The sequence below is a fragment of the Malaclemys terrapin genome, chromosome 2 (assembly GCF_027887155.1).
Source record: "Malaclemys terrapin pileata isolate rMalTer1 chromosome 2, rMalTer1.hap1, whole genome shotgun sequence".
In the NCBI taxonomy this organism is placed as follows: Eukaryota; Metazoa; Chordata; order Testudines; family Emydidae; genus Malaclemys; species Malaclemys terrapin.
In genome coordinates this window covers 68,648,477-68,792,655 of record NC_071506.1, presented here as the reverse complement: position 1 = coordinate 68,792,655, position 144,179 = coordinate 68,648,477, and the positions used below count along the sequence as shown (strand labels likewise).

Genomic DNA, 144,179 nt, shown 5'->3' with positions numbered 1-144,179 from the left:
TTACTAATACTAATGGAGTTGGATTGCTTGCTTTATTGATCTGTCTCCGGCAAGCACACAGAACAGGCAGACAAAGCCTCCCCCCATCCCTCCCCCCCAGATTTGAAAGTATCTGTCCCCTTATTGGTCCTTTTGGTCAGGTGTCAGTTAGGTTACCTGAGCTTCTTAACCCTTTACAGGTAAAAGAGGAATTAACCCCTTACAGGGTAAAGAGGGACGTTATGCTACCCTTAGCTGTATGTTTATGACAGTCATCTGTAGTGCAAACCATTGCCACTATTGCAGAAAGGTGGAGGCTTTCTTCACGTGCTCAAGATAACTCTCTTGAAGTTTATTGTCCAAAGAATCTGTCCACTAGGCTAATAGTACTAGAATTATTCTTCCCTGCTTTGCTAGTACTGTACATTGCACAGTACTACCCAGGTCCTTGTGTACAGTGGGAACCATTTCAGCTGAAGTCTTTAGAGCTGTACACAAACCAGAATCTCCATCCTGTGGGGAAGTTCGCGTTGCCAACATTTTTCTTGTTCCCAATTGTAACGAAAAGTCCAAGATGCAATACTTCCTGAGGAATGGACAGTTTAAAAAAAATCACTTTTGGAAGAACCAAAATGGAATTTTTCAAACATTTTCAGCCCAGTTTCCTGGCCAAGCTGGGGAGCTGGGCAGGCTGCCTGCCTGGTTTTTTTCCCAATGCCATCAGATCATCATTTTCTGATGGAAACCTGTTCCACTGGAAAATTTTCAAACGGCTCTAATTGGAAGCTTCATAGAAAAATACTTAAGAAGCATCATATCTGTTTACAAAACAACATTAGGTGAGTGGTAAGAGAAAGCAGGCTTGGCTATAGGTTGCAGAGATTATTGGTCTGATTAACAAGAAAATGGGCATTATTATCCCTCAATATCTTGTTGATTGGATGTAAAAACCTCATCCAGTAGTTGGCCAGGATGATGTTTTACCTCGGTCTCTGAACTGAAGGGTCACAACAATCCGACCACTGCTCACCTGTCCAGCCATGGCAGGATTTAACTGGGTTCAGCTGAAATTAATTTAACTAGAGGAAGATCTTGGGAGTAACACCCTGGCTGCATTAGGACAAAGATTGAGACCTGACACACACTTGGACAAGGTGAAAGAGGGAGTTCTGTAAAATTCCTTCTTTTTTTTTTTTTTTTTTTTTTTTTTTTGAGTGAGAGAAAGAGAGAGAGACTTTAATATAGAAAACCTGCCTTCACAGTCTGGTAGCTCAGAGACACAACCAGGACTTTAACGTGAGCATTGTAAAGGTGTGCTGAAAGCTAAGAGACATTAAAAGAAACCATTTCCCTTTTTGTTCTGATTCATTATATTTTGTTTTTTGTCTGAGGATAAAAGGTCTCAAAGAGACACAAACTGGAACTTTACTGATTTCCTCATTGTCCAGATATAGGTCAGCCAATTTAAAAACAAAGTATAGCTGTTCACCTTCTACTTTTAGGTCCTTGTGGAACAAGATTGTGATTGTACATAGAGTAAAGCCGGCCTTAGTCTAATAAGACAATCATGATGCAATTCATGGAAGCTACATTTGCCATGAACTGGGGCTGACTCCTGCACTGCAGTTTAGATGACTGGGGTATGGACAGAGCATGCCCAGTCTTCTGAAGGATATGAGCCCAACCACCACCCATCCATGTCTGGAAGAGATATCAGTGATTACAAATAATAGGTGGGGTCCTCAGTTCTGTTGTATTTTAAAAGGTTTTTACATTCTTGTATCTTAAGAGCATGATCATCACTTTGCTGGGTAAGATGCAAAGGTCACAAGGTAAAGCAGAAGGAGGAGGAGACCGAGCCCATGTCTATACTACAAAGTTAAGTCAACTTCATGTAAGTTGACATCAAGGCTCCGATTTAAGCAAATCAATCTTGGATGTCCACACTATGCTCATTGTGTCGGCCGAATGCATCCTCACTAGCAGGGCTTGCATCGACGCATGGAGCACTGCACTGCGGGTAGCTATCCCATAGTGCACGTAGCAGAGTGGAAATTTGGATGGGTCTTGCAATGCATTATGGGATCAAAACACTAGCATTGGTAGTTATGGGAACATGGTGCTAGCCTCCCAAGATGCACTTACCTCCCTCCCTCCCTCCATGAAATCAACGGCAAAGAACCACGCCTTTTTCGCGCCTTTTTTCATAAGCTTGGGTTATCCACGCAGACACCACAGCACGATAAGCATGGACCCCGCTCAGCTGTACACTGTTGTTGTGAACATTACAAACAACTGGCTCCTCATCCTGTAGTATTTACACAGACGATACAGGAGCTGTCACACAGAACAATGTGATGCCACGCAAGCAGCCCTGATGTAAGACATTGAACGTAGCAATTTGCAGTTGCTTGTGACAGTCATGCATCACCTTGACACGGTTAAGCGCCATTTATGGGCCCGGGAAACAAGCACTGACTGGTGGGACTGCATTGTTATGCAGCCATAGGATGATGAGCTGTGGCTGCAGAACTTTTGAATGCATAAGCCCACTTTCCAGGAACTGTGTAAAGAGCTTTCCCCAGACCCTGAAGTGCAGCAATACTAAAATGAGAGCTGCTCTGACAGTGGAGAAACAAGAGGCAATAGCTCTGTGGAAGCTTGCAATGCCAGACTGCTACCGATCAGTGAGGAATCAATTTGGAGTGGATAAATTTACCATGGGATCTGTTGTGATCCAAGTTTACAGGGCCATCAACAGACTTCTGCTAAGAAGGGTAGTGACTCTGGGAAATGTGCAGGACATAGTGGATGGTTTTGCCACAATGGAGTTCCCTAACTGTCGTGGGGCGATAGACAGAACACATATCCCTATCTTGGCACCAGACCAACTTGCCAAAGAGTATATAAACTGAAAGAGGTCCTTCTTAATGGTGTTGCAAGTGCTGGTGGATCATGGGGGGCCATTTCACTGACATCAACATGGGATGGTCAGGAAAGGTGCATGATACGTGCATCTTTAGGAACTCTGGTCTGTTCAGAAAGCTGCAAACAGGGACTTTCTTTCCAGACTGCAAAATAACCATTGGTGATGTTGAAATGCCAATCGTGATCCTGGGAGATGCAGCCTACCCTTTGCTCCCATGGCTCATGAAGCCGTACACAGGCATCTGGAAAGCAGTAAGGACCAGTTCAACCATAGGCTAAGCAAGTGCAGAATGGCTGTGGAATGTGTCTTTGGACATTTAAGGATCACTGGCATTGTTTGCTTACTAGGTTAGGCCTCAGTGAAAACAATATCCCCATTGTTATTGCTGCCTGCTGTGTGCTCCATAATATCTGTGAAACAAAGGGAGAAAAGTTTCTGCCAGGGTGGGGGGTTGAAGCAGATCACGTGGCAACCAATTTTGAGCAGCCAGGCACCAGGACAATAAGAAGAGCACATCAAGCGGCTCTGCGTCTCCGTGTGGCTTTGAAAACCAGTTTCAGCAATGAGCCAGAGTAATGTGACACTTATCTGTGTTGTTCCTTACCAAACTGTCCCCTCCAGTGCTTTTTCTCCTGTAAACTACACCCCCACTAACCACAGTGTGCTGAATGAATAAAGAGCCTTTTCTCCTCAATCCATAAAGTTTTATTATGCACACAAACACAGAGAGACAGCAAAGAAAAGTAAGAAAACCTTGGGGGAGAGGGCTGATAACACTGGGTGGGGGAGGGGGGGAGACAAGGACAGCTTGTTTACAGCTGCACTGCAATAACAATCAAAGGTGTCAGAATGGGCGCCTTCTGGTCCTTGTACCCTCCCCTGGTATTGAGTGCAAGGGATACCAAACTCCCCCCCCCACCACCCCACCTCATAGGACGTTTGGGGGAGGAGGATGTAGAACTGGGCGATGATGACAGCAGGTTCAGCATAGGCTGCAGAGGGACTCTAGCATCCAACTGCCTTTCTTGAACCTCAACCAGATGCCTCGACATGTCTGATTGCTCCTTCATAACCCTCAGCATCTCTTCCTGCATGGCACGCTCTTGTTCCCTGCATGCTCTCCTGTTCTCCCTGTTCATGCAGGGCTGCCCAGAGGGGAGGGGCAAGTGGGGCAATTTGCCCCAGGCCCTGGGCCCCGCAGGGACCCCGCAAGTCCTGGCAGAGAATCCCTTCCCTGGCTAGAGGTACCTTTTTAATTTTTACTCACCCGGCAGCGGTCCAGGTCTTCGGCGGTATTTCGGCGGCGGGGTGCCCTTCAGTAGCTCCAGGTCTTCGGCGGCATTTCAGTGCTGCCGAAGACACGGAGCGAGTGAAGGACCCGCCGCCGCCGTTGCAGACTTGGAGCACCGCCCGGTGAGTACAAGTGCCCCCGCTTTACCCCAGGCCCCCTGAATCCTCTGGGCATCCCTGTGTTCATGTCCAGGTTGTTGGACAATGTAATCCTCCATGCGCTGAGCTCCATCTTGTCACTCTCGGAGGCACTCATTAACTCATTGAACATGTCCTCCCAAGTCTTCTTTTTCTGCCTTCTCATCTGGGAAAGTCTCTGTCCCGATATGGAGGAAGAACCGACGGACAAGGTTTCAGCTGCAAAGAATGCAAAGCACAAGAGTAGCATTGACAGTGCATACATTGTTTCTGGTGCAAGGTTAATATTTTTTTTATTAAAAAACACCCCTCAATGCACTTCACTGCAAATCATAATGTAATCACAACTGCTGGCTACTGCAAGAGTTGGTTTGCTGCTTCAGCCATGGTGAGTAAGGCCACAAGGCATGGGCGAGAGGTCTTGTGCTGATGCTTTTGTGAAGACATCCTTGGGATCACAGGTTGGAACTTGAGAATAGCCCCCTTTCCCCTAGCAACCTGGATGGTGCTTGAGGACAGGCACCAGTGTAAAGCCCCCCAAATAGTTTGTTTTTTACAAAAGCGGCACCAGGTTGGGGGGGGAGGAGGAGAAGGGAGAAAAACAGGAAGCCACCACCCCATCCCCCTTTTTTTCAGTGCTGATTGCAATACACGGTGATCCCTTCCAACCACAACCACAGCACGTTTGGGAAAGCATGGTTGTGTGACCCAGATTTCACCAAACGGGATGGATAACTTGTTGAATTGTTTGTGGTTTAAGGGCTAACATTCAAAACTTCCTTTGTTTCCCCTAGATGACTATATGCAATATCACTCTCCTGAGGGCAACAGAGGCGGCCAGGGAGCAGATGCTGCAAGCACCTGGGTACAGACCGGTCCTTATGCTGCAATGCTGTGTGCCGCAATGATGCCAGCAGAGTTAATACTGGAGTGGTGCAGGAAAGTGTCCTACCGTGGTGGACAAAGTAAGGCCGCCCTTCCCTGAACCCTTCTGCAAAGGATTGCAGCGTACCTCCCTGAAAGCTTCCTAAAGATCTCCATGGAGGATTCCCAGGCCATCCCCAGGCACAAAAAGAGTCTATTTCAGAGAGCACCCTCTGCATAGCTGGAGTGGCCACCGATACCCACTACGCCTACTTTTTTGTTCAGATTAAACACAAAAAATAATAGGATGTAAGCCCTACAGTTTGATTGGAAATGTGTACTCACCAGAGGTGCCTTCCCCGGCATCACGCTCGGTCATCAACTGGTCCTGTGAGGGGATGGGCTCCAGGGTCAAAAACAGTTCTTGGCTGTCGGGGAGAATGGATCCTCCGCTTGCCTGCCTCGCATTCTCCTCCGCCGCCTCTTCAACAATGTGCTCCTCATTGTTGCTCGAGGTCACCCAGGGCTCCTGGGAGGTATCCAAGGCATGTTTTGGGATAGTGATGGAGTCGCCGCTGAGAATCGCATGCAGCTCCTCATAAAAGTGACATGTCTGTGGGGCAGAACCAGAATGACAGTTCGCCTCCCTTGTCTTCTGGTACACTTGCCACAGCTCCTTTATTTTCACGTGGCACTGCTGCGTGTCGGGTATAGCCCTTCTCCCCCATGCCCCACGCAATCTTAGCCTGGATGTCAGCATTTCTTCTGCTGGATCGGAGCTCTGCCTGCACAGACTTTTCTCCCCACACAGCAATAAGATCCAGCACCTCCTGTGTACTCCATGCTGGAGCATGTTTGCAGCCTTGAGTCTCCATGATCAGCTGTGCTGGCGAGCTCTCTGTGCTGATCAAATAGGAAATGAAAATTCAGAAGTTCCCGGGGATTTAACAGGGGAGTGGCCGTTTCATGTGTACCTCGCTGACATGCAGTGGAGTTGAAAGTGCTCACCTGAGCGGTCACAGCAGAGCACTGTGGGACACCTCCTGGAGGCCAATTCATTTGAATTACATAACACAATATCTACACTATCCCCATGTCGACCCATGGATGTTGAATCAAGCACTACGGCTCTCACAGAGGTGGAGTACAGAAGTTAACTTTACAGGCCACTTAAGTCGGTGGAAGGGACTCGGTAGTGTAGACACATACATTATTAGATCAATTTAACACGGCTTATATTGACCTAAGTTTGTAGCATAGACCAGGCCAGACATACATGCTAGTGTTTTCACCCTTCTCCTGTGAGACTATTCCACAGCCTCACTGATCTCACTCTCCAGGAGTTTTCCAATGACCACAGTTCCTCAGGCAAGTTAGTTCCCCATTCTTACAATGAGGAGAGTACTGATCTACCTACAGTGAAGGACATCATAAGTCCTGGGTATTTCTTTTATTTTGGCTGTGATAAGTCATTGCCCCTATTTTACAGATGGGGAAATGGAACTTTTTTTTTTTTTTTTTTTTTGGATATTTTTCTACTCTGTGTCAGGAAGCTTCCAAGATACAGGATCAGAGACCTGAGTGCAGATCTGTGAATTTTCCAATAAAAATGTTCACTCTGGCAGTGAAAAGAGTGTGGTAGCTGATTTAAGCAGCCAGCTGAGGATTCTCTTACATAGGGGAAATCCCTGAGTGGCACAGAACCGGTGTATCTGGCTCCATCTCACCTCCTTCCAATCCTGCTGTAGAAGATGGGTGAGGGAGGCCTGGACAGAGTGCTTTAAGTTGTATTCTGAGTGGGGCGGTATCTCCTTCCTCTGAAGCATCAGGGATGGCCACAGCTGGGCATGGGACATTGGGTGGGATGAGCTGGTGCTCTGCACTGAGCACTCTCTCTCTCTCAGATGGTTGGATGGCTGGTTGTTGCTCCTGTGATCAGCATTTAACTGATTGCTATATGAGAGGTCAGGAACAGGGCTGGCGCTTCCACTAGGCGACCCTAGGCGGTCACCTACGGCGGTAGGATTTGGAGGGCGGTATTTTGCTGCCCTCGGCGGAAATTCGGCAGCAGGGAGTCCTTCCGCTCCAGGTCTTCAGCGGAAATTCAGCGGCGGGTTCTTCACTCGCTCCGGTACCCCCCACCGCTGACATGCCCCGTAGATGCGGAACGGAAGGACCCCCGCCACCGAATGCTCAGAGGAGGAGCACTGCCGCCTAGGGCGGCAAAAACCCTGGCACCGCTCCTGGTCAGGAAGGAATTTTCTTCCAGGCCAGCTTAACAGTGGCTTGCGGACAGAGGGGCTTGCCTTTCCCTGCAGTGTGTGGGTGTGGGTCACTTGCCAGGATTAGATGAGTATATCTCAATTATTCATTTCCTGGCTATTGCAGGGGCCTCAGGCACTGGTGCACCTCGGTCGCTCCTATTCTCTGTCTGTGGCACGTAATAGTCCAGTTTCCTGTGGACTATAATACTGTCTCATTTTGATTGTTGAATCAGTGTGTGAGTGGTATTCGTGACCTGTGATATATAGGAGGTCAGACTAGAGATGGGGTGGTCCCTTCTGGCCTTAAACTCTATGACTATGATTCTATGATTCTGAGGCTGAAGTAAACTTGGGCCTTCTCCCTGATTAGAGTTCTTGGGCCACTGAGGCCAGATACATTACAAACAGGAATAGCTTGCAAGCACCCCAGTACACAAATAGTCATTTATTCTAAACTCTATACAAAGCTGAGCACACAATAAACAATAATAGCTTGTTCACTGAGGGAAAGGGGTTATCAGCGTGCTTTCAGAGCCCCTTTACCAGTAGACGCATAGAGCAGTCAACTATTAAAGAGGGATCCCCTGTTGGAAGAAAGCTCTTAGCCCTTATGAGGCAACAATTGGATTAAAAATAGGACCATACAAAGAAAGGAGTTAGTCCTCATGTATACAGGTGCTGTGGCTTGCCATTGAAAAGGAGGAATCTAACTTTTTTGCTTCACAAGAAGTCCCTGCAATTTGTAAAGCTTTTGGGAAACTGCCACTCTAGCACTGTAGGGGATAATCTTGTTCCCTGCTCATTTTTCCTTTGCCTCACAATTAAGGGCAATTGAAATCTTTCCCCTCTGTATTGTATGCTTGTTTTAATTTTGTGGTTGCATGATAAAAAAAATACTTCTTCAAAACAAGGAAATAGAACAAACTATTCTTAGAATTACATGGTGCCGGGGATACATGCTGCTCAGAGAAAACATTTTTCTCATTTATATTAATGAAAAATAAAAGGTTTAGTGCAACATAATTAACACACTTAAAACGGCAGCAAGATGATTTTGACAGCAGTGTAATACACTCATTTGTCACGCTTAAGAGAACCAAACACCAAACTAATTTTAAACATTGTACTCTCTGTTCTGAAGAGGGAATCTCAGAACACAAGGCTGTTCTTGGCTGCTGGCTTCTTCTACGTGCAGATGGCCTTCTCTCATGAACTGCGGCCGAGCTCCTGGCACACAGGTTTCTTCCGGGCTGGTGACCAATGGAACAAACACCTAATGTGCCAGTGTCCAATAATATCAGGGCTCTATATATCCATACACACTTTTTCCATGCCAGACACTTAAGCCCTGATCCCCCAATGAGTTTCATGTATGCAGATCATTGCACCTATCCAGAACACTGCTGACTTCAGTGGGGAACTCATTGTCAGACAAGTTTACCAGCACTAGCATGTGCGCTATTACTGTTATCACACTTTATTCTCCTCTGCTTTGTGACCTGTATAGTTATTTACACCTGTGCAAAGTGGGTGCATAATACTACAATTCCAATTTGACAGCTTTTTACACACACTTTACGCAGATGTAAGTTACCAAACAGGGTACAAGAATCAGCTCCAAAGAGTTACATGGTGACAATCTACAAGTGTGAAGGGTATGAGAAGAATAGTTTAGAATGGCACATAGAGACTATAATGGGATTAAGTGAATAAAGACAACATTTAGGCTATCAGAAAAGGATCTATTAGATTGTAGAACAGTCTCACAAAAGAAGCTGTGGCCTCCCCATCATTTGGGATATTTAGTACTGGACAAAACATTAGGAAATGTCCCAGTTCTGCCTTAGACCATCTGAGCTGGGTGGTCTAATTAGAAGAACCATTCATGTTTATGATTTTACTGCATTACCATGATTAGGGAATGCAGCATCTTTCTGGAAGATTTCTCTCAGGAGATGTGTGGGGGCAAGTGCACATACACTTGCCTATTTCCACAGCCAAGGGGTGCAGCTACATAACAATAGAATAGCATGAGCAACTTCCATTAGCAAATGGGGTAGATCAGCCTACTCTGTGTTCAACAACTACAAATATAGTATGCCTTGAATACAGTAAGTATGCTACTAGCGAAGCCACCATAGGCTATGTCTACACTACCGCAGGATCAACTCTGTGGTGACTGATGCACCAGGAATCGATTTAGCGGGTCTAGTGAAGACCCACTAAATCAATGGCAGAGCACTCTCTGGTAGTCCCTGGTACTCCACCGGGTACGAGAGGAGTAAGGTAAGTTGACAAGAGAGCATCTCCTGTTGATCCAGTGTGGTATAGACTCCACAGTAAGTCAGCCTAAGCTACATCAACTCCAGCTACATTATTCATGTAGCTCGAGTTGGGTAACTTACTTCGACTTACCAGGGTAGTGTAGATATAGCCATAGAAAACTACAGACCAGCTTTAGTATCCATGTTTACCTGAAATTTTTGTATCAAATAATGGAAGTTATTTTAGTAGCACGAAATTCCAAAGAGTTATGAAGCAAAACAGCATTCAACATGTTACATCGGCATCTTACCATCCATCATCAAACAGCCTAGCTGAATGGGCAATCCAGTCATTTAAAGAGGCTATTAAAAGAATATCTGGAGGTACTATAGATACAAAAGTGTCTCATTACCTGTTTAATTGTTAGATAACACTGCAGTCAACCACCGGCCAGTCCCCAGCAGAGATGTTAATGGGAAGGAAACTAAGGTCCAGGTTAGCTTTATGCATCCATACTTAATGGGAAATATACAGCAAAAACAACAGAAGCAAAAGCAGCCACATGACAAACACGCTAAAGAATATAGTTTTACTGTTGGAGATGCAGTCTATCCTAAAAACTTTGGTTCTGGTCCCAACTGGATGCCAGCTACCATTCAAGATATTACAGGATCAGTCTCTGGTAATTCTGGGATGTGGCAGGGTTATGCACAGATATATGGACCAGCTGAGAAAAAGGACTGTGGTTAACTTTAAAATTGTTAGTTCAGCAGCACTGGGATTGCCACTGGAGTGTGCCCTATTAGGTTCAGGACCCGTTTCTGAAAGTCTGGAGGGGCAGCCACCTGACATAAGATCAGACAGCTGTTGTGGTTAGAACTCATGGATATACTGCTTAAGTTGATATAGAACCCCATGACAGGTGAACAAAAGTTGTTCCTGTATATGCAATAATGATGGCAGAATTTACCTGTTGCAGGGGTGGAATTGAGGCATTCTGTATGAAAGGAACATCTACCTACATATTTGAAAGATTATACAGTGTAACAGGAATGGACTACCTATTTATTTCATTATTATTATTAACAATGTATTATTAACAATGTAAAATGCACTACTGATTATTATTGTTGGGCTTGTAAATTGTGTGGTAAATACTTAAGGGGGGGATTGTTATAATGTATATAATAAACCAGACATTAGGGGGAATGAGCAGATAGTTAAACAAGGATTAGTTAAATGTTGGCAACTGTAGGAAGTGGGGGGGCCTGTGGATCCATGGCAAAGTTATGTATGTATTGCCTGAATAAAGACTGATAATACCTAAAGAAGCTGAAGTATGTATGGCTTATGATCCAACTACCAGCCGGCATGTCTGATATATAGGCAATCACAGACCTTGTTAAGGCTGAAGGCCATGCTAGCCATCTTTCATTCAGGATAACTGTAAGATGCAAATAAGCTCTTTTATGGAGTAAAATAAATGAAACAATAGAAACCATCGCCTACGGTAGTAGGCCACATGCAAGGCTAATCAGAAGCTGGGTGTAGGGTTTCCCTTGGAATTTGTTTTGAATGTAGGGGCTGGGGTATTAATAGCATTGCAGCTGTGTGAACCTGTGTGTGTCAGAGCAGAAAGCAGCCAGGAAGACCAGGAGACAGTGGGAGAAGCATGGGTAGCATAGGCCTGGGAACAGTTGTGGCTGGAAAGAGGTTTTGAACTGTGACCAAGGAATCAGTCTCTTGTGTGTTCCAACTGTGTTCAGGGAAACAGGACTTTGTGTACATTCTTTGTAAATAAACAGGATTGCACGCAAGAAATATCTATCATCAATTTCTCCTTCTGATGGAAATAACCCACATGGCCCTGCATATTTTCTAATTGCTCAGACCAAAAGAGGCAACAATATCAAGTCGTAGTAGAACAGTTGGGAATTTCTCAACACATTTTTTTCCATTTGGAAAGGCCAATTCATTCAAAACAGAAACTTTTAGTGGAAATGTATCAGTTTGACAAAGTTTTCATTAGAAAGGTTTCTAAGGTTCAGGATGGAATTTCTACTTTAAACCAAAGACAGAGAGCGCCTCCTTCTCTGTCCACACTCCCACCCTCCACCCCCACCCCCACCCCCACCCCCCGCACACACACACACACACACACACACACACACACACAAACTCACAACAGCCAAAAGCCTAGCAGTTAAGACATTCTGAATCAGGAAGAGCAGCAGCTTGAATCTGGGTCTTCCATATCCCCAATGAGTGATCCTATCACTGGGCTATTTGCTATTCTGAGGTGAGTGCTCACTCACTCCAGAAAGTCTTAGTGCAGAATGACACCAAATACCAAAACCTTGAAAATTATCACAAAGTAGAATTCTTGTTTTCTGGCCAGCCGTGGTCCTGGGTTCAAGTTTAACCTTAGAAAGCCTTTTGGAAAGAAATTATTGCTCTATACATTACAAATAAGAAGAAAAGCAGTTTTAAAAGAACACGGCTACACTTATTAAGTTTCTGTGAGGGTTTTATTGGAGCTTTCTATGTTATCATGGCAGTAAGAATCTGAAACTTTACTTGGAAAATCCATATTTGAGACAGCTACTGAAAAAGAATCACTGACCAAAGAAAAGTACAACCAAGAGCAACATAAAATCTTTTTAAGTGAGACAGTGAATATTTAGATGAGTTAAATGTATCTATAAATATTTTAAATGAGTATTTAAAGAGCGATATAAATTGAGTGTCCAAAGGAGAACTTTAATACAACTACTTTTGTGTTAGATTTAATCATTTTAAAAATATTCCAAAATATAGAAAAAAGTGTATTATAAAGGGATATTTTTCAGTCCATGGCTTTCATAAAAGTTATGTGAACCTATAAAATGCCCAGGAATTCAGAAGTGTATTCCCTGACTAGCATTGCTTCACTTTAAGGGTCAGCTATCATACAAAGAGCCACTTCTCATAGATAAATTGATATTGAGTTGGAAAAAGCTTAAGTTTTGCTATAATTGAAATAGTCTTCCCTTTACTCTGTTGTCAGCATCTGCATAACCCAAGAACTTGTCACAAATGCCCAATTGTTCCCTTCTTTGGAAAACCCTTAGGAAGTGTGGGTAATGAGAGAGGGAGAGAAAGCTAGGAAGAAAGCTATTCTGGAAGAATCCAGTTACTGTCTTCTCACTTAACTTGGGATGGCTGTCTTACAGCATTTAATTTTTTTTTTTAATATGGAAATATACCTATCTCATAGAACTAGAAGGGACCTTGAAAGGTCATTGAATCCAGTCCCCTGCCTTCACTAGCAGGACCAAATTTTTGCCCCAGATCCCTAAATGGTCCCTTCAAGGATTGAACTCACAATTCTGGGTCTAGCAGACCAATGCTCAAACCACTGAGCTATCCCTCCCCCCTAGTGATGAGCATTGTGAAGGAGTCCATCAGTTGAGCAAGAGCTTCATAAGAAACAGACTTAAACCTTGCAGATCAGTGTCAGATCTTTGCAGCAGTTGTCCCTGAAAGAATATCTTCTAACAGCGTGGCTGCTAAGGAACTGTATAGGCATTGGCATCCCTACCGGAGCTACCCGTTGCAACCCCTTCCACGGGAAAGTTAATGCTGCTCCCATGCACCTTAACCTCTGGTTACTTTGCCATATTGTTTTGCTTCTAGTCACCTGGCCTGTCCAAACATGCCTCCTCTGCAGAGCGCCAATGCCACAGTAATCCTCTGCAGAGAACACCGTGGGTGGGTACAATGCCTAGTGTGGTCTGAAAAAAGTGTGGGGATCTATCTGCTCAACACACTGCCCCCAACCCCCAGATCAATCCTGTACCTCCCTGAGTCATCACATCAATTCTGCTCCCCGACACACAATGAATTCGGTGTCCCCTTCAGCCTCACCTCTGCTCCTCCTTGGGTTCTTTTTTCAAGTGATCTGCACCTGGAAGACATTTTTTCCAGTTTCCGGATACTCCGGAGCTGTTTCAATGGAGCAAACTGAGCTCTTCCTTTGCCTAACTGAATGCCTTCCTAGCCAAATACAGTGTGGGACTCGTACACCAAGTTATGCCTTTCCTTTCCATCAAACTAACTTAAAAATGAGCTGACCCCACACACGTTGGGAGGTATTTTTAATAATTTTAAAATGATTTTTAAATCATTTTAAATTAGCTCTTTGGACAGTTGAAACTGAAATCTTATTTTCTAATAAAACTAAAAGTGTGTGTGTGTGTGTGTGTGTGTGTGTGTGTGTGTGTGTGTGTGTGTGTGTGTGTTGGTTAGTTGTGGTAGAGATGCTCATGCATAGTAGGCTTCTTTCATGGATGTTACTTTTGAAAGCTCATGGTCCCCCAGGTATGAACCAATTAGCAGTTCACTCTTAAATAGACAGACTCTCAAATGTAGTGCAGGGTCTGAAAGGCATAAATGTCAGATGTGTCCCCTCACTCTGCTGTGTTGGCAACCCAGACTTAGGGGTATGGGCTTCAAACTTTGGGCAGAATGACAACTGTTATTCATTATTCAATGCTTCAAAGATTTTGATGAGCTCTGAGCAACATGTGACCCTGGCATGAAATCTAGTTACCCACATATTCAAGTTAAAAGTTTAGTTTTTAAGGATAACCCTCTCCAAATCATTCCCAAGACACCAATATATTTTGTAAAAACCCCTCTTATAGAAAAGATAAGTTTATAATAAGCTAGGGTGCAATTATGTAACCTTTACTTAGCCAGGTGGTCCATTGATACCAATGAGGTTATGTGCATGAATAAGAACCAGATACATGAATAAATTTTGCAGAATTGGGTCCTTGATTTCCAAATTACACTAGGATCTGGTCACAGACAAAGGCTCAGATCCTCAAAAAGTATTTAGGTGCCTAATTCCCAACAGTTAGGTGCCTAAATCACCTTTGAGGAGTTGAGAACCTCTCAAGTGTCAGCTGAGAAATGACATAGGATTTATTCTCAGCCATTAGGTGCAAAAACGGTTATGTTGTTTGGTTGGCACACAGAAGACCATTTCTTCAAACACAATGGAAGCTTATTTGCATCCAGTTCATTCACATTGCCAAATATAAGCTTACCTTGTTCTGGAAAATAATGGTAGGAACTGGCCAGTAATTTCCTATCTGACAGCCCCTGTTGTTGGAAAAATAGAAAAAAAACCCACAATCACTTATGGCCATTATTCTGGAACTCCAGCAGCTCCCAGGAAGGAAAGTCTTCACTGTGAGCCTTGCTGGAAAGGAACAGACATGATGCAGAGTTCTCTAGGGCCAATTTTTTCACTTCTTAGTTACTGATGGGATATTAGGTAACCATCTTCTATTTGCTGGTTCTGCGTGTGTGAAGTCTTGCACCTACTGAAGTCAATAGCAGTTTTGTCATATACTTCACAGGGGCCAGAATTTCACCCTAGGTTTCCAGTCTTGATTTCAACAGTCTTTGTTTTTAAAAAAGGTGATTGAAGAATTTGTTTTAGGAAAAAAACATCCATTAGTAATTCCATGGACTTTGTGAACAAATATAACCCATCCTCCAAAATGTAACGGAACCATGAAGATGTGCCCACACCTTAAACTTAGTAATAAGGGGCTGAATGCTCAAAAGGAGTTAGGTGCTGAAATCCCTATTTTAGGTGCCTAAATCCCAGTTTTGGTGTCACTGCAATGCACAACACTCCTGCCTAACCCCTGTAGGCCCTGTAAACTCACTAAGCACCTAAGTATTCAGCGTAAAAATTCCCTCAGTACTTATGGTTCTGCCTCTGGGCATGCACATTGCTGCTCCCTCTAGGTGTCCGGATGCCTAAGTCCCAGAACAATTCACAAAGCACAGGAATATAGGCACTAGGACACCTAGGTCACATGCAGGACCCAATCCAGTAGCTTCTTGCCTTCCCGCTCCCAGCCGGGAGTGGAGGGGAAGCTGCCTGGGGCTTCTTGCCTTCCCAGTGCCTGCCAGTGAGCAGAGCGCCGGGACTCCGGGGGTCAGCAGAGCTCCCCGTGGAGAGTGGAGGAGTCCTGGTGGCAGCCTGGCTTCAAGCGGAGACCCAGTAGCAGCCCGGCTCAGGAGCCGGCTTTCTTGTCAATTTCAGTGAGTAGCTGGGTCACCCCTGCCCTGTAAGTGCAACCTGGAGTGCCCTTTAAAATGCCTTGCTGCTGTAGCCTCCAGCCTGGACTGCTCACAAACAGCCACCCGCACGTAAGTTACTCCCAGCTACGTCGGTGTGTATATTGCAGCCAGCCAACCACACTTCGACTCTTACCAGCTTTCAAGGTTACCACGTGATGGCCCCAAAACACTCCCAGTCCCAGATTTTCCTCCAAAAATGTATGTCCTGCACTGCCCAGCCCTCTCCTGGACAGTACAAAAATATTAAGTCCATTATTTCTTTAAGGGAATAATATGAACACAACTTGTTACCCCAAATGGAGTCACCCAGACACTTCAATCTGAACACACTGGATTAGGTAAAACAATAAAACAAGTTTATTAACTACAAAGAGAGAGATTTTAAGTGAGTACAGGTACAGTAACCCCTCACTTAATGTTGTAGTTATGTTCCTGAAAATGCGACTTTAAGTGAAACGATGTTAAGCGAATCCAATTTCCCCATAAGAATTAATGTAAATGGGGAGGTTAGGTTCCAGGGAAATGTTTTTTGCCATACAGTACAGTACTTAGTTGGGGGGTGCCCCTACCTTACCCCACACAGGCACAGCCCACTGGCACAGGAGACAATGAGGCAGGCCAGGGGGCTGAAGGTGCTGTAGGCTAGGAGAAGCATGTTGTGCAGCAGCAGCAGCGGCAGCTTCACCTACTCTGCAAGCACCAGGGGCGGGTAAAACCCTCGGCCCGCCCACGCCACTCCTTCCCCCAAGCCCCACCCTTAACCCGCCTCTTCTTCCTCCCACCACTTCCCCCTCTACTCCGCACACCGCGTCCTCGCTCCTCCCCCCTCGCTCCCCTGCCTCCTACTCGTGGCAATCAGGTGGCTTGCAGCGTTCAGGAGGCAGGAAGGAGGGGAATGGAGCAAGGACACAGCGTGCAGGCTCCCCCTCCCTCCCCTGCCCCCTGAACACACAAGCCAGCTGATTGCCGCGAGCAGGAGGCAGGGGAGAGGGGGGCGGTGCTCCGTGTCCTCACTCCTGCCCCCGCCTCCTGCCCATGGCAATCAGCTGGCTTGTGGTGTTCAGGGGGCAGGAGGGAGAGGGGGAGGAGCAAGGACTCGGTGCACAGACTTCCCCCTCCCTCCCCTGCCTCCTGCCCGTGGCAATCAGCTGGCTTGCGGCATTCGGGAGGCAGGGGCGGGAGGGGGAGCCTGTGTGCTGTGTCCTCGCTCCTCCCCCCTCCCTCCTGAACACCAAAAGCCAGCTGATTGCCGCTGGCAGGAGGCAGGGGAAGAGGGGGAAGGCGCTGATCTGCGGGGTCTGCCAGCAGGCGGGAGGTACTGGGGCGGGCGTAGGGGAAGCATTTCCAGCTGGGAGCAAGGCAATAGTCTGTGTGGAAAGAAACTTCACGCTGTTCCTTTGCTCACATGTAGTTTTTTGTCCCTGCTCCCTTTAACACCAAAGAATGGCCATTTAGCAGGTAATGGTCCATCAGCCTTCTTTAAACCTGATTGAGGCATCAGCTTACCCTTTGTCGCTGAGGAACTGGTTTGAGCACTTCCCAGACTTATCTAGGAACATACTTTTAGTCATGATTTCAATTTATGGGTTTATTCCTTCACATATAACCCTGCTAAATGCATTTTACCAGAATATTATTGGTCAGCAAATTATGAGATTTTTAAACGATACCTCTCAAGGCAGACCTCGTATAAACATTATTACAACAGAATGTAGAGTGTGAACATAGATACGTAAGTGCTTTACTGAAGAGGGGCCAAAGAGGGACTTAAATTGGTGCATATATTTTGTGCCCGCCTCCTCTAAAAGGGAGAATTTCACCTATCTGAATTTCAAGCTGTATTGGTTATTCTGAAGTCAATGGGACTACTCATTAATTATGGTGCTACTCACATTGAGTAAGAATATCCAAATCTGGCCCTGAGCAGTCCTGTAGAAATGTTCTTTTACAAATGACCAGATTTGGGGGTTTTTTGGTTGGGGTTTTTTTGTGTTTATTTGTTTTGGATAAGCAATATTTTATTGTCTGCACAAAAGAACTTTCTTTGATTAATAAATATACTGATAGGAAATTCCTCTTTTTAATGGTGCAGCAGAGAGTTACAAGTGGCCTTAAAACACAAAATGAACATATCTGCTAGGTCCATAATCTGCCTGTGAATTTCACTAAGAAAACACCCAAAATGCTAAATGGTCCTGATGTTTTACATAAACTGGGTGGTGTATGAAAAATAAATGGACTGGTTGGCAGAAGCTCATTACTGCTAGCTGGAACTATAATTCAAAACATGAGAGAGAAATGCTAGGGAAATAGAACCCTCAAGAGATATTTAATCCAGCAAATTTATCAATTCGGCATTTCAATAGATTTTAATTATTCAAACATGGGCTTTGTGTTCCAAGGCTGAACAACTTCCTCTAGAAAAGCATAATTTAAAAAAATGCTTTGAAGGGCCAGTATTTGAAATATCTCTTCAGAAAGGGGTATGCAATTACTGCCACTGAGGTTACAATTGGTAATGAAAATATTAAATACATAAGATTATTTAAAAGGAGCATGTTTAAAAGCGTGGAAAAGAGATCATCATAGAGATAAAGAGGGAAAGGAATGTATTTTGTTCCCATCCACCAGCTGATAGGCATCATTATAATTAATTATTATTACATTGCTATTTAATAAAGTATACTATCACCCATTCGATGCTGCAATCATCCTCGAGTTGCAAATTTCCCACCACAAAATTTATTTGACTACAGAAACTGAAAGATGCAATGGGACCCATTTGATTTTATGCCAAAAAATTCATTAGTATTTTCAGAAACTGCATTTGTTATTTTACCTCCGAATAAATAGTGCTACAACTAAAACAGCCAGCAGCCACCGCTCTCCAGCTCTGAAGGCAGCACCGCCACCAGCAGCAGCGCAGAAGTAAGGGTAGCAGTACGCAACCCCCCCCACACACACAATAAACTTGTGACTCCCCCACAACTCCTTTTTGGGTCAGGATCCCTACAACAGTCCATGCCAGGGATTTTTCAAGGGACAAAAATAGAAAAATCAATTTATTTCAATGTATTTAGTGTAAACGGAACTTCACCCTATAGAACACACCCCATTCCAGAGCTCTGGGAGCCCTCGACATACATTTTAAGATACAAAAACACAGCAGTTACAAAACCTATGTCACCCAAACAGCAGCTCTTCTCCTTCCTCCCAGACATCATTCATTCGTCAGTCATGTGACCGATTCAGCTTTTAACATCCCACCACCACTCTTCTATCAGACAAAAATCCCATCCTCAACTGCCTCAGCCAAAGCCCAGTCACACAGATGCCCTTTGGAGTATGATTGGAAGGTCATCATATTTGGGCTATTTTAGCCCTTGGGAGTGGGGAGGCCTTCTAAAGGAACAAGGCCTTTCTTGAGAATGTTCTGCCTCAAACCCAGGGGCGGCTATAGCTTTTTTGCCGCCCCAAGCACAGCAGGCAGGCTGCCTTTGGCGGCATGCCTGCAGGAGGTCCATGTCCCGCAGATTCGGCGGCATGCCTGCAGGAGGTCCGCTGGTCCTGCGGCTTCGGTGTACCCGCCGCCGAATTGCTGCCAAATCCGCGGGAGCGGCAGACCTCCCACAGTCATGCCGCTGAAGGCTGCCTGACTGCTGCCCTCACAGGACTGGCAGGCTGCCCCCCACGGCTTGCTGCCCCAGGCACGCGCTTGGAGCGCTGGTGCCTGGAGCCGCCACTGCTCAAACCCCTCCCTTTTTTAAAGAAGATTTTATATTATGCAGAGACTTTATATATTGGGGGACTGATCTTGTTAAATCATTTCAATGTCTGATATTTCCTGCCTGTACTGGAAGGAAACATTCTAGTGTGTGTATGTTTTTGCCAAACTTGTGCTACAACAAAATAAGCAGATCTTTTGGATACTGATGAGCTATCTTTGATTGAGAATCATTCAACGTTATGAAATCTCACTTTTTGCCAACGCTCTGAAGACCTAGCCTCATTAAAAGTAGAGGCAGACATACTAAGCTTCTGTAATTGGGGTAATAATGAAGAAAAATATTATCAATATTATCACTGATTAGTTCTGTGAAAGAGATTTGTTCTATGTTGCCTTGATTTGACACAAACATGTTGTGGTGGAAAGTCTGCTAGATCACAAGCCTACAAATTGTTTCCCTCTCACATGAAACAGACACGAGCTGTTTAGTCAGAAACTCTTGTTAATTTTTAGTTCTTCTGAGCTATAATGTTTAACTCTTGTAAATATGCCAGAAAGTAGCTGCTGCCTACAAACTGAGGCAAACTGCTAGATCGGTTTCAGGATGGATATCTGTATTTTTGTGGGAGTGGAACAGTGAGAGCAGCCCTGGAGAATGTTTTTTTCCTTTGAAGGATTATTCAGATCAGTTAATCTGGAAAATCTCCTATTTCATACTATTGAGTTTGTGTCAGCCAACTGACAGAAGTTCAATAGTACATAAGTCTTAAAAGTTACAGTAAAAATTGCTTGAAAGGTGTGATATAGAAAATGAATGTTTTGTTGTGAACTGCTGAAAAATAAAAGGGAAACGCTTTTCCCAGCATGCTACAGATTAGCTGACTCATATCCCCAAGCTCTTTCCCCTTCAAACTTGAGACCTAATCAACTCCACTCCCTAATAGGCTCTCTTCACCTCAGTCCCAGGGTATGTCTACACTACGAAATTAGGTCGAATTTATAGAAGCTGGTTTTATAGATATCGGTTTTATACAGTCGATTGTGTGTGTCCCCACATAAAATGCTCTAAGTGCATGAAGCCGGAAGACTGCGTCCACAGTACCGAGGCTAGCATCGACTTCCGGAGCGTTGCACTGTGGGTAGCTATCCCACAGTTCCCGCAGTCTCCGCCGCCCATTGGAATTCTGGGTTGAGATCCCAATGCCTGATGATGCAAAACAGTGTCGTGGGGGGTTCTGGGTACATGCTGTCAGGCCCCTCCCCCTCTGTCAGAGCAATGGCAGACAATCGATTCGCGCCTTTTTACCTGGGTTACCTGTGCAGACAACATACCACGCCAAGCATGGAGCTCGCTCAGCTCAGCTCACCATATGTCATCTGGGTGCCGGCAGACGTGGTACTGCATTGCTACACAGCAGCAACTAATTGCCTTTTGGCAGTAGACGGCGCAGTATGACTGGTAGCCATCATCGGCTATCTGGGTGTTGGCAGACGTGGGGCTGCATTGCTACACAACAGCAGCCCCTTGCCTTTTGGCAGTAGATGGTGTATTACAACTGGTATCCGTCGTCGTTGTACTCCAGTTCAATCATAGGCACCTGGGCAGACATGCTTTGTCTCCTGGAGACTCAGTACTGCCGGCAGTCCTATTGAACCATCTTGACGATGATGGCTAGCAGTCGTAGTACAGGATCTTCTGCCAAGCACCCAGAAGATGCCGAGGGCTATCAGTCATGCTGCACCGTCTGCTGCCAGCTTAAGATGTAAAAAATAGATGGACCAGATTTGTTCTGTATTCATTTGATTCCCCCTCCCTCCATGATCACCTGTGCTCTCCACGCTGGGCAAACAGGAAATGAAATTCAAAAGTTCGCGGGGCTTTTCCTGTCTACCTGGTCAGTGCATCTGAGTTGAGAGTGCTTTCCAGAGCGGGCACAATGAAGCACTGTGGGATAGCTCCCGGAGGCCAATAACGTCGAATTCTGTCCACACTACCCCAAATCCGACCCGCAAAGGCCGATTTTAGCGCTAATCCCCTCGTCGGAGGTGGAGTAAAGAAACCGGTTTAAAGGGCCCTTTAAGTCGAAAGAAAGGGCTTCGTCATGTGGACGTGTCCAGGCTTAATTCGATTTAACCCTGCTAAAGTTGACCTAAACTCGTAGTGTAGACCAGGACTCAGACAGTATCTCACCTATATTGAAGAGCAGGCCTGAAGTAGGTATCTGCCGTCCATCCTCTTTGGTAAAGACTGGTGCAGAGAAATCATATGGCTTTTCTGCAATCTGCTTATAATTCTCACTCCCTCATGGTCCCTATTCTCCAACAGATTTATATTGCGTGTGATTCACTTAGAGAATGTCTGGTTATGTGAGTCTGTCTTTGCTACTTGCTCTTCAGAGTCCCTCTTTGCCCTCCGACTTTCCATCTTGCATTTCTAACTACTATTGTTCACATTCCTTTCGATTGGTTTCAGTAGGTCTGGCTTTCCATTTTCAGGAGGGTACTGTTGGACTCAACCTCTTGATCTTTGTCATTTGACCATGATGAATTTTTTTCTTCCCTGCTGGTCTGGGGTGTGTGTGCTTTCTGGGACTCTTTTATGATGTGTGTTTATCTATCCTACATGCTGACTCTAAGCATTTTGTATATCCTCAATTTTACTTTTAGGGTTTAGGGAGCTTGGCCTAGGTTTCTCTTTTGTAAAAAAAAAAAAAAAAAATCCCCTTTCTGAAATTTAGAGCTACAGTGCTAATTTTTGGTAGCTCCCTCCCCTGAGGATACCGAACATAATTGCATTGTGGTCACTACCATTTAGTGGCTCTACCATAGTTAATTTTTGAATATACTCCTGTATGTTGCACAGGACTTAACTGACTCCCTGCAGCATCTTGGCAATCAAAGGCCAAAAGCATTCAACTATCAAAATGACAATGATGAGTATGGATACAAGTATTCAGGGATGCAGGAACAATTTGTATAGTGGGGGTGCTGAGAGCCATTGAACCAAACTGCAAGCCCTGCATATGATGGAAACCACATCAAGCTAGCGAGTGCAGCAGCACCCCTAGTTCCAGCACCTATGCAAGTATTTGAAATGTCACAGAACATCTTGCAAAAAATTCCAGCACCGTTTTGATTCTATTAAGTCTGTAACATCAAAAGTAAATTCTTCAGAAGTCATTGCAACTGTAACTAGTGCAGTTTGTTATTGACTTAAAATGCATATGTGCAATTTATGAAGAGACCCTTTCTCTTACAATTCCCCAACTATATATCATCTATAAACACAACAATCACTCAAAAATGCATGACAATGCGCTAAGCTGTCATGTGGTAAACCAGGAGCTGACCTTCCTGTCCAGGTGTTCCAATCGTATTTCAGTTATAAAGTTACCTCCTGACCCCTCTCACAAGTTAAAACAATTCTGAGTCTTGCTCAGCAATTCTGTTAAGTGTTCTCACAAGATTAGTCAACACTGAAATGAAAAAAGTCAGCAAGTGAGCATTCTAGAAAAGCAGCCAGATATTACAACCAACATCAAACAAAGCAGAACTGCCTGTTAAGAAGGGGGAAATGTTACATGCAAGCACTTCCTGGAGTCCACGTGAACTCATACAGCCCCTCTGATGATTAGACAGACGGCTAAGTGGTTTCAGAACATTCAGACAAGATGTATCTTGTAGTTTGGGAGCATCTCAGAATGCTGATTAAGGCCAACAACAAAGCCTATCTGTAACAAGCTGCAGTGACAAAATTCCTCCCACGCAGAGACCGCTCTATATGTAAACAAGAGCTAAACTACTCACAGATGGGAAAGTTACTTACCTTATAGTAACTGGTAGTTCTTCCAGGTGTGTGGTCCCAATGTGTATTCCACTGTGGGTACGCATGTGCTCCATGCTCCTGGAGCAGAGATTTTTGAAAGCAATGTCCGTTGGGCTGCACATGCACCCTTGCTCACCTGGTGCCTCCAACCAAGGAGATCAAAAGCCTTTGCTGTTCCTTCCCTACTATGAACCAAAAGATGATCTGAAGCAGAAGGGAAGGAGGGCCAGTAGTGGAATAGAAACTGGGACCACACATCTCGAAAAACCTTCAGTTACTGTAAGGTAAGTAACTTTCTCTTCTTCAAGTGTTGGTCCCTATGTGTACGCCACTGTGGGTGATTGACAAGCAATATTTAAAAAGGAGGAGGGTGCGAAGATGCAGATGGCAGAGCCGAACAAAGGTCTGACATTTCAAAAGATGCATCAGCCAAAGAGTCCTGTACCAAAGCCTAATGTCTCACAAATGTGTGGCTAGAACTCCACATAGCTGCTTTGCAGATATCAAATAGAGGCACTTCTTGAAGCGATGCCTTAGACATCGCTTGCACTCTTCTGAAATGAGCCCTTACCCCCAAAGAAGGGGGGAAATTAGACAGCTGATAGAAAAGCAAAATACAGCCAGAGATCTATTTTGAGAGTCATTGAGAGTTTATAGCCTGACCCGTGACCCTTTCTGCTATGGAGACAAAAAGTCTGGGATACTTCCTGGTTGGCTTTGTTCTCTGCAGGTAAAAGGCTAAAGCTCACTGAACATCCAGGGAATGGAGCCTCCTTTCTTCTGAGGATGCAGGTGGTTTTGGGAAGAACACAGTTAACTCGGTAGACTGGTGCAGGAGAAAGTCTGAAAGAACTTTGGGGGTGAATTTAGGATGTAAATGTAATGAAACTTTGTCCTTATGAAATAAGGATTGGCCACTAATGCTCCAAGCTCACCAACACTCCTGGCTGAGGTGATGGCTACAAAGAATGCAACCTTCATGGATAGGAGAGACATGGAGCAAGAAGCTAGTGGTTTGAAGAGAGGCTTAGTGAGTATGGAGAGAACAAGGTTCAATTCCCATTGAGGAGTCAGCTTTTTTAGGTGGAAAGGTTCTGATTAGAACTTTCAAGAATTTGCTAATCAGCGGGTGTGCAAAGGTCAAATAGCCCTAAGAAGGTGGATAGCACGCATTGATTGCTGCCAGGTGAACCCGAAAGGAGCTGATGGACAAACTGTCATTATGGAAAGAATGTAACCCAGAATGAGAGGAATATTCACAAAATCTGGGGATATACATCTTTGAGTCACCCGGTTAGAAAAAAAAGTTTCCACTTGGCTAGAAAATATTTTCTATCGGAATCCTTCCTACTATTAGAAAGGATGATCTCTACAGCTTCAGAACCCGATTGTTCTAAGGAGATGCCCATGCAAAAACCAAGCCCTGTGATAAAGCGGACAGGGCATGGATACTTGATCTTGCCATTTCCTGGGGTCAGGAGATCAGAAAATGTTGGAATAATGGTGCCCAAGATGACATGCATAGGAGGCTCAGAAACTAAAACTCTCTGTGCCAGTTGGGGGAAATGCAGATGACTAGTGCCCTGTCCCACCAAATCTTTCATAAGACCCGAAGCAGTAGTGGTGGTGGAAAGAAGGCACAGTTCAGGTGGTCTGACAGTGGAAAAAGTAGACCATTGCCCTGCAAGTAGCAAAATAGTGCTCCTTTGAGCAGTATATGCCACACTTCCTGTTCATTTGGGAGGTGAACAGGTCTCTGGTGGGGGATCTGTCATACAGCAGAAATACTGTTCACCACAGAGTCGTGTAGCTCTCAGTCAGGGTTGACAGCAAAATGTCTGTTGGGAGTGTCCGCTAGCACATTCTGGTTCCATTGGCACTGGGTTTTGATTTGGCAGCAGGTAGGCAATACCTCCTAAACCCAAACCCTGGAATCTGCAAACACCGAAAGTCCAATCACCAAAAGCATGAGTTACCTGTGGTATGCATTGTGTCTTCCAGCGCTGGGGCATAGACTCTCTCTACTGCAGCTCTGGTGGAGGACATTTTCTGGTAGAAGACATCTTTGCTTTCCCAGATCAAGTGTCTCCTGTTCCATTGGGTCCCTTCCTCAAGAGAGGTCCTCACCAGGAGAGACGACTTTTGGAAGGACTCTGTTTCCTATTCCATCTTTGGGTTATGACTTCCCTCCAGCTGCACTGTCAGTACCACCGTTGGATCCGGAATTGACTCGCTCTTCCTTGGGAGATTCTGAGATACCCAAAGAACCATTATTTCCTCCTTTAAATATGTCTTCATGGACAGGAGGCCTGGACCAACCTCCATCTTGTCACTTGCTTCGGACCCACTGGTACCCCATGCTATAGGAACCTCAGCAAACCCCATTTGATCTATCCTATTGGCCATACTGGGGACCATGGGATCTGTATCTTCCCTCAGATCTAGTCCAGTCTGCTAGGGAGTCATCCCATCCCTCCTCTCCAAGAAGGCACCTGGAGCTGCCTTTTGATCCAGTTGAGGAGGAGGAGTATGAGTGGGATCTGGTGGTTCCTCTGGAACCACCGAGATTGCCTTCATCTCAGCTCAGGTGGTGGTGTCTCCAGTGTCTCCAACGACTTTGAATACAGGTCTTTCCTCTCCCACGTGAGAGCCCTAACCATCAGGCTACAGGTGAGGTTCTCTCAATCTCTCCTGTTGAAGCTGTTCCACTTTGTATAAAATACTTAAATAGTCATTGTGTTAGACAAAAAGCAAGACTGATGCTATGGCTCAATGGTTAGGCCGTTCCCTTTAGACAGAAGACAACCCTGGTTCCAGAACCCCTGCTCCAATATATATTTAAGTAGTTATGGAAAATGGAACAGCTTCAACAGGAGGGATTTAGAAAGACCCTATCAGGGCCGTCTCTAAATTTTTTGCCGCCCCAAGCAAAAAAAAAAAAAAAAATCACCGCCCCACCATAACACCCCCCCCCCCCCAGAGCACCGCGCCGCCGAAACCCCCACCCCCCCACGAGCACCAGGCCAGGCCGGGCCACGCCACCCAAATCCTCCCCCCCCCCCCCCGAGCGCCACGCCGCCCAAACCCCAAGCGCCACGCCAGGCCACCCAAACCCCCGCCTCCCCCAGCACTGGGCCAGGCCGGGCCACCCAAACCCCTGCCCCCCTGCCGAGCGCCACGCCACCCAAACCCCAAGTGCCGCGCCAACCCCTGCCCCCCCAGCACCACGCCACTGAAGCCCCCGCCCCTCCCAGTGCCGCGCCGCTGAAACAAAAACAAACAAAACCTCGATCGCCACCCCACCGAACCAAAAAAACAAAAAACCCTGAGCACCCCCCGCTACCCCAAGATTGGCCGCCCCTTCCAAGGTGCCGCCCCAAGCACATGCTTGGTCGGCTGGTGCCTGGAGCCGGCCCTGGACCCTATGCCAGAATGCTTATTGGTTGGTTGTTACCATCATCTTCTCTTCCTCTGGATATTTTGTGACTCTAGCCCTTTAAAACGCTTACAAACAAAATGTTTCACTTGACCCAAAACGGACTTTTTTAATTTTCCAAAACTTCCAGAAATGCCAGATTTGGTTTGCTCCAACAGAATTTTATTTTTCAGTGAACTGAAAATCAGTTGTTTCTCCAGCTCTAACTGGGAGTCATAAGTTCTGGGTTCCAGACCTGGCTTTGTCACTGACTTGATGTGTGATCCATGCCTCTGTTACCTGTTGTCTGTCTTGTCTACTTAGCTCTTTGACACAGGGGCTGTCTCTTTGATCTCAGTTGTGACCTTGAGGCACCACAAATGAAAGTCACACTATAAGAAGACAACAATAAATGTTTAGACCTCATAGAAGATTTTACATTTGTAAAGCCTTGTAAAATATGAATTAACCTAATTTTCAATTCAAAACGGTCAGAGTGTGCATACGCTTATGTGAATATCTGTAGATGATTAAGAATACTGTTTATAATCTCAGACTCCTGGCTCACTGCCCTTGGGTATATTATAAACTGATCCATCAGTCCTTATTTAGGCAAAACTCCCACTGACTTCAGAACTAAAGGATCAGGTCTTATAATGATAAACCATCCAGGACCTAAAGTCCCATTGACTTTCAAGGTGACTTGGGCTCCTACATTATTTTTTAAACTGGTATTTAGGATCCCAAATCACTTTGATGCTTTTGAAATGTTTACTTTTTATGTCTCTCATTGGATCTTGCATTATAAACTGAACTGTGCTCTACCCTTTGGTTGTCACGTAGTGGTTTTCAAGGTCACCACAAAGTGGAAAAAATTGAACAGCATGCAAGCATCATTGCTTTTTCAGTTAGCTCACAAAAAAGTATTTATTGTGACAGGAAATGCTCGGAATCTGGTGAATACCCCAATCTTTCTGCCTACTCATTTCTCCCTTTAAACTTCTGACAAAATAATCACACCTGAGTTTGATGAGATGATTTTAATGCTCAGCAAAATCCTTTCACTCTGTTTATCCTGTTATACATTTATTCATCAAATCATCAACTCTTCTCTATGGGGCTTGTAAAGCCACGAAACAATGCATACATCTGCTCAGATTCAGGTTTGTTTAAACAAGAGGAGGAGGTCAACTTTTAGGTCGGACTCCCATTTTAGATAACTCCGCATTTCTCTCTGCCAGTGCCATGGTATCTTTGGGAACGATGCTACAATGCAGCAAGCTGGTTACTCAGAATAGGGTTACAGTAGATTGGGGTAATGACAGCTAGCTGTGTGATGGCAATAAATAAGATAAGCAGCTACCTAAATGAAAATGGAGGTATGTAAAGAACAGAATAGAGACTGCCCATATCAACTGTTTGAAAGTAAAGGTAAGCCTCATCAAAGCCATGGAACAGGGAGCACTGGAAATTGAAGTCTTCGGTTTAATTACAGAACAGATGCAGTAGATGCTATAAGAGCATAAGCCTTCTCACTTGTCTTATTCCTAGGGCATGAGGGAGGCCCAAAAATTCTTTGGCCTCTCTGTTGAGACTGACAACAAAGCTGCAAAGTAATTTTCATTATGCTAGGTTGTGCAGTAGGGATATGTTTCTATTTGGAATTGAATCTAGACCATGAGCTTATCTCAGTGGCCTCCAAACAGCCATTCAACAGGAATATCTTCACATTAAAAGTACTTCCTACTCTCCTTTTTCTTTCATAAGCCAGTTAAATTACTAAATGAGACATTCTGGAAAGACCTAGAAGCCTTAGTTTTCTAAGGCTATGGCTACACTAGAGAGCTTACAGTGGCACAGCTGTACCGATGCAGCAGCATTGCTGTAAGATCTCTAGTATAACCGCTCTAAGCCAATGGGAGAGAGCTCTCCCTTCGACTTAATTAACCCACCTCAACGAGCGGTGGCAGCTATGTCTGTGGGAGAAGCTCTCTCCCTCTCTCCCGCTGACATAGCACTGTCTGCACTGGCACTTAGGTCGGTGTAACTTACGTCACTCGGGGGGGAGGGGGTGGCTTATTCACATCCTGAGTGACATATGTTGGTATAACTTAAGTGGTAGTGTAAACATAGCCTAAGATATTCTGTGGTTTCTGCTTCAGTCTAAGCCACTCAGCCTTCACAATATTCAACTTTTAAAGATGGCTCAGGTCAGCCAAAGCCACTCCGAAGAGAGAGATCCACCCTCATCACGTTCAGCTTTACATTAATGGTCCCATTAAACCTCAGTTGCATTACTGCTGTGTGAAAGACAAGTGGGTTTGCCCCGTGCCTTAAAGAAAAATGTTACAAGCTGATAATATCCAACACACAGCAAATATGAATTTTAAGTCAGCGCATCATTTGCTCCAAAGACGGGATAGTTCCTGCTGACATTTTATCTTCTACTTTTTTCCCCTTTTTCTTTTTTGTCCTTGTGCTTCATTGATTTAAAATCCTTGCTTGCTCTTCTGGGAGTGTGCCACACCCTTCCTGTTCCATTGCAGCAGAGGGTCTGCTGCCTAGCAGTGGTGTTTCCAGTCTTTTATGAACACCCAGGAGGAAGACTGGTTACCAAATGTCAAAACACCTGATTCGCTGTTGCCCTGTGCAGTGTATGTCATTTACACTAGTGCCAAACTGGTGTAAAATGCTCCCTATCTGATTGAGCAGCATTTTACATGTACTTTGCATGCTTATTGTTCTCTTATCAATCACTAGCCAAGGTGCAGGACAACAGAGAATCAGGCTTTTTGCATCTGTCCACCAAGGTTACTTTCTGAAGTGGATTGTTCAGAATACAAATGTTGACTCTATGAATCCAGTGCTGTCATAACCACACTCTGGCTTTGGTTTTTGTGATTTCATGGGAGCTGGAGTTCTAACCTTAGAGTAAAGCTGATCAAAAATGGGAATTAATTTCCACACCAAAAAAAACTCAAAATAATTTTTGTTTCCTTCTAAATATATTGTGGATTTTTCTGATGGTCAATTAAATGATTTGAAATGAAAAGAGTTTCAAATTATTTTACTGAAAAATAGATCAAAATTAAACATTTTTCATTTTAAAAGGATTTAATTAAAAATTTGTGACCAGCTCTACCTTTCAGCCTTCTATAACTTACTACATCCCGAAAACATGCACATCCCCTATTGTCTATTCCCTATCTAGCCTACTACCTATACAGCTACAAATCTTAGCTAGACATTATTTTAGGATTCAATGAGGCATTTGCATAAATTAACATATCATTTCACTATTTCCAGGTAATGTAAACATGTCAATAAATTAACTTCATAGCTGTAGAAACATTTTTTCCTCCAACACCTTCACGGTCCCCTGTTATCCTAGGGAAAACATAATTATCTTGTTCTTTGAATTATTGAAACATTCTGCATGTGCAAATGTATACATATTGATGTTCTGTTGTTAGTGGGTGCTTACGTCAAATAACTGCTCATTAAAATGTTGGACACTTCCCAGATGATGATAATCTGTCAAGTTCATGAGTTCTAACACAATTATTTCTGGTATACCACAAAGCCCAATTTGATTATTAATTTTTTATTATTATTATTATTATTATTGAATTTTGATTTAAAGCACAGGAAAGTTTATAACTTCCTGAAAGAAGCAATGTTAATATCACTCTGGAAGTGGACTTACCTGAATGTATATTTACAATACTCATCCAGGGACCAGTAAGAAAAGGATACCTCTTGTAATAGTAGTAGTTGAGTTTAAGTCCTAAAAGTTGCAGCCCATGTGCCACTAGTTTTCAGAAACTTGTTACATTGACACCCAATACATCCCCACTCACCTGGGAGAATTAACATCAAAATAGCATTCAACTCTGGTGGTGAACCTGCTAAATGCATGGGGAGGGATTCTCCCGCCACCAGTGGTCCCTATATGCTTCTTGAGTGGTGTAGAGAGACCATAGGATTCCCCTGGTGCAGGCACTGCTTAGAGTTGCTGCAGAAAGGCTTATATAGGCCCTCTTGCAAGCTTCAGTGTAGGGGCTGTGCTAGGAGTGGGGTTGGGCGTGGGAGGGGAGTCCCTGTAGTGCATAGTGCTGTGGGCATTTGGAGTATCTGTGGGTTGTGAGGCTGCATCTAGGCTGCCCGAGCTGGGCCATTAGAGTTCAGAGCAGCTGCTGGGGCTTCTCTCAATTACACTAGGAGTCATACCAGCCCCCAAACAGTTCAGAATCCAAAATCCTGAAGGTGCAAAGGTGGATTAAACCCCTCCACCTGGCCTGTCCCTGTGTGGGTTGTGCTTCCTGGAGGCATGGCATAGTCTCACCCATAGTTTTAGGACATTTCCTTTACCACTTTAGGTTCACCCTCCCTTCCATTTCCGCCTGACCCCCCCCCCCCCAGCTCTAACAACCAATACTGTTATATACTCAACAGCAAGTATCAACTCCTGAAAATGCACAGATGCTTAATATTAAGCCCATCTCATTGGAGGCAACTGGACTACTAATACGCTTAACATTAAGCACATGTGTTTGCAGGTTTGGAGCCACATGGCTGCACTAACTGTTTCAGCAGAGAATCCATAATAATTCAATCACGTAGCCAACAACTAACACCACCACTGGTATGTTAGCCCAATGTTCCCTACTAATTACGAAAGCCCTCAGCATTGAATGAAATCCCATTTTTAAACAAAAACTTGCACTTGTTGTCACTGTCTGGCAGGTGGAGTTTGTGAGGGTGACTGAATGGCTGACCACTAGCACTTGTTATGACGGGGAGAGCAAAGTGTTTCTCTGTATGCTGACAGCTGCCAAGCAGACACAAACCAAGGTACAAGGGGGTTCAAAGTCTGGTGAAGTACCTTGTCCCACACATTTTGGTGGCTTGTTCTCTCCCATGGCCTAATTACAACTGATTACTTTGAGCCAGAAACATATCTAGATATTCTGAGCAGTTCAGAGCTCAGAAAAGGAAGGACCTTGCAGGAGAACGAACAATGTGAAAGAAGTGATAGGGAGAAGGAAGTCCTCCTTTAGTTCTGAAGGCAGACAACATAAAATCCAGTGCAGTCAAAGACTGCAAGCCAACTCCTAGTGGGAGTTTGGCTAATGAATTCAATAGAGCATGGTATTTGCCCCATCTAGACCCACTTCCAAAAAAGGAGCAGATAATGAGTAGGAAGCAGATAATCCTTGCGGGGGCAAGGAAATACAAACAACAAAAGTCTCCAGTTCAGACCTGGAAAGGCTTCCATTTCCTGCACCTTACATGAGCAGTACATTTACTTTAAAACAGCTGGTTCTGTTACATATTCTGCTCATTGTACAGCCTTGTTGTGCAAGGTGCTATTGCCCTCAATCCCTGTTCATTTTAATAGGAATTAAGGGTGCTCCTCACCTTTCAATGACAGAGCCCCTGATGCTAAGATCCTTGATGCTGATGAGAGCAGCACACAGGAAGAATCGAAAATAGCGGCAAACTCAGGCAGGAATGAGTGGGTGGTGGGACAGTATCACAGAGACTCTGTTTTTTCTAGCCTCACTACCTCCATGCCCAGGATCAGTGGAAAAGGAAGCCACAGATCCAGCATTTACCCTTTCTGTGTCCCTTCTGCCAAATCTGAATTTCCTGCTCTCAAATTAAGAGAGGGAGACAGTCAGTCCCTAAACCTTCATCATTTTGATGATCCAATCCTGCAAGGCAGTGGGCACCACTTGCAGTGGGAGTGGAGGAGGAAACGGAACATGCTGGAGGAGATACTCAGCATTTTGCAGGATCAAACCTGACATACATTTTCCTTTAATCTAGGAGTAGCGATTGACGTAAACTTTGCTGAACATCAGCTGAGCATGTGTTACTGCATGTTGATTATTAGGGCCCTACCAAATTCATGGCCATGTAAAACACGTCACGGACCGTGAAATTTGGTCTTCCCCAATGAAATCTAGTCTTTTGTGTGCTTTTACCCAGTACTATTCAGATTTCATGGGGGACACCAGCATTTCTCAAATAGGAGATGCTGACCCAAAAGGGATTTGCATGGGGTTGCTAGGTTATTTTAAGCAGGGCCCTGGTATTGCCACCCTTACTTCTTTGCTGCCTTCAGAGGCATGTGACAGGAGAGTGGCAGCTGCTGACTTAGGGCCCAGCTCAGCAGGCATCAGTGCAGAAGTAAAACTGGCAATACCATACCATCCTTACTTCTGCACTGCTGCTGGTGGTGGCTCTGCCTTCAAAGCTGGGCTCCCAGCCAGCAGCCACCGCTCTCCAGCTGCCCAGCTCTGAAGGCAGCACCGTCGCCAACAGGGCCAGCTCTGGCTTTTTGGCCGCCCCAAGCAAAGAAAAAACCAAAAAACCTGCAGCGCGGCCAGAGTGCGGGTGTAGGGGGACCGGCTAGCGGGGCAGAGGGGGAGAGAGCGAGTGGGAGAGAGAGAGAAGGGGGGCGCTGCCATGTGGCCCCTCCCGTTGTGCTGCGCCACCTGCCGGGAGGGCTCTGCTCCGGTCGGCGGGGAGGGAAGGACGAGGAGTCCCCTGTTGGGCTTGCTGCAGGGCACTCGCGTCCTCCGCACCGCCGCCCCCTACAGGGCAGCCGGAGTGGGGAAAAAAAAGCGGCTGTGCCACCTTAGGATTGGGCGGAATGCCGCCTCATTCAATCTGCTGCCTCAAGCGCCAGCTTGTTCGGCTGGTGCCTGGAGCCGGCCCTGGTCGCCAACAGCAGCGCAGAAGTAAGGATAGCAGTACCGCAACCCCCCCCACGGTAACCTTGTGACTCCCCCACAACTCCTTTTTGGGTCAGGATCCCTACAATTACCACAACATGAAATTTCAGCTTTAAATAGCTGAAATCATGAAATATATGATTGTTAAAATCCTATGTTAAATTGACCAAAATGGACCGTGAATTTGGTAAACCCCTATTGATGATAATGTCTTTATGAACATAAAGAAAGTAGATGCTTTTCAGGTCCTCAGACTATCTGGGATTCTGCTATTTTTGCATTGTCACGTAGATCCATGTAAACAACCACACTCCTTTTTCTGAGTCTGTGTGTAGAAACTCTACCGGCTTTTAACTGTATTGAGAACAGGAAAAAATCTAATAAATTCCCTGTATTAAAATGCAAGCCTAAATCAATTACCATGAAGGAAACAATTTCAGCTTTCTCTTCGTCTGATTTATATTGGCAAATGGGAACGGAAGAGGAAAAAAGCAAAGCAATATAATGGACACAGGATGGATGGACTGGTTTTAAAATTAACGAGCTGAGAGCAAACAATCATTAGCTGTAACAACAAATAATCCTCCTCCACTTCTGCTATGGGACCTTGTGTATCAGTCAATCGAAACTTTAAGGACAATTGAATTTGTTATTGCAGACTGGCAATTTCAGAAGTGTATTCATGAGTTTTCACTTCTAGCAGGGCTAAAAGCCCCCGCGGTGCTCCTAAGTGAAAGTAACAGGTGACTTAAAATCTGTAATCCCTTTCTGGCTTTTGCATTTTACAGCTTGAGGTGACAATGTCAGGAAAAAATTACATTTTTATTTGACAAATTAATACTCGGTGAATTTTTGGTTTTGGAGTTTAATGGTTCATCCTGTATTTACAAGAGCATATTTCACAAGGAATGTGGACAAGATTCTACCCTCAGTTATATCTTTGGTAATCCACTGAGTAAATATTTTATAAATCTCTCTCTCTCCAGTTACTGTGACATTCTAGAAAACTATATTCAAAAGCTAGAAGTGGGGTCCAAATCTCAGACCTAGGGGAATATATTACAAAGATTTATATGTATGTATTAACTGCGGATGACATGACTATAATTGAAGGCAGAATTTGATCCACTATGTTTAATGCAGTACACATTGCATATTTCAAAAACCTACCTGCCTGCCTATCATTTTTATCTTGGTATGTCTGCCAGGCCTATTGCTGTAGTATCTGAAGCATTGTTTCAGGGCCCCCTGGACTCTTTGACTCCACAGTCACTGAATTTGCTGCCAAATTCGCTCCTTGCTACAAAACTGTGCTCTAATTAAAAGCTCTCTCTCTTTTAAATGCACATTTCTAGCTCTCAGAGTTGTGAAGAAATGTGGACCATTTCTGGCGCGTGCGCGTGTGAGAGAGAGAAAGAAATCAGGTTGATTTTTAAGGGTTTTTTAAATTTCAATTTGAGGTTTTTTTTCTAAGAAAAAAAAATTCCTCTACTAAAAATATAGATTTGTATTTTTAAAAATTTCAGCCACAGGATTGTTCGTGGATTCATGCTGAAGAACATCACAATGCCAAACACATGTGCTGTGTGTTTTACTTCAGTGACTATGACCTTTGAAAAAGACACAGGCTGGTTTTCAATTTAATAACATTTCAACAGCAAATATATTTTAATGCACAAAGGACCATTCTCAAAGTTCACAAAATTGTGTTTGGGTAGGTGGAGAAAGGGGCTAAAGGTTTATAAAAAAAAATAGTTGCATTTTCTTCTCAGAGGCTTCAAATCTTTACTTGGGCTCTCAAGTGTATTCAAAGGGCCGGACCCTGCAAAATGCTGAGCATCGTCTGATCCAGTTCGGAACCTCTTAACTACAGCTTGATCCACACCCGACTGAAGTCAATGGGACTCTCTTCGCTAAATTAAACAGGATTTGGATCAAAACCTTAATGTTCACATATTCAGATAGCTTCCTCTGATGGTGTAACTGATTTGAAGTACATCTTTAAAAAGTCATCTCTCCCAGAATTTTTAGTGTATAAACATATCACCTGTATTACCATGTTGGAATTCTGGGACTATTAATACATGCTAGATTACATCATCGCCAGACCACAGCAATTTCACTGATGCCGTACCATGCCGGAGTCAAGGGGTATGTTTCAAGTATCAGGGGGTAGCCGTGTTAGTCTGTTTCTACAAAAACAACAAGGAGTCTGGTGGCACCTAAGCTTTCGTGGGTAAAAACCTCACTTCTTCAGATGCATAGAGTGAAAGTTACAGATGCAGGCATTATATATTGACACATGGAGAGCAAGGAGTTACTTCGCAAGTGGAGAACCAGTGTTGACAGGGCCAATTCAATCAGGGTGGATGTAGTCCACTCCCAATAATAGATGAGGAGGTGTCAATTCCAGGAGAGGAAAAGCTGCTTCTGTAAATGAGCCAGCCACTCCCAGTCCCTATTCAAGCCCAGATTAATGGTGTTGAATTTGCAAATGAATTTTAGTTCTGCTGTTTCTCTTTGAAATCTGTTTCTGAAGTTTTTTTGTTCAATGATAGTGTCTTTTAAATCTGTAATAGAATGACCAGGGAGACTGAAGTGTTAACACACAAGAAATGCAAGTTGGACCTATCCCATCAATAGCATAGAAGAATATCAGCAGGGACTTGTAACTAAAGTTGATCAACACTTTTGGTGTAAATATTTTCTTGTGAACATAAGGAAATCTTTCACAAAACGATCCTGATTGCTGTGAATTTATTTGTTGTTCTAAACATTCGCTGAATAGTCTGAGTTCATTTTCTGTCTATGGGTTGTTCACAAACTACTTTGTTTATGACCTATTTGTGGTTTAGTCACTTATGTTGCATGGTATTATTGTTTCTGCCTGACTGGTAAGAAAACTTTGAAATAAAATAATGATCAATAAACACTGTAGAAGAGACAACGGACAACACACAACAGTGCACATTTTCAGACAAGCCTTTGGCATTTGTGAAGCTTTCCACTATCATCTGAAAATTATGTAAATATTCATGTATAACATGACCCCAATTAAACTTTCTGCTATTCTTTTCCTGTGTCAGTGATTTTCTGGTTTCCCTTAGCATCTGTATACAGGTTTAAAATTCATTATTCAATGAATCTAGTATTACAAAATCCAGACCTACCCTTTTAAACAGATCTGTGTGCATCTTTCCTTACTCCCACATGAGACTTCTTTGAAGGCAAAGCTCCCAATGGATGCCATTAGGGCTCAGCTTCAGAGTAAGGGTCCCTGCTTGCAGTTCTGTTGGTGGGTAGGACTCTTAGCCATGATTTCACTTTTCTGGATCCAGCTGCCAGTGAGAATACTCAAGGCCTGTTTTCAGCAATAAACACATCTCCCTGGCAACAAGCTAATGTTGAGTGCAGCAGCTACTTGCTAAGCATTGCATTGTGCAAGAGCACACAACACTGGTGCTTTGGATTCAGTGTTGACGGCTGATTAGTGTCCAGGTGATATTTCAGGTTATAATCTGTGAAAAACCTAAATATCTCAGGACCTTCCCACCCAAGGAACCACATCTCATCTGGCTGCAGTCAGTCTATGGAGGCACATGACCCTCCAAATAAGAGTGGGATCTGTTGGGAGGATAGTCTCTATTCCTCAGCTTTGGAATTCACACTTCCCACCGTCCCCATTGTCCGAAATGGGCCCAATATATTATTGAGTTCCCAGGTACATAAAAAGACCCATCTTTTTATTCAGCCTTTTAGGGAGGAAGAGCACACTGGGGGCTTATATTTACAGATCTGGTGAAGTAGTCTGGATTTGATCTCTCAGGCTGGGCAAGTGCGGTTTCTGTGGAAGTTAATCTTTTTCTGATGGCTTAGTATTTTGCATTATGTCAAAGGCACTCAGGACGGATACTTCTCTTTCTCTCATATATATAAGGAAAAACTTTCTAACTCTACAGGTAGTTAAGCATCACACCATCCTTACAAGGGAGGCTGTGGAATCCCTGTCATTGAAGACCCTCCCTCTCCACCAGGTCCTTGTGGAAAGCAACTGCAGGGAACACCCTGCTGGTACAAGTTCATTTCCCTGGGCTACTTATATATTATATATATTAAAAGAACAGTAACAAAAATTCTTTCAAATACCACTTGAAAAGAAAAAAGTTTTATTATGATTGCTCCCCATTCACTTTCTTATGAGTGGTTGGCCTTGTCGGTATTCCATACATACAGTCATTTGCGGTTCCTTCGTTAGTTCTTTTCCCTAAAATTCAGTTGCCAATGTTAGCTGAGATCTTTCCTCAAGTTAACCTCAGAGAACTTTAAAATGCACTACTCCCTTCCTTTTTAACTTCTCCAAAGCCTCAGCACCACAAAGCATTTTCCAAGTCACAATCCAACATGGTTGACAAAATGGACCTGATTCTAATTTATAATAAGACTCCTTTATTCTTTTCTGGCAGTGTAAAAGGGCCTTAAAGTGAATGTAAGTGTAATATAAGTCCCTTTTACACAGCCAGAGTGATGTAAAGGGCCTTAACGTAAATAAGAATCAGACCTAGAGTCTCCTTGTGAAACCCTGGCTCCATCAATCAGAGTTTTGCCATTGACTTCAATTGAGTCAAGATGTCACCTTCTTTCTCATCTATTTTGGCTCTCTCATGAGTTACAAGTCAAGGATTTGCTCTTCTATAATTTTCCAGGGCCCAGTACAAGCAGCTGATGTTCCTGCTTTGGGGAATGACATGTTCAAAGCTTTGCACAAGAGCTGTCTTTCAATTAGCAGCAAATACAGCTAGGGCTTTGGTTTATTCCTAGAATAAGTGTTTCTTGAATAGAAAAATGTATGCATCTTTGTATTCTCATGAATTAGGGTAGCAATAGCAAGTGCACAGATGCTTTCCAACCAGTAACATTGACAGATCAAAGGTAAAACAGAAAAGTCATGCATTTGAAAAGCTGGGTCGTAAGATCATTGCATGATGCAAAAGTGTGGAATGTAACGTTTTGTCTCCAGGTCATGTATTTATTTATATTGTGGATATTATCTGCAGGCAGCAGCTCTGCACCTAAAAAATACATCAATCCTACAGAGAGACTAAAGCAAACCAAACTTCACTGGCAAAATGCTATACTTCCTAGAAGAAAGGTATCGCAGCAAACAATAGGCATTTCACCAAGATCTAATACAGATACATTCAGATTAAAAGAACTAGCAAGACCATCTATACTAGCACCATCTACCTTTTGTCAGCTGCTTCTCCAGCCAATGGGAGCAGCCACATGCCTTTAGGGTCTTTACAACATATACTCTTTATAATAATGGATCCCTTTCCTCTGTCCACCAGACATGCACAGGCTGCCGCCTTCCACAATAGCATATATAGGACTAGTGCACAGGCACCCTCCTCAGTGCACAGGGTATGTGAGGAACATTTGCCCAAGGCTTTCCATCACTACCTCTTACCTCCATTCAGCCTCAACGTCAAAGGTGTAGAGACCCACACATTGGCACTCTGCACCAGGATCAGTTTCACCAAATGTTCTGTCACACACCAGCACATAATTTGTTCGACAGCCATCTTTCTGATGATGTCACTTCCCTACGGGTATGTTGGGAGCTGGGCAACCCTTCTCCTTTTCTTGCTCTGCTTCTAACTAAATACATACAACTTGAATATTCTTCCTGTGTATTAGACACTTTACATATTTGTATGAGAGAAACTGACAGCGATAATGACAAGTGCAACCTCTTGATGGCAGTCTGAGTGCTTCAAATAATTACTAGTTATAATTATTCATCTCATTAACCATTTAGCAGCAGAACTGCAGGCACTTGGGAGAGCATAAACAGAAATGAGCAAGGTCTCCAGTACAAGCCTCATAAACACTAAATTATTATCTATACATATAGGGAAAATTACCAGATTGATCCTTGTGGAAAAGATCTTGCCACCGACAATTTGGTGTCTGCTTAAACACACATGGCTGAAAATATGTTTTTACCCTGTTCAATAAGAAGTTTGTGTTTTCTCTTAAATGATTAAATAGCCACTTATTCTTGTTGTATGGAATGAAAACTAAGTCAAATGTGCATAAACATGCACGCTCTCTCTCTCTCTCTCTCACACACACACACACACACACACACACACACACACACACTCTCTCGCTTTCTCTCTTCATATAATAGATTTGGGGTAGCTCCCCAGCTGATTTAAAATGTCATCGCTCACTTGATGTCAATGAAGATATGACAGTTTACACCAGCTGAGGATCTGTCTCTAAATATTTGCGACACATAACTTTGTTACAGTTGCTCAAATACTTCAAATTCTGCTTTATATTTTAAATCATCCATAATAGTAGTTTATAGTACAAATGCTTCCATATCATGGATCCTTGGTGATTTGTGGTGGCCTGTAGCTGATCCCACTTAAATTTAGACATCATACTAATTTTGGATCACCACAATATTGGTTGTATAGAAAGAATTTTAAGGTAACTTCCTTACTTGTAAATATCTTATTATTTGTATTACCACTGTGCCTTGGAAGCCCAATCATGGACAAAGACTTCATTGTGCTAGGCACTATCTATTTTAACTAACAGATAACTAGCCCATTTGTTTAATCTGTGATAAAATGGGCTGGAAAAAAAAAACAACCATAACTATCTGTCCTACTAGTCTGTTATTGAACATAAATGAAGCTGAAATATCTTTCTTATCTTAATTTATCTATTGTTTTAATTCTTTTTATTTATATGCCTTCCTAAACAAATGACTATTCAATTCATGATCATACCTTTCCTAGGAAAATTAAAGTCTTGTTGCACTGAACTTCCCCTCTAACGTACTTGTGATAAACAGGCAGGGAGTTGCTCATAGAATATCCTTTTTGAAGTGTCATTGTTCTGAGGTGATAAATACATGTATTGAATTGACCTTGTTGAATAGATTTGAATTGCTGTAGTTTTCACTTAGTCTTCAATTTGCATTTAATTTAATGTCCATGAAAACAAGGAAACAGACACACAATCCTTCAGGCAGTTTTCAGTAGGGCAGACCAGAAAACGAGAATTCCATTTCACTAAAGTTTCAAAAAATTCGTGACCAGCTCTAGCTTTCAATCCATGGGATGGTATTCACATTCAGACCAATTTCAACTAATTTTGATATTAAGATCAAGAGTCACGGTTACAAAATTCTCTCCAAAATCCAAGTGCCATATTTACCACTTCAAATACTCATTTAATCTCTCTCTCTCTCTCAAAAAAAAAGGCACATCACACACAGAGCAGGCAAAATCTGTTCTTTAAAAACTCCACATTGCATATTCACCATGGTTCCTTTATCCTCCAGATCTCTCAGCATAATTTTCCTCTTAGCATTCTTCTACTACTTTACTCCACCACTTTAAGTCACAAAGCTGATTTTACAAGGAGGTAATTGCCAGCATCACTCTTCTTTCTTTTATTTAAAGATCAGTTCTACAATTAGTTTTCACCAAACTTCTGGTGCCTAGCCAGACTTTTCAAAGACAAATTATAGTGAAGTTTTTTAATTTCCTCAGTATCCTAAATGCACATAATCCAGACTAGGAGTACTTGTGGCACCTTAGAGACTAACACATTTATTAGAGCATAAGCTTTCGTGGACTACAGCCCACTTCTTCGGATGCATCTAATAAATGTGTTAGTCTCTAAGGTGCCACAAGTACTCCTGTTCTTTTTTGCGGATACAGACTAACATGGCTGCTACTCTGAAACCTGTCATAATCTAGACTGGCTCTATTCAAACTACTGTGCCTATTAGTTCTTACAAAGATTAAACCATGGGAAATCCAGATTGAGTCAAGAAATATACAAATTGAAGAGTCTATGTGAACCAGTTCTTACAGTAAAATTCATTAACCTTTTTGAATGCCAGTTGATAGGAATGACAGATCTCAGTTAAATGACTGATTCACTTTCTGCTCTTATTTCAACCGCTCTCCATAATCATACATGTATTTTAATCTACGTAGAATTCACTTTTCTTTTGACAAAGAATATAAGGAAAGCAGACTTGTTGTGGGTTTTGGGTTTTTTTTCCCAACACAGGCATTGCTGGAACAGTAGGAAGCTGCAGTGTAGAATCACCTCCAAACAAACAAAAGGCTGCGTGTTCTTAGACCTCTGATGATGCAGCCAGGTGGAAGGAGTATTGTTGGAAAGAGCATTTTTCCCTATTCACATGACAGAGTGTCATGAAATGCCATCTGCAAAGTTGGTATTAAAAATGCAATAGGTAGCAATGAAATATTAAGACAACATAGAAGGTTGAGCGGTGAGTTATTTTTTAATGGCTTAAACCGAGTTTCTATAAGACTCTGCACTGGCGGATTCTTTAAGGTGAAGAAGTGTTTAGTGATTGTGGTCTCAGTCCATCCTCCCTCAGTTTGCATTGCTTTGTCTTTTTCAAGATTCCCTGCAAAGTTACACAGTCTGGCAGGTCTCTTATTAGAATCTAAATAAAAATCATATTCAGAATAAGGCCATGATACAGGGATGTCATTTCCTATATTATTTTGTAGTTCAGCAGCTACAGACTCCTACATGCTGGAGAATTTGCATCTCCAGTCCTTTCACTGAAGTAATGTTTGAACTTCTTCTTCTTCATGAAATTACTGTCAGCATTTCACAAAGAAGAGGGTGAGCCTGCCAGGTGACTGGCAGAAAACTTTCAAACTTGCACTTGGTTGTTAGGCTATATACGTCTGATGAAGAGTTCAGTATGTTTATCAGTTTTGCTCTTCAAATCAGCCTCTATCTGGTTTTATTTTCAGTTCACACAGTGATTGCCTGCTCTTTTCAGTTTTATTGAGTGAATAACGTTTGTCCATCAGGATAAAGTCAATATACAGTTTGCCAGTCAGAATAAAATTAATTACATACTTGATTCCCCGGGGAAGCTTCTCCATGGTGATCTTTGTTCATTATTTTTTGTTGTGATCGCTATTTAAAGGGGGCCTGGCAACCATCTTTAAATATGGACACACAACGTGCTTGGCATTGTGCAAAACATATGCTCGAAAAAGGATGAATTCTATTATTGATTTGTATTACTGTAGTGTCTAGGAGCCCGTGTCATGGATCAGACCTTACAGAGCTAGGCGTTGCGCAAACAATATGATCTTTTAGTGTGATGAATTAAATCAAAGTAGTGTGTTTTTGTGGATAGGTGAATGGATTTGAATCTCATGCATTAGAAATTAAGGCTTTCATTCAACAAGGTACATAAGCACGTGCCTGAATTGGGGCCTAAGCACCGCTGATGAATTTTTCTGGACTGCCATTTCACTTTGCATTCTGCAGGGGCTCCTCAGACACCTCTACTGATTGCAACTGTAGTAGAATCACATAGAGACCACCTCTCTCCCTGATATAGGCAGTTCCCAAACCACAAAGCCTTAAGAGTCTTTTATGTTGGATAAGAACTTGGACTTTCTAGATGGCAATTGTCACTGAAAGATCAACCCATTTTCCAGTCCTGTGATTCATTCCCCATGAATCTTCAAAAATAATCAGTTCAGTGGATTATCGGACGAATAAGAAATATCTTACCCACTACCTGTGTTTACAGAGTACATAGATAGGGATTCTGAAATAACTTCCTTTCAATATCCATGGGTATGCATCATTAGGCCCTGATGACTTGTATACTGTATGTTGCCACAAATATTGTGTCAAGCACCAGAGAGTCCTGTGGCACTTTTAAGACTAACAGATGTATTGGAGCATAAGCTTTCGTGGGTGAATGCCCACTTCGTCGGATGCATGTACTGTGTTGTCACTGTTACCACTTACGTGGTTGACATGAGAGTTCTACAAACATCTCATGGTCTGAGTGTTTTATGGGACAGTTGTACATACTACCTAAGCAGACAGAAGTCATTTCACACTTTATTCACAGCCAGCTGTCCTAAACCTTAAAAATATTTAAAATCACAAAAAAAAACTCTTTGGCTGAAGACAGACCTTCAGTCTGGAGTTTACCAAATAGTTGTGTGAGCGCAAATCAAGTCTGCATTGCAGGACGTTATTTCAGAATCTGCATACTCTGCAAACACAGACAGCGGGTAAAATATTTCTTATTGGCTCAATAAACTACGGAATGTATAGAAGCTGGCAAAGCCCATCCTTTCTGCGGTGAAATTGGCAAAACAAACTATCAATCACTAGATCTAACCTTAAATTCAATATTCAGTAATTTTCCCAGAGGCCTTACGGCTTTTCCAGATGAACATTCCAGTCATCTTCATCAATAACACAGCTGGTGTTCACTTGCAGCAGTCTGAAATTAAATTAAGCTGGTTTGTGTTTGGATGTAATGGCCATTACAAATCAAATGCAGTTAGCACAAGGCACAGAATGGTCTGTTAACACTTGATCAATTGAAAACAGAGTATCTGGATCCCCAAAACTGTGGCTTGTAATGGAATTCATGGCTTTGATCCTTGAATCGACATTTCCATCCAAAATAAGAAAATGAAAGGAAAAATTAGACTGACTTCATGGACTGTATAATTAACCAAAAAATGTGGCATAGCAACGTCAAATTCTTTCTGAATCAAGGCCACTTTATTGCCACAGGGGAAGAATGAGACTTGTATCGACGCATGAATTCCAAGTATCCTCTAATATCCTTCTGTTGATACAAGTCAAAATAAATCACTATAGCACTGTAGGGGGATCGTTGGAACTCAGGGTATTGTGCACAATTTGATGTGGCAGGAAACCATAGCAGTTATCGTGACTCTGGGAAACCAAGTGACAGCTCTTGCCAAGGTTGCAGACATTCACTAAGAACTGACAAACTCAGAGCTGGAGACCAGACCAGTTCACTTATATGTTAGTGTTGCTCAAAATAGGTACTAGTCTTATAAAAAGGTATTTAGTGTTTAAACTCTACAGAATGTTTGTAAATTGCTGAATGTGTTAATCTTATTTGTTACATCTGCATTCCATGCTATAAAGGCAATATACAAGTTTTGCTTTATAACTTAAAAAAATGTTTGCTCTAAACTTGTGAACTCAGATGGGAAGAACTATCAAAGACAGATGAGCTATTAAGGAACATTGCAATACAAAGGATTGGTGAATAGTCCTATTGCATCTTGGAAATGCTACATGCAGGCAAGCTCATCTATGGACTTGGAGGCTGAATGAAAGAAATAAATCAGACAAGAAAATTTTCTGTCTCTTGGCTGTTTGAACTCTTGCAGGGCCAGAGTCACTAAACTTAAGCCAGAGATACCCCTGGGTCACCCTGAAAGACATTTTGATTGACAGAGCTCTACAACTGTCATTCGTAGGATTTAGATTGCACTGCATTTGTGTGTACATGTTGCTTGCTTTAACCTGTCAATAACTCATTTATTTTTTTTCCTGGTTAATAAACCTTTAGTTAGTTTATTACAGGATTGGCTACAAGCATTGTCTTTGGTGTAAGATCTAGGGTAACCATTGATCTGGGGTAAATGACTGGTCTCTTGGGACTGGAAGCAACTGGAATATGTTGTGATTCTTAGTGTAAGTGACCATTTATCACTAAGTCCACCTTGCCTGTGTGGCAAGATAAATGGGGACTGTCTGTGACGCCATGGTAAGACTGTTACAGTCAGGGGTGAAAGTAACTTAAAGGACTTACCAGTACTCTGGAGTCCTGAGCAGAGGAAGGGGCCTTGACCAGAAGGGGCGTGGCCCCAACCAGAAGAGGCGGGGCCTTTCGAGCCCTGGGCCCTTTAAATTGAGATGCGGTAGTGGCGGCCAGGAGCCCAGGGCCCTTTAAATCACTGCTGGAGCTACCAGCCGCAGAGGCAGCTTGGAGCCCCAGGGCTCAGGGGCCATTTAAAGGGCCCGGCGCTCCAGCCGCCACTACCACAGCAGAGCCCCGGGTCCTTTAAATTGCCGCCTGAGCCCTGCTGCTGGAGCCCCGGGGTAGCAGCGGCAGCCGGGGGCTCCGGAGGTGATTTAAAGGGCCAGGGGCTCCCAGCTACCGCTACCGCAGCGGAGCCCCGGGGGTTTCAGCTGTCGCTGCGGCCCCAGGGCTCTGGCCACCGGGCTTGGGTGGCAATTTAAAGGGCCCAGGGCTCCATTAGCGTTACTCTATTCCAAAACTTGGAAACATTCACAACCATCTCAGCTCCACTTTTCATTTATGCCCCTGCAACATCCTGAACATTTCTTCAAAGATCTAAGAGCTCTGGATTCCCAAAGAAGTCCACTGGAGTTCAATCTTTCCTTCACAGGAGCTACTCAAGACCCAAGAGGATCGGGCTCTAATTTCCTATTGTGTTTCTGCTTTAGACCCCTTCTTCAAGCATATCCCTACCTGTATGGAATTTTTCTCCATTAGCTGTAACAATTCCTAAGTAAGGCCCTGCACCAGCAATCTGATCGATGTGAGGGGTGAATGCTTCTGCCTACACAGAGCCCATTAAGTCAGTGGGCTCCACAAGAGCCTGCCTATGGAGGTCAGGTTGCTGGATCGTTGCTTAAGAGAGATGAACTGAAGAACTCATATGTAGTGGGTGTTCCGTATAGCCCATTAGTGCAGTGAATCTAAACTGTGGTTTCTCTCTGCAATCCGCTTACACTGACATAAGGATCTAGCAGATATGGCGTTACCAAGCAACCTGATGCACTACTCATTGACTCTGTTAGAAGACTGAACCCAACTCATGAAAAACCTTTTTATATAGTGAAAAGTATCATTTCTTCATCCTGCACCTCTGAAAAGGGGACAAAGTACTTCTGGAAGGCTCTATAGAACTTGCTCTTTTCTGGATGGAGTATTGCTGATTGTTCTTTAAAAAGGTGAAAATCTGTTTCCATGATGCAATGACTTGTAACGTAATAACAAGAATATAAGAATGGCCAAACTGGGTCAGACCAAAGATCCATCCAACCCAGTATCCTGCGTTCTGACAGAGGCCAATGCCATGTGCTCCACAGGGAATGAACAGAACAGGTAATCATCAAGTGATCCATCCCCTGTCGCCCATTCCCAGCTTCTGGCAAACAGAGGCCAGGGGCACCATCCCTGCCTATCCTGGCTAAGAGACATTGATGAACCTATCCTCCATTAATTTTTTTTTGAATTCTGTTATAGTCTTGGCCTTCACAACGTTATGTTTAGTCTTCTTCACTACTTATGCATTCTGTGCTGCAACAGTGATGATTATGAGTATTATTTTTCAGCCACTGATCTAGTTAAACACAGTGCCAGAGAGACAGTTATTACAGTTGGATAAGTATAGCAGTTCCGAGTAATGTTGCAGCCATTATTTTTTCCTCCTTTACTGCTAATGGTGTAGAAAAAATACTATCCATCTTCTGCTCTGCAAGGAAACTTTTTAAAGACACCATAATGGAAGCTCAACTTAAATGTATACCCCAAATTAAAAAACATAGTAAAAGAACCAAAAAAAATGGCACTGTGGCTAAACAACAAAGTAAAAGAGGAAGTGAGAGGCAAAAAGGCATCTTTTAAGGAGTGGAAGTTAAATCCTAGTGAAGAAAATAGAAAGGAGCATAAACTGAATGAAGTGTAAAAATATAATTAGGAAGGCCAAAAAAGAATTTGAAGAACAGCTATGCAAAGACTCAAAAAGTAATAGCAATTTTTTTTTTTTTTTTTAAGTACATCAGAAGCAGGAAGCCTGCTAAACCACCAGTGGGGCCACTGGACAATCAAGATGCTACAGGAGCACTCAAGGATGATAAGGCCATTGCGGAGAAACTAAATGAATTCTTTGCATCAGTCTTCATGGCTGAGGATGTGAGTGAGATTCCCAAACCTGAGCCATTCTTTTTAGGTGACAAATCTGAGCAACTGTCCCAGATTGAGGTGTCATTAGAGGAGGTTTTGGAACAAATTGATAAACTAAACAGTAATAAGTCACCAGACCAGATGGCATTCACCCAAGAGTTCTGAAGGAACTCAATTGTGAAATTAATAACTATAGTCTGTAACCTATCATTTAAATGAGCTTCTGTACCAAATGACTGGAGGATAGCTAATGGGACGCCAATTTTTAAAAAGGATTCCAGAGGTGATCCTGGCAATTACAGGCTGGTAAGCCTGACTTCAGTACCATGCAAACTGGTTGAAACTATAGTAAAAAACAAAATAGTTAGACACATAGATGAACATAATTTGTTGGGGAAGAGTCAACATGGGTTTTGTAAAGGGAAATCATGCCTCACCAATTTACTAGAATTCTTTGAGGGGGTCCACAAGCATGTGGACAAGGGGGATCCAGTAGATATAGTATACTTAGATACTCAAAAAGCCTTTGACAAGATCCCTCACAAAGGCTCTTAAGCAAAGTAATCTGTCATGGGATAAGAAGGAAGGTCCTCTCATCGATTGGTAACTGGTTAAAAGATAGGAAACAAAGGGTAGGAATAAATGGTTAGGTTTCAGAATGGAGAGGGGTAAATAGTAGTGTCCCCCAGTGGTCTGTACTGGGACCAGTCTTATTCAACATATTCATAAATGATCTGGAAAAAGGGGTGAACAGGGAAGTGACAAAATGTGCAGATAATACAAAACTCCTCAAGATAGTTAAGTTCCAGGCAGACTGCGAAGAGCTACAAAAGGATCAAACAAAACTGGGTGACTGGGCAACAAAATGGCAGGTGAAATTCAGTGTTGATAAATGCAAAGTAGCACACATTGGAAAACATAATCCCAACAATACATATAAAATGATTGGGTATAAATTAGCTGTTACCACTCAAGAAAGATCTTGGAGTCATTGTGAATAGTTCTCTGAAAACATCCACTCAATGTGCAGCGGCAGTCAAAAAAGCGAACAGAATGTTGGGAATCATTAAGAAAGGGATAGATAATAAGACAGAAAATATCATATTGCCTCTATATAGATCCATGGTACGCCCACATCTTGAATATTGCATGCAGATGTGGTCGCCCCATCTCAAAAGAGATATATTGGAATTGGAAAAGGTTCAGAAAAGGGCAACAAAAATTATTAGGGGTATGGAACAGCTGCCATATAAGGAGAGATTAATAAAACTGGGAATTTTCAGCTTAGAAAATAGACCACTAAAGGGGGATATGATTTAAGTCTATAAAATCCTGACTGGTGTGGAGAAAGAAAATAAGGAGTTGTTATTTACTCCTTCTCATAACACAAGAACTAGGGGTCACCAAATGAAATTAATAGGCAGCAGGTTTAAAACAAACAAAATGAAGTATTTCTTCACACAACGCCCAGTCAACCTGTGGAACTCTTTGCCAGAAGATGTTGTGAAGGCCAGGACTATAATAGGGTTCAAGAAAGAACTAGATAAATTCATGGAAGATAGGCCCATCAATGGACAGGAATGGTGTCTGTAGCCTCTGTTTGCCAGAAACTGGGAATGGGTGACAGGGATGGATCATTTGAGGATTAGCTGTTCTGTTCATTCTCTGTGGAGCACCTGGCATTGGCCTCTGTGAGAAGGCAGAATACTGGGCTAGATGGACTTTTGGTCTAACCCAGTACGGCTGTTCTTACGTGCTTGTGCTTTGGTCAGTAACAGAATCAGAGGTACTATTTTTCATGCTGCCACTTTGAAAAGCATTGGGGAAAAGGATGAATACTTGGTTTGGCTTAGATTTTTTTTTCAGAAATGTTTAGCCATTTAAGTTAATGTGCCATGTTAAACAAGTCTCTAACATTTATGTAGACATATTAAATGCGCACACACCTCCTCATGTCAACAGACAAAGGTAAAGCTTATAAAAGGACAAGAGCCTGTCTGTGTTCAGAATGCTATGGCCAAAACTGTGCAATAGAACAGATCTAGGGAATATTAACTGTGTGGATAAAAGATTTAGAATGGCATTTTCAAAAGCACTCAGCATTGGCTTAACTCTGCTATTACAAAGTGCACAGGGAGTCTTACCTTTGACTTTAAGCCATTAATGAGTGCTTTGAACACCTCCTCCTTCAGGAACGAAGCAGGTTATGAAGACAGGTCTATTGTGTAAGGCACACAAAATCAGGCGGCCAGTTTAATTAGGCTTGAACATGCTGCTATGATACCAGGACTCCATTTTGTACTACGTGTTACGTGAATTTTGTGCTTATGAAACGTGATGGACTGAGACCAGAAGACAGAAATCCAGGCAGAAAGCACAGGCAGCTGCAGTGGCTATATAAACTTCCCTGCCATGCCACTGAGACTCAACCCTGCTCACAGTGCACAAGCCCAGGAGCTGAGGAAGCAGTTTATGCCCCATTCCTATTCAGCCATGGACTTCTCTGCTGAGAATGCCAGCAAGGGTGTGTATTAGTTATGGGGACCTCTGTCCACTTTCAGACACAACTGACTCATTTCACAGGGTATGTCTACACTGCAATTAGACACCCATGGCTGGCCTATGCCAGCTGACTCAGGCTTGCGGGGCTCAGTCTGTTTAATTGCTTTGTAGACATTTGGGCCCTGGCTGCAATCTAGGGCCCTCCCACCTCTCAGGGCCCTAGAGCCCAGACTCCAGCCCCAGTCCAAACATCTACACCGCAATTAAACAGCCTTTTAGTCCAAGCCCCACAAGCCCGAGTCAGCTGGCACAGGCCAGCGGTGGGTTTTTAACTGCAGTGTAGACATACCCACAAAGGCTCGACTTGTGATAACGTCATAGTTTCCGTGCAGACCTAGCTTACCCTTGAGTTTAGAGACGGAAGGCCCAGAATCCATCACCAGCCCCCTGAGCCATCCAATCCTCACAAGCTGTTTTGTTTTGGGTCTGATTTTGTTTAATCCTCTCCCCAGGCCCTGGAGGATGAGGTATTGCCCATCTCTTGCTTTCTCTATTGTCCTTTGCAGACCTAGGAGGGAGATTTTACCTGCCATTTCTAGCCATTTGATGAAATATGAAGAAAAAAAATTGAGGTGAAGAAACAGGCTTAGGGAAAGAGAAATTCTTGTGTGGAGAATAAACGACTTCCAGCTCTGGGCGTAGGTGGGTGGAGAGGGGTTGTCCATCTCTTGGCAGCAGGATACAATATTACCTGTGCCGGGCCCTGCCCCGCAACTCCATTCAGACTCACCCACGCTCTCCGGGGCTTGGCTGCTATTTATGCCTCAGAACATTTTTTTTGCAACCACAACAATGGGAAAGGAGAAGTGAATGAAGTGGCAGTAACCACTCCAGCAGGAAACAAACTAGGAAAGTGGTGTTATTACAAAGTAGGGAAGCTGAGCCATCCAATTCCCCCACCCTCACCTAAAACCAAGGACTTGGCAGGACAAGGTGGAACAAGCTGTCATCCCTCCACCACCTCAAGCAACAGTATTTGTATTTAAAAAGCAGGGTGGTACCGTAGCATTCAGTAGAATAGCAAGGCAGCTGCCACAAAAACATTTCAGTAAAACTCCATTTAAATTAAGATCAACTAGGGCCCCTGAGGTTTTCAAAAAGGTAGCTGGAGAGGCTCTCTATCTTCTGTTTACATAGAGAACAGAAGCCACAGGGATGGTTTCTCTACAACATACACAAGGCCTCACTGACAGGTGACTATACAACTGAGGCATTCTTAATTCATCCTGCCTTTATTATATGCTTCTGGGGAATGATTCTAGAATCCACTTATTGGAAAAGTCACCCTAAGCAAGTTATGATTTGTAGCACCCAAATGCCCGATTCAGAATCAGGGCACTGTAATGACAGACACTTTAGACACAACATAAATTACAGTCCCTACCCCCAGGCTCTCTCAATCTATATATGGAGATGCAACAAGAAAGTGTAGAACTGGGAGAGGGTCAACAGCTGGATGCAACACAAGGCTGCATGTATTAGCTAAGTGTACAATTTGAAGGGTTTTTTTAATTAAGATAAACAAGCACAGATATTAATCAAATCAGAAACAGGGTACCTGCTTAGCCATTTCTTACCAAAAAAACCCTGGCTTTAACATTAATTTATGCAGCAGTTAACACTTAGCTATATTTGACTCAGTTGAATAAATGAGAACTGACTTGAACAAAATTACCTACATACAAGACATGTCTCCATTTGTAAATGGATTTTAATTTGAGATATTACTGCCTCAAGTCCCCTCAAAAAGAGAGAAATCCAAGTTAACTGATTACATTTCAGATATTACTCTGCTGATATTGCAGGAGCTAGAGTTTATGATGCATGGCTGTACTGAATAAAAGATATTTCTATTCCATATACACTACACAACACAGCAATAGATATGGCTTGAATTTTAAATGTTTTATTTACTGTGCCTTATGATTTAGGAATATCCTTACTATAGATTGTCCTATTTAGCTGATATCAAGTCATGATTTATCAAGTCTGCCTACAACGCTCAGTATTGCAAGTGCACTAAATCAATGCACTAACTTTAGGTTATAGTCTTGCTGCCATCATGAATAATGTTTACCCAACTCCTACTGCAGAAAGAACTGAATGAGGAAGTATTTTCCATCTGCTCAAAACACAATAGACAGAGCACTGTACTTCCAGTCACTTGTTCAGGTTTTGTATGTGTTTGTGTGTGTTTGTTTTTTAGGGCAGATATTTGAACTAGAGCTAAGTAAACTTAATATTTTGCCTACTTTCCTGTGCAAAAGTGAACATAATATTTTGCATTGCTATAATGGTTTTACTTCATTTATGAATATTGGCAATAACTTTGCACAAACAAGAATCCATTATTTCCAAGGTTGAACATATGACAGGGTGTCTACACTGCAATTAGATACCCTCAGCTGGTCCATGCCAGCTGACTCGTGCTCATGAGACTTGGGCTGCAGAGCTGTTTCACTGCAGTGCAGACTTCGGGGTTCAGGCTGCAGCCTGAGCTCTGGGACTCTCCCACCTCCAGCCCAAGCCCACGTCAGTTGGCACAGGCCAGCCACAGGTTTTTCATTTGAGTGTAGACGTACCCTAAAAGGTTTGAAATGCTAAAAGACGGTTACTCACCGTTGTAACTGTTGTTCTTCGAGATGTGTTGCTCATATCCATTCCATTAGGTGTGTGCGCGCCGCGTGCACGATCGTCGGAAGATTTTCTACCCTAGCAACACCGGCGGGTCGGCTGTGGAGCCCCCTAGAGTGGCGCCTTCATGGCGCTGAATATATACCCCAGCCGACCCGGCGCCCCCTCAGTTCCTTCTTGCCGGCTACTCCGACAGTGGGGACGGGGGGCGGGTTTGGAATGGATATGAGCAACACATCTCGAAGAACAACAGTTACAACGGTGAGTAACCGTCTTTTCTTCTTCGAGTGCTTGCTCATATCCATTCCATTAGGTGACTCCCAAGCCCAACTTAGGTGGTGGGGTCGGAGTGAGACATTGCTGTGTGCAAAACCGCTGATCCGAAAGCAGCATCGTCTCTGGACTGCTGCACTAGTGCATAGTGAGCTGTAAATGTGTGGACTGATGACCAAACCGCTGCTCTACAAATGTCCTGGATCGGAACTTGTGCCAGGAAAGCCGTCGAGGAAGCCTGGGCCCTCGTGGAGTGAGCGGTGAGGTGCGGTGCTGAGACACCTGCCAGGTCATAGCAAGTCCGGATGCAAGACGTAATCCAGGAGGATAGGCGTTGTGAGGAGACCGGTGAGCCTTTCATTCGGTCGGCCACTGCAACGAAGAGTTGCGTCGTCTTTCTAAAGTGCTTTGTGCGGTCAATATAGAAGGCCAGGGCCCTTCGTACGTCCAGGGAATGCAAACGTTGATCCTGGCGAGTGGCATGTGGTTTGGGATGAAAGACCGGGAGAAAGATGTCCTGGTTGATATGAAAAGGAGAAACCACCTTAGGGAGAAAGGCAGGATGTGGACGAAGCTGCACTTTATCCTTATGGAAAACTGTATAAGGGGGCTCGGATGTAAGCGCCCTGAGTTCAGAAACGCGCCTTGCTGAGGTGATGGCTACAAGGAAGGCTGTCTTCCAGGATAGGTACAAAAGTGAACAGGTGGCCAGTGGCTCGAATGGAGGACCTGTGAGCTTGGAGAGAACCAGGTTGAGGTCCCACGTCTGAACGGGCTGACGTTGTTGTGGGTACATCCGGTCTAAGCCCTTGAGGAATCTAACGACCATCGGGTTAGAGAATACCGAGGACGCGAGTTCCCCTGGGTGAAAGGCCGATATAGCGGCCAGGTGAACTCTAATTGAAGATATCGCCAACCCCTGCTGTTTTAGGGAGAGGAGATATTCCAAAATGAGAGGAATGGGTGCCTGCAACGGGGACATGGCTCGTTGTTCGCACCAACAGGAGAACCGCTTCCACTTGGCCAGGTACATGGTGCGTGTTGAGGGCTTCCTACTGCTCAGCAGAATCTGTTGGACAGAGTGCGAGCATTGCTGCTCTGCCTGGGTGAACCATGGAGCAGCCACGCCGTGAGGTGGAGTGATTGCAGGTCGGGGTGACGCAGCCGGCCGTGGTCCTGAGAGATGAGATCCGGACACAACGGAAGCGGGATCGGTGTCTGAACCGAGAGTTCCAACAGTGTGGTGTACCAATGTTGTCTCGGCCACGCTGGAGCGACCAGAATTACCTGTGCCTGGTCTCTGCGCAATTTGAGCAGTACCTTGTGGACCAGAGGAAACGGAGGGAAGGCATAAAACAGGTGGTCTTTCCAGGGAAGGAGAAACGCATCCGAGAGGGAGCCCGGAGCTCCACCTTGTAGGGAGCAGAACACGTGGCACTTCCTGTTGTCTCGAGATGCAAACAGGTCTATCTGGGGAAACCCCCACTTTTGGAAGATGGAATGTATGATGTCCGGACGGATAGACCACTCGTGCGTCTGGAAGGACCTGCTGAGTCGGTCCGCTAGAGTGTTCTGGACTCCAGGGAGGAACGATGCCGTGAGATGGATTGAGTGGGCAATGCAGAAGTCCCACAGGCGAATGGCCTCTTGGCATAGAATTGACGAACGTGCTCCTCCTTGCTTGTTGATGTAAAACATGGCCGTGGTGTTGTCGATGAGAACTAACACACATCGGCCACGTAGGAGGTTGAGAAATGCCTGGCACGCCAGGCGCACCGCCATCAGTTCCCGAACATTGATGTGCAGGGCTAGCTGGGGTGCAGTCCACAGGCCCTGGGTATGGTGTTCGTTGAGATGGGCGCCCCAACCCAGAGATGAAGCGTCTGTGACCAGGTGCAGAGAGGGTTGTGGGGCGTGAAATGGCATCCCCTCGCAGACCACATTGTGATCTAGCCACCAGGTGAGGGAGGTCAGGACCGAGATCGGGACCGTGACCACCATGTTCAGGCTGTCCCGATGTGGTCGATATATTGACGACACCCAGGTCTGGAGTGGGCGAAGCCGAAGTCTGGCATGCCTGGTTACGTACGTGCAGGAAGCCATGTGACCCAGCAGGGTAAGGCACGACCTCACCGTGGTAGTTGGGAACGCCTGGAGCCCTTGAATGAGGCTCATGATGGTGCCAAATCGGTTGTCTGGCAGGATGGCTTGTGCACGTCTGGAGTCTAGAACTGCGCCTATGAATTCTATTCTCTGGGTACGTTCTAGAGTGGATTTGTCCTTGTTGAGTAGGATGCCCAACTCATTGAATGTGTGCACTATTATGTGGACGTGAGCTTGAACTTGCTCCTTGGTGCGACCGCGTACCAGCCAGTCGTCTAGGTACGGGAACACCTGTATCCCTTGCCGACGAAGGTACGCTGCCACGACAGCCATACATTTCGTGAACACTCTTGGGGCCGAGGATAGGCCGAAGGGAAGGACTGCAAATTGGTAGTGCACCGCGTTTACCACGAATCGCAGGAAGCGTCTGTGAGGTGGGTAAATTGAGATGTGAAAGTATGCGTCTTTCATGTCGAGGGCGGCGAACCAGTCTCCAGGATCGAGGGAAGGGATAATGGCCCCCAAAGAGACCATGCGGAACTTCAACTTTACTACGAATTTGTTGAGTCCGCGCAAGTCCAAGATGGGCCGCAGACCTCCTTTGGACTTGGGGATCAGGAAGTAACGGGAATAAAATCCCCTGCCCCTTAACTCTATTGGAACCTCCTCTATGGCCCCCATGGCCAGGAGCGTAAAAACCTCCTGTATAAGAAGTTGCTCGTGAGAAGGGTCCCTGAAGAGGGACGGGGAAGGGGGGTGGGAGGGGGGGATAGAAGAAAACTGGATAGCGTATCCCCTCTCCACCGTGCGGAGGACCCAACAGTCCGAAGTTATAAGGGACCAAGCGCGGTGGAAGTGGGAGAGACGATCCTGAAAGGAGGGGGCTGGATCCTGGGGGATGACTGGGGCGCCGTCCTCGACCGCACCTTCAAAAGTTCTGTCTAGGACCTGAAGGTGGTCTTGGTGGCCCCTGGTTCTGACCGGGTTGAGGGCCAGCCCATCTTCTCCTACCACCTCGCCCTCGCCTCCGGGCCGAGTCTTGTCTCTGACGAGGCGGGGGGGGGGTAGAAGTGCTGAGGCTGCGGCCTAAATGGTCTGCGCTGAGGGCCCACAACATGCATCCCCAGGGAGCGCATGATTGTTCTCGAGTCCTTGAGGCTCTGCAGGCGAGAGTCCGTCTTGTCTGAGAACAATCCATGTCCCTCAAAGGGCAGATCCTGTAGGGTTTGCTGCAGCTCTGGAGGCAAACCCGAAACCTGAAGCCAGGAGATCCTGCGCATAGCGATACCCGAAGCCAGGGTCCTCGCAGCTGAGTCTGCTATGTCCAAGGAGGCTTGCAAGGAGGTCCGAGCCACCTTCTTGCCCTCCTCTACCATGGCTCCAAACTCTTCCCTGGACTCCTGGGGAATCAACTCCTTAAACTTCCCCATAGAGTTCCAGGAGTTAAAATTGTAGCGGCTCAGTAGCGCCTGTTGGTTCGCCGCTCTAAGTTGCAGCCCTCCGGCTGAGTAAACCTTACGGCCAAACAAATCGAGCCGCTTAGCCTCTTTTGATTTAGGTGCTGCAGCCTGCTGGCCGTGGCGCTCTCGTGCGTTCACTGATTCCACCACCAGTGAACACGGTTGGGGGTGGGTATACAAGTACCCGTAGTCCTTAGACGGGACAAAGTACTTCCTTTCCACCCCTGTCGCTGTGGGTGGGATAGAGGCAGGAGTTTGCCATATCGTATCCGCATTCGTTTGAATCGTGCGGATCAGGGGTAACGCCACCCTCGATGGGGCATCCGCTCCAAGGATATTCACGATCGGGTCGTGCACCTCCACTATCTCCTCCGCCTGCAGGTCCATGTTACGGGCCATCCTGCGCAGAAGATCCTGGTGAGCCCGAAGATCTATTGGAGGTGGGCCTGTGCACGATGTGCCCGCCACTGCCTCATCCGGAGAAGAAGAGGAAGATGCCTCCGCTGGAACAGGATCCAAGGGCTGGTCCTGGTCTCCCTGTTCCTGGGCTGGAGCATCACCTGTGCCTGGGTCCAGGGCGTCAGGTGGTGCGGACCCAGAAGCCTCCATGCCCCCTGGCGGAGGCCGAGAAATGGTGGACTCCGGGGCCCCTCTGATGGAGTGACCGGAGCGAGAGGTCGAAGCAATTGGAGCCCCTTGCGCCTGATGGTACGCCCACGGGGTCCAAAACGACCAGTGAGATGGGCCATGAGAATGGTCCCCTGTCGTGTCCTGCCAATGTCCCAAGTCCTGTTCCTCGGCTTGCCCCTGAGGGGGGTATGCCGATCTCGAGAGGTCCTCCGAGGAGTGGGACACCGATCTCGATGGCCACGGCGGTGCCGAGAGCGTCGAGACGATTCCCATTGGCTGCGGTGCCGCACGGTGCCGGTCCGGAGATGATCTATCTCTACGCGGTGCCGGCGATCGGTGCCGGGACCGCGACCGGTGCCGATGACCTCGTCGGTGCCGGGAGTCGGATCTGGACCTCGACGAGGACCTGGAGTATGCCCGGTGCCGGGAGCGGCCTCTCGACGTCGAGCGTCGACCGTAGCGGTGCCGAGAACTACGTCTCGACGTTGATCGGTGCCGACGATCATAGCGGTGCCGAGACGTAGAGCGGTGCCGCGAAGAAGATCTTGGCCGCGAGTACGACCGGTGCCGAGGCGATATTCGGTGCCGGGACTGCGAGCGGCGTGGGGACCTGCTTCGGGACCTGGATCGGTGCCGAGGTTCCAGCCCTTGCGATGGAGGGCGCATCAAGGCAGGTTTCCCCCTCGACTGGACCGGGCGAGTCAACGGTGCAGTCGGTGCCGGTGGTTGAGGCGGTGCCGGCTCCGTGAGAGCTATTAAGTCTCTCGCCGCCGCGAAGGTCTCTGGAGTCGACGGGAGGCACTGTATCACCGCCGGTCTCGGTGGAGACGCTATCTGCACCGGACTCAACGGCCTCGGCGCCGGAGTCGACGGTGCTGGAGGCACCTGTTTCCGGTGCTCCACCGGCGGACACGGCTCTACCCCCGGCACTGGGGGAGCCGGCGTCTTCGGCACGGATGTCCCCGTCTTATGGGCTTTTTTATGCCCCGGGGATAATGACCGGCGCCGAGGCACTGCTTGCGGTGCCGACGAGGTCCGGTGCCGGGGAGGCTTGTCTGACGCCACTTGCGTGGTCGTCATAGCCGGTGCCGCCGGGGCACTGCGCACCGAGGTGCTAGGTGCCGGGGCCTGACTTGTAGATGGAGCGTCCGGACTAAGTGCCGCCTCCATCAGGAGTTGCCGGAGCCGAAAGTCCCGCTCCTTCTTGGTCCTTGGTCTGAAGGCCTTACAGATCTTGCACTTGTCTGTTTGATGGGACTCTCCCAGGCACTTCAGACAGGAGTCGTGCGGGTCGCTCGTGGGCATAGGCTTAGCGCAGGAGGCGCACTGCTTGAAGCCGGGAGCGTTGGGCATGAGCCCGGCCCCGCGGCCGGGGGAGAAAGGGGGAGACGACCCCCTTAATCCCCTGAACTACTTAGAACAACTAGAACAACTTTTAAACTATTTAACTATTTAACTATAAACACTAGAACTATAACTATAACTATAACTGTGATACAACAAACTAAGCTAGGGAGAGTGGAGAACAGCTAAGCAGCGCTCCACAGTTCCAACGACCGTCAGGGGCGGTAAGAAGGAACTGAGGGGGCGCCGGGTCGGCTGGGGTATATATTCAGCGCCATGAAGGCGCCACTCTAGGGGGCTCCACAGCCGACCCACCGGTGTTGCTAGGGTAGAAAATCTTCCGACGATCGTGCACGCGGCGCGCACACACCTAATGGAATGGATATGAGCAAGCACTCGAAGAAGAACCTTAATTCCTATGTTTATGATGCTTGTTCTTCAGATAATTAGAAATAAAAACCATTAGCAGAATATTGAGCACTTCAGTTTTGCATAATTGTGTGCCTAGGAATATAAATACAGTATGTATACAGATTACTTCTTTACATACATATTTCTGTTCACTGAGAGATGACAGAAAAATTACTTCAAAGAAAAAGAAACAATCAACCTATGTCATTTAGTTTCAGATGGAATACATGTCAAACCTTATCAAAACCAAACTACTAAGAAAAAAATCTGGTTAAATGGATTCTGCAATCTCCTCTTCCTAGAAGCAGATTCTTGTCCAACTGTAGCATTTGTTGGAACCAATCTGGATTCTAAAATTATTTTTGCTTGATCGGTCACTAATATTTATGTTCTCCTAGGCTCTCAGAAATTTGACTGGACATAGTTATGCCGTTTTTGCCCTAATATGTATAAATAAAAATTTCAACATAATTTTTGCTGACTACTTTGTGTTTGCCAAGATGAGTCAAGGTGGGGGCAGGAGGGAAGTAAACCTTGTTTGTATGAAGCAATATTGTTCTCTATCATTTGCAATGAAATATTCAATAAGTCAAGTATGGAAAAATATGATATTTTGATGATTATCTCCGGAGGAAGCTAAAGCTTGATACACTGTATTAGTAATGGACGTATGATAAGGATTCCAATGAATTCCCCTTAGGATGTGAAGGTAAGGAACAACATCACTGAGAACCCCATGCATATTTTCAATGAAAGTTTTAAAAATGAAATTTAAGCATTTTCCAGAGTTGCAGGAATAGCAGCTTGAGTGGTATAGGACTAGTAAAGGAGAACCAGAATATGAAATTGAGCAGCTGAATAAAAAGTTAGAGCAAAACATCAACTGTGATCAATAAATTAATACAGGTTAATAAAAATGTCAAGCTATATTTGACGCCTTAAATGATAGGAGAATAACTGTTGTGCAAACTATTAATTTTCCTGCCAGTTAGTTGAAGGGCCATGAATTTGGCAAGAAAAAGGATCAGACACAATAGTGAATCTAGGATTTTGTATCGAGACAGGTTGTAAAACTTTTCCAAGCCCTGCAGCTACCATATTTCTTTTCCATTTATCAATTGCTAAGCTAGACAAGTATAATCAATCTAATATAGGTTAGGCTACCCCAAAAGTTACTTCAATATATGAAAAATCTAAACAGTTGCTCTGTGCACCATCCCTTGAGCCACATATTAATCTTTTCCTATCATTTAACATCTCTACCTGGAAGAGGAAACCATTCAAAAGATGCTACCCTAGATGTTCTTTCCATGGAATTATCCCAATATTCTCAAATATGCTTTTGAAAATCTCCATACTGCACTATCTTCCGATTGTCACTATTCTCAATAGGGACCACTGCAATTAGATCATCCCCTACTCCAGCCAGTAAACAGACTGCCACAAAACAAACAAAAACATAGCTGCTCTGCCAATACACTAAGTAAACAACCAGCCAGATGATTTCCCAGGTCTCGCTAGAACAAAGCTTTCCTTCTTTATCTCCGTTCAAAGAATCTCATCACCACCATCTGTTGGCTAAGCCATTTTTTTTCTTTCAGTTTCAAAAGGGTAGATTTTACCCGACTCCTTTCTGATCCAAACCGATAACACATTCTGTCTTTCATTCCTTTCCTCCATAGTCTGATCCAAAACCACATGCTGACTGGGTGGCTAATAGCTGTGCCAACCTCAGTCATCACAATTTTTGATTCACCAGAGCCCAGCTACCAGGGCTTGTTTTGTGGATAAATTTACCTAACACTTCCTGTGCTATTGCACCCACCATATCAATCTCTGTCATTAGCGCTGCAGTTTGTGCCAATGTAGGCAGCGAATAATATTACACTAAACAGACCAATTGTCAAAACTGCCCAAATAAATCCATGCAATAGTTGTATTGCATTATTCCCCCTCCGTGTTATAATTTAACTAATTCCCCCCTCCCCCCCGACCATCTCCCCTAAACTTGTAATCACTAATTCAAATACTCCTTTGGGCTTCTTCTGTAGAGTGATAAGGAAAATCTAGACTCCATGTGCTGGCTATGTTATTTATTGGATAGATGTAACTACACGTCAACAGGTGGACGTTTGCATGGGTCCCAATCCTCCCATTTAAGTCAACTGCAAGACTGTCATTAATTTCCATAAGCCATTTTACAGCCCTCAGTTTGCAACTACTTTAATTCTTGTCTAGCCCAGCTTTCAGCAGGCGGACAGAATGAATGTAGTGAATGAATATTTTCAGCGCAGTAATATCCATGGTTGTGGCTCTTTATATTAACGTCAGTTTAACGCTACCCCCAAATTTTCAACATGCCACACAGTTCTAAACAGACAACACATAACTGCTCTGTAGAAACTGCCAAGAGGCAAGCTAGAGGTTTTGCAAGCTGGGTGGAGGTCAGGTACGAGTGTCCCATCATGTAGTCTTTCTGATTCCCAACTGAACTGATGTACCATCACATTTCTCATAGAGAACGTTGGCCTATCAGTCCTGAACCGCAATAGGCCTGGTCCTTCCAAGACAGTGACAGTCACCATTTGTTCAGCCAGGCATGCAAATTACACTTTTGTAATTTTCATGAGCTGTTAAAGATCAACATTGCTAGACTCCAACATTGCTAAAATCTTGGCAGTAGTGACATTTCACACATTGTAAGAGGGACACATTCAAATTAAAAAAAGCTTTACTTCTCATTCCGCTAGATAAACCTCTTCCTTTTTTGAATTTGGAACTTAAACACTCAAATAAAAGAGCTCACTACCTACAAGTCAGCAAAGTATTTGATTCTGAGATTTACGTTGGTTGCGTTCATTCCATAATTAAAGGTAGATTTTTAAGGTGCACTGATCACTATGAAAAGCCACACAAAATACAAATGTTCAAAATAATATGGTTCAGCCTCACTTGAGCTAGTGCTTTTCTGGATTAGGTCCCAACTTAATTGTTTGAATTAAGGTAGCACTCTGAGTGTCCAGTCATGAATCAGGGACTCTTTGTGCTAGGCAGCAAACAAAGACATTCCTACCCCTGAAGATCTTATAATCCAAGTAGACTTCAATGAGCTAGATGGACCTTTGGTCTGACCCAGTATGGCCGTTCTTATGCACTTTGTTGGATCAGAGCTTCAGTTGCTAACATTGCACAGTTTTCTTCCAGGTTCAAATGTGTCTGTTTTCAGTGTCTTTACTTCCCTCTCTACTCACTTTAATTCTAGTTTAAACTCTCTTCACACATTCATTGTGAATTCAAAATCTGCTCAGAGGTGTTTCCATTTAATTTTCAGAGACTGGTTATTTAAGAAGTTGTATTATAAAAGCAGAAGTTATCCTCAAATGATGGAACTGTGCCGGGTGCTGATAAAGATTTTAAAAATTCATTATAGGGTAATTAAACCGCATTTATCTTGACACAAATTTAATGAAAAACAAAATTGTGTTAAACTACAAAATTTTGCCAACAGGAAATTTATGGTACTAATATGGATTGAGGCAATTATAATTCCTTCCATCAAACCATGTTTCAGAAGCCAGTTAGACTCCACCAATGTCAGTTTTCAGTAATCTTTAAACCCTTACTTATCAGTATGCAAGAAGGAAGCTGTTAGCATACGCTTTCACTCATAGAAATTTCAACTTTGCGCATATCCGTGTCACACTGTACTGAAGTGTTCAATCTGCTTGACATTTCATCTGTTTTCTATTTACTTGATGTAATGAGAATGCAATGCGACTACCTTAGATGAGCTTCAAATACAGCTGGGTATATACTTAAAAAGCAGTAACTCAGGATCATCGTATTCAAGACCTTTTATTCGTTACAGTAATCAGATAGTTGCTTGAGTTGTCTTGCCAACAAAAGCTATGTATTTGCAAGATTACTGGCACCAGAAGGTGCCAATTGATGCAGACATCTGAACGCCACCTGTGACATGAAGCTCTTCTCCGGTTTCTGAAAGTTCCACTCATCAAATGGGGGAAACAAAATCAATACCATGCAACTTCAGAGAACAGAGTTCTCTGAATTAAGAATAGCAGGTCCACAAGAAACAGAGGTTTGAGCACTTGAGACTAGAATTTATTGGCATAACACATTTGAACAAAACAAAACAAAAACGAGAACTCCTAAAAAGTGAAGACCGCTCCAAATGCAGAAGGGGGCTAAATTCAAACAAGCTCTGTGCTGCCAACAGTTTTGTCAGTTCTAGTTTAAAATAGACGGCAGTTGTTCCTGCTATAGACAGTCACTCCCTCCCTCACGCCTTGGCTTTCACAACTAAGTCCCAATTCTGCCTCATTCCTAACCCATCTCCAGTATATTCGTTAGACAGGGAAGTATGAGGAGTCAGTCACTAACCATCTGTTTATCCCCTCAAGGTTCCATCTACAGTTCCCTCCTCTTTGGAGTGAACCTGCCAAATAGTTTCTCCCCCTACTGTGCACAGCTGTGATCACAGGACCTACCTATAGATTTTGTGGTACGTTTTAGGAGGATTCTTGGCATCCCACCAGATCTTCAGACCAGCCTCCACTGCTTCAGGACAAGTACAGCCCACCATGAGTCCATCTGGCTGACTCCTGCGCCTGCACTAACTCTGCACAAGCCCAAGCATCTGCCCACGTGGAGCCCATTCATGTGTTGGGGCCTTAGTCTACATGCTAAGTGTAGCAATGCAAGATATTTACAGTGGACTCAAGTTTGGGATTAACATTTCAGACTTTTTAGAGGCTTTGAGAAAATTTACAATGATTTCATCTCTCCAAGAGGGAATTTTAGCACCAAATTAAAAGCCAGATTGAGGAGAGAAAGTTTCTCCATATCCATTTCCACTGATGGTAAATTATTCTGGGTTAGAATAGCATCTGCAGGATCTTTCAAAGTATGAGCTGATCATTGGCTGGGGCTAGGGATAATTCTACCACTATATCTCCCATGTTTTAGTATTACATGGTGGGGGGGGGGGGGGGGGGGGGGAGAGGGACGGCACAGCAGGGGAAGAAAACAAGTTGCACCTAGCTCATTAGCATATAATACTGGCAACTCTTAGGAATCTTGATTCCAAGCCCCTTGTGTAGGGACTATGAATATTATTGTGTGTCAATCTTGACATTCATTGCTATCCATATTGTGCTTAAATTTTGAGTACTACTAATATTTATTAACATTTTAAAATGGAAATAAGGTTTTTATAGCCAAGTAATTTAGTTAAATTTTGCAAGCCAAATGCAGTAGGTTATAGAATGGCATCAGAACTATTAGTGAGAGTCGACACTCATGACTGTAATACCAGAGATCAGATATTTTAGTTTTCAGTAACCAGGAAAAAAAAAAGACACTGCAATGAAATTCACTCCATGGCACTTATTGTACTTAGGTCAAAATTACTTGGATGCTTTAACACAAAGCCTACGATATGCTCTTAATGCCTGGTCCTCCTATAATCAGTTAACATTGTAGTGACAGGAGGCACTTAGTGCTTTATGTCTTGCCAGACCAGCCTCTTTTTTTTTTTTTTTTGAAGACTAGTTTCTGAAAGGAAAGCAAAGCCCTTTATTGAAAAAACAAAATCATGTTTACTTTTTATTTACAAACATGGTAATATTTTTTTAAATAAGACTTTATTGAAACTGATCAGCAATGTTTTCCAGATTACTGAATTTCATACAGAACAATGCCTTAGAAGACAATTTTATGAATTACTCTGTACATAGAAACAGTTATTCTTGTTTTCAGAAACGGACAATAACACTGAAAGAAAATATCAAGGGAGTCAAGATAGTGTCCTGGAATGAATATCCTTTAATAAGGTTCTTGTTATGAGACAACAATAAATACATAAAACAAAGGCAATATATATCAGCCATGTATCTTCAGATACGTTGGTAATATAGCAGAATGTCAACTGGGAGATTCATCAGAAGTAGTTGAACAAACACTAACTTTTACTAGGTGACAGCACCAGAGGAAAACAGGAAAGAAATTGACACATTAGCAGGAGGCAAATATTGCAACCAAGAATGTTTGCTTATTATCAGTTTAAGATATATATACTCCAGCTAGACCCAGGAAGGAAGAATTGCAACATACAGTTTGAAATGTTTAGCTTCGTGCCGTGACTGTTGGAGGCTGTTCCGACTGTAACTGCTTCCCAAGATATTCCCTGAAAGACACAAATTAAGAAAGGTTGTGAAAGATTCCCCTGCAGAATGTCACAAGCAGAGTAAAGAGGGAAACAATGCTCTTATATTTAACCTTTTCATAGAAGAACAGTGACTAGTGACGTTGGGTGCCCAACTTGAGATACCTTGAACGGCCAGAGCTTCATTTTCAGAGGGTGGTTGCTCAGCAATTCTTGAAGCTCAGGAGAGAGAGGTTTCAATTTGAGCATCTCCCCCCACCACACCTCAAAAATGTAATCCAAAGTCACTAGTCACTTTTGAAAATCTTGACCAGTGTTCTAGCTCATCCATAACTACTGTAACTTTGCTGACTGACGACAGTCACACATGCTGCTGGTAAAATATTTAAAGGATTATTCATCCTATAGTGTACATGTATAACTCCTGATAATGTTAGCAAGCATACAGACAGTACAGACTTCTCAGTTAGCAAAACCTCATACAAATTACAGGTGGAAAAGACCTATAAGATCCAATCAGGTTAATTCCCTCTCTCTTGTATTAAGAATGCTTTCTACGGCAAAGTACATTTATTTTAAAGACAAAAAAGCAGAGAGAAAACATATGAAAACCAATAAAAGTTCCTATAAGCATGCTAGAACCTTGCCAGAGGAGGTCACCTAGCAGTATTATGGGGCCCTAGTAAGCCAAAATCTTTCCAAGCCTTCCACAAGAGTTGGGACACCCTTTAGATGTTACTGATCATTTGCTGAATCAAAATGAAGGTGCTGTGTCAGTTCAAGTTCAGGTTCTTATACCAAAAGCCTCTTCTCTGTTGAGGTCTCTGGAAAACCCAGTCTGGGACCAGTATATACAAACATCCTAAAGGATAATGCATCTCTGGAGTTGTTTACAGTCCCCCAGGGTAATCACCCCCCACCCACCCTCACTCACACACTGTTTTTAGTTCCTGGAGGAGTTGTGGTAACCCTCCACCATGTAAAACACAATCATACATATACCATTCATAAATTTTAGACAATGATCTCCAAAGATACTGCATGGGATTACAATATCTGTCACACTATTTATGACCATATACAATAATACCAAGTAAATCATGTCAGAGGACTACAGTGATGGAAATATTTTCTCACACAGGAAAAATACAAATAGGTGGCAAGCCAAAGTGTTTAGTGATATCACCTTCAAAAAAGATCCTGCAATGTTTCCTTTCACTATTTAAAAGGGGGGTGGGGAGGAGGAATTTCTGCAAGCCAGCGCTCTGATATCATGGAATGCATCTGCATGAAGTGCTTCATTCAGTAACAGAAAATGTAAGGCAGTAAGTTGTGCTAGCAAGCACACATGGTAGACTGAACTCCTGAGAGGCCTATAACCTTCCAAATATCTGCTTTAACATAGTTTTCTTACAATGTTGCAATTTCAGTGCCTATCCCATATTGGACTTGTAAAGCTAAGCACTTTATATGGTTAGTAGTCTAACTAGCTCTATAACATCACTGGTGATAACCCTAGAAGTTGACATGAGATTTACAGTACAAAAGCCCAGCTAGGGTCAAAGTGTTACAATTTTAGTTCTTTTGAGATTGGGAGACTGATTTAACTGCAGCAAAATCCATCTACCTTTGAGCATAGTGTAACCACCAGTCCTCACATTAAATACTTTAACAGATGTGTTCGAGCAGACCTGAAGAACAGCTCTGTGTAAGCTCGACGCTTGTGTGCCTCCCCAACAGAAGTTGGTCCAATAAAAGATATTACTTTACCCCCTTGTCTGTCTCCTGATTTGAACATCTAATTTTCACATCTGATTTTAATTCAGCTACGAGTAATTAGTTAATTATGCACTAGCAATTTTTTTTTTCCTTTCAGGCTAAGTCTTCTTTCTAGAATTAAAATGTATAGGTTTCTGGGAGATATCCAAAAGCTGACACTTCCTCCAAGAAATTCAGAAAATTAAATATAGATTTCTAACTATCGCATCTTCTATATGTTCTAATATGTTCCTCCTTTCAGTATTGTCCTTTTCATTTAAAGTTTTCACTTGGAGGTGTGGAGGCGTCAAGCTGAATCCAGAGTTCAGGCAGATCCTTTGTTGTGGTAATGGCAGTAAATGTTTTATGACCATTTGCAGAAGAATTCATGGCCCTGATCCAATGCTCACTAATTCAATGGGAGTATTTCCACTGAATTCCTTGGGTGCTGTATCAGGAACTATTTACAAACTGCAACAGAGGGTTCTATGGCACCTTTGAGACTAACAGAAGTATTGGGAGCATAAGTTTTCGTGGGTAAGAACCTCACTTCTTCAGATGCAAGAAGTGAGGTTCTTACCCATGAAAGCTTATGCTCCCAATACTTCTGTTAGTCTCAAAGGTGCCACAGGACCCTCTGTTGCTTTTTACAGATTCAGACTAACACGGCTACCCCTCTGATACTATTTACAAACTGACAGTCTGAATTGAAAATTTGAACTACTGGCCTTTTGCTTGTGAAGTTGCATTGTGTCAGCAGCAAACAACCCAAGACAGACAACAGCCTGGTAACTTGAAAAACAAACAACTGAATCCCAACTTTATTGTGTTTAACTCTGAATTAGGAGTTGGATTCCAGAGGCTGAGGGGAAAAGATGATAGTGAGTTTAATAGGGTAGGCTTAGGTGTTTAACCCTAAAAATCCAAACCCTTATATTCTCATGCCCACTTCAGTCAGTTTTGACTCTCCATAAGGAATCAAAGATAATTTCAGTCCTGATGCTGTTTAAGCTTTTGATTGGTTGTGCTCCCCCCCGTCCCGTATATACTGTGTGTCTAAATGTCAATGTGTTGACTTTAAAGATCATCAGTGTAGAGCTTTTTCAAATAATATCCAAAAGACACTCAAGTATGAACATTTTTGACACAGACATAATGGGTAATTCATACCATTTTAGTAGACTGAGGTTTTGTTACAGTAAAAGGCAGAGCTGTTTCCTTTGACAGAGAGTACTATGAAATGAAGATATATTGATGTTTTTGTACTTGACTGTGTCTCTAATGAGTAAATCCAATCCAAAGTTTGATCTTGCTAGGAGAAGTAAGAGTATGAATTTGAAAAGTTGGTTCAAATGCAACTCTTCATGTTCTGAACAAATAAAGTCTGATCCCAGGAATACACAACACAACTAACTACAAAAGATAAGTAACCACTAGGCGACCTTTAAAAAGGTAAGAAATCAGAAAAGATTAACAGGAAGCACATTTTGAAAGTTATTACTGGATATACATCAGTTCGTTTGACTCATCCTACTAATCTAAAAACTTGTTGCTAGTTACAATGCAAAATTAATTTTATTAAATGTACTCAAAAATATAACATATATAGCTGTGGTTGTATCAGCAGTTCAACTACATCGAACGATCTCTAGACAGCCGATAAGGTCTGCGTTACCAAGAACAATTCTATGGCCGTAAATGAATCTCCAGAATGTTCTGAACAACAGTCATCAACTTCAGCAAAGTCAAGTTAGAAAAACAGTTCAGTAAAGTAGGAAAGAAAAAACAAGCTCAGATCAATTACAGCTACTCTAGATATCTCAGATGCTTTTCTTGGCCATGGGAACATAATGTTTATGCTAAAATATGTGCTTAGAAGCTATCCCATTGAATACACACCTTATTGCATACATTGTGATTTACAAAGTCAGGCAATATAACACCGCCGCTGTTAAATGGGGATAAACAGAAAAAGGAAGAGAGACATCTTTGCTTGAGCCCCAGACTGAAAGGAAGAACAGTCCAGCAGTTAGGACACAAGACTGCCAGGTTCCATTCCATGCTCTGCCACAGGCCTCCTGTATGACCCTGGGCAAGTCACTCAGCATACATCTACACTGAGTATATCCACACTGCAATCAGGAGGTGTGATTGCAGCATGAGTAGACATACTCAAGATAGCTTTGATCCAATAGCAATGAAGTTGCAGCAGCATAGGAGGCTGCATGGGCTAGTCCTGCCCACCCAAGACCCTGGGTACATACTCAAGTTACTGCCACCCATGCTGCCACAGCTTCACTGATATTGTTACTCAGGCTAGCATCTGCAATCACACCTCCTGACTGCAGTATAAACTTATCCTTATTAGTCTGTGCCTCAATTCCCCAGGTCACCTCAGTTATTTGCAAGGAAAAATAAACTGAGGCACTCATATTACAATGGGGGGGGGGGCATTTGAGTACCTAAGATAGATACGACTGACAGAAGTGGCAGTGAATCTTCGCAAGAGAAACAAAACTGGAATGCACTTACAAAGCTGCAGATGAGCCTGGACTGAGTTATAAAAAATAAACACCAAACAAGACTGAATTGTTAATCGTAACACTACTTATACCATTTTGCACCTTTGAAGTAAGTGACAATCAAGAAACAGGACATATCTCACCATATTTTATGTACATAAGAAGAAGTGGATGGCTGATTAAATGGGACGCATGCCAGAGCAAAAAGGACAAAACTAGGTCAAAAGTTACTTGTTCAAATGCACTGTAAGTATTAAATTAACATTTGTCTTTGGCTGCACCCAATATCATTAAGCAGGCAATCTACAGATTAATAGAATCAGAATATCAGGGTTGGAAGGGACCTCAGCAGGTCATGTAGTCCAACCCCCTGTACAAAGCAGGACCAATTCCCATACAGATTTTTGCCCCAAATCCCTAAAGGGCCCCCTCAAGGATTGAACTCACAACCCTGGGTTTAGCAGGCCAATGCTCAAACCACTGCTGAGTGATTTAAAAAAAAAAAAATAATTGGTGTTCTTTATCACTCTGTAACATACAAGCTGCATGCTGAACCCAATAATTTGCTTTTTATAACACTATAATACAAGCTATTAACTACATGGTGGGAAACCTCACTTTTCACTAATAATTTTCCATCAATGTCTAAGGTAGTCGTTTCTTCAACAGATACATTTTATGACACTTTTAAAATTAGATTTTCCACAAAAACCTCCACAAATTAGGTTTTGATCTAACCACATGCCTGTTTAGTAAGAACAGAGCAATATCAGCCCAAGTCATTTTTCACTTGTTTCTATAATGTATTGTGACTGCTGAAGTTTATAAATACATTAAGGATAAAGTCTCAGAGTTAGTATTCATCTAAACTGATTCATGTCTTCCCAGTAATTTAAAAATTCAAATTTAAACTTCATTAAAATCAGGCAACTTCGTTTACATTTGTGCTTTACAGATCAAGCAGCCTTTATTTATCATGCTGAATAGAACGGAAAATACTTTCAACATTTAAAAGCTTTATGTTTATAGAGATGGCAGAATAATTCAGGAAGGCTGAAATAAATTAGGTCTGACTGATGATTTTAATCAGACCTCTTAACATCAAGGAAAGCTTTAATTTAAAGTGTCACTTATCAGAAGTGAAATTTCATCAGAAAAACGCTACTTTGCTGTCAGCCAGCAAATGACTTTTTTCAATTACGGTGGAGCTTTAAAATGAGACATTAATTTGAAAAATAAAAAAGTAAAACTAAACATGATATGGAGAACACACTGCAAATGAGGAATGCAAACTAGACCGCCAGAAACATAAAAATGTGTTGTACAAGAGGTCTAGCTTTCAAGAAAGAAAATATGATCATGCACTGTGAAATCCTGGGGAACACATGCAGAATACAAATTCCAGTCAGCCAAATATACAGAATGCAGCCTTGTAAAATACACATTTATGTCCAAACAACAAAATGGAGACCTTAAGCATTAATTAGTGGGGAGCAAGTGTCCAGGTAATCAATTATTTATTTGCTTAATTTGTCACCTTCTATCTAGATGTATGCTCTTTAACAAATTTTATTAATTTTATCAAAGATAGCTATTGATCATCTTGAACTTTTCAATTAGAAAAACACTTAACTACACATTTTATGTTTTCTATTACTGAGAAATAGGACAGCATTCAAGATGAAAGTTGTGTGACGCTGGCTAAATTAATATAGTTAAATTTTTCCTAATATGTAAGGTTGCATTATTCACTGAAGCAGGATTTACTAGAATTAAGGCTATAGTTTCTGGCAGCTTTAAGTGATTAAACTGTTCACTATCACAAACAGATAGAAGCCAGCATAAGGGATAATTTCTAGATGGCTGGCTGAAACATAAGATCCTGTAGTTCATATTACAAAGAGCAAGCAAGATACAGAAATATCTTAGGTGGGTGAGACAAAATTCATAATGGGGGTCAGTAAGAGTAGTGACTAAAATACTGTATAATGTCATTAACTCTACAAAACAGCAGTTTATTATGTAGCATATTGCAAATTCTAGGAACAGAGTTTCAGGTCTATCAATATCTCTTTGAATAGTTAGATATTTTAAAAGGTGGTAGATAAGAAATTTTTATCTGAAGAAAATTAAGGGAGCCATTTCCACTTTCTATAGAGGTGAGGGGGATTTTCCACCCTCCACTTATATCTTTGGGGCATATGAAGAAAAAAAGCAAGCAGAGCCAGGAGGCTCACTGAGCTTGCATGATTCACCCACCCTCAGAACTACAGATGAATTTCCAGGAAAATTCTGAGTTAATGCTACATCAAGAAACACCAGGTGTTGTGTGCTCTGTGACTCCTTTCTTCAGAAGCAAAGACCACAGCTGGGAACACTGATGCTGGCTGCACAGATGGGAAGTGTTGGAAAGTTCCTTTACAGAACAACCTGACCTCTGTGGGATTGGATGCTGTGATTCCTGAGAATCCCTGGTCTCTGCTGCTTTTTTGAAGCTTAGGCCATCAGCACTCCTGCTGACTGTGAGTGATGGCAGAGAATGTGCCAACTCCACAGTGACAATGAAGTTTCTGATCTGGGTGTGAGTTTCATCCCTTCTGCACACTTGAGCAGAAGGCAAGCATTTGAGCTGTACTTTGGCTAAGACATTTTATTGTGGGTGACTGACGGGAATACGGAGCACGTATTCCAAGCATAACATTTAGAACAGAGTCTTCATTCCATTCAAGGAACAGGATGATGGTGATAGCTCAATAAGTTATTTGATGGGAAGCTACTTTCACAGATTCCAAGACCAGAAGGGACCAGGGTGACCGCCCACACAACATAGGCCCAAAATAATTCCTAGAGCACATTTTAGAAAAACTCCCAATCTTTATTTAAAAATTGCAAGTAATGGAGAATCCATCACGAACCTTGGTAATTTGTTCCAATTGTTAATTACCCTCTCAGTTAAAAATGTACACCTTATTTGCAGTCTGAATTTGTCTAGCTTCTACTTCCAGCCATTGGATCATATATCTTTCTCTGCTAGACTGAACAGCCCAAATCAAATATTTGTTCCCCATGTAGCTACTTATACACTAATCAAGTCATCCCTTAACCGTCTCTTTCTTAAGCTAAATAGATTGAGCTCCTTGAGTCTAACACTATAAGGCATGTTTCTAAAACTTTACTTATTCTTATGGCTCTTCTCTGAACTCTCCCTAATTTATCAACATCTTCCTTGAATTATGAACACCAGAACTGGACACAATATTCCAGCACATAGTGAGTGTTCTATTCCTACTCAAGAGATTCCCTTTTTATGCGTCCAAGAATTGCATTAGGCTTTTTAGCCACAGCATTGCACTAAGAGCTCATGTTCAGCTGATTATCCACCACAAGCCCCAATTCTTTTGCACTCATAGAGCTCCCATCCCTTAAGTATGTCTTAGATTCTTTGTTCCCAGATGTTCACATTTAGCCATATTAAAACACATTGTTGACTTGTGCTCAGTTTACCAAGCAATCTGGATCGCTCTGAGTCAATAGGGCCTGGTCCACACTATGAGTTTAATTCGAATTTAGCAGCGTTAAAATCGAATTAACCCTGCACCCATCCACACAAAGCCCTTTATTTGGATATAAAGAGCTCTTAATATCGATATCTGTACGCCTCTCCAAGGGGAGTAGGGCTGAAATTGGTATTGCCATTTCGAATTAGGGTTAGTGTGGCCACAATTCAAAGGTATTGGCCTCCGGGAGCTATCCCACAGTGCACCATTGTGACCTCTCCGGACAGCAATCTGAACTCGGATGCACTGGCCAGGTAGACAGGAAAAGCCCCGCGAACTTTTGAATTTCGTTTCCTGTTTGCCCAGCGTGGAGAGCACAGACGACCACGCAGAACTCATCAACACATGTAACGATACAGTCCGAGAATCGAAAAAGAGCACCAGCATGGACCGTACTGGATCGGATCGCTATATGGTGGGAGGATTCAGTGCTAGCAGAACTACGTTCCAAAAGATGAAATGCCAAAAAGTTTAGAAAAAATCTCCAAGGGCATGATGGAGAGAGGCCATAACAGGGACTCACATCAGTGCCGCGTGAAAGTTAAGGAACTCAGACAAGCCTATCAAAAAACCAAGGAGGCAAACAGTCGCTCCGGGTCAGAGCCGCAGACATGCCGCTTCTACACTGAGCTGCATGTAATTCTAGGGGGAGCCGCCCCCACTACCCCACCTCTGACCGTGGATTCCGAGGAGGGGGGTAATCTCAGCCACACCTGAGGATTCTGTGGATGGGGAAGAGGAGGAGGAGGACGACGAGCTTGCGGAGAGCACACAGCACTCCGCTCTCCCCAACAGCCAGGATCTTTTTCTGAGCCTGACTGAAGTACCCTCCCAAGGTAGTATCCAAGACCATGACCCCTTGGAAGGGACCTCAGGTGAGTTTACCTTTTAAAATATAAAACATGGTTTAAAAGCAAGCATTTTTTAATGATTAATTTGCCCTGAGGACTTGGGATGCATTCGTGGCCAGTACAGCTACTGGAAAAGTCTGTTAATGTCTCTGGGTCATGGAGCGGAAATCCTCCATGGCCATCTCCATGAAGCTCTCCTGGAGGTACTCCAAAAGCCTTTGGAGAAGATTTCTGGGCAGTGCAGCCTTATTCCGTCCACCATGGTAGGACACTTTACCACACCATGCTAGTAGCAAGTAATCTGGTATCATTGCATGACAAAGCCTGGCAGCATATGGTCCCGGTGTTTGCTGGCATTCAAGCAACATCCGTTCTTTATCTCGCTGTGTAATCCTCAGGAGAGTGATATCGCTCATGGTAACCTGATTGAAATACGGGAATTTAATTAAGGGGACAGAGGTGGCCATTCCTACTGGGCTGTTTGCCTGTGGCTGAAAAGAAATCCTTCCCTGTAGTTAGCCAAGCTTCAATTGGTGCTGAGGCTTTTCTTGTTTGGCTAGCAGGGATCTTCCCTGATACCAGCCACGCGGGGGGGGGGGGGGGGGGGGGGGAAGATGCGATCATCCCAGATAATTGATTGGGGGGGAGGTTTAGTTTGGTTTCTGCAGGGATCTTCCCTGATACCAGCCACGTGGTGGGGGGAGGGATAAAGCAATCATCCCAGAGAATTGTATGGGGGGTAGTTTGTTTTCTGCTGCTGCAGGTTAACAGGAAAACCGTAGCACTCAACGGGCTTTGCTTGGTATGTGGGAAAGGAGGGCACAGAAGCCAAAAGACAATGGCTTACTATGGCCGCCTGCAAGCCGAATGCCCGGACCTGCGTCTGTGATCTCTAAACACCAAAGCCACAGGCACTCAATATTAAGATGCAAAATGCGACCTTGCAATGAAATAACATGTGCTATGTAATGTGAATAGTGTTGTTCACTGTGAAAGAGTATAAGCATTGTTCTGTAAAATGTATCTTTTTAAATACTTCTCCCTTTTTTTCCCTCCCTGCAGCAGCTGCAAATTTTTCAAGCCTCCCTCCTCCATCCCAAAGGCTGTCTCAGATAAGGCAGAGAAAAAAAAAAAAAGGACGCGAGACAACATGGTCTCTGAAATCATGGAATCGACCCGCAATGAAAGAGCTCATCTGAATGAATGGAAGGACACGGTATCAAAGTACAGGAAAGATACCAGTGAACATGAGGACATGAGGGACGCTCGAGATGAGAGGTGGCGGCAGGAAGATCAGAGGAGGCAGGATACAATGCTGGGGCTGCTGCGTGAGCAAATAGACATGTTCTGGCGTCTGGTGGAGCTTCAGGAACGGCAGCAGGATCACAGAGTGCCACTACAGCCCCTGTATAACCACCCTCCCCCCTCACCATGTTCCATAGCCTCCTCACCCAGACGTGTAAGAACGTGGGGGGGGGGGAGGAGGCTCCGTGCACCCGCCCATTCCACCCCAGTGGACAGCCCAAGCAAAAGGCTGTCATCACTAACCTTTTTTTAAGTGGTCTTTTCCTTCCCTCCTATCCTCCTCCCAAACCCCACCCGGGCTACCTTGTCAGTTCTCTCCCTGTTTTTATAATCAATTAATAAAGAATAAATGATTTTTAAATGATAGTGACTTTATTTCCTTTGAAAGCAAGCTGTGATCAAAGGGGAAAGGTGGGTTGCTTACAGAGAATGAGTCAATAAAGGGGGGCAGGTTTTCATCAAGGAGAAAAACAGAAATTTCACACTGTAGCCTAGCCAGTCATGACATTGGTTTTCAAAGTTTCTCTGATGTGCAGCGCTTCTTGGTGTGCTCTTCTAATCGCCCTGGTGTCTGGCTGCGCGTAATCAGCAGCCAAGCAATTTGCCTCAGCCTCCCACCATGCCATGAAGGTCTCCCCCTTACTCTCACAGAGATTGTGGAGCACACAGCAAGCAGCAATAACAATGGGAATATTGGTTTGGCTGTGGTCTGAGCGAGTCAGTAACGTGCACCAGCGTCCCTTTAAACGTTCACATTCTACCACCATTCTGCACTTGCTCAGCCTGTAGTTGAACAGCTCCTGACTCCTGTCCAGGCTGCCTGTATATGGCTTCATGAGCCATGGCATTAAGGGGTAGGCTGGGTCCCCAAGGATCATTATAGGCATTTCAACATCCTCAACAGTTATTTTCTGGTCTGGGAAGTAAGTCCCTTGCTGCAGCCATTTAAACAGAGTAGTTTTCCTGAAGTGAGCGTAATGAACCCTTCCCGGCCAGCCCACGTTGATGTTGGTGAAACATCCCTTGTGATCCAACAGGGCTTGCAGCACCACTGAAAAGTACCCCTTGCTGTTTATGTACTGGGTACCCTGGTGCTCCGGTGCCAAGATAGGGATATGGGTTCCATCTATCGCCCCACCACAGTTAGGGAATCCCATTGCAGCAAAGCCATCCACTATGACCTGCACATTTCCCAGAGTCACTACCTTTGGTAGCAGCAGCTCAGTGATTGCTTTGGCTACTTGCATCACAGCAGCCCCCACAGTAGATTTGCCCACTCCAAATTGATTTCCGACTGACTGGTATCTGTCTGGCATTGCAAGCTTCCACAGGGCTATTGCCACTCACTTCTCAACTGTGAGGGCTGCTCTCATCTTGGTATTCTGGCGCGACAGGGCAGGGGAAAGCAAGTCACAAAGTTCCATGAAAGTGCTCTTACACATGCAAAAGTTTCGCAGTCACTGGGAATCGTCCCACACCTGCAACACTATGCGGTCCCACCAGTCTGTGATTGATTCCCAGGCCCAAAATCGGCATTCCACGGCTAGAACCTGCCCCATTAACAACATGATCTCCAAAGCGCCAGGGCCCGTGGTTTGAGAGAATTCTGTGCCCATGTCCATGTCCTCATCACTCTCGTTGCCGCGCTGCCGTCGCTGCCTCCTCCGTGCCTCCTTTTTCTGATCCTGGTTCAGCATATGCTGCAGGAGAATGCGTGAGGGGTTTACAATGTTCATGACTGCTGTCTTGAGCTGAGCGGGCTCCATGCTTGCCGTGGTATGGTGTCTGCAGTGTTCATCCAGGAAAAAGGAGGGAAACGGTTGTCTGCCATTGCTTTCATGGAGGGAGGGGTGAGGCTGTACCCAGAACCACCCGCAACAATGTTCAACCCCGCCCCCCTCCCATCAGGCACTAGGATCTCAACCCAGAATTCCAATGGGCGGGGGAGACTGCGGGAACTATGGGATAGCTAGCTACCCACAGTGCAACGCTCCGGAAATCGACGCTAGCCCTGGTACATGGATGCACACTGCCGAATTAATGTGCTTAGGGTGGCTGCATACATTCGACTTTATACAATCTGTTTCCAAAATTCGAATTCTGTAAATTCGGATTAATCCCGTAGTGTAGACATACCCAATGACTTGTATTCTTCACTATTTACCACTCCCCCAATTTTTGGGTCACCTGCAAAATTTAAACAGTGATGATTTTATGTTTTCTTTCAGGTCATTGATAAAAATGTTAAATAGCATAGGACGCCAAATAGATCCCTGGGGGACCCCACTACAAATGCTCAATGATGATTCCCCACTTACAATTACATTGAGACCTTTTAGTTAGCCAGGTTTTTAGTCCATTTAATGTGACGTTGATTTTATATCATTCTAGTTTTTTTAATCAAAATGTCATGGGGTACCAACTCAAATTGATAAAGGATAATAACTTTATAATACAGTAATTGATAATACCATTATCAAGGTTCTTTTTGTCCCTAATACATTTTTAGAAACTACTTATTGTCCTTAACTCTGATGGCCATAGTTCTCCTTGTGTCCCTTGCTTCCTTTATCAATTTTCTACATTTACTAGCTTCTGATTACTATCAACTTCCCTTTTCTTCCATTTGTTAGGACAAACAAGATAATTTTCTTCTGGGTATCATTACGCTTGAACAGGTAATGCCAGTGCCACTCCCAATCCCTTTTTGTCCACTCAATCCATCCTAAATAGGTTATAAGCAGTGATTTTAATATTCCAGTTATGCGAATCATGGTTTCAGTATACCAACTAGAGCTAAGTTTTGCTCACAAAATGAGCAATTTCAATTCCTCTTGTTTGTTACCCAGGCTCCTAGCACTGGTGTATGGGCAATTAAAGAATTTCTCCTCTTCATGTCCTTCAGATCCTCAATTTTGTTCTCAACATTTCAATTTTGTGCTAATGAGTGCTCTTATCTTCCCTCTTTTTACCCTTCCCTTTTTGTTATTAGTTTAATGCTTTCCTGACTACTGGAGCCAGCCTGTTCCCAAACACATTAGTTCCCCTTCTACTGAGGTGGAGACTATCCAAAACTCCCCTCTTCCCAGGGAAAGTGAACCAATGTTCCACAAAACCAAAACTCTGCACCCTAGTCAGCAGTACACTTCCATGAGTGAAAGAAGGCTCTCCAAGAAGATCCAGTGGACTTTCTTGTTCTTCAGCATGCTTCCGAGTTCCCTGAAGTCATCTATTTTCTGTGAGATATCCCATGATGCAGAGTCATTAAACCATCACCAATGGATCCTTGTCCATCAACTTCAGAGCAACTTCTTGTGTCATGGCTCCAGACAAACACCACACCATCCTGTCGTCCACCTCTCCCCTGCAGAATGTTTTCAACTCTTCTGAATATTGATTCCCTAATAAGGATCATCTGTCTTCCTTGGACAGTTGGAGAACGCTTTGTGGGCAAGCTTGATTTTCTTACATGTTGGATCAAGCTGCCATCCATAGGGCGTCCCATACATGTGTATTCCTTTGGATCTTGAGACATCTTCCACAGTTTCCACATCAAGTACCTGGTATCGATTGGAAACTTCTAGCAATTCTTCTTGATCCTCTTCTCTCTGGTGGCCACAGCCCACCTATCCTCATGTGTCTCCAGCCACGTAGAATGCAGCTGTAACCTCTTGCCTCTGACGGTTACAAACTACCGAGCCTCTTTTCTTACCTCCTCTCTCTCTCTCAAACTCCTTGGACCTGCTTGTCTGTAGTCTCCTTATAGTTCATAGATCTTAAAGTATGGTATTATGCCTTGAGGTACAGGAAAGGCATGCTGATGCATCAAGCAAACAAATGAACATGTTTACTGGTTCTTTTTGAGCTAGTATCTGAAAATTGCTGTAATTTAGGAAGTTAATACTCTGAATTTTTTTTAAAATACAAGTCTACATCATAAAAACATTGTTGCAATTGACAGATTCCTAGTGCTAGTCCTTGGCCTCAATAAATGGATGGAGTATCCTGCCAGAACACAGGCACAGAAATGGGCAAAGAGAGATGAGTCCCTCTCTAGAACATAGTTAAGGCACAGAGTGAAAGGGCAGTATGGAAAAATATGCACTGTCACTTCCCGTGCTACACTTTTTTCCCCCCTGAGGACAGCAGACTTCCATCTCCAACACTGTGAGCCTGGCACCTTTCACGAACACTAATTCACTTTCAAAAAAAAAAAAAAAGTCAGCTCATCCTTGCTTTCATCTGTCATTTTACACACATTAAATGATGCTAAGATTAGAATTCTAAAGAAATAAGTTGCCTATCTGCTACATCACTGCACGATTCTTTTAAAATGCAAATTCAACTCAAAACTATTTCGCTAACATGAATCGACTAAAAAAATGACAGCATGTAGCCACTTCTGACCAAGACTAACTTTTGTCTTCCTTTAACTAGAACACCTGTGAGTTCTTGTGCTTCCCTTAAAATCCTTTAGTAACCAAAAAATAACCAAGTTGTAAATAAGCTATTCAAATTGTTTAGAAATTAACTGAATTTGAAGAGTGATTATTTAGAAGCTTTATACAGTAAATACAGCTTTGTTTTAAGCAGAAAGTCAACTCCTACCATACTTCTCCCTCATTAGAATTCCTTCTTCAGTGATAGTAACCTGGCCTACCAGATCACCTAAAGTACAATCAGAACCTTGTAACACTCAGATAGGTAACTCACTTGAGTAATTCCAAAAAGCATCTCACCTACTACTCTGATTTACTAGTCTTCTGCATATTGGACATTTTGTAAGCATTAGCACCAAGCTTCAGCCCAGGGCTGCAAACCTCTTTCCTGTTGTAACATCCCAAGATTTGGAAGGGGACCAGACTGGTGCTGCCATGCAGAGATCACAAATCAGATTAAATAAAATTTAACTGGAGACTGTGGTCTAAATGAGGAAAGTGTGCATTTCCCAATAGAAATTACTGGAATTCCATTACATGAGGACGGGGGGAAAAGGCTAAAAAAACATGACTGGACTGCTTTCTCAGTCAGAGAAAAAGAAGAGAATAGAGGAACGAGGCCTGAAGACTATTGGTCATGTTTACTGGGTTATTTATGTGTTGGCAAAATTGAGCTTGAACCTCCAAAACAACCAACCACCAGTTATCAAACTGTACTCCACAAGATTAGTTTTTTAAATTAAAGCTTCCAGGGGAGCACTCAGTCCTTCCTCTCACGTTCCCCTTAAAAGGAAAGTCAGAAGCAATAGGGATAGAATTGACACTTAATGGTCCAATCTGTGAGAGTCTCTTCTTCATGATTTGACTTCAAGAAGCTAACTGTAAATCCTACTGTTAATTGTCTTGTTAGATTGACCTTGCACTGGGTAAGGCAACTCCCATCTTTTCATGTGCTGTGTATTATACCTGCTACTGTATTTTCCACTCCATGCATCTGATGAAGTGGGTTCTAGCCCACGAAAGCTTATGCCCAAATAAATTTGTTAGTCTCTAAGGTGCCACAAGGACTCCTCGTTGTTTTTGTGCACAAAATATGGGGCAGATCCTCAGCCCTAGCTAAGTCCCCTATGTGCTGCTCCACTTCTATACCATCTCTCTCCCTCCCCCTATTTATGGGGCGATATTGGTCTAGCAATCCTGAGTTTCTAAGGGGCCTATGCCAGCTGGTATAAACTAGAACAGCTTCCTTATTGCAGAAGGCAGGAAGGTAGTTTAGAGACACATTTAGCACCCCACTGTGCCCAGCATGAGCATACTAATCCCATTCATTTAAGTGGGAGTTCTGCACACATCTAAAGGTAAAAGTAGGCCTTAAGAGTGCAATTTGGCTAAGTGGTAATATGCAATACATTCAATTTGGTTAAGTGGTAACAATTTATACAGAACACTGAGGGGGGTAAACACCAGCAACAGAGGGGGAATAGCTAAAGGGCTGTTGCTGACAGAAGTGAGCTGAATTTAAAATGGGAAAAGTTAGGCTATATATCTGGGAAAACTTTTCCTGACAATGAGAGCTATTTGTCTGTGGAACAGTCTGCAAAGAACAGTGATGGAAACCCCATTGTTTTGAATCAGATTTGACAAGGCACCAGCAAATGTACAAAATGAAACTGTCTCCTTTTAGCAGAGATGGACTGGATGACCTAATGAGTCTTTCCATCTCTAACTTGTACACAGCGATAGCCTAGTTATGAACCCCAAATAAATTTGCAATGAACCAGAATGGCACATCCCCAATAAGTATGTGAGAAGTAGATTGACATTTACTACCATTAAACTGTGAAGTGCATAAAACATAAAAATATACTCATGACCTGAAAAATGTGAGACCACTGTTTAGTCTCCACCTACATGTGCTCAGAAATCAATGTTCCTTTACTCAAGTCCTCCTTATACAGTGAATATTCCTTCTGATTTGTACAGTAGATTGCTTACATTTATAATCTCTCTGTAGGAGATAAAGAATTGTATTGTGTGAGATGAAGGGAGGAGGAAGGAGGATTATAATAAAACAATGCTTGAGGGCTAAAAAGTGTACTAGGGGAAATTGCTTTGTATGGTTAATTACGTAATATTGATTTTTTAATACACGTGTTATTACCCTGTCACTACAGCAATGCACAGTTAGCTTGAAAATCTCTTCCTAGCTGCTCTGTATGTTGTTACTAACACCCCCTCTCCACCTCCAAACTATTATAATCATCAGTGCTTAACTTCTTAAATTGCATTGCATCTGTCTACTTTTATTGCATTTATCCAAGCCACTTGTGAGTAATCTAGTCTAGTAGTCAACATTTCGATATGCTTGCATGTACTAGCCAGTCCGGAATGCATTTATTCAGACACTGCTCTCTATCTGCTCTACAATACCATTTTAGATTTGAATTTTCAGGACTGCTAAGATGAAGTGAAAAAATGATGTCTTGTGAAAGATCTCATTTGTTCGTCATGAAAACTAGGAGTTGTTTCAAATGGGAAGAATCCCATAAGAAAAATGCAGTTATATAGGAATTTAAGTTTTCCATCCAGTTTAACAAGTTACAGATTGATCCTTGTATCTGGAAAGCATAAACTGCATAAAAAAGTGAAAAATCACATTTTTCTATGAGAACATTTGATTAGAGTTTATAGCGTACACAGCTGATTTGAATTAACATGAAAGGCAGCAAATGTTTTTAAAATCTTGCCACTTCTAGAGGTTGTCTGAAACAGATTAAATCCTTCATCCATAGGACACACATTGCTTCCCCCAATACAAAGAGGATGGAAACTTCTCCCATACTGTTTCTACAGCAGCAGCAGGTTCCCAGTACTTGGGACGGATTTTCAGGCCTTGTTCACAATCATCAGCCAAACAGAGCACAGCACTGAATGGTATTCTCTTCAAAGGCTGTCAAATACCATTTCTTAAATATTTCAGGAAAAGAAGACATGAGTAACTCTGAACATTATTAACACCACAGAACTTTCAGCTCCTAATAATCAGGCCTTGGAACTGAAGCCAAGTCTCTCAAATGGCAGTGCAGAGCAATACCGATTTATGGTTAAAGTTTTAGAACTTAACAACCGCCTATGTTCTCTCATCCCCTTGTTTACAACTCCACCTTGGAATCTTGAATCAAAAACTTACTTTAAAAAAAAAAAAATCTTCCATCATTCAGACATACTTGTCAATGTAGGTTTGTTTATGAACATTACACTGCAAACCTCGACTTAGAATGAGAGAGCAATGAAGGAATATCATTCCAGAAGAAAAATCACAGTGCATTCACTTTTAAGACATCTAAAGATTAAACAAGTGTTGGGACTATCAATTTCCAGAGGATAGCTAAGTGAAATTGTAAACACCACAATGTGAAACTCAATAGAGAACCAGTGAAATCCATTCTGATTTACACAGTTAGAAGACCTTTTGCAAACTGTGATTACACTGCATCAGTTATAGAATATGACCATCATGAAACATTTAAATTGTAGTTTTTAAACATAATTGAGTGAAATGTGTTCCACTGAACTCTTGGAAGTCTGATTACTTAATTCAATTAGCAGAAAAGCAGGAAGGAAATAGAAGCCGAAGTGTTAATTTTTCATGTCAGCACAATTTCTTGTAGAATTTTAAACACTGGGTTCATCAGAATTATTATTTCATCATCACATTACAGAGATAAATATTTCAGCTAACAAGGATCAGTTATTTTTCAAAAAAAATCTGTAATCTGGATTCTATACAAGTTCTCACAGATAATATAAACTAAAGTAAGTTTTCACATACCAGTTGTGAACCATCAGCTTCTGTACAGCCAGTAGGGCATTATAGCGAACTTGCTGGTCTTCGTGATGCATGTGGTTCATTACTAACTGTTTACCACCAAGCTGCTCAATCACTCTGAAAAAGACACACATTTTAGAATATCTTGCAATTACTTCAGCCTCTGCCTGCTAACGATCAGATAATCCTAACTGCTTAGTACCAAGGGATTCAAACAGCAGGTTTAGGAATCAGAAAGTGAATGGTAAATACCATCAATTTTCTCAGGGTTCCATCTTATTTCATATTCATTGCCTATGTGAGGCCTCCCTGTATTTCTAAGCATGCATGTATACACACTCATGGCTGCTCCTTCTTAAATAAGAAAGTACTACTACTACTACTACTACAACAACAAAAATCCCAAACACCAGGGGGAAAAAGCAAAACTAATCCTAAACTGACCTCTAAAGGGATAGTGCTGAGTACTAGAACAAAGCTACACGCTTTTACCACAACCCGAGTCTATAACCAATTTTGGTCCCAACCCCCAGCAATTACCAACCAAAAAGGAGGTTCCCAACACAAGAGTGTACAAACTCCCAGGAGCCTCTCACACACAGAAGCTCTAATTCCTTAGCATTCCCTGTTCAGACTTAATATCCTGTCCATGATACCCCATCATCAAAATGGAGATGGATACAATTCCCCCAGCCCACATGGAGAGAATCCTGAACTCCCTTCAGTTTTATGGGATTCATTCTCATACATCTCACATGCCAACCAAAACTGAAAAATCCTTCCTTCCTGAGGGATCCATCTAACTCTCCCCAAAGAAGGAATGCCATCCATTCTTGCCCTCCCCAGCGACTGCTGCTCAGTCCCAGAGACTCAAGCAGCGTGGCCAAGAGAATGAAGTGAGCCAAACTCCTTGCTGACCTTGTGAGGCCTCACTGAAAGTCAATATCGCCATGAAATGCCATGCCAAAAGTTCTCCATAACTGAATCTCAAACCCACAAACCCCGCATAGTTTCCACAAATCCAAAACCATTCCCCCTCTAATTCCTGCAGCAACATGCTTGTCACAAGAAGTGGCCCTCTCCCTATTAACCTTCAATTTGAAAGCATGCCACTACTTCTAATCACAAGTGGGCAGGGAAGTCCCATTATAAAAAAGGGGGAGAGGAAGTCACTGCCTCTCAGACAAAATCCCTGGTTGGTAGTTCAGTTTTCCCCCCATGCCTCCCCAAGAGGCCATTTTACATACTGCAGCAACACTTTAAAGATCAAAAGTAAAATAAACCAGTTTTTTATTTGATCTTCTATTGCTTTAAAACACAAACATGCCTATTAGGGTGTCAAAATTATGATTACTTTGGTACAATAGCCTATGCTGTTGTCAGGACAGCCAACATCTGTGAACTGTGCAATAAATACCAATCTAGGTGGCCTCTTACATTGTATGAAGTATTTCTGAACCTACAGTAAATAACTGTAGCATTCCTAGCACTTTCACTGAAGTTAATACTGCTAAAGTCTTTGGCAGTTCTTGAATATAAGAAAAGCTAGGACGGTTTGCCAGGGGGCTGACAGCGCCTTTTACTGCAGGTTCTCTGAATGATGCTAAAAACATTATAGTTTCTCATCTTGCCCTTCTTTGCTCTAGATGATGTACATATAAGGTGATAATGCACAAGGTGGGTGAGGAAATATCTTATTAGACCAACTTTTTTCTGTTGGTGAGTGACAAGCTTTCAAGCTTACACAGAGCTCTTCTTTAGGTCTTGGTTTGAAGAAGAGCTCTGTGTAAGCTCAAAAACTTGTCTCTCCACCAACAGAAGTTGATCCAATAAAAGATACTCACTCACCCAACCTTGTCTCTAATATTCTGGGACTAACCCCCTACAATAACACTGCATATAAAAAAGTCCCAGGTATTCGAGAGATCAATAGTGGCCTTTGCTAGAAATCATGGCAGTGCTTTGTGCAGATAAAAGATAAGAAAAAATTATGTATCAAATCTGAGGGTTCAGCAATACCAATTTCTGCTGGAATGTATCAACTGTATTGCTTATTTCCATGGATTCACAGATTCAAGGTGCTTAACCTCCAGACCACTTATTTTTGACAAGTCTTATGGGACAAATTTTGAAAACCTGTTTATCATGAAATCTTATTACTTTTCCTGTATCTCTGAGAGACTAGGGGGGGTGTGCATTTAAATAACAGACAAAATGGAGCAGACCCTTTATAGTATTTTCCATTTGAAAAATGTAAACAGTGTTCTATTTCTTAATGCTGCGTTTTCATTTACCAAGATATTTTGCTGTAGCATTTTAACTCTGCATTAATCTTTGGAAACAGCAACAAACATTTGTTCAAAAATCAGTGATCCTAAATCATCAAAATTTGTCATGTGCCATCATTTTATATGTGGATAATTAAGCTGGTATTGGTCAATGCACAAGAGACTTCCAATTGAAAATGATCTTGAAAACGTTACATCTGCATATTGTAGTTTAATATTTCTTTAATGTACTTTAAAATGTGTAATGAGCAACAAGTAATTTTATTAGCCACCAGATGGTGTATTGTAATTATCTAATGTTTTAAAGTAGTCTGCATTGCTTTAGACCTCTGGCAAGAGGAATCTGGCAGGGCATCGCCTTGTCCAATATTCATTGGAGCGAAAGGTTTGGAGAAACAGGGACTTTCATATATTGATGATACAAATAATGATGAAAGGGAGACAGTGAATTGGGTATGATGACAGTAGCACTCTATGTCCTCACTGTAATCAAACACCCGCAGCTGGCCTGGGTCAGCTGACTTCAGCACAGGGGCTATAAAATTGCTGTTTAGAAACTTGGGCTCAGGCTGGAGCCTGAGCTCTGGGACTATCCCCCCTAGTGTGGTTCCAGAGCCTGGGCTCCAGCCCGAGCCCAAACATCTACATTGCAATTTTATTGGCCCATAGCACAACCCCCATGAGCCAAGTCAGCTGGCACGGGTCAGCTGCAGGTATTTGATCGCAGTGTAGACATATGAGGCCCCAATCAGGGCCCCATTGAATCACATGGTATACAAACACGTAGCAAGAGAGTCTCTTCTCCCCAGCAAATTTAAAAACCATTCAGATTTAGTAACTCTGAATGTCATTCTATGTCACACATATAGAAAGAAAAACTGGACATGACATTTAACTCAAATAAGATGAAAATATTTCCTGAACTTTAACATCTACCAAAGGCATGTACCTCACTTGCTCCAAAATGGTTTGTTGCACCTTCTAAGTCTTATTGGATCCATAAGCTATGTGCTTGAACACAACAGAAGTAGCCAGTAGCACCCATCATCTGCAGCATGCAGAGACTAACGTCATTCCTCTCTATGGGTATGTCTACACCCAGCCGCTAATTCGGCGGCTGACAATCAAAGTTCCGGGTTCGACTTATCGCGTCTTGTCTGGACGCGATAAGTCGAACCAGGAAGTGCTCGCCGTCGACTGCGGTACTCCAGCTAGACGAGAGGAGTACCGCGGAGTCGACGGGGGAGCCTGCCTGCCGCGTGTGGACCGAGGTAAGATCGAACTAAGGTACTTCGAACTTCAGCTACGTTATTCATGTAGCTGAAGTTGCGTACCTTAGTTCGATTTGGGGGGGGGTGAGTGTAGACCAAGCCTATTACACACCTCACAAATGTCATCCACACCTCTGTCACTTCTATACTAATTTCTGTGCAAACACTCCAGTTTTATGCCAGTACAGCCTGGTACTTGTCAGTCCTCATGCTAGTATATGCAAACACATACAGCCTTGTACATTTTTTCCAAGCCACATTCCAAAGCCGTGATCCTATAAACGCCTCTATGTGCAGGTAATAATCACTGAAGTCAATGGGACTCCTCACAGGTGTAAGATTTGCCTATGTGGAGCAGCTAGTCGTATTGGGGCTTCAGAAAGGCAAATTTCTACAGCTGCTGTATATTCACAAATGTGGATTTAAGTGTGTAAATATATAAAGTCACTTAAGTATGCATATTTCATGCTCATCTCTCATTCTGTCACCCAACCAATCAGCATTTTCCTCACCAAATCCAGGAATTCAGTCTAGCTTTCCCCAGCCCAATTTCCTCTCCCAGTCCTCTTGTATAATCCCAATTTCTCTGCTCTCCACTGAACTCCAATGCCCCATTTCCCTTCCACACCAGCCCACAAAACCATTCCCCTAACAACCAGATTCATTGGTTTGCAAAATGACAGTAGCTATTCTCAGCTAACCCACACTCCCAACAAGTGTTCCAATCAAACCAACAGGAATCTCTCTCCCTGGACATTCCAATATCTCAAAATTAAATAATGTATTCCCCTTCTCTCCCCGTGCCTCATTCTCTCTGCCAAGCCTCACAAAAACAATGAAGGAAAGGAAATATCTCCTCATACTATACATTGGAGAGGTAGAGTCAAGATAGTTATTTAAAATTCAGCATTGTTGTCTGTCAATTGTTCCTCCCGAAATCTCCTCAGTAGATTAGCATATAATGTGAATGGCCAATTTATTAATGAGGTACATTTATATTTTTATTGCATATTGCTCTCACATGCCTTAGAAAAGCAATTAAGAGCAATATCCTGTGAAAAGATTAGTGATGCACTCATATCTTTTGCATATTAACTTGTAGCATGCTACTGTACCTCGCATGAGTACTCTGTATTACTTTGACTACCCTATTTATACTTGAACAATAAACTGTTTAATTTGTAATTGATGAGCAGCACAATTATTTTTAAGTTAAGCAACAACAAAATATGACATTATTGTGCGACTTCATCACCTTCACCCACATTACATTTTCTAATTTGTCCATAACAGTACATGAAACTCCAAGGAACATTATTCAAAAATGTTATTTTACACAATTTTAAGATACTTTGTACAAAGTAAATGCTTTCCAAGACATACTACTGTTATATGTCAAAGTCCTCAACCTGAATACTAAAAATTCTTAATAGCACAGGAGGTTCCTAAAAGCTTTATTCCTGCTTAAGGCCTCCTCCCACCTTCCCAAGAGAAAAAACAATACACAAAACAATGTTGTGAAATACAACCAATAGCTTGTTCACATTCTAGGGCTTTGACTTTTAGAATATATTGAATAGCGAAAAAGGGGTGAAAGAAGGATGTTAAGCTCAAATGCACCCCTCTCCCAGGTCAAAAAGAAAAATTAAAATTCTCTCATCGCAAATAATGCTGAGTATTCCAGGTGACAAACACTACAGTGGAGCAACATTGGAGCTGAGAATCTGAAGTCAAGAAATCCAGTATTATCTTTCCTAAATCCTAAATGTTACTTGTACATATGCAATATTTTTTATTACTATGCCTGGTGTATGCCTTAATACAGAAGTTCAAGCTCTAAAAGCAACAGCTACAGTAGGCAACCCAACTTCAACTAGTTTTCTTCACAAATCTATGACCACCTCACGTGCTTGTTTTAATCTCCCCTCCTCCTCTTCTGCTTCTTTCTCCCTCAAAGCTGGATAAAGGAAACCAACTAGCTGACAAGTCACAAGCACCCTGTACTGGGCGTGAATGACTTTCACTGTGAAATAAGGAGCTGAGTAGTAGCATGAGCAAAGAGAAAGAAGCCTGAATTCATGCAATCCATTGTCAGTTGACAAGCAAGAAGCTGGCATAAGTTAAGTGGAATTCAGCAGTGGAGCAAGGAGATGCCAGCAGAAGGCATTAACATGTGCCACAGTGCATGTACAAGACCAGGCTAAGGTCAGAGAGCTGTTCCTCAAGAAGTTCCCTAACCTTAGGAGTTAAAGAAGACGGTGCTCCATGTGTTGTTCTTCCTATAATAACCACGTTGACAGATCTCAGCTGAGTCACAAGTGTATACCTAATACGATGACACTCTCAGTGATTTCTTTAAACACCCAAAGGGTTGGGGACCTCTTCCCAGCTGAGACCTGCCCCTTCCTTCTCTTGCCAGAGGTGTGCAGGGTTCCCTCTGATCCCCCCTGACAGATAGACACTGAGCATGCCTTTATATTAGATGGACTACAGAAATGCTAGTAAGTTGGGTTACATGCAAATACTTATAAATATATGGTCATATCCTTTGGTGGTATAAATCAGCGTAATTCCATTGATTTTAATGGAGCTACACCATCTGAGGATCTGGTCCATAATTTCTAAATAGTAAATATCTTGAATTTTCCTTAAATTGATGTAGTGTTATGAAATAACCTAACCAAAAGAATAAACACAGATCTAATGAATAGTGCTCTTAGACAAACAAGAGAAGGGATTATCAATAGCTAGGATGGTAATTCTAGCACTCTGCTGAATGCAACTAATAACTGAAGAACTTTTAGCTTTTACATATTTAAGCTCTACCGTCTTTACAGGCTTCAAGTTCTAAGGACAAAAGTTTTAAACAACTAAAATTTTTGCAAAACAATGGAATTCTTCTATTTTTCTGAACCAGTGAACAGCCTTCAATGTCACAAGATTCACTGAAAATGAAAATTGCCAATATGATTCCTACATCTAGATGCAAATTTGATAACTTCATACTGAAATCCAAGTGTAACATGGAAGGAAATGGACTATTAAGTGTAATTGAAACATTGCTTTAAAGATTGAGAGACTTGGAGATAATATACTAAAGTCATATTGAATAAGGATTTCATTGGTGATCCCATATGTGCCTTACAAAAAAACAAGCTGTTATTCCTGTTTTAAAAATCTGAGCAAGGCATGACTTTGTAGTTCGTATTTTGGAGAGTTGGCCTGTTTAGATTTTTGTACCTAGAAGACATGACTGTACTTGTAGTATTCATAAGTTAACATGTAAGAAAAAATATTCTATTATTAATGTGATTTTTTTTTTAAACTAGCTGGAATGACAGTTATTTTCCTGCACCCTCTCACTTTAAAGTTTGAAGCTCTGCTGAAAAAGTCAAAAGGACACAGCTATGGTGAGCAGGGTGTGGTGGAAACAACGTGGAGTGCTTCTGTAATATTTCAGCAGTGGATTTGTGCACACAATTTGGTTTTGGATTATGGGAAAAAGTTTAGTAACATATTCCTGTTTTAAACCCCAGCCTAGGAGTATAACATACTGACCACACCCTCTTGTCTATTTTCAGGCAACATTATGGATTGTCATGTCTTCCTGAACTATCCACAGAAAGTCTACATTTCTTTCAGCTCACAAGTAAGCTAATCAACAAACTTCAGCATTGCTCAATACATATGGTTTGCTGGCCCCATCTGAACAACATACTTGATTTGTTCTTATAATTTAAGAACATCTGCAGTTCCAGTAGGTAAGGTAAGATTACAGAGGCTGTCAATCCTCCATACTTTATAAGTTCCCTTCCCACAAGTACACAGTGAAATCAGTTACTAAAGTTTTAATGAGGCTTTGTACACTGTCAGTCAGGGACAGTGCACCAATCTAAATGCACCAGTAGTCTGTGCCAAGAATCATCTCTTACAAGACTAGAAAAGTTTCCATTTTCTCATTTAAGCCTTGTCAGGAAGCCAGTAACAGCTCATCATTTCTTCACAGGGGAATTTTTTTTAAAAAAATGACTTGTATAGCTAAGTATGACTGGAAGAGATGAGAGCTGCAAAAACCCATCAAGGTCTCTGAGACAGAGGCCACAAGCACCTCAGATCAGGATAAGCAGAAGTGACTAAACAGTGGCTAAACTAATATTACATGAACAGAGCTATAATATGGTGTGACAAGATGGACGAGGCCCAGAGGCCCTTGCTGGAGGCCTCAGGGTCCTGCCACACCCCATCCAAGAGAAGCAGAAGAGAAGCACTCCAAGCAGCCGAGTGGTTACAAGGAAGCAGCCAATGAGATTGGCTGCTCCCTGCAGCCTATCAGGGTCATATAAAAGGAGCTGCAGAACACAGCAGTAGTCAGTTGCTGCCTAGAGATAGAAGAGAGAGGACAGTTACTAGCTGGCTGAAAGAACAGCAGGACCACGGAGAGCTCAGTGTGGGCAGGGACTGGGAGAGCAAAGAAGGAGCTCCTGGTTGGCTGCTGGGACTGATTCTAAGACAGTTGCTGGCAGGGACTGGGGGAAACTAAGAAGGAGCTCCTGGCTGGCATCTGGAACTGAGTAAGGACTGAGCCCAAGGAGGGCCACAAGAAGACAATGTCTCCAGAGAAGAAACCCTGGGGATATGGCCCACACCAGGGCCAGAACAAGTTAAAATCTCCCAGGAAGGGGTTTGTTCTGTTTCACATATAGACACTGTGTGAGACTTAGATGAAAGGCTGAGTTACTGAAAAACTGCCTGAGAAGCCACTGAAAGGGATCACCATAAACTGAAAGATTGCAGACACCTGACCAGAAAGCAGACCAGAAGGGTGTGCTTGCAAAAGCTGGGTGCCACGACCCCTTACATGTGTGTTTTTTTTTGTTTTGTTTTTTTTAAAGTCTCTCTGACAGTACATAGCTTGTAACCCTTCGGATATCTAAATCTCACCTACCAAGAGACTGCAATATTCTGGACCTGACCCTGCAGAAATGTCTCACTTTTCAAGTGACAGGGTTGTAGCTTTCATAGAATTCGTTACAGACAGACCATTGTAACATTTTTATTTGTTTGCCTAATATACAGAACAACAGTTTGTCTGCCTTCATACTATGTCAAGGATATTATGTGTTTCAGGTATGTTATGTAGTATTTCTGCATATTTAAATTTCTATGTATTTTCTATTGGTACTTTCTACATGAAGTATGGTATCAGAACACAATAGTTTCATTTATCACAGAAATCACCAGCAATATTTTCTGATAAACAAATCTTAGTTCAAAAGGAATAAAATGGTTTTATCACAAGAAGCTGCAGGATTTTTTTACTAAAGATTCTCCATGACTATTGCAAGACCAATACTCTGGTGTTTATAATGAAATTCTGATAAACACTTTAAATATACAGCAAGTCTATGACTGAAGTGATTATAATAGCTACTAAATGCCTGAACAATTTTCAAGAGCTCTTCAGATATATTTTCTTCACTAATTAAAAGCCCCAGAAAGTGAATTAGTTTATTGCTGACAGGATCAAACAGCTATTTAATATTCCCAATAACCTATTTCATAATTATGTTGGGGCAAGTCGCAGCACTTGTTGTACAATTATAGTGTTTATCAGGTTAAGTGGATACTCCACCACCTTGCCAATAAGCATTCCTGAGAGACAAAGGCAAAGAAACCTTTTTGCTTACCGCTTCCCTCGAGGATAGTGTCGTACATATTCTCCCACATCATGAGCAGCTACAGCTAAGACTTGCGGGTCATCAGAAACCTCCAGAAGCTTCGTCAGGATTCTACAATAGTATTTTAAACAATCAGATGCTAATTACTCTAAAAAGTGCTAATTTAAAAGTAACTCAATTTCAGAGACCATAAATACATCATGCATCACCTGTACTGTAAAACTGGGATTATAACACAAACAAAACAAAAATACCTCCCAAGCAACAAATTGGAATTAAATAGCAAAGACCCTATCTACTCTAGGCAAAAGGACATTGCAACCAGTGCCTTGAGCTTGCAGCATCTGTACACAACAGCTGTCTCAAGCATTTTATACAAAATGTTGCTTGCATCACTAGACTGCAGCACCTGCAGTGAGAACTTGAGTTCAAGTCCAGCTGTACCAGCCATGCTTATGAAATTCAACAGTGTGGAGAAGAAACCACAGAAGTTGCAGGTCCATAAGCTCTGCTGCTGCTAACTCCATTCCATGATGAAGTGCATTCTGTAGGCAAGCTATCCCGAGAAACAGTTTTTGGTGTTTCAGGACATATGATTCAGAAGTCCCAGAATACATCATAGCTATTCAGCTTGCTGTCTGTAACATGCCAAAATGGTTCTAGCAGAACTGTTGTGTGGTTGCACTTAACTGCTATCAACTAACTTTCATGCTCTATCCCCCACAATGGTTTCCTTGTTTACTAGAGGATACCCCAGTGAAAAACAGGCAGAATTTTAAACAGAACAGAATGACAATCATTGCCCATTATTGCAAAGAATTGAAGTGCATTCCAAGAGTGGAGAATTAGACATGTTATTGAAGATGGAGAGTTATAACATTTTTAAAAAACTTTCCAATTGTGATTTTCTAGTTTCAAAGACACCATTAATAGCAAAGAAATATGCATCCTTTCACATACTTATCTACTGTACTTCAGCAAGTAACTCTGGTTCTCTTCAAAAAACCAAGATAATTAATGACATACCACATCAGAATCTATTAGGATGCTTGTTACTTATTTCCTTAGCGTGACAAGAGAGACAATTCTGTACATTTCATAAAGAAGAAGGGATTACTCAAACTTCAACTCAGTATGCAAACTAAAGATAAGTAATTTGAAGGCAGTTCAACAAGAAAGCTGTTTACAAACCAATAATAAAAATACAATTTGACACACACACAATGATAAGGAGGTCAGAGATATGGAGGTCTATCATTCAAAGGTACATACAGAAAATTTCAGATTGACCCAATATCAACTGTTTTAATCCCTAACCCTTCAGCTTCAATCTATCCTCCCTTCCTCCCCCCTCCAAAAAAATAAAAATAAAGAAGTCTGGGAAACAGACAGACTTGGCAGTATACATTCAATTTCAGCAGACTTGGGCTCTGTTGAACCAAAGGGTGTGGCAAAAATTCCAGAACCAAGGATCCATCATACTGAGAATTCCCTGCCCTCATGTCCCAGCACATATAAATAAGGTCTGTAAACTCACATAAGTAAGACAAAATGGATTTGTCAAGAATAAATCATGTCAAACCAACCTAATTTCCTTCTTTGAGAAGATTACTGATAAACTAGTGAATGGGTGGGAAGCATACATCTTGATTTTAGTAAAGCTTTTGATAGTGTCCCCACATGACATTCTCATAAGCAACCCAAGGAAATGTTGTCTAGATGAAATTACTGTAAGGTGTGTGCATCCCTGATTGAAAAACGATACTCAAAGAGTAGTTATCAATGGTTTGGTGTCAAACTGGGAGGGCATCTAATGGGATCCTGCAAGGGTTTGTCCTGGGTCTTGTGCTATTCAATGTTTTCAACAGTGACTTGGATAATGGAGTGGAGAGTATGCTTGTAAAATCTGTAGTGATACCAAGCTAGGGGGGGCTGCAAGCACTTTGGAAGACAGAATTAGAATACAAAGGGACCCTGATAAATTGGAGAACTGGTCTGAAATTAACAAACTGAAATTCAATAAAGATAAGTAAGTAGGAAGGAAAAATCAAGTGCACAAATACAAAATGGGGACCCAACTGGCTAGGCAGCAGTACTACAGAAAAGGATTTGGGGGGTAGAATGGTCATAAATTGACTATGCGCCAACAGCAGGATACAGTTGCAAAAAAGGTAAACATTCTGGGGTGTATTAACAAGAGTGACAGGAGGTAACTGTTCCACTCTACTCAGTACTGGTGAGGCCCCAGCTGGAGTATTGTGTACAGTTTTGGATAGCACACTTTAAGAAAGATGTGGACAAACTGGAGAGTCCAGAGAAAAGCAATAAAAATGATGAAAGGTTAAAAACACAGGCATGTTAATATCCTGAGAAAAGACGACTGCTAATGGTCTTCAAATATGTTAAGGGCTGTGATAAAGGGGACTGCGATCAATTGTTCTGCGTATCCACTGGAGGTAGGACCAGAAGTACTTGGCTTAACCTGCAGCAAGGGAGATTTAGGTTAGATTTTAGGAAAAACTTTCAACTATAAAGGATAGTTAAGTCCTGGAATAGGTTACAAAGGGAGGTTGTGGAACCCCAGCATTGGAGGTTTTAAAGAACACGTTAGACAAATACCTGTCAGGGAGGCTCTGTCTTCGTCTTACATCAGTGCAGGGATATTGACTAGATTACTTTGAAATCCCTTCCAGCTCTACATTTCTATGATCCTATGAAAACCTACATCTTTAGTTACACCCAGAAATGAACTGAAAACCAGTCCACCCTGTGAAGGATAGGGGCAGTGTAACCTGTATGAAGCACAACTAAAAGCAGGCTTCTGTACCTCATTATGGGCCACCAAAATTTCAAAGTGGTCTTCAGGTGTAGCCTACATCCAAAAGAAATAGCCACAGCTTTTTAGCCTATAGCACATTGAGTAAAATAGCCACTGCTGCTATTGGACATCCAGAAATAACACTTTAGTATCATAGTAATGAGCGTGGCATGAAAAAGCAAAATAGAGCCATAAGGACAAATGAGCGTAATTTTGATTTGCAATCCTGAGCAACAGAAAGGTAGGCAAAAATCTCCCATTTTCTCAGTGTCCTTCTCCCATACTTCTATCATATATAGGTTCCATATTAGCTTACTAGCTCCTATCCAGGCCACAATCTCAAGTAGTCACCAAGACAGCAGATCAACTGGACTGTGCAGTGGATGGAAGATGTAAAGTTGGAGATCTTCTACACAATAAAGGCACCACAGGCCACACCATCTGGCTAGCACCCCCACAACAGACTGACATGCAGATTAAACAGGGTTTTTTGTTTGTTTGTTGAGATATTGGGGTCTTTCCTCTGGAAAAGATATGTCCTGAAAAAGCATCCAAAGAGGAACTCAAGGTTTTGCTGGCCATTATTTGAAAGGAACACTGGTTTAAATTATTGAGCATAGCCCAAGGCACTCCCTGAGCACTACCAGAACCTAAATTAAATTAAATAAATTAAAATTAGCGAGACTTTAGTAACTAGGAGTCATCTGCTTGAGTTGCAAATTCTGCTTCCTCGAAGATTGCTTAGAATCAGACTAGAGTGTCAATCTTACCCAAAGCAGAGTGAAAATTTGCCCTGGCATGAAACACTAGTTTCTGTAAGTGAGTCAAGACACTCCAGACACCACCCTGCCTACCACTGGAAACAGTTCTGCTGATTGGGACTTTGTCTCCAGCACAGGATCTACAAAGTAACAACCACTTGCACAGCCATTGTTAGATCTCAACTTGGCCAGGCTCACACCATGCCTTCTATTTTAGCATCATGTACTCCAGTCATCTCCCTGCTTTAAATGTTGCAATCCAGATTTATACAACATTGACATGGAGGAACAAATTAGAAGAAGGGGCACTTTGACACCACGCTGTCAATGGTAAAGGACACACAATCAAAACGACTAACTAGGCAACTAACAGAGCATTCACAGCCATCTAAAAATCCAACTTTCTTGATTGGCTTCTGAAAGCCAGCCAATTAAATAGATAGGCCCTAAAGGTGGGCTCCAACCTCAAAATGGTGCAAGTCCTTGTCACAGACTGACAAGGACAATTAGCTGCACTATTCAATCCCACCTCAGAAACTAGATCAAGAGTGTGGAGTGTAACATATTGAGCCAGAGGTCACAGAGAATAATCCCACAGCTGTAATGATATCCTCAACCTCATTACCAAAAAAAGGTATTTAGAAGAGTGATGGAATGCCTGACAATTTTAACTAAGGTAAGGTGAAGTCAGACTTTTGGACTGTATTAGCTGGTATTTCTTTAAGTGTATTTAACTGAAATAGTTTAAAAGCCACCATGTGCGATACTGCAAGTGAATTAAGATGGGTTTTGAATACTTTATTACATAATCAACATAAGTACTTGGCTCAGTTAATGAAATACAAGCAATTCAACTTCTGAGCAGATGATTCCCATTATCAAAAAGCCACATACTTTAAACAGTAATATGTTCTGACCTTCTCTTCTCCCTAGGTAATGTTTCTACAAAATTAATTTACATTACTTAATGCTCATATTGAAATAAATACCATAGTACAGTTGGTTTAAATTTGAACATTGAAAATATACTTTAAAGAACAGTATGAAGAGAGAATCAGAATGTTATGAAAATCAAAGAACTTACTTCAATAGCTCGTAATTCTTTTCATTTAATCTCACAGCATTCTCTCGCCAAAATTTCTCAGATTTGTGTACAGGACTCCATTCCAATCTTCCTGACTTGAGCTCAGAACTGTACTCATCAAATGAACTAGAGTGCAAAAAACACACAGTGAAATACTAGTTTCCCATGAATGGGCCTTTAACAGTACATCAGAAGCTCTACTCCTTGAGAGAGAGTAGGATTTGTTATGACAAACTTGAAAGTCACAGTTCTTTACAAATCTGTATCAAATTTCTGATTTGGATAAATTGTTTAAAAATATTGGTGGAACATCCTTAAGCAACATGAAAGTGAGCACAGGTTGAGGGGAGGGAAAGAATATCTTTGTTTGAAGTCCTCTCACTTGGCCCACTTCAGAAACTTAAGATTTAGGCCTGATCTACACTAGAAAGTTAGGCAGGCACAACTACATTGCTCTGGGGTGTGAAAAAAATCCATGCCCAAGTGACATAGTTAAGCTGACTTAAGTCCTTGTGTAAGCAGCACTAGTCGACAAAAGAATTCTTCCATTGACCTAGCTACTGCCTCTCGGTGAGATGGATTACCTATGCCGATGGAAGAACCCTCCCATCAATGTAGGTAGTGTTCACACTGAAGCGCCACACCAGTGCACTGTGCCATTGTAATGTTTTAAGTTGCAGAGTTTTAAAAAAAAAAAAAAAAAAAAAAAGCATTCTCCCCATACCTCTACTTTACTTTTACACAGAACATAATCTTAAATTTACTGATCTGAAATATAAAATGTTTTAAAAACTCTCTAGCAATCCCATTTTATTCATAAGTGAACTATTCTCCTAAATATGGGATTACAGATCCCAAGAAAAGAAATCTGTTGAGAGTACACGTTTAGAGAAAGCTAAACTGCTTTTGTTAGTGGTTATTAAAGTCTAAAAAGGAATTCCTCTGACCAGGGATCACAGACCCAACTTAGAGATACAAGTTATAGTCTAAATTATACATCCAGCGTAAGTTGGGATAAATGACTCACTAGTGTACACGTGTTCATTTGACATTTTATGGGTCTACACTAAGTTTCATATTTTGAAAGTACCGAATTCGGCTCCAGTGCAAGCAGATGCAACTCTTGTTGAAAATCCTGTCTATTAAACTGTCAGTTAAGAAGCATGTGTGCATAAGCATAGTAGATTTTTCTAGTTAGATATATGACAGACATCCAGTTAGAAACTGGATCTTTCACATACTGTCGGGAAGATCTGGTATACCAGAATACCACCAGCATATCTACTATTTTCTGTTTTAAAACATAATTAAAATTAATAAGTTTGCCAGTATTTCAAGCGACAGGTTTAAAAACTCATACTATAAAATATACCTAAGATCCTGGACACTCTCACCAAGTTTTTCCAGTAGAAACTTAATATCCTCACTTATGTCTTCATCATCATACTTCTGCTGATCCAAGTTCTCTAGCTGCTTCAGAATTTTGCACTGGATCATAGCGAGAGCATACTCTTGGCGAGTTTCTCTTTCAATAGATTTTTCCAAAAGATTCTGGAAAAAAAAAAAGTTAAATGAAAATAATCTTTTACAGTTTAAAAATACTACTCTTAATTACAGATTTATCTTTCTGCAAATATCCTCTAAGACCAATTTGAATTATGCAAGGTGGTCTGTAATTTCATCAATAGTATTAATCATTTATTAAAAGGCTTGCTTGAGAGTGCGATATTATGAGCGGACAAGGATTCCAACATATTTTGGCCCTAATTTTCAGTTAGGTTAGTACAATTACATGCTCAAGAGGGCCTGACCAACAGCATGAAAGTGACCAGTTTATATTAGTTCCTATATAACTTTCTATAGAAAGAGAAATATAACTGGGCAACACAGTATGGGAAAGAGGTGACCAGCCCTCTGTGGAGAAAGAAGTGGTTCAGGACTATTTAGAAAAGTTGGATGAGGACAGATGCGCTGCATCCGAGGGTGCTAAAGAAGTTGGCGGATGTGATTGCAGAGCCACTGGCCATTATCTTTGAAAACTCATGGAGATCGGAGGAGGTCCTGAATGACTGGAAAAAGGCTAATGTAGTGCCCATCTTTAAAAAAAGGAGGAGGAGGATCGGGGAACTACAGACCAGTCAGCCTCACCTCAGTCCCTGGAAAAATCATTGAGCAGGTCCTCGAGGAATCAATTTTGAAGCACTTAGAGGAGCGGAAAGTGATCAGGAACAGTCAGCATGGATTCACCATGACGAAGTCATGCCTAATTGCCTGCTATGACAAGGTAACTGGCTCTGTGGATGAGGGGAAAGCAGTGGACAGATTATTCCTTGACTTTAGCAAAGATTTTGATATGGTCTCCCACAGTATTCTTGCCAGTAAGTTAAAGAAGTATGGGATGGGCGAATGGACTATAAGGTGGATAGAAAGCTGGCTAGATCATCGGGCTCAACGGGTAGTGATCAATGGCTCCATGTCTAGTTGGCAGCCGGTATCAAGCAGAGTGCCTCAAGGGTTAGTCCTGGGGCCGGTTTTGTTCAGTATCTTCATTAATGATCTGGAGGATGGTTTGAATTGCAAGTTTGCAGATGACACTAAACTGGGCGGAGTGGTAGATACGCTGGAGGGTAGGGATAGGATACAGAGGGACCTAGACAAATTAGAGGATTGGGCCAAAAGAAATCTGATGAGGTTCAACAAGGACAAGTGCAGAGTCCTGCACTTAGGATGGAAGAATCCCATGCACTGCTACAGACTAGGGACCGAGTGGCTAGGCAGCAGTTCTGCAGAAAAGGACCTAGGGGTTACAGTGAACGAGAAGCTGGATATGAATCGACGGTGTGCCCTTGTTGCCAATAAGGTTAACGGTATATTGGGCTGTATAAGTAGGAGCATTGCCAGCAGATCAAGGGATGTGATCATTCCCCTCTACTCGGCATTGGTGAGGCCTCATCTGGAATACTGGGTCCAGTTTTGGGCCTCACACTACAAGAAGGATGTGGAAAAATTGGAGAGAGTCCAGTGGAGGGCAACAAAAATGATTAGGGGGCTGGAGCACATGACTTATTAGGAGAGGCTGAGGGAACTGGGATTATTTAGTCTGTAGAAGAGAAGAATGAGAGGGGATTTGATAGCTGCTTTCAACTACCTGAAAGGGGGTTCCAAAGAGGATGGATCTAGACTGTTCTCAGTGGTACCAGATGGCAGAACAAGGAGTAATGGTCTCAAGTTGCAGTGGTGGAGGTTTAGGTTGGATATTAGGAAAATCTTTTTCACTAGGAGGGTGGTGAAGCACTGGAATGGGTTACCTAGGGAGGTGGTGGAATCTCCTTCCTTAGAGGTTTTTAAGGTCAGGCTTGACGAAGCCTTGGCTGGGATGATTTAGTTGGGTATTGGTACTGCTTTGAGCAGGGGGTTGGACTAGATGACCTCCTGAGGTCCCTTCCAACCCTGATATTCTATAACATTTTAGCAAACTAAAAACAGGCCTTGCAATGCATAGTTCACATCTGAATCTAGAGGTCAACTTCCTCAAAGTCTGGGCATATTCAGATCAGGGATTTTAGTTTAAGCCCATCTCTCTTAGTAAGAAGAGTGCTGGCATAAGCACATAGTGCAGCAGCCAGTGATTTTATTGACTCCCACTATCAGTTCATTATCTTTCATTCAATTTATGCTATTCAATCCAAGCCAGTCACTTTTTACTATGATAATGCACATTATCGATATAAAAAAAGCCTCAGTGAGCAAAAGCCATGTTCATTTGAATAGGTCATAATATCTTTCAAGAGCAAGGGAAGTAATTACCTGGAGAGAGAGAGAGAACTAACTGGACCACTGATTTAATGTATGCAGTGTTTTAGGTGTGCAGATCCCAGGGCATTAGAGAGACACAGTGGATGAGGTAATATCTTTTATTGGACCTGAAGGAAAGCTCTGTGTAAACTCAAAAACTTCTCTCTCACCAACAGATGTCAGTCCAGTAATTTAGTGACATTTCTACTGTAATGTTTCTCAATACTTTGCTTAAAGAGAATGATGTCAGATTTATATTTAGGGTTCTTTAAACTTCCTAGACACGTAGTACAGTAAAACATGATCAATGAGTAATATTCTCTTTAAATACAACCATAGAATTTTTTTTAATTACTCTCAGGTTCTATTGCTGCCTTCAACAGCCAAGCACAACCGAACTGGCTGAAATGGGGGAGAAGGTACTCCCACACCCTCCAATTTCATGATCTGTCATCCTTTACATACAGACAGCTGAAGGAACGTCTAGGCACAGATGGACAATGCAATTCAATATGAATTTAATTTATTTCTGATACTTTCTTCTCCAACTTCTATAAACCCCAGGCTTTAGGTTATATGTGATACTTTACTGCTCTTCAATTTGGAAAAGCTCAATTTTGCAATCAGAAATATCAAAACTGTTGAAGACACGCAATGAATTATGGACGAGAGGTTGTATTTAATTTATGCAGCCCTAGAATTGTCAGCAGGGTCCAGGTTTGCAAGAAGACACTGTCTGTATCTCCTGAGAAGACAGTGTTTGATATAGGATGACTGGGTGACTGTATACTTCAATTATTAAAAGAGAAGATTAGATTTAAACAACATGTTTAAAAGAAGTAAAATTTTTACCTTTTTGCTTGAGCCTGAGAAAGGATTATAGCAGCTAAAGAAGAGTTTATTTCTGCAGGTCAATAGCATGGATTAATCTAAGAAAGTCAGAAACAGGAGCTCCTTTTCTGGTATATTAACCATTCAAGGATAAAGAAACTCGGTGGGTCAGTGGACTGCACTGCCTCTGGAGTACCCCTTCCCCAGCCAGTACATGATTCTAAGAAAAGTGGGAGTAAATCCCACCAAAAAGGTGGGGAAAACATTTTATAGTAGAAAAAATCTAGCGAGTAACTACAACAAAGGCAGGTTGCTATGGAACTGGTGACGCAGAAGTTTTCATGTGCATAGTGGTCAACTAACGTTACCACAGGAATCTTAACATACTTTTTTGTACTTTATATCCTTGAGCTCTTTAAGGAAGATTCACAAAAACTCCAAACATGCACTTCCTGGAGACAAAGGTATGTTATTGGACAATCCTAAAAACAAAAGGCATGTTACCGGACAGCTAGCATAGACTGAACATCCTTCTCCCATCAAGACCTAGAGACTGAGGTGTACCCTCTCTGCAACAATAAAAATGGAGGATTCAGGAAATACCTAGCTGCCACAAAGCAGACTATGACCAAAAAGCAGATTCCCATATTTTGAGTTTCTCTGCCCAGTGGCCCCAAGGCATTCTGGGGTTCAAGGTCCAACAAGTTTCAATTTGGGTGTGCAACCTAGAGACCATACATTCACACACCATTGCAGTAGGGAGAAAATAATTTGGTGGGTGGGTTTTCTGGGATGGTTATGAAGACCAGAAGGTTGCCTTTTAACAAGTACAAAAGTGCAATAAATATCACTGCTGAAGCGCATATCTTGCAATTTAAGTTCCATACTCCACAAGTTTTAAATTCTTATAACGTTGTTAAACCAAAAATAAATTAAAAAAAAAAAAATTAGGAAGGCTGAAACTCATAATGAAGATTACATCCTTGTCAGGTTTCAAGTTTCCAAATACAATAATTACATTGGAGCCCAGCCAAAACATGTACAACTGTAGTTCTTTCCATAAAAAGGAAAGGAAGTTTCCCATGTCCCCACCATCCTCCCTCAACTAGCCATTTTAATTCCCTATACTACACACATGACCACATTTGAAAAGGTGTGCACAAAAAACATCCAATGCCTGGGTGCAAGAAGGGATGACACATTCAAACCAGAGTATGTTTGCGCATGTGTACGTGCGCACGCAAAGATTCAGGAGGCAACAATGCTTTGGTATTATAAAACATCTTGTTAGGATCAGCCATTTTCAGATTTTACTGATATAATATTGCAGCAGAAGTCAACTACTCAGTGCTCTTATGTGGATATCTCATCCCAACGTACATTACACTATCTATGCTTATGCCAGTCTTGCAAAGTTTGTCCTCAGAAAGCTTTGTTTTGGACATATACATAAAATCATTTTCTATCAATCACACTAAAATGTTAGTGAGTAGATTTTCTGCCTGAGCTGGTACATTATGAAATATCTGCAAGGCCAGTTTACCTATTTACTAAGTGTTAAAAAAGTGTCATTCTTGTGTTCTAACACCAATTTCTGTATCAGCATTTTTTAATACTTTCTGTAAATAGTATTTAACAGCATATAGAGGAACAATGAACATTCATATTGGGATCTGCCAGTTCAAGAAGGCACAAAAAGCTGCATGCCTTTTACCCCACAAAGAATCCACATATTAACTCTGGCTCTGAAAGGAAAGCCAGAGTTAATGTGGACTACACATCCAACCCAGCATGCCTGGAAATAATATGGAAACACTTTGGTAAGAGACAAAACCATGTAAACCCACTACAATTACAGTCAACTTCACTTACCCGAAATGCTGCAAGGATAATTCTAGTTACTTTCTCTTTGACAGATTCTTGGAGAATGTCAGACAGAACTGGAACAATATTATATCGACGCAGATATTCACACATTTGAGGACTGAATGCCAAGAGCCATATGGAGAAAATCATCTGATACTGGAGCTGGAAGCCACATTTGTTACTCAGGACTCCCATGATACTGAAAGACACAATTATCATAGGTAGTAGTGCACGTGTCCTTTTAATAAGGTAATTGCGCATCATGTTGATATTTCCAAAACAAAGTTTTTCAGAATTTTAATTTCACTAGAAATTGACTTTTTGATCCTCTTCAAGACAAAAGGAAATTTTGAAGTGTCAGAATTTCCAACAGAATGAAAATTTTGAGTTTCAATCAGCTCTAATAACAAGTCACTTACAATATAGAGATTTACATAGTGATCTTTTCCAAGTAAGGCCAGTGATAAGTTTCTGAACTCATGCACCATTTATTCTTCTTTGAAAGAAATTGACAGGGTTTGGATAGAAAGTGATCTACTAAAAACATTACATAATAAAATGGAGCTATAATTCCAGAAAGTATCACTCTTCACCAATACTTACATTAAAGTTTACTGCAAGTTTCTACTGGACCTTCAAATTTTATTAATCTGTTTTCAATAACCTGCAGTATCTCAGTCTCATATATAACAAACCCCCAGCATGGTGCTCTAACCTTTAAGACAAATAGCTATGATCACCTTTAAGTTATTAATAGAACAATACTTTATGAAGACCTAAATAGTTATGTGGCTTCAACGGGTACCCATATTTTTCAGCTCCTTTGTTTGCACGCATACATTATTATATGAGCACAGATAAGAATTTCAGGCTCAAATACTATGGCTACAAGTAAGAAAGTTTTTTGAAAATTAAACCTAAACCTAAAGAGTTCAATTGTAAGGAAGGTCATTTGGGGAATAGCCTATTGTGCATGTTTGAAATGTAACTATTCCTGCATAGAGTAAGTAATATACTCACCAGTTTACCCCATCTGCTTCTACCCAAGCAAAACGATATTCATTGACCCTGAGCATCAGCTGCAGGCATCCAGCAACACACTGTACATACTGGGAACTCTAAAGAGGAAACAAGAACACCACGTTTATTTTTATGATTAAGGAACTAAATAGTCTTGACATTTTGTAAAAATTTCAGCAGGCCAGAGATTGAATTACAGTATTTTTCCTGTTCTGGACACTAGCTTTCATAATATCTATAAAGGTTCTGGTTTAGTCTCCATACACCAGTGTTTCCTGAAATGTTCAACACAATCTTTATAAGGAAGTACAGAAAAAAAAATACTACAAATGTGAATTTTTGGAAGAACGTCAAATTGAAAGCCATTTTTCTAAAAAAATGGATATAACGTATGTCCTGCAATGATGTGTCCATAATTCAGTCTAAACTAGTGCAGAAGAATGTGTGCAACTGGCTGCTAGTAGAAGCTCTAGCAAAAATATTATTAAATCTGTACTTGTGATTGTGACCGGATTTGCTTTATGGAAGTGTTCAAGTACCATTAAAAAATGGAGGCAAGTACTCAGGCACGCAGGAAAATGCTTCACCGTTTCATACGCCTCCAAATCTTTCTGCTAAGAAAATGCTTGGAAACCTGCGCAAGTCCTTTGAAAGGTTATTGAATTTCTGACTTTATGAATTGCAGTTTGAGATTGTTATCTTCACCACCAGCTTCTTTCACAAAGAAGTGAGCTGGCTCTCAGGAGGTGAAGTGCTAACCAGCCTCTTCATATTAAGAAATAATGATTAGTCACAAAAATCTTAAATACCTCTTGGGCAATACATTAATACTACACCTCTACCCTGAGGTAACACGGTCCTTGGGACATAAAAAAAATCTCACCGCACTATAGGTGAGATCGCGTTATATCGAACTTGCTTTCCCCTCCCCCCCGTCCCTTATTCCCTGACCGCCCCCTCCAGAGACCCCTGTCCCTAATCACCCCCAAGATCCCACCCCCTACCTAACCCCCTGCTCCCTGTCCCCTGACTGCTCCGACCCCATCCACACCCCCAGCCCCTGACAGGCGCTCACCAGCAGTGGCGGGAAGTGGAGCAACGTGGCCTCAGCCCGCTCCACTCCGCCACCTCCCAGCCGCAGCGCCCCGCTTCCCGCCACCGGTGAGTGCAGGGAGGTTGGGGAAGGGATGCCCCCCACACTCACCTGCGGCCGGAAGAAGAGCGCCGCGGCTGGGAGCTGGCGGAGTAGAGTGGGCTGGGACCGGGCTGCTCCACTTCCTGCTGCTGGTGAGTGCAGGGAGGTTGGGGAAAGGACGCCCCCCGCACTCACCTGCAGCAGGAAGCAGAGCGACACGGCCCCAGCCCCAGCCGTGTCGCTGGAGGGGGCAGAGTTGGGGAAAGGTTCCGCGCTCACCTATGGCGGGAAGCGGAGCGCCGCAGCTGGGAGCTGGCGGAGTGGAGCTGACTGAGGCCGGGCTGCTCTGCTTCCTCCGCTGCTGGTGAGTGCAGGGGGGATCCCTTCCCCCCCAATCCCCCTCCCCCAAGTGACACGGCTGGGGCCGGGGCAAGGGAAGCGGAGCGGGCTGCTCCCGGCCCCCTGCTAATCCCCTGGGCTACTCTGGGACTGCGGGGCCCTCAAAATTGCCCCCCCCCACACACACACACACACACACAGCTCCTGCCTCCTAGATCCTTGGGGGGAGCCCCTGACCACCCCCGAGACCCTCTGCCCCTTATCCAACCCCTCGGTTGAGCATGTCAGAGCTTTACCGCGTTGTATGCGAACCGTGTTATATCGGGGTAGAGGTATACATCACTGGTATTTAGAAAAGGTTGACACTTGATTCCATGGTGAAAAATGAATATTCTGTCAATGCAAACAAGGTAGAAACATTCACTGGAAAGCTTGAAAATTTGTCTTCCAGAGCACAGAGAGGAAGAATGGAGTTCCCTTTTTCTCCCCAAGTATGATGGGAACTGCGATGTTAGTCTGGAACAATTCAGCATTTGAGCAACTTCAGATTCAGCTGCAGAACTATTATTTATTCAAAGCTTGCATTAAAAAAAAAAAAAAAAAAAAAAAAAAAAGAGGTGGATCACTAACCACCTTCCATTCAATAGATCATTGAGTCTGCAGAACCAGCAAGGCCACTGAGACACAAAAGTCTGGAAGTTGCTCTCTAGCAAGGATCTGAGAAAACGGTCTAAAGGAATATCACCTTGTCCTTATTGAAACCTTGGAAGTTCTCATCTTCTTACCTTTGTGATTTACAAGTGTTATTATAAGTTCCTTCATTTGATGGAGATCTAGAACATAAATCCCTATACTTCAGAAGATCTAAGCAGTAATCAAACTGACAGTGGAATACGGAATATTGCCACAGCTTTGGCAGTTAACAGGATTTCTTACAAGAGGCAGATTTCCTGGAAAAAAATCAAGAAGTCTAACTGTAATCTTAGCTCTGTCACAGAACCCCTCTATGGCATTGGATATAAATTCAGAAACCCCGGGGAAGAGATTAAAGTGAGAAAAGAACACAAGTCATGTCATGCAGCTGGAGCAGAGAGAAGAAGGATTAGGGGAGAGCCAGAGTCACACTGTACAGGGCTTTGAAGCCAGCAACAGTATTTGCCCACTGGAGGCAATTGTTGCAAAAATTAGATAAATGCATGCTAAATAAGTATTAGTGTCTACAGGCTCAAAAAAAGAATAGGATATACAAAAACGAACACCGCATATGGTAAGAGACAGTCCCAGTCCCCAAAACCCAACTAAATAGAGAAGAGAAGAGCTGTGAAAAGAATTTATGCAAGCACTATGTTTTACTGCTGCTGCTAGGGCCATTTTATAACACACATCTGAATATGCCGTGTGTGTGTGTGTGTGTGTGTGTGTGTGTGTGTGTGTGTGTGTGTGTGTGTGTGTGTGTGTGTGTGTGTGTGTGTGTGTGTGTGAAACCAAAGTCCTTTGTTTGCTTATACAAGTATAGGGCAGTTCCTCGCACTACAGTATGGTAATTCTTCACCTTGTTTAGCAGTATGTAAATGACCTCACTGTCTAAAGCATCTCAGCTAGATTTATGCATAAAAATATCACCAGAAAAATATTAATATGTATTGTTCCCCCAAATTCACCTCCACATTTTAAAAGGTGTATTTTTGAAGTTTCTAAACAATTTATTTTATTGTGTTAACAAAAGAGCACGTAAGCTATATACCAGGAAGAGTTTCCCAGAAGTGAAGTCTGCTATAGTGTGGAATAATCTCCTAAAAAAAAAAAAAAAAAAAAAAAAGGTGGAAAGCCAGATAATTTGCTAGGATATGTTCATTAAAACATATACCAATACTCTTATATGAACAGTCAATGAGCTTAATGGATTAAAAGGTTTTCCCTCCCATGTCTCATTCTCAATAGCTCCATGATTGCAAGACACATACATAATGTTGACTGAAGTTTAAAGTGCAATTTGGTCTGCATATTGTACTTCTCATAGCAGCAGCAACAAAGTTCTCAAAATGTGATAAGAATGGTACTTTACTCTGATTTCTCTAAGATTCTCAAGCATCTTGACTAATTTATCAGAACATACTAGACATGTTTTCCTACAAGCCTGTATTTTCTCCAAGTGCCTCTAAAACAGGGGTCGGCAACCTTTGGCACCTGGCCTGTCAGGGTAAAGCCACTGGCGGGCCGGGCCGGTTTGTTTATCTGGAGCATCCGCAGGCACGGAGCCCCGCAGCTCCCACTGGCCGTGGTTCACCATTCTTAGCCAATGGGAGCTGCAGCAAGCAGTGGCTAGCACTTCCCTAAACCCGCGCCATTTCCCACAGCTCCCATTGGCCAGGAACGGCAAACTGCAGCCAGTGGAAGCTCCAGGGCTCCGTACCTGTGGATGCACCAGATAAACAAACCAGGCTGGCCCGCCAGTGGCTTTACCCAGATGGGCCGGTGCCAAAGGTTGCCGACCCCTTCTTTAAAACATCATGGTAGATCAGCAACATTGTAGAAGGTCAAGAATTTCAAACACTTAAAGGAGGAAAGAAATGTCAAGACAAGTCCTAGATGAAATGAAAAGGTAAGAGACAATAAGAGATGCTTATGCTGTTCCACAAGCACTGCAAATGAATTCGTTCCCCTCTCCAGCCCCCACTTCTACCTTTATATAACCAGAAGCTGAAGACCACACAGTGATAATTAACAAGGACATTTATTTCAATAGATACCCTGTTTCCCCGAAAATAAGACAGTGTCTTATATTAATTTTTGCTCCCAAAGATGCGCTAGGTCTTATTTTCAGGGGATGTCTTATTTTTCAGAAATGAAAAATGCCTTATTATCGGTGGATGCCTTATTATCGGGGAGGTCTTATTATCGGGGGGATGCCTTATATTACAACGAGAGGCAAAACTGTAAGTAGGCCTTATTTTCGGAGGATGTCTTATTTTCGGGGAAACAGGGTAGGTATTTGCTTTCATAAATCTTGGAAGTAAGAGGTAACATAGAATCACAGAAATCATAGAATATCAGGGTTGGAAGGGACCTCAGGAGGTCATCTGCCCCCTGCTCAAAGCAGGACTAGTCCCCAGCTAAATCAGCCCAGCCAGGGCTTTGTCAAGCCTGACCTTAACATGGATGGAAGCATCTGCTGTACAAACCAAAACTACTAGCTCTTGAAACAAATTAACTGTATAAATCTCAAAAATTTTAGTAATTTATCTCTCTATTACTGAAACTAAGAATTGCCAGATCTTTAAGACACAATCATAAAAGTGATCTCCCAATACTGCTTTCAATTAAAATAAAACCCCCTCATTTTTCATTAGGATGAGCCATAATTTCCTCATGTCTGCATAAAAGGCTGCCATTGCATCCTTAACTCATCCTCAGTTTACATACTGAAGGATATGTGCAAGTAAGATTACTCACTGTTCTAAGGCCCTATGACAAGGGCCATCTGTATAATAGAGACTTGAAATGCAATATTGCAAAGGAGTGTCTGAGAATGTTTCAATCTCCACTTTTAGGCCTTGTCTTCTCTAGGAAAAAAAGGGGGGTATTTTTAACCCACTTTAATCTAACCTGTGTTAAAACCTTAGTGAAGACCAGGTAAATCGCAGTTTTAACCCACATTAGCAGGTAACCATGACCAGTTAACATGGGTTAAAACAACAACATACTTTGTCTTCGCTAACCCAAATTAACAACCTAGTGAATGCAAGTTAAAAATACATCTTTTTCCTTAGTGAAGATACTGTTTTACATTTAAAGGAGATGCAGCAACTCCAGGTGTATGCTTATAAATCTCCTAAAAAGACTTTAATGCCTTTAATTTTAACACATTCTTTGGAACCTAAAAATCATCAAGTGTCAAACTGTTTATCCTGCCACCGCTTTTGCAAGAGTAGTGGAGTGAAATTTCTTCACTATGCCACAACAATATAGAAAATTGAAGTTGAGGTTCACTTTCACCTGCTAAGTTGCCAAATTGCATTCTGAACTGCACTGCCTACATCACACAGAGGAACCGAGTCTAACCTTCCCTTATAAACCAACTACACACTGCTGTTTCCCAGTGTCCAAGGCTGAGGAGACAAGGCGTGGAATTCCGTTCTCCTCCTCAGAACTCAGTTTACTCAAGTAAGAAGGCTTAATAATGCCTAAGAAAGCACTAAAAACTTTCAAGGCACGTTTTTGTAGCTGCATATTGTAGAGGTTTATCTGGGGTGATTTTATATGTAATATTTTCTGCAGTATTTATAATAGGATACATTAAGGAGACAGAAGCAACTTACCCTCTGAATTTCCTTTGTTGCCAGTCAGAGTTTGATACTGAACAGCTAATGTTCAGTTTTTAGTATTTAATTGCCCCTTCCTTTCCCCTCCTCATAACTGGAATGATGCTATTGCTACCAGCTCAACGCAGATGTAATTGTAATATCCTGACTCAATGTGAATTGATAAGCAGAAGCACGCGTGTCCCACACATTTCATTATCAAATAACATTATGCAGCACATGTTTTAGATAAATACTTTTGTTTCTTGGTGCCATCGAGTGGCAAAATTGTGTAGTACAGCTTGAAATCAAACTGCTTTCTATAATTGCCATCACAAAGACTCTGCGGTCAGAACATCTTAACTGTTCATCCATATGAAATTAAACAGTTAAACTATCTACTGCCCCAGTAGGGTGCATTTTGTTAAAAAAAAGTAATATAGATTTTAAAGTATTTAATATATCCTTAAGTTCACACAAGTGAATTTGTTTTCTGCAGAGCTATATTTTTATAATTCAAGAATTTTGATTCAACAGTTACAACATTTTGAACACAGAACAACAAACAAAAAGCTAAACTATTTCACTGTATTCTGAAAGGTCTAGGAGATATGACATGTTTCAACCCAATGCAATTTCGAAGAGTGGCTAATAAGCCCTTGGAAAAAGTCAAAGTTCAGAATTGAAATGCTGACTGTTCTTAATCAGATCACAAAAAAAAAAAAAGACACTAACAAAGCAAAACTGGATTATTTTGCATTCAGAAGACCCCATTTGTTTTATCTAGATTTATGCTTCACTCATTAAGATTACTGTTTTCATAGAATATCAGGGTTGGAAGGGACCTCAGGAGGTCATCTAGTCTAACCCCTTGCTCGAAGCAGGACCAACACCCAACTAAATCATCCCAGCCAGGGCTTTGTCAAGCCTGACAAAAACCTCTAAGGAAGGAGATTCCACCACCTCCCTAGGTAACCCATTCCAGTGCTTCACCACCCTCCTAGTGAAAAAGTTTTTCCTAATATCCAACCTAAACCACCACCACTGCAACTTGAGACCATTACTCCTTGTTCTGCCATCTGGTACCACTGAGAACAGTCTAGATCCATCCTCTTTGGAACTCCCTTTCAGGCAGTTGAAAGCAGCTATCAAATCCCCTCTCATTCTTCTCTTCTGCAGACTAAATAATCCCAGTTCCCTCAGCCTCTCATAAGCCATGTGCTCTAGCCCCCTAATCATTTTGTTACCCTCCGCTGGATTCTTTCCAATTTTTCCACATCCTTCTTGTAGTGTGGGGCCCAAAACTGGACACAGTACTCCATATGAGGCCTCACCAATGTCGAATAGAGGGGAATGATCACATCCCTCGATCTGCTGGCAATGCCCCTACTTATACAGCCCAAAACGCCGTTAGTCTTATTGGCAACAAGGGCACACTGTCAACTCATATCCAGCTTCTCGTCCACTGTAACCCCTAGGTCCTTTTCTGCAGAACTGCTGCCTAGCCATTTGGTCCCTAATCTGTAGCAGTGCATGGGATTCTTCCGTCCTAAGTGCAGGACTCTGCACTTGTCCTTGTTGAACCTCATCAGATTTCTTTTGGTCCAATCCTCTAATTTGTCTAGGTCCCTCTGTATCCTATCCCTACCCTCCAGCGTATCTACCACTCCGCCCAGTTTAGTGTCATCTGCAAATTTGCTGAGGGTGAGCCCACACCATCCTCCAGATCATTAATGAAGATATTGAACAAAACCGGCCCCAGGACTAACCCTTGGGGCACTCCACTTGATACCGGCTGCCAACTAGACATGGAGCCATTGATCACTACCCATTGAGCCTGATGATCTAGCCAGCTTTCTGTCCACCTTATAGTCCATTCATCCAGCCTATACTCTAACTTGCTGGCAAGAATACTGTGGGAGACCATATCAAAATCTTTGCTAAAGTCACTGCTTTCCCCTCATCCACATAGCCAGTTATCGCCTCATAGAAGGCAATTAGGTAAGTCAGGCATGACTTGGCCATGGCGAATCCATGCTGACTGTTCCTGATCACTTTCCGCTCCTCTAAGTGCTTCAAAATTGATTCCTTGAGGACCTGCTCCATGATTTTTCCAGGGACTGAGGTGAGGCTGACTGGTCTGTAGTTTCCCGGATCCTCCTCCTTCCCTTTTTTAAAGATGGGCACTACATTAGCCTTTTTCCAGTCATCCAGGACCTCCCCCGATCGCTGTGAGTTTTCAAAGATAATGGCCAATGGCTCTGCAATCACATCCAGCAACTTCTTTAGCACCCTCGATGCAGCGCATCCGGCCCCATGCACTTGTGCTCGTCCAGCTTTTCTAAGTAGTCCTGAACCACTTCTTTCTCCCCAGAGGGCTGGTCACCTTCTCCCCATGCTGTTCTGCCCAGTGCAGTAGTCTGGGAGCTGACCTTGTTCATGAAGATAGAGGCAAAAAAAGCATTGAGTACATTAGCTTTTTTCATATCCTCTGTCACTAAGTTGCCTCCCTCATTCAGTAAGGGGCCCACACTTTCCGTGACTTTCTTCTTCTTGCTAACATACCTGAAGAAACCTGTCTTGTTACTCTTAACATCCCTTGCTAGCTGCAACTCCAAGTGTGATTTGGCCTTCCTGATTTCACTCCTGCATGCCTGAGCAATATTTATACACACCTCCCTGGTCATTTGTCCAATCTTCCACTTCTTGTAAGCTTCTTTTTTGTGTTTAAGATCAGCAAGGATTTCACTGTTAAGCCAAGCTGGTCACCTGCCAGATTTACTATTCTTACTACACATTGGGATGGTTTGTTCCTGCAACCTCAATAAGGATTCTTTAAAATACATCCAGCAATCCTGGACTCCTTTCCTCCTCATGTTATTCTCCCAGGGGATCCTGCCCATCAGGTCCCTGAGGGAGTCAAAGTCTGCTTTTCTGAAGTCCAGGGTCCGTATTCTGCTGCTCTCCTTTCTTCCTTGTGTCAGGATCCTGAACTCGACCATCTCATGGTCATTGCCTCCCAGGTTCTCATCCACTTTTGCTTCCCCTACTAATTCTCCCCGGTTTGTAAGCAGCAGGTCAAGAAGAGCTCTGCCCCTAGTTCGTTCCTCCAGCACTTGCACCAGGAAATTGTCCCCTACACTTTCCAAAAACTTCCTGGATTGTCTGTGCACCGCTGTATTGCTCTCCCAGCAGATATCAGGGTGATTGAAATCTCCAATGAGAACCAGGACCTGTGATCTAGTAACTTCTGTTAGTTGTCGGAATAAAGTCTCATCCACCTCATCCCCCTGGTCTGGTGGTCTATAGCAGACTCCCACCACCACATCACCTTTGCTCACACTTCTAAACTTAAACCAGAGACTCTCAGGTTTTTCTGCAGTTTCATACTGGAGCTCCGAGTAGTCATACTCCTCTCTTACATACAATGCAACTCCCCCATCTTTTCTCCCCTGCCTGTCCTTCCTGAACAGTTTATATCCATCCATGACAGTACTCCAGTCATGTGAGTTATCCCACCATGTCTCTGTTATTCCAATCACATCACAGTTCCTTGACTGTGCCAGGACTTCCAGTTCTCCCTGCTTGTTTCCCAAGCTTCTCGCATTTGTGTATAGGCACTTACGATAAGTTAGTTAAGTCTCGCTGACCGTTCCGCTTTCTCAGTATGAGACAGGATCAGAAGATCTAATAATCCAGTTTCCTCATCAACTAGAGAAATAAATTAGGTATATACACATTTTTAAAAGCCATCACCACTAAGACTATCAATAATGGGGAAGTTGGTTGTAATTTTGCTCTCAGAAGTCAGTAGTATTCCAACAAAGTTCTTGCTCTTAGCTTCCTAGCACAAGACTAATGAAGTTTCCACAGCTCTTAGATTTGACTCCCAGGAGTCATTAGAACCTGGCAGATTCCAAGTCAGGCCACTCATCACAGAGTCTGAATATCCCACTCTGCATGTTACCATTCATTCCCTTGAGTGCACATGAGGCAGAGGTCCCGAAGTAAACTCATACAAGAAGAAAACAGTATAAAAATAAGCCCCAAGGGGGGAGAAAAATAAATGTAAGGTGTAAACATAGGAACACCTTTAAAATGAATTCCCCACTTCTCCCTTTCCCCCACCCCATGTAACTTTTAGGATTGGTTATAGTCTGAGCCTGTTTTAAAATTGATACAGTCAGGGTTAAAGTTTGGTGAATAATAGAGACTGACTGATGTTTTAGGAGGCCACAACATTAACAGGTTACAAAGAGATACTCACATCACTGGTTGAGACTGTTCCTGTTTCAATAGCACCCATGGTACCACGAAGTTTCTAGTGCAAGAACAAAAACTGTTAGCTTTTCTTGTTAAGTCAATTATATTGCTATTACAATAACTTTATGAAAATCAGGATTGTCCCTTAGACCACAGTACAATTTCCACTATTTTGTCCAGGCCAGTTGAGTGTCCCAAATGTCACTGTCCTCCACTACTTTCATTCAGAGACTATTCTACAGATGACCAGATCTGTTGGAAAGTCCTTTCACATATGACAAAACTGTATCTAGCTAAGTCCATTTCTAGTAAGGGGGGGGAGGGAGGGGGAAAAAAAAAAAAAAATCACACTAATTCTACCCTCACAAATCAAGACTACACTAACTGGCAAATAGCGAAGCATCTTCTCACAATCCAATGTTTTGGATTATCCCTGTTTACACAAAGGTGGCAAGAACAACAACAGAACAATGATACCCAAGTGGTCCAGGACAGTGTTATGAGATACACTGAAGTGCATTTTCTCCTTTGAGTTTGTGTACATAACACGGTTCGTCTCAGAATGGTGTAAGCAGAAAGACTATAACCCTGCCTTGGATAATATCAATAAATGACAGTGAAACTGCTTGAAACTTCAGGAAGCAAAAGCAAAACTAAGTTTAACCCACACACCTTCTGGGTGTGGTGTTCTGTCCCAGCTACTGGCACCAAAACCACTTAGAGACAGTTAAATGAGTCTGCTCTACAGCCTTAGCTAACAGCCAGTTGGCTTTTAGCTCATGCGATAGAGGCTCATGCACTAAGCTCCAGAGGTCCCATGCTCAATCCCGCCTCAACTGGGAAGTCTCTGAAGCTCAGGACATGTTTCCTTCGCTAGGGGAAGTATGTAACCCACACATCTCCTGGGTATGGTGTTCTGTCCCATCGGGGGGCGGGGGAAGAGAGAGAGAGAGAGAGATTAATAAATTTGCTCAACAGCCAGTTGGCTTTTGGCTCACACACTAAGCTCCAGAGGTCCCAGGTTCGATTCCACCCGCCAACAACCGGGGTCTGTCGGTGTTACATAACAGTCCAAAAGAATCCAATGTGAAGCTATATATTGGCTAATGGCACTGAAGTATAATTTTGACATAATTCAAAGTATTTTCCCTGCCTAGAAGAGAGTCAGGATTACTTCCAGACATCACAAAATACATTTCAAAATTTAAAAAGGTGTATTTATAACAATGTTCTTTATATTTCAAACTCAACTGCAAGTGATCTAAAAACACTTGAATCAATTTGAAGATATCAAGGCACAGCACTGAGTTTTTAAAAATAAAGTCACGCTTTTTAAGATTCTTACTTTTATAGAAACCATATGGTCTTCTTCAGAAGGTCCTTCGTTTCCAAAAATATTTCTGAGTAAAGTTCGGTCAGAAAGCCTACTGAACTGAGTCCCACAATTTATTAGAATTCAGTTTCACTCCAACACACCATTATTAGAGAATGACAAACTGTTTTTGTAAACAACCTTACACAAAAGTAACAACCCATATGAAACAGCAAACAAACATGGTTTTGCTTCTGAAGAACAAGTCATTCTTACTATACTAGAAATATTGTCACATGCCAATATTGCTCAAACATTTATGCATTTTTAGGTGGCTTCACAGTTTCGGATGTTTCAGACTAAGTGGGGAACAGTTCAGGGGGGAACAATTTTTTTTAAATGGACTCTTCAATCTATCAGAGAAAGGTATAGCACACTCCAGTGGCTGGAACTTGAAGTCAGATAAAGTCCGACTGGAAATAAGGCATAAATTTTCAACAGAGAAAGTAATTAACCGTTGGAACAATTTACCAACAGTTGTGGTGGGTTTTCTATCACTGGCAATTTTTAATTCAAGATGGGCTATTTTTCTAAAAGATCTGCTCTAGGAATTATTTTTGGGAAGTTCCATGGCCTATGTTGTACAGGAGGTCAGATTAAATGTTCATGATGATCCCTTCTGGCCTTGGAATCTATGAATGTTCCTTAGAGTGCAGTTACACTCCAGAAAGCAACAAGAAAAGGAGTTTGTATTCATTTGCTATAGATGATTTCCAAAACTGTTCAGCATAGAACTCAAGACATGATTTTTTTCCCCCCTGAGTGCAAGCCCTCCAAAACAAAAAATATGGGATCTGAAATAAAAGGATTATGTTCTCTCACACAATCATCAGGAGTCAGCATCTTTGTTATTAAATATAAAAAGCAAAATGGAATGCAGTTTGCTCTCTCATAGCTGTGCAGACTTTGTGGAGACGGCACTTTTCAATCAATCACGAAAATAGATATGCTGAATGAGAATGTGCTTGTTTCCCCTCCCCAAAAAATCCTCCTTTTCTTACTCTAGCTGGAATTGAATATACTTTCAAGTACTGTATATGTGAAGTTATAGTATCTCTTACTTTAGAAAGCAAGTCTAAGGATTTGAGAGTTAATTGTAACTGGTAATTACTGAAATCTAAAGCTTTTTTCTTTAAACAAATAATGCATATTTTGTTAATACAGTTACACATTTACACTTTATATACCTTTGTAGGGAAGTTTAAAAATGTAAGCCTTTTAAGAGTGCATTCTAATTTTTTGTTTAAGTTTATTTTTTTTACCTGTGAACTAAGTTGAGTTTTAATCCAGTTGAAGTAATAATTCAGATCACTGCCTTCCATCAGCTCTTTTCCCCAGGCAGCCAATTTGGCAATAATTCTTGCTGCCTGAAAAAGAATTTGGTAAATAGAACTTCAGTTGCAAGTGATCAAAGATTGAATGGAGAAAAAAATACTGCTGTATGCTTTGGAAACCAATTTCAGGGAAAATATTGCTACTTACACAAATACTGCTGCTTTATACATTTTTCAAAGCAAAGCCTTATAGTTTGATTTATTTATACCTAATATTTGTCCTTCAGCTTTTTCTGTTGGCTCTGCCCCTCATTAGTATGCAGAAGCAGTGTACACAGATCAGAGGTTATAAAAGAAAAGAAAAATCTAAGACAGCGTTGTTGCAGTCTAGGGCTTGGTCCTGCAACTGGCTCCTTTCAGAGGCAGGTTTCTGCCAACACAAAGCCAGTTGCAGGATCTGGTCCTAATTGGGTATTTAACATTCATTAATGTCAATTTGCTTAATTTTAAATATTTAATTCTCACAAATATCAATACACAAAGCAACTTTAAATGAGTACATGCACCCGTACTGAAGCAATAAATATACACCGCTACCCTGATATAATGCTGTCCTCGGGAGCCAAAAAATCTTACCGTGTTATAGGTGAAACCGCGTTATATCAAACTTGCTTTGATCCACGGGAGTGCACAGTCCCGCCCCGCCCCCCCGGAGCGCTGCTTTACCACGTTATATCCGAATTCATGTTATATCGGGTCACATTATATCGGGGTAGAGATGTAGTTTCCAGAAGAAAGATGAATTTTATTTATATATTTATTTTTGCCTTTAAAAGGACAGGAAAACCACAGGGGAAATGAGATGGAATCTTCTGAGGAGGAAATGGTACAACACAGAAAACAGGTTTTCATAAGTAGTTCTTCACGATGCCTATGACATGTGAGAAACATACAAACTGGATCCATTTTCTATGCCTACAGTCTTCCCAAGACAATTTATATGCATTCAAGGAATTTTTTGAGGAAAACTGTCAAATTATGCAGCAGGACTTCTACATTCTGCAATACTCCAATGCAGCAGACAAGAGAACCTATAATAACCTCAACTTTTACATACAATACATTGAAGTGAGTAATAAAATTACTGCCCTTAAGGTTTGAAAAGGTGCTAGAAAATTTTATACTCAAACGCATAATTACAGAGGGATCATTGGTTGGTGGATATTTTCTAGTAACTAAACAGATTTCTTTAAAGAAAACTGTTTTTACCACAGATATTTCCTGATCAATGAGACAGGCATGATAATTCATAACAAAGAACAATAGTTCCACATAACACTATTTTGATTCCCAGGAAAAGCAGCATGTATTTTGTAACAAATGGTCATGCAAAATTTGTTGCGTGATAAAACTGGTTTGCCTGACTTGTAAAAGAATAGCCTTTTACCACAAAAGGAATCATTTAAGTTTTATGAATCTGCAAACTCCAAAAAGAAAATAGGTTTCTATTTTCACCACAGCATCTTTGGAGATAAACGCATTTAAAGCTTACCATGTGCACAGTGAAGAGATCTTGGCGGTTCAACATAGGCAGAAAGTAGGACCATGCAGTGTTCTTACCACGTTTTGCATAGTCAAAGAAAATACTAACACGCTGATGCTTTTCCTGCAAAGGGAGGGGGAGGGAAGGAGAAGCTCATCAGTATTTCAGTCACAATTTTATGTTATTTTTTCATGACATTGTCTTCTATTCTCATGAGGTACATTATGAGAGATACATTTCCTGTGTCAATCCCTCTCATTTTAACTACTACCACATACCATTGTTGGATATCCAAAGTGTTGAAACCCAGACTTTAACCACTATTCCATGCTGGTTCCCCATCAACTCCTAAAAGACCGATTCCTCTCACACTCCCAGTTATACTGCAGTTTATGCAGTGTCTGCTTAAAAGAAAAACATGCTGCTTTCTGGCTCAGACATTCAGAATGAAAGATTACATAGCTACTGTGAAGGGCCACATTTTCAGAGGGTTGCAACTCTACCTCTACTTCAGCTTAATAAACTCTGGGCATTAACTTTTTTAAACATTATTTCTTGCACACACAAATGACAGGATTTGTGTGTGCATATTTGCACACTGGTTTGCACTTTCAAGTGTCTGTACATACACAGGAATGTTTTACGTGGCCTTGAAAGTCTATCCTGAAGACTTCAGTTGATGCTTATCTCCAAATGCAAGTCCCATAAGAGGAATTGGAGTTGTACAACAACACTAGCCACAGTTTTGTTTTTAATGCTAGTTTCAAACTGAGGTTTAGTGAGCATATTACACATATATTTAAATTAATGGAGATGTCCTATCTCCTAGAACTGGAAGGGACCTTGAAAGGTCATTGAGTCCAGCCCCCTACCTTCACTAGCAGGATCAAGTACTGATTTTGCCCCAGATCCCTAAATGGCCCCCTCAAGGATTGAACTAACAACCCTGGGTTTAGCAGGCTAATGTTCAAACCACTGAGCTATCCCTCTCCCCAGAGATAAAACTGAATGCCAGTTTTCCCTCTAAGTTATTCTTTATTATAGTTTGTAAATTACACAGATTGATACCAGCATGATTAATATGGAACTAAAGTTTATGAGAACTGTACACCATAGTCCCCAAATAATCTCAACATTTTCATCTAACTTTCTTAAAATCAAATAATTCAGATTGGGATACATTATGTACAGTAACTTCCTACCTATGTGTAGCTTAGGAACATGAAATACACAAGATACATAAAAACATTGGATTTTACTGCTTCTCAAGAAAGCTTTCTATGAAAGAAGCTTCCCAGTTTAAAGAGATCATGAGAAGTTGTGCATTTTGTTTTCCTACAATCAAATGAGAGTTAGCATCCAAAGAAATATTCTTGACAGATGCAAAGATTTCAACACCATTGTGTGAACGCTGTGCTGCCGTCTTTAACAACAGCTAACATGAGCCTGCAATGCTATGTTTGCCTTATTCCCCTTCTCCCTCCCCCAAACCCACTCCAGAGAGTTGTTAACCAAATCTTTTTGCATTTCTTTTCAAGTCTTCAGACTGATACAGGCAGCACAGCTGAATCGGGTGATCAGCATTTCTTCCCTTGGCATCAATATCATGTTCTACTTCAAGAACTAGATTTCAAAGACTGTGTTTAACACCAGTTATTGACAGCAGAGGTGTAAAACAGTGATAGCAAATTGTTCCCAGCTCTCTACAATACAGCACCAATAAGGATGCAACAATGCTCCTTTAGGATGCGGGTAGCAGAAGAACAGAGAAAAAAGAATCTGAAGAACATCTTACGGTCAAGGAACTAAAGGAATAAAATTGGAGCCACTGATGGGCTGAGAGACAAGATGAGGTATATGAAGGCTAAAATATCAGAAGAGCAGAGGAAAACCTCTCTACTTTTAAAATCACAAGCCCATCAAGAAAGAGAATCACTGTTCGTGCCTACAAAATCAATACTGTAAGTTATAGAATAAGACTATCATACGCCCAGAGACTATACCAAAGTTAAAAATCCTGCTCTGACGTTCTGGTAGCTTTGCACTCTCTCCAGAAATCTCTGGTCCTCCAAGTGTACTTGGACTCTAGACCAGTAGAAGTTGACAGACAGAACTGTTTGGGCTTTAAATAAAAAAAACAGCTATGACTCTCTCTCCGAATGGTGGCAGAGTTATATGACATATCAGTCCTTGGAAGAGCTGTATTTCCTTCCTTTCACCCTAAACAGATGCAAGGTATAATTTCAACAACTAGAGCAGGACAATTACTTCCCGTGTCTTAAATACGACACTCCTGTTAATATACTCCAGAATTATACTAGCCTTTTTCACAACTGCATCATAATGCTTACTCATTCAATTTGTGATCCACTCTACCCCCCAGATACTTTTCAGAAGTACTGCTGCCTAACCAGTTAATCCCCATTTTGTAATTTCACATTTGATTTTTCCTTCCTACGTGCAGTACTTTGCAGTTATATTTATTGAATTTCATCTTGTTAAATTCAGATCAATTCTCCAATTTACCAAGGTCCTCCTGACTTCTAATCCTGTCCTCCAAAATATTTGCAACCTCTCCCAGCATGATATCACCTGCAAATTTTATAAGCACACTACTCTATTATCCAAGTCTAGATCATCATATTGGTTCCCTTTGGCTTTTAAAAAAAAAAAAAAAATACCTATAATGAGTCAAGACCTTGTCAGAAGCCAGATAGAGAAACAAGATCACTCAACTGTCAAGGAAAAAGGGAATATAATTTGTTACAAGTTTCTTAACAGACCTTAATCCTACCACTTCAGAAAAAGAGTAGAAATTTTAGTAAACTACAGCAGTACACTTAAGCTGGAGATGGAAGCCTCAGTTTGACATCCATCAAAACTGAAGAATATCATGTTGGGATCAAACATTTGGAGATTAAAAATAAAGACAGGCGTTTACAAGCTTCAAAAATATTAAAATGGAGTAAAAACAGGACTAAACATTTGAAATTCCATTGCACTTTTCACAAATTGTCATACTTGGGTATTTAATTTGATTTAAACACACAAACCCGTAGCCAAGATATTTTAACACACTTTATTTCTTAACATCAACATGATGGCTCAATACTAGAACCAATTAGAAAACTGGTTTCCCTCCCACCCCAGAAAATGTTGACCCCCCTCCCAAAAAAATCATTTAACGTTTTCAATGGAAATTTGATTTTTATCAAAAAGCAAATTTTTAGATGAAAAACTGGAGTTTTTGATGAAAAGCCAAAATGTTCTGCGGAAAGCAGAAACTTCACAAAATGCTTTATTTCATCACAAACCCAATTTTACATCAAAAAGTAATTCTAACAGAAACTTTTTGACCCACTCCACTCAACTATATTCTTAATTCTCTTAAATAATTCAAATGAACACACAGTAAAAGGGATGATTCCCAGAGTGTTAAACATATTTAGGCTACAGAACAGGTTTTAATGCAGAGTTACTCTACCATATAGCTCAGAGGCCCTTTAATATGTTGGAATAGTAAGTATATTGTTTCGCTTTCCTACAGTTCATTTGCCTAAAAAATGCTTTGCTTTAAAAAAGAATGGATACTTTCATACATTATGACTATGTGGAAAGCACTCAGATACTATAGTGATAGGGTTTCAGATTGGCATCTGAAATAAATACTATGATTAATATATTAGAGGTAGATTGGTACAATATGCTTATAAATAAGTTAGGTGCTTGAAAAGCAATACCAAATGACTCCCCAAGTCAGCAATACTGTATATTTTCTGTGGTTCCCACCCAAACCCTATCTACTGATGGACAAGCAATATCTTAGTGTTCATATGCTTGGAATATTTCCACTGCTCTGGTTAACATTCATGCTGTTATAAGGACATTGTGGATTGCTTCTGAATTTACTTCCAGCTTGTTCATACATTTTGATCCTGGTTAGCTGTATAGGCTGAGTCCTACTGATGTTTAATTCGGAATTAACAAAATGGTTTTTTTTAAGCTACTATACCACATTGTCAAGACAACTAGCTGTATTTTAATGACACACGGTTTCATTATGTATATTGTCCTGTTTGTCACTTGATACAAACTTTACTGTTCCAAAATGAAGAGTGAATAAAATTCGAAAGACAGCGAAACGCAGTGTTTCAATGTTTATACTGTCAGCCTGACTAAGATGGATCTTGCACCTGTTTGCAAAATGTGGCCAAACTTAGGCCTTGTCTAAAAACAAAACTGCACAAATTTAAACTAAATTCATTAGGGGTTTGCATGGATGGTGTACAGTAAATAAGGTTGGAGCCACTAATTAAATGAGGAGGATAAAGATATTCAACAGCTGCCTCATTCCCAGAGCAGCATCCATTCTGTGTACTAAGTGTAGCTGGGTCCAATGTGATCGTGTTGATGCATTATGATATTTTGAGTCTTTAAGTACATGAAGGGGTCATGCTAAGATTGCCTGTGAAATCTTAATTCTGGCATTTCCCAACTTCTGAGTGCTTGACTTTGCAACCTAAATATATATTATTTGAATACAGTATTACATACATACACAAAGAGATCAAAATTAGATCAAGAGACACCCAAGTATCAAAGAGGAAGACTTAAATATGAAATAGGTTATTGACCTACTTGCAGCATATCATCAATCATAGTTAGGATGTACTGAACTGTCTGCTCCTTGGAGATATGAGTCATCAAGTTTATGAATGTTTTAGCACACTACAAAATAAAATACATTCAAATTAATATTAGCAATTGTTTTATAAAATGCAGTAGAATCTCAATAATTCACATTTTGGCTTTATGTAAATTTTAAGCATCCTAATGGCTTATTCATCTACAATATAATATGAATACATTTGACATTACAATGAAATACTTTTGCCATTCTGTTCATTACCTTTCACAAATTGTTCTATGGCATTCAATGGAAACGGTGAGAAGTAACTAGCGGGAGTTAGCAAGGTTCCTCAACGTGATTTGTCAAAAGATTAATGAGTCAGAATTAGAATCTCTCCTTCAATGTTTCTTTTAAGAAAAAGAAAGTTTACAAGACATGGGCAAATTTAGTGACAAATGCTGAAGGGATTGCAAGTTTCTCTCTATCAGTGGTGCAGGACCATCACTTGGAAAGCTTATCTGGCCTGCCCATATGTTTCTGACTGGAAGATAGATACAAGTTGGACCTTAAGAATTATTCCAACTGCTTTCCTCCCCCTGGCACAATTTAATCATTATATGTTTTCAGCAGCAGATTTCACGAACTGCTTGAGTTAGAGATTCATGCTTTATCTTACTTGAAAAGAAAATGAGAGCAAGCATATGGAGAGTACGGGGAAAGCTGTTGAGGAGAAGCTAGAAAGAGTCACAAAAACTTACCACTACTCTTAACATTCTATGTAACTTTCAGGCTACTTTATTTCAAACTATGCTGTGTCATCAGTTTAGTGTACCACCTTGGACAGCTACACTGTCACTATACAAACAATGCATATTATATGTAGCTATTTAAATAGTGTATGCATTAGTTACATTTTAAAATGCAAATTCTATTTATTTGAGTTTAAGTTGTACCAAAATGCACCCAATCATATCAGAAAAAAAAAAAATACCTAAAAAGTGTTATCCAAGAGCACAATAAATGTGTGTGAAACTTCCCAATTTCTTTTGATCTCATTCCAGCTGAACACATTTAAAAATTAAGAGGTCTGTTAAAATAATGGCTAAGTTCCACCTCATAAAAATTCATTTACAATATAACTGTCTGAAGCCCTGCTAAAACTTGCTAAATAGCATAACAGCAAAATACATACTTCCAACATTTAATTAGAGATAGTATGGCAAGAGCAACCCCTGCCCTCCCCCCCACCCCACCCCACAAAAAATTAAAAAAGGAAGCTGGGTTACCTGACTGCCTTCCGCTTGCAGCAATTCTTGTTTTTCTTCTGGGCTCCTCTTCTGCTCAAATCTTTGAATAAATTCACAGTCTTCACCTGAAATCATCTGTCCTCTGAAAAACAAAATACGAAGCCATACGAACTTTTTGTATCTGTGTTATTTCAGGCCTTATTTCTTTCAAGATGCTATTTGACATGAGAGGCACTCTTCCTTTATTAAAGTCATAATAAACTTAGTCCTATCATGACTGCGTGAGGCACTCCTATTCTGCTGAGAGCCTCATGTGCAAAGGAATGAATAATTTAATAGGGAATAGGGCAGGGGTCTGCAACCTTTCAGAAGCGGTGCGTGTGTCAAGTCTTCATTTATTCACTCTAATTTAAGGTTTCATGTGCCAGTAATACAGTTTTTAGAAGGTCTCTTTCTATAAGTCTATAATATATAGCTAAACTATTGTTGTATGTAAAGTAAATAAGATTTTTTAAATGTTTAAGAAGCTTCATTTAAAATTAAATTAAAATGCAGAGCCCCCCAGACCAGCGGCCAGGACCAAGGCAGTGTGAGTGCCACCGAAAAATCAGCTCGAGTGACGCCTTTGGCATGCATGCCATAGGTTGCCTACCCCTGGAATAGGGAATAATTTAAAGATGCAATTCTGTGTCTCTTGACTACTCAACAGCATCACCTCAGTCATCCTTAGATTTCCTCCAAGCCGTGGAAGCACATAAGGAATCATTTGAGAGATGCAGTACTGGCTATATACATACTGAAAACAAGATCGGCAACACAACTATAATCCAGTTGAAAAAACATGTGCAAATACAAAACTTGTTAGTCTTATTTTATGAAATAAGAAGTTTTAATGCCAAAAATGAAGTGTGAGGGAACAGGAAATTTTTTTCGAAGTAAAGTTCTGGTTTCTAGGTCAGATTTTTACTTTTTCAAAACTGTTAACACACACTTGTGGTTTTAATCAGTTGATATGTGGTATTTAGAAGATGGTGACTATACCAATCTGACTCGACTTCTAACTGGGTTTGTGGGGTTGAAAAGGAATTTCCCCCCCAGATCAGATTGGCAGTTTTTCGCCTTCCTCTACAGCCTGTGGATGCAAGTCACTTGCCAGGATTAGCTAAGTAGATCTTACTAATCATTTCCCTGCCATTTCAGGGGCCTTGGTGCATCTTGTTTCCTCGTAATCTCTGCCAATGGCACGTTGTAGTTAGTGTCCTGTGAGCTATAATACTTTGTCTCCTATCAGTTGGTTAACATGTGGGTGCTAGGCCACCACAGAAGGTCAGAACAGAATTGGATGTAGTGGTCCCTTCTAGCCTTAAACTATGACCCAATGGACAGGTAAAGGATGGAAGGGGGCGGGGGGGAGGAGGACTTGAGCTAGTGTGTTCCACAGCTACTTCCTTTATCCATCCAAATCTGTAGTTGAAAGTCTGTTGTAGCTAAACATTAGCAACTGTAAAGAACATTAAGATAATTAAAGAGCCACCATTGGTGATATTTCCATTTATCAAACTGAGCTACAGGACTGGCAGAATCTTCTACTTATTACAATGCAAAAGTTATTCCCACACCTGATAATGAGCAGGACAAGGCAGCAGAAACAACACTTATTGTTTGGGTATAGTAAGGAAAATTATGTAGTCAAAGGAAGATGAAAATCCACAGCATTAATACTTGCCAAATATCACAGGTTAACACACAAAGGGACCAAGTTACAGAGGCTGAAGCTCTTCAGAGAAGTGGAGAATTGTGCATAAAGCCATCCAATGCCAAAATTAAACAGACTGGAAGTATAACATATTACTACTTCATGTTTCAGTTTTTCCAGCATTTTTAACTCTTTTTACATTTCCACTGAGTCAAAGGTCTTTTCCACCTACCAAAGCCACACAGAACAAGTTCTTCTAGTCAGCAATTTCCACAATCTGAGTCACTGCCTGCAGGTGGTCCATGATTAAAAATTGAGTAAAAACTCTGCCAGTTCTCAGGGCAGATTCAAGTGCAGTAATCCCTGTAGCGTGTTCACCAGGATTAGTGAAGTACAGAAAATGGAAGATCTGTAATACAACATGTTTATGCTTTTCCCTCTTCTGAATTAAATACCACTGTTACTTGGCCCATCCCAAAGTATCTCTGTCACAGGGTGACTGGCCCCTTTAAGGGGAGGTGGGGCCAGCCACACCTGTGCCATAATTGGATAGCTGCTTCCTGGTGTGAGAGGGTGGGACTAAGGAGGGCCATGTGACAGCTTAATGGACACCTGGGGCCTTATAAAATGATAGAGTGAGATCAATCTGCAGTAGAACCACAGGGAATGGAGCAGACTGCCGTGGAAGGCCCTGGCACAAGGGTCTGTAGGGCATTGGGTATTTCAGGCTAATCAGCCCAACCGTCCAGAGCTTTATACCACAACAGGGAAGGAGTCAAGAAGCAAAGCTCAGAAGGGGCTGAGCACAATACAGAAGGGGAACTAGCCTGGGAGATGAGTGCTCTATCCCAGAGCCAGAAAGACTCACACAGACAGTGAGAAAGGGGATGGGAACAGGGACAGAGAGTTGGGCTGAAGTTAATTCACAAAAAGGCAGAAGAACCTTCTCATCTGCTGTGACTACAGTTGGACTTTTGCTACCCCGGAAGAAGTTAAAATTGTGTTTGTGACTTGGCCGGTGGGCTAGGCCACATCATGACAGACTGGCATGGGGAGAGCTGAGGAGACCCATCTCAGGACAGGAAACTCAGGAAGGGTGTGCCAGCAGCTCCACACTTGACCAACAGGGGATGCTACAGGGCAGCCTGGCCCCAAAACCACCTCCCCGTTTTCACACTTATGTGAAGTTGCTACACTATATGTGGGGCACTACCAAATTCACGGTCCATTTTGGCCAATTTCACAGTCATAGGATTTTTAAAATAATAAATTTCATGTTTTCAGCTATTTAAATCTGAAATTTCATGGTGTTGTAACTGTAGGGGTCCTGACCCAAAAGCGGGTAGTGAGGGTGTCACAAGTTTATTGAAGGAGTGTCGAGGTACTGCCACCCTTACTTCTGTGCTGCTGTTGGCAGCGGCACTGCCTTCAGACCTGGGAGGCTGGAGAGTGGCAGCTGTTGGCAGCACCACCGCCAGCAGCGGCACAGAAGTAAGGGTGGCGTGGTATGGTATTGCTACCTTTACTTCTGTGCTGTTGCCTTCAGAGCTGGGCCCTCAGCTAGCAGCCACCACTCTCCGGCCACCCAGCTCCGAAGGCAGTGCACAAGGGTGGCAATACCACGACCCCCACTACAATAACCTTGCAACCCCTCTGCAACCCCCTTTGGGGTCAGGACCCCCAGTTGAGAAATGCTGGTCTCCCCTGTGACACCTGTATACTATAGGGTAAAAGTACACAAAAGACCAGATTTCACAGTCCATGATGCATTTTTCACGGCTGTGAATTTGGTAGGGCCCTAGCTATACGATAATACTTAACTGGCAAAACATTACCGGGTACAGTTTATAAGATTATACAAAAAGTGAGTTGAAATTGGTCCTCAAGGACCATATCAAATCATATTTTTGACAATCTAGCCAGGCTTCCCTAATTTTAGAAAGATTTCTAAGAACTCACTAGTTGAGGAGTCTTAAGGTTTATACTCAAATTAGGTTGCTAGAGGTCTGCAATCAAATACAGCTTCTGTATTCTTAAAAAGGACACTGATCAACCAGTTACGGCTTAAAAAATAGTGTTCTAAAAATATGGAGCTGCATTCCAAAGGGTCCAATGCAGCTTAGTGATGTATGATTTTTGTCCTTCCCTCCCTCCCTAAGAAAGTTGGATCCAGAAGACCCAGTGTTTGTATTTAGTAATAAGCATCAATGTAAACCTGTGTATATGCATGCCAAGATGGACTATGGGGGAAAATGAGGGAGATTAAATTACCATTTTGCCCCCACAGTAGGAGGAACATCACAATGATGTTCTCCTGATGATCTCTTCTAATCTGTGGGTGGGGAGCATTCCCCTGCACACAAGTGTATCAAGATTTCATTTTTATTTCAAGAGATAATTTTGGATTTTTAATATAACCAGATTTTCCAGGAACAGGAATACAGAATGAAGCCCTTGTTGTATTTTGTATTCTATTTTTGTATGCTTTGACATGTGAAGATTTTGTTGTTCAACATTTTGTTCTTAACACTGCCTCATAACAAGCCATTTCTCAGCATGCATAGGGGCCAACTCACCGCTACCAAAAAGATTTATAAAGCCAAGTCTCATTGGTCCCTTAAGACAGTGGCTTCTGGCAAGATGGAGGTAATTTTTATAACACAGCCCATGGAGACTGTGAAGCCCCCACGGATTAACAAACCTGTACAGTTTTAGTCAGCCAAGAGATTGACATGAGAGAACAATAATCAGTCAGCATTGGTGAAACTAGAAAATTCCATACAATGTAAAAAGTAATCAGAAAATATCCACTTCATTGTTTTTAGAACACTTCATACTAACATAGCACTTGTCATCTTCAAAGAACATTACAAACGTTAAATAAGATTTAAGAAGAGCCCTTGATTACAACTTTAGAGTTTGAGAAAGCAGTGCAAAAATAAGGCATGCGAGTTTATTTAAAAAAAAAAAAATCGGTAAAAAGGTTTATCAACTGTCAAAAAAAGCTTTCAAACAAATAAAGCTCTCTACTTTGATCTAACATTAAAGCTCAAGGAAATCAAAGGCAGAGGAAGACATTCCCTGGAAAAAAGGAAGAATTGAGGTTTAATATTTGTTTATTTATAAGTGCTAGTCTGAGCAGACATTTGTAGCACAGAGTTGTATAAAAGAAGTTTGACAGTTTAGTAAACAATTCATTAATATTTCATCAGAGACTTTGGGAATCTGAATAATGCCTTACCAATGTCAAAAATGCCACCTTCCAATCACTTCATTTTAAAATTAAAATGACTAGTTATCTAATAACCCCAAGGAGTCTCATGAATACCAATGTAAAAGCCATACAACCATGGCAGAAAAACCCAATCCTCCCCTTTGATGCCAGTGGTCAAGATTTTTCCCCATTATTAATATGTTGAGGTTTACCAATTCTTTACAATTAAAGGTTTAAGGCAACCAGCCTCCCCATTTCATAACCCTCTTCCCCCCCCCCACAGAATTATTCAATTGTACTGTTACTAAGACACAGTCAATAAAGCATTGTCCTGCAACCAAGAATGCAGCACAATGAGCTAGAGTGCATTTTGTTCAAGAAGTGCCAGATCTCACATATGCCAAGTCACCGTGTACCTTTTCTAGTGCTAGACAGCAAGTCAAATTCTTCACACTCAAAAAGGAAATAGTTTCACCAGATAGATTCAGATAATTGATAGATTCTCAATTCTAAGGCCAAAAGACCATTGTGATTATCTGATGCACCTGTAAAGCTTTACATTGGTAAGTCATTTGATTGTTAAATAGTTTTCCCATGTGATGTTACAGACTAATGTTATGTTCCCTTTAAGTATGAGCCACTCACACTGCTGCCCATTAATCGTACTACAACTCTGCCACTTATCCCATGGAACAAATAACTTTTTTTTTTTTTTTAAAGGCAAAATAAAGTCAATACTTCATTCGCACCCTGGATATGAGGCAGGCATTAGTAACTGCTATTATAGGACTGAAGAAGGCTGATGTTGGTTATTGTTCTATATAATTCTTAAGCAACAAGTGTTTGTAAGAGAGCATTTATAAAAAGCTCTTTGTCAGAGTAGTTGATACAGACACTTGTGATTAGTTTGGTTTTTCCATCATGCATTCCTCATGATAACTGTAGTTCCTGTTTTGTTCACATGACACAGCAAAGTGAAACTGGCTGTTTTAAACAGAATATTAGACACTTCTATTAATTACTATTGGTACCACCCCATACTCACTTTATCAGCATGTCAAGATGCAAAGTTTTTACCCAAGTGCCCTTGGCACGTGATGCTTTATGACAGTATTAGGGGACACTCATATGATCTGATTGCTTGACTGGTTTAATAATCATATTCAAGTTTATATAGAGGGAATGGCTTCTGTGCAATTGTACCAGCACAAACTGCACCAAGCAGAAAAAAAATCTCTAAAAATGTTTTAAAGGCAAGAAATTATAAAAACATTGACATACGATTTGATTTTAGTCAATTTCAAAAAATTAAAGCTGACTCTCTCTTTACAAATAAAATCCACAACCACCAAGAATGTAAATACCCCTTTTTAAAACACTTGGCGATCCTCGGAAGGCAAAGTGTGAACTATTATGCATCACACAACTCACTCAAACATCAAGTGTTCTTGTATGTTTGCATCCTACAGTACAGTACTGTAGTTTTCTAAATGCAAGAGCATGGATTCTGAGAAGGGTATCTACTGGTTCCAATAGAGCAGCAGTTCTCAAACTGTGGGTTGAGACCGCAAATTGGGTCACGACCCCATTTTAGTGGGGTCGCCAGGGCTGGCTTAGACTTGCGGGGGCCCGGGGTTGAAGCCCGAGCCCCACTGCCTGGAACTGAAGCCGAAGCCAGAGGGCTTCAGCCCTGGGCAGCAGGGCTCAGGTTACAGATCCCCTTCCTGGGGCTGAAGCCCTTGAGCTACAGCTTCCCCCCCCCCCACACACACACACACACACACCCACCCACAGTGGTAGGGCTCGGGCTTTGGCCCTCCCACCCAGGGCAGTGAGGCTCAGGCGGGCTCAAGCTTCAGTTCCCCTCTTCCCCCACCCTTCTGGGGTCATATTGTAATTTTTGTTGTCAGAAGGGGGTGCAATGAAGTTTGAGAACCTCTGCAGTAGAAGACTATTTTACCGTTTTTTAAAGTCTCCTTCAGGAAAGGGAAACCTGGCTTCCCTCAAGTGAAATATTCTGATTTTACAGTGCAGCAGCATGAAGACAATGTTTTCTACAGTCTATACACAAAATTAAGTGTAAACTACTACACAAAGGCTGTTAGTTTTTTTGTTTTGTTAAGACTATTGACCCTAGTTAGAATTACACCCAAAACTAGGTAAACGGACATTTCGGTATTAAAATAATGAATTCTCAGTTCAATTAATTTGCAAAACTGACAATATAGTCAATGACAAATGCAGAAAATATTTTCAGTTATAATGATACTACCTAAATATTTTAAGTTCTTGCAGACATGCTACACATTCTGAAATCAAACACTGCCAGTAAACACAGCTACATGTTTTGTGTAATTTGACTTTTTGTTTACATGCATAACATTCAGAGGCAGGATAAACAATACACTAGTTAGACTTAGACTAAACTGACCCTGTACTAGAGAACTCAGGACCTAGATACTGGCATATACTAGAATTTGAGCAACTGTGAGCAAGCAACTTTACTCCAGCAATGCAGAATGGGCAGAGGTGAACTTTGGAAGACACCTCTCCTGTGTGCTTTAAAACCACTATTTAATGTAATTTTAAAACAGCTCATAAAATATAACTAACAGCATATATACCACTTATAAAACCACAAATAAATAAAATGGCACCTCGAGAAAACTGAACATAAAATCTTATCCCAATCTAGGGCCAAAACCAGAAGACCTGATTTGAGACAGGCCTCCATTTTTGAGGGCACATGAAATGTGCTAACAGTTTTATCTATGGACTGTCAGCACAGCATCTCAGATAATCTTAACTCTCAGAATGGAGCATGAAAGAGGCGCTCTCTAAAATAATCAGGATCAACCCACATAGGTCAATCACCACTTTGAACTGCATCAAGAAATAAATCAAATGCAAATGTTATCTGTATTATCATAGCACACAGGAGCCCCAGTCATGAACCAGGACCCCACTGTTCTAAGCGCAGTACAGTCCCCAACACGTGTTGTCGACCAAGCACTAGTGCACTATGCTTCATTCTAGAAACATCACTAAGTAAATGGGCAGTTGCATTCTGCGCTAGCGAACATTCCCAAATGGTCCAAAAGTATAGCTCCATCTTGACTGAACATGTTGCAGTAATCTAATATGGAAATAGTGGAGGCCATACACATCAGGAAAAGTCACAAATTTTCATTCCTCCAGGAGCTGCCAAGGATAACAAGGTTCAGCATCTTGAGAACAAAAGGCAGGCATACTCTCTCAATAAAGGGACCATACCACCTTTCTGCCATCTTCTCATGATGGTCTCCCATCGTTCTAGCATCATAGAAACTTAGAGATGGAAGGGACCTCGTGGACATAGTCCCATCCCCACTAATGCTGACACAGTACCAACCATACCTAGACCTTTGCTGGCAGGCGTTTGTCTAACCTGTTCCTAAAAACCTCCAATGACAGGGACCCCTCCACCTCTCCTGGAAGCCTATTCCAGAGCTTAGTAGCCTTATAGTTAGAAAGGTTTTCCTAGCATCTAGCTTAAATCTCTCTTGTGCAGATTAAGTTGATTACTTCTTGTCCTAGCTTCAATGGACATGGAGAATATTTCATCACTGTCCTCACTATACCAGCCCTTTTGAAGACTATTATTAGGTCAACCCTCAGCTTTCTTTTCTCAAGACTAAGCATGCCTAAATTGTTCAACTTTTCCTCATATAGAAGGTTTAAAAAACCGGACCTCTTTTTTGCTTCTCTACTCTGGGTTCTCCTCAGTTTGCCCACATCTTTCCTAAAGTGCGGTGCGCACCACTGGACTCCAGTGGGGGCCTCACCAGTGCCAAGTAGAGTGGAACAATTAACTCCTGTATCTAACAAACACCACTCAAGTTAATATACCCCAGAACGATATTAGCTTGTTTTGCAACTGCATCACACTGTTAGTTTGTATTCATTTTGTGATCCACTACAACTCCCAGACCCTTTTCTGCTGTACTATCGCCTAGCCAATTAGTCCCCATTTTGCAATTGTGCATTTGACCTTTTCCTTCCTAACTGCAATACTTTGCACTTGTCTTTACTGAATTTCAGACCAGTTCACCCACTCGTAAGGTTCTTCTTAATTCTAACCATATCCTCCAAAGTGCTTGCAAGCATTCCCAGCTAAGTGTCACCCGCAAATTTTATAAGCATTATCAAAGTCTTTAATGAAAATATTGAATTGTATTGGACCAAACACAGACCCCTGCAGAACCCCACTATATACACTCTCCCAATTTGACAGTGAACCATTGAAAAGTACTTTTTATGTCGGGTTTTTCAACCAATTATGCACCCACCTTATAGTAATTTCAGCTAGACCACCTTCCCCTACTTTATTTATAAGACTATCATGTGGAAGACTGTCAAAAGCTTTACTAAAAATCAAGATAAATCACGTACACTGCTTCCTCCCATCCACTGCAGTAACCCTGTCAAAGAACGAAATTAAGTTGGTTTGGCATGGATTTGGCTATTGCTTATCACCCTCTTATCCTCTAGTTGTTTTCAAATTGATTGTTCAATAATTTGTTCCAGTATCTTCTCATGTATCAAAGTTTGTCAGACTGGTCTATAATTCCCTGGGTCCTCTTTTTAAAGATAGATACTATGTTTGCCCTTCTTCAGTCCTCTGGGACCTCACCCATCCACTATGAATTCTCAAAGACAATTGCTAATGGTTCCAACATCACGTCAGCTAAATCCCTAAGCACTCAAGGGTGAATTTTGCCAGGCCTTGCCAACTTAAATACATCTATATTATCTAAATATTCTTTAACCTGTTCTGGCTTGTGTTCCTTCCTTCTTGTTAATATTAATTGTGTTAAGCATCTGGTCACAATTTTTTACTTTTTTGTATGAAGAATTCTAGGATAGTTAAGCCTGCTCGGACACTTCTTATGAAATAAGAGTGGCTTTGTTCAGTTTAGCTTACACCCCTTCCAAAGCAACGCAAGCTAAACCTAACAAACCCATTCTTATTCCATAGTAAAAGTGTCCACACAAGCAGTTATACCAGTATAACTATACCAGTTTAAATTCACTACTTTCCCAGGTAGACAAACCCTCAGGCATAGAGAGATGAAGTGTTCACACTCCCACTTCAATTAGATTAATTAGACATTAAGGCCTGGGAGCTCCAGGGGTTCCCGCAACCTCCATGACTTCAGCCCATGGCAACCAGGAGCTGCATGGGGTCCCCACCAGAGGCAGCAGGGGTACCCCACAGCTCCCTGCCCTTGCGGGTGGCAGGGGACCCTGCAGCTCCTGACCACTGCAGGCTGAAGTCACAGAGGTCGCTGGAAGTCACAGATTCCGTGACTTCCACAACCTCCATGACTAAACCATAGCCTTAACTATAACCTAAAACTGATTCTGGAAAGGACTCTTTACAACTCTAAAGCTCACCATCTCTACTATGAAACTGACCTAAGAACTCTACTCATATCTGTACGTATAATGATCTTTTAACCAATACTCTCTCTCTTCTTTTTCTAATAAATGTTAGCTTAGTTAATAAGAATTGGCTGTAAGCGTGTATTTGGGTAAGATCTAAGATATTCATTAACCTGGTGGGTAACGTGTCCGATCCTTTGCGATTGGTAGAACTTTTTATATGATGAACAAGATTTTCAGTAATCCTTATCATATTTGATTTGGCTGTCTGGGTGGATGCTCAAGGCTGGGTTCCTTTAAGGGAACTGTATTTCTGGCTTCTGGGTAACCAGTAAGGTATTGTAGAAGCTGTTTTGTTGCTGGCTTGGTGAATCTAAGTATTAGAATAACTAGCAGTTTTGGGGATTGTCTGCCCCATGCTTTACAGTTTGCCTTAATTAAGCAACTTCAGCATGGCCCCCTCGGGACACCACACAAACTGGCAAAAAGCCTCAATCTCAATGCTATTATACAGCAACTCCTCACTAAACATTGTAGTTATGTTCCTGAAAAATGCTACTTTAAGCGAAATGATGTTAAGCAAATCCGATTTCCCCATAAGAGTTAATGTAAATGGGGGGGGGAGGAGAGAGTTAGGTTCCAGGGAAAAAATTTTCACCAGACAAAAGACATAAGTTTTAAACAAACAATACTGTACACGGCAATGATGATTGTGAAGCTTGGTTGAGGTGGTGGAGTCACAGGGTGCAAGAGGGTGGGCTATTTCCCAGGGAATGCTTTGCTGCTGAATGATGAACTAACACTCAGCTGAGCCCTCAATGGTGAGCACATTGTTGTTAGTGTAACTTCACATTCTACAAGGCAGCACCAATGGAGGGAGGAGACAATATACGCATGGCAGTGGCTGCAAACATTCCCTGCGGAAACTGAACGTGATGATGAACCCACTCAAGCACAATCACTCCCTCCAGTTTCCAAAGTGGCGGGGGGGGGGGGGTAGGAGGAGGTGCATGTGTGTGTGTGTGACACAGAGACGCACCCAGTGTGTGTGAGTGAGTGACATACACATCCCATGTGTGAGAGAGAGAGATGCACATTGCCCCTTTAAGTAAGCTGACCCCACTGTAAGTACACTGCCTTTTTAAGTAGATCAGCAAGTTGAGACCGCAGTTGCTGCCAGCAAGCTCCCTCCAGCCCCCTCTGTCCTGAGCTCTGTTGTGTGCACCCCCCAGCTCTGTAGAGATAGGGTACAGGAGCGGGGGAAAGGGGACACCCTGACATTAGCACTCCTCTTCCCTCCCTCCCCCCGCACAGCAAGCAGGTGGCTCCCGGGAGCAGCTCCAAAGCAGATTGCAGGAGCGGCACATGACAGTGGGGGGAGGAACACCTGAACTGCCTGACAATTGATAGCCTGCTGGGCAGCTGCCACACAGGGAGCTGATGGGGGGGGGGGGGTGCCAGCCCACCCTGGTTCCAAGCCCCCACCAGCTAGCTCCAACAGGCTGCTCTTCCTGCAAGCAGTGGACAAAGCAGGCGGCTTCCAAACAACATTACAAGGGAGCATTGCGCAGCTTTAAGCGAGCATGTTCTCTAATAGATCAGAGATGTAACAATGAAACAAGGTTAACCGGGACGTTAAGTGAGGAGTTACTGTACAGGCAAAACTTTGCTATTGCTAGTATACCTACTTTGTTCAGGGGGGGGCTCAGAGGTTGGACTAAGCCATGATAACAAAATTGCAGTTTTGTCAGTATAAGCTCCATACAATCCGAGTGATTTGCAAGTACAGTACACCTATACTGGCAAAGCACTTCTCATGTAAACCTGGCCTCAGTCCTGTGCTTTTCCTATTTGGCCATGCTTTTTGGGAGGAAACACTGTTCCAATGGTAGGTGGAATGTAATCAATTTTAGTAAACTTGTCTTCAAAACAATGTTTCTGAGGACCACGTATTGAATTCAAAAAACAAAGTTCCTTTTCTTGAAATAAGTCCATAGGAAATTATCCCAGCTATTTCCATTCACTGTAGGTTTTTTCCACTTTTATAGTGTCATGATAGAATGACACTTCTCATGTTACACGTCATAATGGATATTCACAAGAATCCACAAGCTAGTAGAAAATGCAGCTGTCAATGATTCACGGTCAGTTTATACTTACTGGAGATAGGACTGCCAGTTTACTTTGTTTGCCCGAACTTCAGCAGCTTTGGCAGCAATTATGTTTGTTGGGACAGCAGCATCCACAGCACCTCTGATATCCATTTTAATCTCGATTTAAAATCTGTTCAGAAATACATTATGAGTCAGATCTGAGACAAGTACAATAAATTAGGAACACAGACAGACTATGTGCCCAAGATTTCCAGCAGTTTTTAAAATGATTTTAGGTGTCCAATTTGGGACACCTTAAAGGAGATAGTTTTCACAGTGTGGGCACCACGTATTTTCTAAAAATAAGGCCTCTTTATGGAATCTCAAGTCTGGCATCCCCCTCCCCCCACCCAAAAAAAAAAAACCCTAGGAAACCACAGGTTGCTTTTGAAAACTTGGCCTGTACTTCTAAATCATACATCTTCCTCTTCCATTAATTTTAAGTCACAATGAAAAAACATTGTGCTCGTGCAATGATGTGAAAATATTTCATGGGATAAGGTATATACTAAAACTAATTTAAATATTAATTGATTGTCTGCTGTTTATGTTGCATAGAAATTTTCTCCAAAACCCATTCACAATGGAGGATAATTGTCAGAGGCTAAAGCATTTTTTACTACCTCTTTTAAGTAGTTCTTTAGCTAAATAAGAATATAAACTCTTCATGGGTGTAAGCTTTGGTTGTTGATAAAGGGATGATGTTTGGAGATGCATAGACCTCAATTCTGACAGTCACATCAAAGACAGCACTTGAAAGACTTACAAAAGCATAAACAGTGGGAAAACAAACCTATACACGAGTTACTTTCAAACAAATTGTATTTGACAAAAGTCTTCAACTCTTCCTTTAAAAAGCTGAAAATTTCTTCATACCAAGCTTCAGCCTTGGAGATCTGCAGGGCTTGAAAAATATCCACTTGCCTGTGGCAAAAAGGACATTTATGAACAATTTAAGATTTCCTTTTCTATATTTAAAAAAAAAAGTTTCTGGTCTTATGGTTAGGATGACCTTCCCAATGTGAACATAGTGTTCACTGATGCAGTGAGTGTACAGGCATCTCCAGTGCTAGCTGCTCCATTTTCCTAATCTGCAGCAGAGTGAAAACTATTGATAATGAAAGGTGTACATAAGCAGAAGTTAAACTGACAAGAATCAAAGTCAGGTCATCTTATTTTGCTGTTGATTAGTCAAGGTCAATACTTAAGCTATTCACTGGAGAGTGAGGATGTCAGAGTGTAGCAGACACATGTCACACCACCTCCACAGCAGCCAGAAAACTGAGGGAATATTAGAGCAGTAGAGATTTCCATCAGCCTTCACAACAGGTTAGAGACTGTGGTGAGGATGTACATAGAGAGAGTATCTAAGGAAGAAAGTTTAAAAAAGCAACAATGCAAAGAGATAAAAAGGGACAGACGTGCATGGAGAAAGGAAGATGGAGAGGAAACAGACATTAATGGCAACACAAGTAAAACAGAAACATCACGGTCTATTTTAGGACAGAAACAAAAACGGAGTGAAGCCAGAAAACAAAAGAAGGCAAAACAGAGTATGTTAATTAAAAAGATTGTAAACAGAATTTAAACACAGTACAAAACTGTTGTAATCCTTTATATTGCAGGAAGAGTTGCAATAGAGGCAAGGCAGCACAGGTATTTTTCACTTATGTGAGTACACAAAGTCATTGGGTTAGTAAATGTTCAGTAAGCTTTTCAAGGTGGGTAACACCAACAGGTCAGAAAGGTCAGTCAGGAACAGTAAACAATTAACCATAGGGTATGCAATATTAAGACAATCATAGGCATGGAAAAAATTATAGCAAAATAAACTAAGCAGCATTTGCAATAAGAAGAGCCCAGAAGAGCCAAGCTCCCGCATTTACTCCGCAACAGAAAATGAGAAGAGTTCGTGAAGTGACACAAAGTTTCTCACTGTTTCATTTAGACACAATGAAAGCCATGCATGAAAAAATTCTCTAAGAAGAAAAAAAGGAAAATAAAAACAGGTCAGACTGAACTTATCCCATCCCACTGTTATGTATTCCTGTGTGTTCTGCTCTCCATATCAGAGTCTGGCTGCATCAATAATGAAGTTGCTCCAGCTTTAAAGAAACGTTTCCCAAACATATCTGAGACGTTTTAAAACTTAGGAAGTTATTTGAATAAAGATTGCTTCAAAGAACTGCATTTTTGCAACTCCAGAAGTAGCCCTAAAAGTAACTTGAAAGCGGTATGACTTGTACCCAGGAGCTCTCAATTAGAAAAGGCACAGATGTCCTATTCAGCATGTATCACATAATTTAGGCCTCATTTAATGTAGTAATTTGTCTTACAGCTAGTCATTCCCCTAGGGACATCAAGTCTTGCTTCTCAAGAACTAGCCAAAAATCAGAAGTCTTCACTGGCATATCATGCTACATAAATATTTACCCTTTGGCAATAACAGTAACACTAAGTCTCAATATCACAGACAGCGACCTTCACAAACCTTTCTCTTTCCTTTACGGCCTAATCTCCATCGGACTGATTTCACAACAAGGAGTGTGTTTGCAGCAGGTTGAAGCCTGGCAGGAGCAGGAACTCTACACACCCTAAACTAGAACTACCTCACCCAACCAGCCTGGAGGTCTTTGACCACCACCACAAAGAAGCAGAATCTCTCTTCACCATTTTCTACTCCCCCATACAACCCCTCACTTCTATTATTGAATAAAAAAGCAACTTTACTTCCCATTATTATTTCATGGAGGAAGAGAAAATAAATACACCCTTCAACATTGCACTTTTGGGAGCTTTACTGTGAACACACCAGCATGTTCGTTGTGCCCCTTAAAGGGCTCTATGACCTAATTCTTAAGAGGAAGTAGCAGGGTCCATTTTAAATGCTTATCCGACTAGTGGGGACTGGAAGAGAGGGTTTAGGAAGCTCAAGAATGGGGAAGTTAGAGGCAAGCAGGAGCAGGCCAAGAGAGAACTGAATGGGGGTGCAGCACTTTGCTGTACACAAGCAGCCTGCAGAGCCCAGCAGACTGCGCTGGTGTTACAGACGGGTGCAGCAGTCACATTGCAGGATCCCAGCACTGATGTACCCAGGCTGCCCACAAAACCTTAGGAGGGGCCTTGCCGCTCCATGCACTGCTAAGGGGCGTCTAAGTAAAGCAGCTTCAGAGGAGGCCTCGGCGAGAGCCTGAGCCCATTACCCTTCTCCCGCGAACCCACCGAGCAGCTGCGCAGCAGAGAGCCCTCCGAGCAAGGCAGCGACCTCAACGCCGGGGCAGGGAGGTGCTCGCGGGGGGCGCCACCCCGAACTCTGCCCCAGCCCGCTCCGGGCTCCCAGCACCGCGGCAGCCCGGGGGCGCTGAGGCAGCGGCCGAGCCCGCTCCGTTGTTCTCCCCGCTCGCACCCAGGGAGGGGCAGAAGGGGGAGCAAAGCCCCCGCCCCCACCTCCAAGCGGGGCGGGGTGGGGAGCCGCTCTTACCCCCTCAGTCTGTGGCCGGGCCCGCTGAGCGTCTCCGGCAGCGGCGCTGAGCTCCCGGGCTCCGCAGCTCCAGGGCAGCTGAGGAACACGGCTGAGACAGCGGGGGCGGTCATGTGACAGCACTCACCTGACTGCACAGCCCGACGGCGGCCGGGAAGGCCCAGTTCGCGCAGTCACAGCGCGCACGCTGAGGACGAGGGCGGGGTTGCCTCGGTTGCTGGGGTTACTGCTCGAGCTGGCCGGGTCCTTCTTTGAAACACGTTCCAAGCCGACCTGGCTGCGGCTGGCAGAGCCAAGTGTGCTCTGGAGAGAGCCAGAAGCCACTAGGCTAACCAGTGCCTGCTCAAGGGAGCTTCCATGGGTCTTAGGCCTCCAGCCAGCACCTGGCCATAGGCAGGGACCTGCGTCCCTCTCCCTCCAGACTGGGGGTTACAGCCCCTTTGCAATTCACTGTGATCATCCCAGTCGCTCTGCCCTTAGTGCAGCACCTGCTGCTCACTCTGTGTCAGGAATGATGACGCAGCCCAGTACAGTTAGTTTAGGGCAAAAGCATTACAGAGAAAACATCTACATGCAAACTGAGCTTGCCAGCTGCCACCCATCTTCCACATGGAGACCCCAGCAGGTTCCAGTCCTTCAAACCCTTCCAGCAGGGTTTTGACTTCTCTCAGTTACAGTTTCATGTTAGTTTTAGGGTCAAAATGAGGACCTCTTTCTCTTCCTTTCTAAGGAAACTACAACGCATTGATGTTCTTCCTGAAAACACCATCCTGGCCACCATGGATGTAGAAGCACTTTATACCAATATTCCACATGAGGATGGACTACAAGCTGTCAGGAACAGTATCCCTGATGAGGCCACAGCAAGCCTGGTGGCTGAGCTTTGTGACTTTGTCCTCACCCACAACCACTTCAGATTTGGGGACAACTTATACCTTCAAGTCAGTGGCACTGCTATGGGTACTCGCATGGCCCCACAGTATGCCAACATTTTTATGGCTGACTTAGAACAACGCTTCCTCAGCTCTCGTCCCCTAATGCCCCTCCTCTACTTGCGCTATATTGATGACATCTTCATCATATGGACCCACAGAAAGGAGGCCCTTGAAGAATTCCACCTGGACTTCAACAATTTCCACCCCACCATCAACTTCAGCCTGGACCAGTCCACACAAGAGATCCACTTCCTGGACACTACAGTACAAATAATTGATGGTCACATAAACACCACCCTATACCGGAAACCTACTGACCGCTATACGTACCTACATGCCTCCAGCTTCCATCCAAGACACATCACACGATCCATTGTCTACAGCCAAGCCCTAAGATACAACCGAATTTGCTCCAACCCCTCAGACAGAGACAAACACCTACAAGATCTTTATCATGCATTCGTAAAACTACAATACCCACCTGGGGAAGTGAGGAAACAGATTGACAGAGCAAGACGGGTACCCAGAAATCACTTACTGCAGGACAGGCCCAACAAGGACAATAACAGAACACCACTGGCCATCAGATACAGCCCCCAGCTAAAACCTCTCCAGCGCATTATCCACGATCTACAACCTATCCTGGAAAATGATCCCTCACTCTCACAGACCTTGGGAGGCAGACCGGTCCTCGCTTACAGACAACCCCCCAACCTGAAGCAAATACTCACCAGCAACTACACACCACACCACAGAAACACCAACCCAGGAACCTATCCCTGTAGCAAACCTCGTTGCCTACTCTGTCCCCATATCTACTCTGGCAACAGCATCAGAGGACCCAACCACATCAGCCACACCATCAGGGGCTCATTCACCTGCACATCCTCTAATGTCATATATGCCATCATGTGCCAGCAATGCCCCTCTGCCATGTACATTGGCCAAACGGGACAGTCCCTCCGCAAAAGAATAAATGGACACAAATCGGACATCAGGAATGGTAACATACATAAGCCAGTAAGTGAACACTTCAATCTCCCTGGTCATTCTATTACAGATTTAAAAGTCACTATCATTGAACAAAAAAACTTCAGAAACAGACTTCAAAGAGAAACAGCAGAACTAAAATTCATTTGCAAATTCAACACCATTAATCTGGGCTTGAATAGGGACTGGGAGTGGCTGGCTCACTACAGAACCAGCTTTTCCTCTCCTGGAATTGACACCTCCTCATCTATTATTGGGAGTGGACTACATCCACCCTGATTGAATTGGCCCTGTCAACACTGGTTCTCCACTTGTGAAGTAACTCCCTGCTCTCCATGTGTCTGTATATAATGCCTGCATCTGTAACTTTCACTCTATGCATCCGAAGAAGTGAGGTTTTTACTCACGAAAGCTTATGCCCAAATAAATCTGTTAGTCTTTAAGGTGCCACCAGACTCCTTGTTGTTAATGAGGACCTCTGAGTCTTTTCTTTGTCAGCTGGGCATCCTGAACCCCATCTGAAGCAGTATATATAGTTCTCCACAAGGGGAGATACTTCCCTTCAGTTATTTACCATTCCCAGGATTTGCAGTAATTATCCCTCACTGATTTAAATTCCTGGATGAAGTTCAGCAAACCTCCACCATGGAGCCAGAATACAATCCCTGGCTCACGCAGATACATATAATGTTTAAATATACACACGTTTTTGAATAATCTCTGTGTCCATAGCATCTGGCGCACCTCAGTATAACAGTCTTTTGAAGATTCAACACTTCCAAGGTCTCATATCTGTCACAGTAGCTACGGGGGTTTCAAGTGATTTAACTGAAAGCTAACTTCCTTTCTTTAGAAAAAAAAATTGTTTTTAATGAGAAATGGAATATTTAAAGCTAGGGAAATTCCAAAAGTTAAGGTTTCATCTGCAAAATTAATTAAATTGTATTTTCTCTGTTTTCCTTGTGTTATTGAAGCCGGAGAACTGGATCCTGGGTTGCTCACCTCCCAGCTGAGTTTTCTAACCACCAGGCAGTAAAGTGAGGCACCTGTGCTTTCTCTCTCCTTCTGTCTCCAGATGAATGACTACCTCAGTGTTTATACTAGAGCTCTCAATTAATTGCAGTTAACTGAAGCAACTAATGCAAAACAAATTAACTAGATTAAAAAAATTAGGCACGATTAATTGCAGTTTTAATCACTCTGTTAAACAATAATAGAATACCAATTTAAAGTTTTTATAAATATTTTTAAATGTTTTCTACATTTTCAAACATTGCTTTCAATTACAACACAGATTACAATGTGTACAGTGCTTACTTTATATTATTATTTTTTATTACAAATATGTGTAATTTAAAAAAGATAAATAAAATAAATAGTATTTTTCAATTCACCTTATACAAGTACTGTAGTGCAATCTCTTTATGGTGAAAGTGCAACTTACAAATGTAGAATTATTTTTTTTAACATAACTGCACTCAAAAACAAAACAATGTAAAACTTTACAC

At 42.3% G+C, this 144,179-nt stretch overlaps 1 protein-coding gene across 1 annotated transcript; it reads right to left on the bottom strand.

The window, feature by feature from the left end:
- Nucleotides 1-64,638: 64,638 nt before the first annotated feature.
- Nucleotides 64,639-140,849, bottom strand: ATP6V1H (ATPase H+ transporting V1 subunit H). Its single transcript, XM_054018960.1, has 14 exons — nucleotides 140,747-140,849; nucleotides 137,273-137,395; nucleotides 124,818-124,920; nucleotides 123,540-123,629; nucleotides 118,911-119,024; nucleotides 117,347-117,451; nucleotides 114,717-114,770; nucleotides 104,675-104,772; nucleotides 103,661-103,853; nucleotides 98,535-98,713; nucleotides 97,163-97,288; nucleotides 92,509-92,610; nucleotides 83,266-83,379; nucleotides 64,639-65,022 (listed from the first exon to the last, which is right to left on the bottom strand). Exons 2-14 carry the CDS (start codon nucleotides 137,374-137,376, stop codon nucleotides 64,962-64,964), a joined length of 1,443 nt encoding a protein of 480 aa, XP_053874935.1. The 5' UTR covers nucleotides 137,377-137,395; nucleotides 140,747-140,849; the 3' UTR covers nucleotides 64,639-64,961.
- Between the last annotated feature and the right edge of the window lie 3,330 nt (nucleotides 140,850-144,179).

What these genes read in the sequence shown, in the direction of transcription:
- ATP6V1H (XM_054018960.1), bottom strand. Translation starts at nt 137,376, where the DNA reads ATGGATATCAGAGGTGCTGTGGATGCTGCTGTCCCAACAAACATAATT. An exon ending in GAGAGTGTCCAGGATCTTAG is followed by an intron (nt 97,289 to 98,534) that starts GTATATTTTATA and finishes TTTGCACTCTAG; the next exon opens with TTCATTTGATGAGTACAGTT. An exon ending in AAGCTGATGGTTCACAACTG is followed by an intron (nt 65,023 to 83,265) that starts GTATGTGAAAAC and finishes TGTGTCTTTCAG; the next exon opens with GGAATATCTTGGGAAGCAGT.